At 33.2% G+C, this 144,179-nt stretch overlaps 6 protein-coding genes, 2 long non-coding RNA genes and 2 pseudogenes across 54 annotated transcripts; 6 read left to right on the plus strand and 4 right to left on the minus strand.

The window, feature by feature from the left end:
- Positions 1-9,881: 9,881 nt before the first annotated feature.
- Positions 9,882-11,951, minus strand: LOC123207233 (disease resistance protein RPM1-like). The gene is made up of 2 exons (XM_044624577.1): positions 11,727-11,951; positions 9,882-11,342 (listed from the first exon to the last, which is right to left on the minus strand). Exons 1-2 carry the CDS (start codon positions 11,949-11,951, stop codon positions 9,882-9,884), a joined length of 1,686 nt encoding a protein of 561 aa, XP_044480512.1.
- A 9,565-nt stretch (positions 11,952-21,516) lies between these two features.
- LOC123207234 lies at positions 21,517-22,517 on the minus strand (annotated as a pseudogene).
- A 702-nt stretch (positions 22,518-23,219) lies between these two features.
- LOC123207220 (disease resistance protein RPM1-like) lies at positions 23,220-27,758 on the minus strand. Of its 2 annotated transcripts, none has more exons than XM_044624527.1 (3): positions 27,601-27,758; positions 24,467-27,306; positions 23,220-23,487 (listed from the first exon to the last, which is right to left on the minus strand). In XM_044624527.1, the coding sequence occupies exon 2, from the start codon at positions 27,280-27,282 to the stop codon at positions 24,475-24,477; it is 2,808 nt and encodes a 935-aa protein (XP_044480462.1). In that variant the 5' UTR covers positions 27,283-27,306; positions 27,601-27,758; the 3' UTR covers positions 23,220-23,487; positions 24,467-24,474. The 2 variants fall into 2 exon arrangements, with proteins under 2 accessions (XP_044480462.1, XP_044480463.1); XM_044624528.1 differs by having other exon boundaries at positions 24,467-27,367; positions 27,601-27,755.
- Positions 27,759-50,656: 22,898 nt separating this feature from the next.
- Positions 50,657-100,116, plus strand: LOC123207226 (putative disease resistance RPP13-like protein 1). Of its 23 annotated transcripts, none has more exons than XM_044624533.1 (9): positions 50,657-55,100; positions 55,196-55,270; positions 55,589-55,999; positions 56,317-56,413; positions 56,650-56,707; positions 56,802-56,843; positions 56,939-57,004; positions 57,256-57,365; positions 57,474-57,929. In XM_044624533.1, coding segments are annotated over exons 1-2 (4,350 nt in total). In that variant the 5' UTR covers positions 50,657-50,751; the 3' UTR covers positions 55,197-55,270; positions 55,589-55,999; positions 56,317-56,413; positions 56,650-56,707; positions 56,802-56,843; positions 56,939-57,004; positions 57,256-57,365; positions 57,474-57,929. The 23 variants fall into 23 exon arrangements, 20 of the variants coding, with proteins under 20 accessions (XP_044480468.1, XP_044480477.1, XP_044480480.1 ...); XM_044624542.1 differs by having other exon boundaries at positions 55,589-55,883; positions 56,802-56,866; XM_044624545.1 differs by having other exon boundaries at positions 55,589-55,883; positions 56,802-56,866; positions 56,980-57,004.
- On the plus strand, positions 69,830-75,771 carry LOC123207223 (putative disease resistance protein At3g14460). The gene is made up of 5 exons (XM_044624530.1): positions 69,830-70,325; positions 70,400-74,102; positions 74,198-74,885; positions 75,315-75,411; positions 75,648-75,771. Coding segments are annotated over exons 1-3 (4,200 nt in total). The 3' UTR covers positions 74,199-74,885; positions 75,315-75,411; positions 75,648-75,771.
- A 12,705-nt stretch (positions 100,117-112,821) lies between the features above and the next one.
- LOC123207224 (putative disease resistance RPP13-like protein 1) lies at positions 112,822-113,799 on the plus strand. The gene has a single exon (XM_044624531.1). It carries the CDS (start codon positions 112,822-112,824, stop codon positions 113,797-113,799), a length of 978 nt encoding a protein of 325 aa, XP_044480466.1.
- Positions 113,800-113,909: 110 nt separating this feature from the next.
- On the plus strand, positions 113,910-120,721 carry LOC123207229 (putative disease resistance protein At3g14460). 24 transcript variants are annotated; one of them, XM_044624559.1, is made up of 5 exons: positions 113,910-117,297; positions 117,418-118,568; positions 118,959-119,000; positions 119,096-119,161; positions 119,369-120,721. In XM_044624559.1, coding segments are annotated over exons 1-2 (3,387 nt in total). In that variant the 5' UTR covers positions 113,910-113,911; the 3' UTR covers positions 117,419-118,568; positions 118,959-119,000; positions 119,096-119,161; positions 119,369-120,721. The 24 variants fall into 24 exon arrangements, with proteins under 24 accessions (XP_044480494.1, XP_044480490.1, XP_044480504.1 ...); XM_044624555.1 differs by having other exon boundaries at positions 119,412-120,721; XM_044624569.1 differs by having other exon boundaries at positions 117,418-117,863; positions 117,928-118,039; positions 118,472-118,568; positions 118,959-120,721.
- A 2,419-nt stretch (positions 120,722-123,140) lies between these two features.
- Positions 123,141-123,679, plus strand: LOC123207232. The gene is made up of 2 exons (XR_006500242.1): positions 123,141-123,276; positions 123,407-123,679. It is a non-coding gene; the product is annotated as an uncharacterized LOC123207232 (long non-coding RNA).
- Positions 123,680-125,002: 1,323 nt separating this feature from the next.
- LOC123207221 lies at positions 125,003-129,437 on the plus strand. The gene is made up of 2 exons (XR_006500236.1): positions 125,003-129,255; positions 129,360-129,437. It is a non-coding gene; the product is annotated as an uncharacterized LOC123207221 (long non-coding RNA).
- A 7,683-nt stretch (positions 129,438-137,120) lies between these two features.
- LOC123207225 lies at positions 137,121-138,465 on the minus strand (annotated as a pseudogene).
- Between the last annotated feature and the right edge of the window lie 5,714 nt (positions 138,466-144,179).

Consider the following 144,179-nt stretch of genomic DNA (forward strand, 5'->3'; position numbering starts at 1 on the left):
AATGCCTGTGTATTTTAGATAACACACCCGTGTATGAAGGGAAAAATAAAGAAAAAAAATAAGAACAAAGCAATCAGCTTAAGGGTCAATCCTGAGAGACATTATAGATATTTTGGGTACACATTAGTGCCTTACGTGCTAAGAGATGAGCTAATGTCAAGCATGAGGTGTGATTAGGGTGAAAGCCAAGATAAGCCTAAGGCAATTTGAGGGTCGAGATGCATGCACGCTAGACATCTTAAAGTCGTTACAAGGGGGCATTGTGAGTACAAACTCCTTACACTGCTTGTAGTAAGACATGTCTACAGGAGGACATTATACCTACAATAATGTACTAACTCTCAATAGAGCCAAGTTATAGTGATGTTTGAAAGTCTAATAATGGTGTAGACGAGTGGACTGCACAATGAGTGTTCATGTGACTAAGGTGCCAAATCCCTGTATTTGATCTAATCTAATCAGTCTAGTATACAATTATGAGACGTAGCTTTCAAATAATAGATTTTTCACCTAAAGATGATATGGTCACATCGGTAGGGATTTAGGTAATGGTTCTTTAGTGACCAAATAGGACATAATTCAATAAAAGAGTTGTGATACATAACCTAGACATTCCTAAGATTAGTAAGAGTACAAATATGAGATATAAAACCCATCATCATCCTAATGGGAGGGTAGAGACATACTCTAGATGACAGAGCTAGTATGGGTCAAGTTAAGGGCATTCTAGGGATTATGTAAATGTTGATAGTAAGGTCTCCTATTTACTGAGTGTTCTATCACTCACTCCCCTACTTTCATGTGCATGTACAAGTAATCTTGATAATTGCAGGATGAGTGGCGATTAGTGGACATAGAGTTAAGGAAGACATTTCTATCATTTTGACAATTTATTAGTTTATGGATGTAGATTATAATTTTATGTATTAGCTACACAAATTATGTTGTTTTTATGAATGTTCTTATGTTGTGGACATCTTTTGTATCCTTCCTAGTCATGTATTTTTGAAAAGGGTATTTCTTAATTTTTGTGGTTTTATAAATGATGTTTTTATTCCAGAGTTTTTGAGACTTACTTATGGTTTAAAATTGTAAGCATGAGGGGGTGTTACACTGTTACACACAAGAGATAGATGGACTCAGATGATTATTTGGTAATTTGATAGTCTAGTTTATGATTTGACTTTTACATGTTAGACTTGGATTTGTATGCAAACACATTGTGGATATTTATTTGGTTTAATTATTGTTGGCACTTGGGATTATGTTATTAATTTCTGTGATTCATAATTTATATGAGGTTATTTTAGTTACTTCATTTTATTGAATGTATGTTAAATTGTAGTAGTTGCATGATGTTAGTTAAGATTAAAGTAATATTTTATCCCAAAGGACTGCATATTAGGGGTGGGGTGTTTGAAAAGCTTAATAGAGCTCGTCAAACAAAATTTGCTCCATGGAAAAAGATCGAAAGGTTACCATTTTGTGATCGGTACGTCTATGGTAAGATGTGTAGGGTGAAGTTTAGTACTGGAGACCATAACACTAAGTCTTCACTGCAATACGTATATGTTTTTGGGGCCTTCCAAGCAATTATCTTTAGGTAGATGCAGCTATTTCCTAAATATTATAGATGACTATACTAGGAGGTTTTGGATCTACTTCATGAAAGACCAAAGAGTGTAAAACTATGGTTCATAATCAGACTGGACGCTATATTAAGCAATTGAGAACTGATAAAAGGCTCAAATTTGTTAACGAAGATTTCAACATCTTTGTAACGAAAGCAATATAGTTTGCACTGGAATGCTAAAGGAACACCACAACAAAACGGGCTTGCAAAACGTATGAATAAAACTATACTTGACTAGGTTTGAAGTTTATTGTCCTGTTTGAAGCATTCTCGTCATCTTTTAGCATAAGCTGCATTTATAGCGGTTTATCAAATATATAAACCCCTTCATTAGCCATTGGTTGCAATGCAAGACACCAATTCAAATGTAGAGAGGTTATCTTGTAAGTTAAAAAAACTTAAAAAGAGTTTCGAGTGTATTGTTTTCATACTCAGTAAATAAGGAAAACTTCAACCAAGGGCTATGAAATGTATTTTTATTAGTTACCGTGATGGAGTCAAAAGGCATAAATTTAGGGATCTATCAGCTAACAAGAGCACCATCAGTAGAGACGTGATTTCAAGGAGAATAAAATTCTCACACTTAATAGGAATACAAACTCTGAAACGGAGTCTCGGACCAAGATGGAACAATCTAAATTTGACCTTGTTGATACACATTCAGGGGTTGCTTCAAGGGGAAATTCAGGTGCTACTTTGGGCAAGAAATTGAAGTACAGAAAGTTGAAAATTTTGAAGCAAAAATTCTAGTAAGAGTTCAAATATCTGATTGTAGATGAGGTGGATAAAGAAGCTTCTCAACCTAATGACTTGGGGAATTATCAGTTAACCTGTGATAGGGTTGGTAAAACCATCAGGCCACCTAAAAGATTCGGTTATGTTGAATTGGTTGTGTATGCACTACAAGTTAATTGCTGAAGAAACTGACAAGGAACCAAAAACAGTAAATGATCCAGTAAATTCAAATAAGACAATGGTTGGATGCAATGAAGCAGGAATATGATTCTCCGATGAAGAATCAAACATGGCAAGTTGTTGATATGCCCAAAGGAGGAAAGACGGTAAATGCAAATGAATTTTTAAAAGAAGCCCAAAATTCCTAGAATTAGAGCCGCCCAGATTCAAAGCTTGTTTGGTGGCAAAATGTTTCACACATGCAAGAAATTAGATATGTTCATGATTGAATCTGGTTTGACTAAAAGCAAACAAAATAGTTATTTTTACTTCAAGGAATTAAGTATAACTGCTTTATCTATCTTGTTTTGTACGTGCTAGTAACATGTAAAGACAAGGCTGAAATGGAAAAGTTTAAAAGGCTGACGAGCTTACATTTCGATGTGAAATACTTTGTTTAAGTTGGGAAAATTCCAAGCATGAACATAACCAAAAATTGAAAGGTTGGTACACTGACCTTGCTTCAGCAAGATTATCTGTAAAAGATGCTGAAAAGGTTTAATATGCATGATGCCAAGGCAGTAAAAACACCTATAGAGCATCACTCTAAATTGAGTGTTTCACAAAATCCAAAATCTAGTACGCAGAAGGAGATGATAAACGTGCATACACTAATGCTATAGATAGTTTGATGTACTTAATGATTCTACAAGACTAGATTTGGCTATTGCAGTATACGATAAACCAATTTATGAATAATCAATTTAACTCTTACGAAATATATCAACTTACAATAAGCGGTAGAACTTGTTACCTGAATAAATGAGATAATGGAAGACTTTGTGATATTCAATGTCCCAGTTTTCTATCTTTCTTCAGGCAAGAGAGGATAATCTCTTATCGCGTGCAACTAATCATTCAGCCTTGAAGTTAGTACAAGAACAAAATAAGAATCAAGAAACTAACCAGGTGTTTCCAATCTTGATTCTTGAAGATAACTCAGCCTTGAAGTTAGTACAAGAAGCCACGTTGTCTATGAACCATCAGAAAAGAGGGGAATTCGGTTCAGGATTATATATTTTCTCAAGTGAGAATGATTACAAAGATGGGAATTGAATGGAACTTGGAAGGGCAAAGAATTTTTCCTTTTTCATTCATCTTTTGTTGCTTTCAAGTTAAGTATCTATGTATGCTTTACTTTCGTTTTGTGCCTCCTTACCTGATGCTCACTCATCCATTTGCCTCAACCATGCAAATTCTAACAAACAATTAAAGCAATTCTTATGTAAAAGACATTCTGATAAGCTCCATACCTACAAGAGAATTATTTTCAGTTCTAACAAGCTCTATACTATCAATTTTGAAGTCTTAATTGCCTCAACAATATATATTTGAAATCTTTCAGCAACTAAAGCAACTATCTCTAATTGCAAAAAGATAAGAGAATCTGGGGGGCATCAACAGTCGGAAGCTCTCTATCTGTTGTGTCTGGATAAATGAATTTATTTATTTAAAAAAAAACAAATAAAGCAGGAGCCTAACCTGTTACAAAAGTAAAAGAACATAACAACGTCTACCACTAAGAAAACTCAGTACATCTACAGACACATTCTTAACTAAAAGACATGATTTCATGACACCCACAACCAGGCCATGATTATATGCTTGATGCCTGTTGATGTTGATTCGAATATATGATCTGCATCATTTGAAGTGTTACTGGTCAGATCACACTAGAAGACTTCGGCAAAACAAGAACTGTGCAAGAAACTAGGAACCAATATCTGGAGAAAATGGATCCAGGCAAAGTACTATCCCATAACTAGATCTTCCACCAATAAACAAGTGTACAAATGCATTAGATGTATCACAATTACAAGTTGAAGAACTCAGCAAGATGCAGAAGAAATGATATGTGTAAACTGTTCACCAACTTGAGCAGAATTTAAATCTCTTGTGATGGTGGCCTTTATTACATTACAGTGAACAAGTTAGAACATAAATGCTCAGTAGTAATGAACTAAAGGATTAAAGTATAAATCTGAGCAAAGAACATGTATATGTAGCCTCATAGCCAGCTAGCATTCAAAGGAGAAAACAAGCCCACTCCATCATCAAAAAATAATAATTAATGCTTAATTAACTACAGACTTTTCAAAATTCTCACTTAAAAAAAACTTACAAGGCCGTTCTTATAGCTCTTAGAGTGCTACAAATACACCAAACCAAACAATTGAACCAAATCATTCAAAAATAACGTTTGACTCTGGTTGGGTTCTATTTGGTTTGAATAATTTGAAAAACGGTTAAGGTCTATAATCTAGTTTAGGTGTAAATAAAATAAGCTCATCCAAACCAACCCGACTTGGTTTCAAAAGTAAAGATTCGATTTGTTTTTTAAACCAAATAAAACTTGAGTTAGCAACAGTACAGTTTAATTCAACTCAAATTTGGTTGAAATTCATAACTCAAATTGAAAATATAATTGTTCTTTTTAAAGGATATGTTAAAAATTTTTAAAACACTCCCAAACTTTAAAAATTAGAATTGCTGTAAAACTAGTAGTTTTTTTTTTTTTTAAAGGCTATGAATTATTGAATTTCCTCGAATTATATTTAATTTACAAATTATTGACTTTTTGCCTAAGTTTACTCTATAAACAATGTTATTTTACTATCGATTTAACCCCCTCTCTTCCCTCTTCATCTTTCAGACTTTTACCACACACTGTCTCGCTTTCTCTGTGCTAGGGTTTTGAATTTCGATTACTTTTCTGTCATAGTTGAAATATGATTGGCAGAAATGTTTAGTATTGAAATATCTATCAGAGTATATGGGTGAAAATGCTTGAATCAAATGTGGAGGACTTCGTTGTAACTTTGCAGGATTCAATTAAGGTGCTGTTTTCTGAGTCTGTGGAAAGATTTATACCTCTGGAGTCAAGAGAAGTTGCAGTCATATTGGCAGCAGAACCAAAGGCCTCGGCCAAGCATGCTGGAATTGAAAAGTCTCCCTCGCCCACCAGTAATATTTGGTGGGCACTGCTATAATGCTTTATTTTTTTTCTCTTCTTCACTGACTACATGAGACCCTTCCATAGTTTGCATACTTTTCCGCAAGCTTGATTGAAGAAGAAAATTATGTAAGATATTTATATACACCACAGAACTCTTGGTTAGATTCATTACCTGAGACAGGTCTCTTAGTTTTCTTAGCTCCCTTAAATTCACTTATCTGGGGAAACACAAATGAATTGTAGAAGAAAATGAAAGGATAATTCATGCAGGGATCATTAATTATAATAAATTCGAATGCACTTTCTGATTTAATGTCACTCAAATGAAAGGATAAGCCATGCATAGTGTTTCCAAGTTTTATTTGTTCTGTTTTGGTTTTGCTTTATCAGTCTTTCTATTCAGATTTGCTGACACCGTTCTATATTTTGAATGCTCTTTTGTTCCTAATTTTTATAAGGCCAAAGGACTATTTCCCACCGAAGGTATGTTGTTTTCCAAAGTTTTCCTCCGTTAACTTTAAAAATCTCATTTATCCATCTATGAGTTATTTAAATTAACAGTTTAAAGGGCAAAATCATTATTTTATTTATAATATTAAAAATAAATAAAAATTTTATCCCTTTTTCTCTCCCTAACCCCTAAAAACTAACTATTTTCACCTAGGCCAAGTTTTAAAAAATAGCATTCCTCCCCCCCAGGGTTTAGTTTTCAATCCCCAACGCTAAATCCAACTCCACTGACGATGAAGCTTTCCAGAGGCATCAACATGCTCCGATTGTCTCTCTTCCCTCCTCTAGAACGTCGGTCGACTGAGATCTGGGCTAGAAAATTGAAGAGCTTCATCGGGAGATGAAGCTCTTCATCTTCCCAAAAGTGTTCTTTTGGGAAGACGATCGTCCTCTAGATGAAAATAAGGTCGTTGTCTTCGTCTGGGAAGACAGAGAGCTTCGTCGGACGAAGCTCTTCAACTTTTCAGTCCCAAATCTCAGCCAACCAACGTTCTAGAGGAGGGAAGAGAGACTGTCGGAGCATGGTGATGCCTCTGGAAAGCTTCATTGTGGGCTATGACATCTGATTTGGTGTCGGGGATTGAAAACTTAACCTTAGGGGGGAATACTATTTTTTAAAACTTAACCTAGGGAGAAATGGTTAGTTTTTAGGGGTTAGGGGGGAAAATGAGATAAAATTTTAAGGGGTTAGGGTTTTTTTAATTTTAATCATTCATAGATGGGTAAATGAGATTTTCAAAATTAATTGGAGGAAACTTGGGAAATCAACATACCTTGGTGGGAAATAGTCCTTTGGCCTTTTTATAACTGCATTGTTTTTAAATTTAGGCAAGATGACTTATTCCCACCCAAACTATCTTGTTTTTCTAAGTTCTCATCCCTTAATTTTGAAAATGTCAAATACCCATCTATGAATAGTTAAAGTTAACGGAACCTAACCCTTTAAAATTCAATCTCCTTTTCCCCCCCTAAACTCTAAAAACTAAAAGGTTTTTCCCTAAGCCAAGTTTTAAAAAATAATATTTTTCCCTAGGGTTTATTTTTTAATATTTGGCACCATCGCCAACGACAAAGAGTCCCCAACGTATCACTATGCTCTAGCAATCTCTCTCCCCTCCTTCGGAACTGTGACCTATGAAGATCTCGTTTTCGTCTGAGAAGACGAAAAGCATGAGTGATGGATGGATGAGATTAAATTTAATACCAATTTTGGACCTAGTAGTCAAAGATATGCATGATTGATGGATGAGCTTCTGCATTGTCAAGTAGTGCAGATTCACAGGCTGTTAATTCTGTTACCGACGGAGATTAGTTGAGGTGCCTTCAAAAGTTTATTAATTTCTGAAAAAAAAAAAAAAACTAAATTCATTACATTTTATTAATTAGGGTTTCCATTATATAGTGAAACCTAAAATGTAATTTTACCGCAATCCAAATACTTCAGTTTCATCTAAGGGAGCAGACATTTCAAGGATGGAACTCTCCTTTCACACTTTCTTGCTCGCATTTTGTATAGAACGAACTCATTCACTTTCCTATTCTTCTTGTCATAAATTGTCACGTATAGAACAACTACAACGATTTCGGAACTGACAACGACTAAATCTCTAGAACAATAACAACCCTGTTATGTTGTTTTGCTGCCTAGAACATCTGTTCACCTATGATGAAACAACTGTTCCATCCATCATAGAACTTTAAGTGAACTTTTCCTCAAATACCAGCCACATTTTAACAAATTGTGGGCCCAGCAGTCAAAGCTATGCATGAGTGATGAATAAGCTTTTAGCATTTTCAAGTCGAGCAGATTCATATGTTTCAAAACATTGGCTCGACTCTGCTACTCTCATTCATTTGAGGCAAACATTACCGTGCACATCCTATCTGAGAAATCATAGGCAGTCACTGAGCCATCACTGGTTAGGTAGTTGAAATGTAATCGAATTCAAGTCAGTCTCATGAGTTATCCATAGCGTAATCTGTGTATTCTCAATGAGACATTCCAAATTTACACATTTAAGAAAAGCAAGAATCATCAAATGAAAATCTGGAGACCATTCTATTAACAAAAGGAAAAACGCTTCAAAACTCCAAAGCAATGCAATTCGATGCAAACAGGGTAAAACAGAGGACTTCTTTGCTCTCTCAAAGGCCTTTTCTTTTCCTTGCCTTTCAGGTTTTAACAAAGTTGTCTATTAACAAAGCTTAACTCTAACAGTAGCACCCATAATATTTAAATTTCTTCAATAAATATGCCCAACAAATACTAATTCATTAAAAAAAAAAAATCAATATTTTACCACTTGAGTCCCTACTGCATTAAAAAAAATAAATACTTCAGGCAGGGATTAAATGACCTCCCTATTGCACACAAAGTTTATGAAATTATCAAATAAGTCATGAAATACAGTTCAAATACACACTGCTTCCTTTATTTTTAACACAAAGATCACATAGGAAGCAATTAATATCTGTAGGCAGTGCCAACAGTAAGCTTAACACAAGCAGTTCAAATAGTAGATATTACACACTGATCACACAAAAATAAATAGCCAAATACATATATTTGTTTTCAATGGAGAAGATGATTCACTGCTACATTCTCAGCCTGATGAAATTTCCACCTGTTTTTTGGCAACAGAATAAATACAATACTCAGTTAAAATTATTTCCCTTGTCTAGAGAATGTACAAAAATACTTTGGAAGTTCTATATTACAGTTTTCACTCTTCAACATAAAAAAAAAGATAAAAAAATTCATATTTTATCGTTTTAACATGAGATCAAATTTATTGAAAACCTTCATGTCTAAAAAATAATTGAAATTTTGGGTTTTATAAAAATTATAAAAATAAAAAACTCTTTCCCTTGCCTAGAAAATTTACAAAAATACTTTGAAAGAGTTTGATATGGCTATGTATCATCTCATCTATCACCTATTATTTTAATACTAGAAGAATTATTTTATAATGTCTAGTTTAATTTTGTCAAAATATTTTAGAATATTTTGATTCATTGTCTGTGGTCTGTGAGTATCTATTCTAGACTCCAAAATTTTTAAGTTTGGTCCAACTTTAATGTTTGTTGTTTGCATACACTTGATTATCCAGTTGGGTTACCAGAAGCTCAGGTGCATATAGTATGGAATTCAAAGTGACAATACATGAAAAGAGTCATATGATGAATGTTACATAAATTATGTGTATGAAACTCTGAATTGACCGGCACACTCACACTAGAGGAAATCAATGGTAATTAGCAATCGATTAAAGACACACAGAATTTACATGGTTCACAATCAAATAATTGAGTCCACAATCATATAGTTGAAATTACATACTGACAATATTAAACAAGACTTGTTTATTTAAGGAAAAGATGAGTCAAAGGTTCATCATCTGTTCATGGTAAATAAAAGACAAATAGTCATCAGAAAAGATTGTATATTTCATTGATAAGTAATCCTAGACTAGGAATTTTTAAAAACATTTACATGCTGTCACATATATTAAATTCAACATGGAGGATTCTCTTCTTTATGATTTTTAGAATTTATTTTTATAGTATTTATAGGAGGAATTAAACTATGAAATTTGGATTGCATAACCTAAACAAAGAAAGGATTCTTTATAAAAAATTTGTAGATTTCATGTAGAGTTTCAGATAACTTTTAAAACTTGGATTAAATTTGAAAAATTTTATGTTCAATATTTTCATAGGTACAATTAAAAAAAAAAAAGCATAGCAAATAATCACATCTCATCTGTCAATTAATAAATTAATACTAGAGAAAAAATTTATTTAAGTTTACGAGACTGACCTGTTGATTTAGTAATACTTGTAATTAATATCTTTAAGAAGTTGCTCAAAATCTTCAGCTGAAAGAGAAGACAAAAATGTAATCTTGAAAAAATTATATCTCCTGGGTGTTTCGTTATAAGAGGCACGTATTTCCGAAATGTGATTAGTGAGCTTCTCCCAGTTGTCATCTTTTATCATGCAATAAACTGTCTTCAACATCATATCAAATAAAAGTGTCTTTAGGTTTCTGAGATGCTCAATTCCAGTTGGAATGTCCTTCAACAATGGGCATGATCCAATCTGAAGCTCTGTAAGACTAGGCATTGCACCTTTCTCTATCACCATCCGTTTCAGTTCTATGAATTCATAGAGACACAACACTTGGAGCTTTGGGAACCAGCCTTCTTTGAAATGCAATTCTTCATCATAGTCTCTCACAGTGAGAATAAACACCAACAAATTAGGCAGAGCTTGAAGGTCTCTCATCAAATCATTGGTTGATCCAACCAAAATCAATTCTAATCTGATTAGATTTTGAAGTTCAGAAATCCAAATTGGTAGCTTCTTGATATACATACCCAAGTCCAACCGCTCAAGACATTGAGGAGGAGAAGCCACCGATTCTAAATCAACAATCTCTTTTCCACTTGTCAACAATCTCACACTCAACCGTTCAAAGTTTTCCATATTCTCAACGATAGCAAACAAATCCCATACATCTCTATATACAAGATTAACCCTCAACTTTCTCAACTGTGTCAGCATCTTGAGCTCCTTAAGTGCTTCAGAATGTATATGCACTTTAAGTAGGCTTTGTAACTCTGTTAAAGCCCCAAAGCCTTTTGGTATTTTCACTAAATTATGGCAAGGTCCTTCATCGTTAATCTGTTGAAATATTAGACTTTGCAATTGTTTTAGATTCTTGATCTCAATTGAAAACTCCAACATGGGTGTCCATTTCAAATTCAGAGTCTCCAAGTTGATAAGCATGTTTATGGACTTGGGAAGTTCTTTCACTTTAGTATTTTTCAAACTTAAATAGTGCAAATGAAAAAGTTTTCCCACCCCATTAGGAAGAGAATCTACAGGGGCATTTTCAAAATCAAGTACCTTTATAAGCTTGAAAGTAGTAACAAGTGTAGTCATGAAAGACTTGGGCAATTTGCCTACATCGAAAAGAAAAACGGAACGAATTTTTGAATTTTTTATGCTCTCTAGAACTTCATCAATGCGTTCTTGTATTGAAATACGCCAAGTTTTACAAAAGTGATTCAAGTCTCTTTCATTTGAGAAAAGACAAAAATAGCATTCCTCCCTCTTTCTGTGAATGATCTCATACATCATATCATGAACTCTACAAAATCTAACTCGTCCAGACTCTGTTCTCTCTAAAACTTGAACCAAGTTTCTATCAATAAGCTCCTCCAAGTATTCTTCTACAAAATGCTTAGATTGAAGGTGGTTGTTGCTTTGGACAAAGCCTTCAGCCTTCCAAAGGCAAATTAATCTTCCAAATTTAACTTCATAGCCTTCTGGAAACACACCAAAGTATAAAAAACATGGCTTGAGATGGTGAGGGAGATTTTAATAACCTTCAAGCAAAACTTCATTGTAATCTTTAAGACGGGAATCACTACTTAGTTTTGACCCTAAATTATCAAGTATATTTCTCTATTCCAAAACAATCTTGTTCTTTCTTGAGAGAAGCCCAGCTACCGCAACAATTGCAAGAGGTAAACCTCCACATTTTGCAATGATTTGTTCAAATAACTACTTCAAGTTTGGAGGACAACTATTAGAGACAAATGCCTTTTTACAAAAAAGTTCCCATGCATTCTTTGAAGACAAGGTTTCAAGCATGTGAATATGAACCATTGAGAATGGTACAAATTCAGCCACTGCTTTATTTCGTGTTGTTAGCACTACTCTACTATTTTGGTTGTTCCCAAGTAAGGCATGCTCTACATCTTTCCAAAATTCAATTTTCCACACGTCCTCGAACACAATCATGTAACACTTGTCCTTTAAGTGTTCCCTCAACATCATGATCAAATCCCTCTTTTCCATTGTATCTACCTCCAATAGAGCTGACCCCATTTTACGATGAAGTTCTTTTACAATTATCCTTAGTAAATTTTTCTTTAACTACTCTTTCCCAACTGTGATCCAAGCTTGACAATCAAAATGCTTCTTCATTGCATCATCGTTATAAATTTTCCTGACAAGAGTGGTCTTGCCAAGACCTCCTTCACCCACGATCGCAATCACTAGCTGAATATTGGATGTTTTGTTAACTAACAAATTAATCAATTCTTCTTTAGTAGATCCAATACTCACAACCTCAGCGTCTTCAATGAAAAAAGAACCAACTCTAGAGTCATGAGGGATAACATTTCTCCCTCCATTGCTTGAACCTTGATCGATGTACCTGAAGTTGTAGAATTCTCCCCTATGTTTTCTTTCGGAAAGTGATAATTTGATATCTTCTATCTCAGTGGCAATTCCATGATGGAGTTTCAACATCTTTACGAAGTAGCAGGCCTTATGAATGTGACCAATGAGACACCTGCCTTGAGGAATTCTTGCTGCCTTCATTTTGTACTCATCAATGGCATCTTCAATTCGGAAAGCTTGTTCCCTCAATTGTTTCACCCAAGTTTTGACACCTTCATTTCTCCCTGCTCCTCCTTCTTGTGCAGCTCTTTTATCAGCATCCTTGAGTAAAGATCTGATGCTCTCCAGTTCAAGTTTGATGTCTTCAACTCCTTGTTTCACACGTCCCCGTAGGTTGATTTCTTGGACAAGCAAGGGACTCAACATCTGTATTACAGAGACCACTGCACCCTCTGCCATATCTCACCTTTCCCTTGTTACTCACTGCATTGATAACAAATCAACATATCTAAATCAATTAATTATTGGTTACTTTTCATTTATCTAATTGGCAAATAAAAAAGAGTGGAATTAAATGTTCAAATCATCATCCGTTTGCACTTGCCATTTTAGCCCATCTGAAAAAATCCTAGCATAAATTTTACTATTGTATACACGCATGAATAAATTAATATAAAAATTTCTTTGTAGAAGTTTTGGAGTAAAAATAAGTTCATCTTTATTCTAAAGAAATGATTGATAAATGGAAAGAAACCAACTCAATACTTACACTTAACCAAATTTTGAAAGGATCCCCGCCGTGTCTATCTTTCTCCAGGCAAAAGTGGATAATCTTTTATTGCTTTGTGATATTATTATAACTGATAAGCACACCAAGCCCACCACAAACTCCTTTCTGCCTTCGTACATAAAATTAAAATGTATTAGCAAGTTGAAGAGCCAGAGGGAAATAGTGATGGTGATTGAGGTGTTTCAAGTGATCAGAGACAGGGGATTAAAGAGATTAAAGCAGTATAAATTAATGTTTTATTTTTATTTCTTTTGTATAATAAACTCGGATAAAAGTTTTGTCATTGACCTCGATAGAAGCAGTTCTTTTAATTTTATATATTGATCTTATCACATGATGCAGTTGTTAAGTGCGGATCATCTTTGAAATTGCTTTAATTTACTTTAATAATTATCTTGTTGGCATGCTGAAGACTCTCCCTGAGTAATGCCAATTCCTGATATGAGTAGGAGCCTACTTTTGATTGGAACAATGGTTGACATAGGAATAACGTGTAGTTGTGACAGAACATCATATGCAAGATGACTCGAGGATCCATTCTTATTTTAAAAGGAACTCGATATGGTGCTCTTTTTAGGCTGTTGGCTAATGTTGTTACAAGTCATCTTAAAGGTGGCAATATTAATGAAAAGGCAGGAGCTGAAGAAATCAATACTGCAATGTTGTGGCATCAACGAATGAAGCACATTGGAGAGGCAGGTTTTTCTATGCTGGTGACTGGAAAAATTGCTGAAAGAAATCCTGGTTGCTCAATGGGATTGAGATTTTGTGAACAATGTTTACAAGGCAAAAATTTGAGTTAACTTTTAGTCCACAGACACGAGGACGTCTGAGATTTCTGAATAAATTCGCAACGATGTCTTTGGGTATGACATATCATTCATATATGACTTCAGTCAATACTATTGGATTTATTTTAGGTGAATCAAGTCAGAAGCATTAGAAAAGTCTTGTGAGTGGAAGTTTTTGATAGAAAATCAATTGGATAAGAAGATCAAGATCTTGCGAACAAACAATGGGGGAGAATTTTGTCGTGACAGATTTGAACAATTTTGTGCGGCACCTAGAATTACAAGGCAAAAGACAACACCATGCAAGCCCTAGCTGAATGGGGGAAGTTTAATGTCTCAATTGGTCACTTTTGGAGAAGGTGAGATGTAAGTTAAATGTGACATATTTAGGGTCTGAATTTTGGGCAGAGGCTACAACAATGGAATGTTATTTGAAGAATGTCTCACCAACATCAACAGTTAAACACATGATGCCATCTGAAGCCTTGTGTGGGAGAAAACCAAATCTGTTTCATGTTGACATGCCCGAAGAGAAGAAAAGTAAGCTTGACAACAAATCTGAAAGGTGCAAGTTTGTGGGCTTTAAATATGGCATCAAGTGCTCCAAGCTGTGGAATCCTGTGAGCAGAACCATCATTTGACAACAGAGATGTTGCATTTAGTGAGACCCAACAATGTGTGGCCTTAGAATAATAGAAACAGTCCAAAAAGGTGATCTTTGATGTGACTACAATGAAGTAACAAGAGGAGAAAATTCCTAATAATGTTGCACAAATGGTTAACTCAAAATCTGTAGAATCTGAACATAATTACCAATTCGACAGTACAATAGATTATAGCTCATTGGATGGTCCCGATGATGATCTAATGAAGAGAATGTGATGCCACCAAATATGAGGAGGCATCAACATGTTTCTTAAATCTTTGAGTGCAATGTACACATTGAATGTGAGTGGTGATGAACCAAGGAGTGCCAAGGAAGCAAGAGCCATGAAGGATGTTTATCTGTTGGAGCCTGTGAAGAATGAGGAGATGCATTCACTTTATAAAAATAAGACATGGAGCCTATGTAAATTGTCTAAAGATCAAAAAGCAGTTGGAAGCGTTCTCTGTGGTAAATGCATATGATCTCAAGGTTCAGCAACTGGATGTAAAGAAAACTTTCTTACACAGTGACGTGGAAGAAGAAATTTACAAGAGTCAATCTTAGGGGTTCCTTTGCAAAGGAAATGAATACTTGGTGTATAGATTGAATAAAGTCTCTCTATAAACTTAAACAATCACCAAGAATGTGGTATCAAAAATTTGATATCCATATTCTTCAGCATGGCTACAGACACAATAATGCTGATCATTGTGTATATGTAAAGATGTTATACAATAAATTTGTTATTCTTACATCATATGTTGTTGGCATATTACTAATAGGAAACAGTAAGCAATTAATTAAATCTGTCAAAGGTTTGTTGGCTGCGTAGTTTCATATGATGCTGTAAATACTATTTTGGGGATGCAGATTATAAGAAAACTGTGGTTAAGGCAAAAGAAGTACATTGAAGAGGTGTTAAAGATCCCATGAAGACTCCTAAGGCCTTAAAGCAAATATCTTCAGATCAGCGCCGAAAATCTGAAGAAGAAATTGAAGAGATGACACATATACCATATGCCAGTGTTGTAAGGAGTCTAATGTATGTCATGGTTTGCAAGCGACCTGATATTGCCTTAGCAGTGGGAGTGCAAAGTCATTACATGTCCAATCCTGCCAAAAAGCATTACAGTGCAGTCAAACAAATCCTAAGGTTTCTTCATGGGACTTCAGATTTTGCGCTTTCTTATGGAAACTGGATGAATTAAATGTCACAGGATTTGTGGAAGCTAATTAGGAAGGAGATCTCGATGGTAGGCATTCAGCTAGTGGGTATGTTTTTAACATGTTTGGTGCAACAATTTGTTGATTAAGAGACATAGTTTTGTGGCCTTTCCATCTACGGAAGCAGAATACATGACATTGACACAAGCTCGCAAGGAACCTATGTGGTCATGCAAGTTGAGTACAGAGCTTGGTTTCAAGCTTGATGCAGTGCAGATAGGGTGTGACAATCAAGGGGCTATTTATTTAGCCAAAAATCAAGCCCTAATTTCACACACAACACATTGGCGTACAATACAACTTCATCAGACATTTGGTAGAATAAAAAGGGGTTTTGTAAGCAGAGACGTCAATGGGCCGGGCCGGGCCGACACCGGCTCAACCCATTGGGCTAATGGGCCAGGCCCTAGGCTCAAACAGTAACTGGCCTTCGAGGTGAGCCGACCTGTTAAAATATAAAGACCCAAAGCCCAGCCCATATACTAACGGGCTTTAAATGGGCCGGGCCAGGCCTTAATCTAATTCCCCTCTTGATTTATACTTGAAATTTAATATATTTAATGGTTTGGAAAAAAAATTCTATGGGTTAATGGATACTTATGTAACTTAATAACTTGTAAGAAATTAGTAATTTTTACATAAAATATTTTACACTGAAAAGGAAAGAAAAGAAAAACAATTTTTCAGTTATCAAATTTTCATAAGATTTCCCATTCCTTTGTAATAATATTGAATTAGAAAGTGAGGGTTAACATAATTTTCGTTCATATAAAAAAAATATTATTGTATAATTAATTGTTATTATTTATTTAAAATTATTTAATTATATAAAAATATATCAATTTTATGTCAATAATAAATATGTATAAATTTATTATAAAATATATCAATAAAAAAAATATAATTTAAATATATGATAAAAGAATAATTTTAAGTTAAAAATAAAATAATATTTAATTATTTAATAAAATATATAAATTATATATAAAAAATAAATACAGGCCTAAAATTATATTAACAAAAGATAACTGCTATCATGATCTCGCTTTTTAATGCAATTTATTTTCATTCAATTTTTTGATTAATATATATTTTTATTTCTTCTAATTCCACTCAACATTGTAGAAGCTGGCAGAAGCAAAAATTTGTTTCTGCCGCGCCAGAAAAAAAAATAATTTTTTTATTATAAACAGTATCATACCGGGCCAAGCCAGCCCAAGAGTCTAATATTAAAGCCTAAGGCCCGGCCTGACACTCAACAATACTGGGCCGGGCTTTTTTTCGTGCTTCAGGCCGAGCCTCCATTCAACCCGGCCCAATTGACAAGTCTATTTGTAAGAGAAGGTCGGTCAACATAGTAGTAATCAAGGTAGATTTCTTGACAAAAGCAGTTAGCTTGGCAAAGTATATGGTGTGCTACTAAGGTTAGTTTACATTGTGCAAGTACTCCCAAGTGAGAGATCAATGGAATTGGGCATCTCTTCGTTTATAAGGTGCTGTGCATACACACATGGTCTTGCTGCATTAATTTCAAAGGGTGGGCGTCCCAGTCCCCATTGAATATCAGGGTTTGTCAAATAGATATGAATCCTAGTTTATAAACACATTATTCTACTCTGTAAGTGATACAGCAATTCATCAGCAAATTCATTCATAATAATTAGAGAGATGAGAAAATATTGAAATAATTTTGACTTTGGTCAACATATCCCTGTTTTGGATAAATCACGACAAATCCCCGGTACTTTCTTATTTTAGTTCATTCAAAAAGAAACCAATTCAATACTTTCACTGGCTAAATTTTCAAAGGATCCCAATTGTGTCTAAAACAACTGAATCGGATGAAGATAAATGAAAGAAACCAATTCAGTTCTTCCACTGATTTCAGTTGTGTCTATCTTTCTTCAGGCAAAAGGAGATAATCTTTTTCTGCAGCCGAAAAAAAAAAAAAATCAGAAGAAATGATATATCGAACTTTGTGATATAATAACTAAAAAGCACGCCATTGCCATCACAAACTCCTCCTTCATCACGCCATGCCTGCATACATAAAATCAGAACATATCAGCCAGAGAGAGATGGTGACGAATATGAAGATCTTTAATGGTTAAACAAATATTACCATGGAAGTAGAGTTGGTTTTCAAGTAAAGAGAGTGAGGCATCAACTAGTTATCTTGCCTAAAACATTCTGATCTTCCCTGGATTCCTTAATGAACATGGTTTATTTTTATTTCTTTTGAATAAAAAACTTGAATAAAGTTTTGTCATTGACCTCGGTAGAAGCAGGTCTTTTAGCATTATATACGCCAAAGGACTATTCCCATCCAAGTTTTAGTCTAATCGCCAAAATACACCAATGTCAGATAAAAATTCTAAACATTCATTTATAAACTAACTTTTGTTAAATTTTTTTCGTTAGAAGGAAAGATAAAATTGCTATTTTACCACTAAACCCTAAAAATTTATATGATTTCCTCCCTTGATTTAGAAAACTAACAATTTTCCCTTAGAATTAAATTTTAAAAAGTGACATTTCCCCCCCTTCAAATCTCTCAGTGAATGGCAACCGCTCTCTCCCTCCTAGCAATGGCTTTCCCTCTAATGTCTTCTCTCCATTTGAAGCCCTTTCTCTTCATTTGGGTTTTGTCTAGACAACAAAAGCGTTGTCTAGACGAATTATTGTCGTTTGGGTGACAATGCCACATCCAAACCAAAGGTGGAAGTTGTAATACCCAAAAACTAATATAAGTGTACAATAAAATTTAGAAATTTCTTAATCAAATAAAGTCTTAAATACAATTTTTTTTTTTCAAACTTACAACATTATAACAAAAATAATTGTCCTCAATAGAAAACATACAATTAAATAGATACAATTTTTTTTATTTAGTCAACCCTTTTTTACTCCTTATTCCTTAATTGTTAAACAATCACTCACACTATGTCAAAATCTAATATGCAAAAAATTAATGATAAGGAGGTGAGTTGTCAACTTGGTAAGAAGAAACTAAATATGATATATACACACAAAAACATTTAATTCAAACATTGACAAGGAAAGTCAAACCAAATCAAATGTTTACGCATATAAAACAATGTATAAAGACCAAAATATATCAAAAATTTTCATATATCAATCTCAAAAATATTTTAAGACTCATATCACATAGTATCACTTGTACTCCCAATGACCCGATCAAAATTTTAGAATCAGATATTACCTCTCATCTTGGTGACCTGGCCAGAATTTAGAAATATGCACAACAAAATAGATAATCTAATTAGACCAAACTTATAGTTTTAAAGTTCAGAGCAAATATTCATAGATAGTGGACAATAAGTCAATACCACATATATATACAAAATTTCATATCATAAATGTACCATAAGTAATCTTTATTAAATCAATGTTTAAGCAATTAAAATTTGGGTGAAACAAAAACGTTTACAGAAATATTATGTAACTTGCAAAAACATTTATATATAAACAAAATAAACTATTCATTTAACTTACGAAAACATTTATATATAAACAAAATGAAATATTTATATAAATTATGAAAACATTTGTATAAATGTTTGGGTTTAATAAAAAACGTGTATAAAAATATTTTATAACTTATGGAAACCAAAATCTTCATATTTGACTATCATTTCTAAATATATAGGGTCAAAAATCAAACATTCATATGCATACAAAACAAATAGTTTCTACTTACCTTGATTTAGAGCAAAGATTCATACAACTTTTATATGTTTCAAGCTACCATGCAAAACCTACTCAAATTCTAGCCACAATCAATGAATTCAACTTATATCAACAACTCTTAGAAATCCGCCTAGATTACATTGAAAAACCTCAATTCAAACCTGATTTCACAAATTCTAAAAGTACCCAAATGAACAACCCTAGACCTAACTAACATATGTCTATACTGTACAACATTTGTTTCATGAATTTTATAAATTTCTATACAAATTGAAATATTACAAAATTTGGCAATGACAAAAAACACATATAAATAGTTTATCAGAAAAAAATATTCAAGTTAAAAAGATATAAAAACTTCTCAAAAAATAATTTCTTCTACAGCTAAATATTCTCCTGTCATTGTTAATTAATAAATATTAAAAACATAAACTTATACATAAACGATGATATATTACTATATAAATATGTTTTTAACTTAAAATTCAATCAATCACATGATAATATGTTGTCTTTTGTGGATACACTGAGTTAATAATGAGTTTCACTTTCTTCTTACTCTTTTCTTCCAGGTCTTCTATGTGTTCTATACTCACATGTTCTATGGCCAGTTAAATGGATTATTTTACTTTGTTTTCAGTATGATGGCCTTCTTGGGCCTAAAATGATACAATACTCTCAATTTTTAAGTCTTAATTGCCCCAGCAGTATATATTTGAAATTTTTCAGCAGCTAAAGCAATTATCTCTAATTGCAGAAAGATACAGTAAGAAAATCTGGCAGGGATCAAAAGCGGGAAGCTCTCTATCTTTTGTGTCTGGATAAATGAAGTTATTCATTTAGAAAAAAAACAAATAAAGCACTAAGAAAACTCAGTACATCAACAGGAAGATACTTAATTACAAAGATATGATCAGCATCATTTAAAGTGTTATTGGAGTAACCTTATGTTTCTTTCTAGCCATGAATTTGATACATATTTGCACTTAAAGGAAGCTTCAAAGTAACCATACCAAAAGTTTTGCAGTTTGAGACTCTTCTTCAATCACACGCTCGCTTTCCTCAGGCTAAAGGACTATTTCCCCCCCTCAAGTTTCAGTGCATTCTCAAAGTCACACTCATGGGGTTTGAAAAACTCAAAACTCTACTCATGTGCTAATTTCTGTTAAAAGAGGTAAGAGTAAAATCATTATTTCATTAATAATATTAAAAAAATATAAAATTCATTATGTTTTTCTCCTACAGTTTTAAAAACTAATAACCTCACCCTGCCTAAAGTCTTCATTGACTCTATCAATTCTTCTGGAATAGATGAAGTCTTCGTCGATTCCATAAAAATCGATGAAGACCTGTCTTTGTTGTTTCTTCTTGTGTCAGAGAGTAAAGATCCGGTGGTCAAAGATGGTGGGTTAAAATGTTGTTGTCGATGGTTGAAGAGCGGCTGGAAAATAATCCCTCAGTTTTTTTTTTTTGGGGGGGTGGGGAGGGAATGTTACTTTTGAAAGTTTGAAAACTTTAGGTAGGATTACAGTTATTAGTTTTTAAAACTTAGAGAAAAATAGAATAAATTTTATATTTTTTTAATATTGTTAATAAAATGATGATTTTGCCATTGCATTTAACAAAAAATTTTAATAATAGTTGACTCAAAGGTGAGACTTTAGGTTTTTTTAAACCCCATAGATGTGACTTAAAAAACGCACTTAAATTTGGGTGGGAAATAGTCTTTTGGCCTTTTCTTAATTAAGATTTTAGTCCAACACAGTTTGTTTGTAATAGCAATGAAAAAGTAAAAGATTCCTTCACTCTAAGCTACATCTTTATGGTGGCACAGGCCAATCACATAAGTTCATATTAAGAATAAGTTGTGAATGAAAGCAAGAACCGGAACCAAATCTGCTTTTTAGTTCATTATCAAGAAATCCTTGAAGTTGTATATTTTCATCCTGCGTCAGATCAAACTTAGAGACTTGGACAGAACAATAGCGGTGCAAGAAACTGATGACCAATAGCTGGAGAAAATGGAGTGACACAAGTTTTAACGATGATAAGGCTATCCAGGCAGAGTAGCATGCCATAACTAGATCTTCCGCCAATTAACATGTGTACACAGGCTTTTCATGCAAGGGTTTTAGATGTATTACATTTAGAACTTGAAGAACTCAGCAAGATGCACAAGAAATTATATAATAAGAAGCAGCCCCAAACCCTCACAGTTTGAATCAGCAGCACAAAAATATAATACCAAACTTGGTAGTTTAGAGCATTACAAATGGAAATTTTTACCATTACCATCAATCAAAATTGAATCCTTACCACTACCCTCAAAATTGAACAGACCCTTTAGCCTTGTTAGCCTCTAAAAACAGTTCAAGTGCCTTCGTTTGCATTAACTTCAACATAATTAAGAGCCTATTATTCCTAGAAGGAACTAAGCTCTGTTGTAAACCAAGAAGCACCACAAAATCAAGAGAAACCTTAACCATCTCTTCTACAAGCCGATGAGACAATCCTTGAACGAGCAAAGCCGCCAACCCTTGGTCAAAACAGAGTCAGAATCAGCTTCAAACACAACATTCTTCTTCTCATCAAAGTAGGCTCTAATCCAGACCTGAGAGACACACAACCTTCCACTTTATTTTCCCTCGTTTTGAACTGGGTATGAAGTGGCTTGAGATTCTTTCCGTAAAACAAGAGCTGCTCGTACTTGGCTTTGCGTTCTTGCACGGACTGGAAGAGTTTTATGATGTCTTGGAGCTTTGAAGGGAGCTGTTCGAGGGGCTGAAGAGTGGCAGACGACCGTGGATGAAAGTGATATTTTGTAAAAGTGAGGGCGCATGAGATATTTTTGCGGGGTTTTGGAGAGAGAGTTGACTTGCTAGTGACCAAGCGAAGAGAAGACTCGGCCCACATAAAGGGGTGGATGTCCTTCCAATCTTTAGCTGATTAAATTGCCACCCATTTGATTGAGAAAATATCAATTGTTGCACTCTTGACCTATGTAAGCATCAATGATGATATGTTAGAGGGTCCAACTCTCTTTGTTTAATCCATAGGTCCACTTAAGTTTTAACTAGACGTGACAATTTATATTATTGAATAGATCGTGTTCGTGATGTATAAGTCTGATTTTTAAATAAAAAACCAGCAATTTTAATCTAATCTGAATAATAATAGTATCAAAAAGGTTGTGTAGTAAATCATCAATAGATGGGACTTCAACAAGCTGCGCTCTGTCTGCTTGATGCTAATAAGGAGGTCATAACCTTTTGGAATTATCAAGGCCAACAACACAAAGCAGATGTAATTTTTCAAAGTCACGAGCAGCTGAAGGGCTCATCTTTCCCAATTTGACAAAGTCTGCTCCCTTTTCTTCCTAGAAATTGTTTTTCTTTAAGAGAGACAATAAAAGTTTAAATGTTGGCTGTCAGTGAGCCATCACTTGTTAGATGGTTGAAATGTAATCGAATTCAAGAGCCATGGTTGATTCAGTCTGATGAGTTATCCCTAGCACAATCTGTGTATTCGCAATGACATCTTCCAAATTTACACATTTAAGAAAAGCAAGAATCATCAAATGAAAATCTGGAGACCATTCTATTAACAAAAGCAAAAACGCTTCAAAACTCCAAAGCAATGCAATTCAATGCAAACAGGGTAAAACAGAGGACTTCTTTGCTCTCTCAAAGGCCTCTTCTTTTCCTTGCCTTTCAGACTTTAACAAAGTTGTATATTAACAAAGCTTAGCACCCATAATCTTTAAATTTCTTCAATAAATATGCCCAACAAATACCAATTCAAGAAGCAGATATCACACACAAAGTTTTATGAAATTATCAAATAGTTGATGAAATACAGTTCAAATACACACTGCTTCCTTATTTTTAACACAAAGATCGCATAGGAAGCAATTAATATCTGTAGGCAGTACCAATAGTAAGCTTCACACAAGCAGTTCAAACAGTAGATATTGATATGACACACTGATCACACAAATGTAAATAGCCAAACACATATATTTGTTATCAATGGAGAAGATGATTCACTGCTACATTCTCAGCTTGAAGAAATTTCCACCTGTTTTTTGGCAACAAAATAAATACTATACTCAGTTAAAATGAATAATTGAAAATTTTATTTAAATAAAAATTATGAAAATTAAAAATTCTTTCCTTCGCCTAGAAAATTTACTAAAATACTTTGATATGTTGGTGTATTTTCTTATATATCTCCTATTATTTTAATACTGGAATAGTTAATTCTGTAATGTCTAGTTTAATTCTACCAAAGTATTCTATAATATTTTGACTCTTTGTCTGTGGTATGTGAATATCTATTTTAGACTCTAAAAGTTTCAAGTTTGGTCCAACTAAAATGTTTTTATTTGCGTACATTTTTGAATATCTAGTTTGCTTACTGGAAGCTCAGGTGCATATAGCATGGAATTTAGAGAACAAATGACAAATGATTTGTACCAGAGTATAAGTGACACTACACGACATAAGTTATAAGATAAATGTTAGCTAAGTCATGCCTAGTATATGTACAAAATGGTTGTAAAATTAATTAACTCACTCAAAACTCTGAACTGAATTGCACACTCACACAAGAGAAAATCAATGACAACTAGGAATTTAATGATACTCTTCATCATTTGACTCTCACTTTCATTGAGCTTATCATTGTTAAGTAATCCTAGACTTGAAATTTTTTAAAAACGTTTACATGCTGTCACATATATTGAAATCAACATGGAGGATTGTCTTCCCTATGATTTTTAGAATTTATTTTTATAATATTTATACAAGAATTAGACTATGAAATTCGGATTGCATAACTTAAGAAAAGAAAGGATTCATCATAAAATTTTTAAAGATTTTTAGACATCATGTCAAGTTTCAAATTATTTTTAAAACTTGGATTAAATTTGAAAAATTCCATGTTGTGTATTTTCATATGTACAACAACAAAAAAATCATAGCTTATAACCACATCTCATTAGTGAATTAATAAATTAATACTAGAGAAAGAATTTATTTAATTTTAGGAGACTGACCTATTGATTTAGTAATCCTTGTACTTAATATCTTCAAGAAGCTTCTCAAAATCTTCAGCCGAAAGAGATGACAGATACTTGGTTGTGTAAGAATTATATAGGTCAATCCTTATTCGTTTACAAGTGGCACGTATTTGGGGAATGTGATTAGTGAGCTTCTTCCAGTTGTCATTTTTGACCATGCAATAAACTTCCTTCAACATCATATGAAATACAAGTGTCTTTAGGTTTCTAAGATGCTCAATGCCAATTGGAATCTCCTTTAACAATGGGCATGGTCCAATTAACAGCTCTGTAAGACTAGGCATTGCACCTTTCTCAATCATCAACCATTTCAATTCTTTGATGTCAAAGAGACTCAAGTATTGGAGCTTTGGGAACCAACCTTCTTTTACATGCAATTCTTCATCAGAGTCTCTTACCCGGACACTAAAAACTAATAAATTAGGTAGAGTTTGAAGTACCCTCATGGAATCATTGGCTGATCCAACCAATCTCAACTTTAATTTGATTAGATTTTCAAGTTTACAAATCCAAACTGGTACCTTCTTGATATACATGGCCAAGCCCAACCGCTCAACACATTGAGGAGGAGAAGCCACGGTTTCTAGATCAACAATCTCTTCTCCAGTTGTCAACAATCTCACACTCAACTGTTCAAGTTTTTCCATATTCTCGACGATACCAAACAAATTCTTTGCATCTCTATTTGCAAGACTAACACACAACTTTCTCAATTGCGTCATCATCATAAGCTCCTTAAGTGCTTCAGAATTTAGATGCACTCTAAGTAGCCTCCGCAACTTCGTTAAAGCCCCAAAGCCTTCATGTATTTTCACTGCATCTTGATAAGGACCTTCAAAGTCCAACCGTTGAAATATTAGATTCTGCAATTTTTTCAGATTCTTGATCTCAACCGAAAACTCATGCATAGGAGTCCACTTCAAATTCAAAGTCTCTAAGTTGAGAAGCATGCCTACGGACTTGGGAAGTTCTTTCACATTTGTATTTTTCAAACTTAAATAGTGCAAATGAAAAAGATTTCCCACCCCATCTGGAAGAGAATCGATGGGGGCATTTTCAAAATCAAGTATCTTTAAAAGCTTGAATTCAACAAGTGTAATCATGAAGGATTTCGGCAATTTGTCTACATTGAAAAGATAAATGGAACGAATCTTTGAGTTTTTTATGCTCTCTAAAACACCGTTTGTGCTTTTATGTAATGAAATACGTCGAGTTTTACTAAAATGATCCAAGTCTCTTTCATTTAAGAAATGACAAAAATCACATTCTTTCATCTTTCCACGAATAATCTCGTACATCAAATCATGAACTCTACAACTTTCAACTCGTCCAGAAGCTTTTCTCTTTGAAACTTGAACCAAGCTTCTATCAATAAGCTCTTTTAAGTATTCTTGTGCAACATGCTCAGAAAGAAGGTTGTTGTTGCATTGGACAAAGCCTTCAGCCATCCAGAGGCGAATTAATCTCCCAAATCCAATTTCGTAGCCTTGTGGAAACACACCAAAGTATAAAAGACATGACTTGAGATGGAAAGGAAGATCATAATAACCTTCAGACAAAACTTTGTTGCAATCTTTAAGATGGGAATCATTGCTTAGTTTTGACCCTAAATTATCAATTATATTTCTCCATTCAGAAGCAATTTTACTCCTTCTCGAGAGAAGCCCAGCTATTGCAATAATTGCTAGGGGTAAACCTCCACATTTTCCAATGATTTGTTTAGATAACTCCTTCAAGTTTGGAGGACAACAATTGTTAGAGCCAAATGACTTTCTGCAAAAAAGTTCCCATGCTTTCTCAGAAGACAAGGTTTCAAGCATGTGAACATGAACTATTGAGAGAGGTATGAATTCAACCACTGCTTTATTTCGTGCCGTTAGCATTACTCTACTATTTCTGTTGTTATCAATTAAAGCATGCTCTATGTCTCTCCAAAAATCAATTTTCCACACATCATCGAACACAATCATGTAACACTTATCCTTTAAGTATTCCCTCAACATCATGATCAAATCCCTCTCTTCCATTTTGTGTGTCTCTAATAGAGTAGACCCTACTAAACGATAAAGTTCTTGTATAATTGTCCTCAGTAAATCTTTCTTCAAGTATTCTCTCCCAATTGTGATCCAAGCCTGGCAATCAAAATGCTTCTTCACCACATTTTCATTATAAATTTTTCCGACAAGAGTGGTCTTGCCAAGTCCTCCTTCACCCACCACTGCAATCACTGACCGAATATTAAATGTTCTATTCACTAATAAATCAGTCAATTCTTCTATAGTAGATTCAATACCCACAACCTCAACATCTTCAATGAAAAAGGAACTAACTCTAGAGTCATGAGGGATAACATTTCTCCCTCCACTGCCTGAACCTTGATCAATGTACCTAAAGTTGTAGAATTCTCCCCTACGTTTTATTTTGGAAAGTGATAATTTGATATCTTGGATCTCAGTAGCAATTTTACGACGGTGTTTTGCTTTATGAATGTAACCAATGAGACCTCTGCCACGTGCTACGTTCATTATATACTCATCGATGGTATCCTCAATCCTGAAAGCTTCTTCCCTCAATTGTTTCACCCAAGTTTTGACACATTCATTGCTCCCTGCTCCTCCGTCTTCTTCTTCTTGTGCAGCTCTTTTATCAGCATCCTTGAGTAAAGATCTGATGCTCTCCAGTTCACGTTTGATGTCCTCAACTCCTCGTTTTGCACTTCCCAGTAAATCGATTTCTTGGCCAAGCAAGGGAATCAACATTTGTATAACAGAGATCACTGCACTCTCTGCCATATCTCACCTTTTCGTTGTCACTCACTGCATTGATAACAAATCAACATCTCTGAAGTCAATCAATTATTGGTTGCCTTTCATTCATCTATTTGGCAAATAAAAAAGAGTGAAATTAAATCTTAAAATCACATCCGTTTGCACTAGCCATTTTAGCCCATCTCACTAAATCCTAGCATGAATTTTACAATTATATATACATGAATAAATTAATATACAAATTTCTCTGTAGAGGTTTTGAGCTAAAAAAAAAACAGTTCATTTTTATTCTAAAGAAATGGTAGATAAATGAAGAGAAACTAATTCAATACTTGCACTTACCAAAATTTGAAAGGATCTCAGTTGTATCTATCTTTCTTCACACAAGAGGGATAATCAAGGGAGAGACAGGAGATAACAGAAATTGGGGCAGCAGCTAGTTGTGCAACCTTGTCCTTATCGAGGATAGAAAGTGGATGCCAGACATGTTTTCTCAGAGCAAATTAATGTGAAAATAAACAACACACGCTTTGGGCCTGCGGTCAGCCCGCGTGAAGTTGACCAAGTCAAAAGTGTCCCGTCCAGAGCAAAGTGAGGTTTGGACGTCAGGTAATGTCACAGGAATGAATTAATGGTTACGTTTGAGTAAATTTTTATTGAAAAAAAGGAAAATTATTATTACGAAATTGACATTGTATTTGGATAAGATACCATGTCTTATGTTAAGTTTTTTTTTAGTATGTTCTAAAATATCTTTCATATTAGTAATATATAAGCTTTTGAAATTTAAACGTCTTGATATCGTAGTAATTTGAATTTTGTAATAGATTATCATTATTTAGGAAATGCATATATGAGATATGATTTTTTAAAGAGATACATGATGTTGGCAAAAAGATTAGACCCATAGGTGGTGATATATGTTGACAAAAATCACAGTCCTTCATCTTTTTATAAATGATCTTTGTACATTATATCATAAACCCAACAAAGGCAAATTGCCTACAAAGGCATGTTCCTGTTAACTACCCACAAGCAGAAATAAAACAAGAAACAAAAAATACAAGCAATGGCAGATTAAAACCCAACATTTTATTTGTCATAACTCAAACTCAACATATCAACCTAAAATTGTCACTAGAAAAATAAAAATTTCACTTGGAAAACTTGAAGCAATGAAGCAACATTTATCAAATCCTTAGAGAATGAGTAATGAGGTAACAAGGGAGAATGAGTGAAGTAAAATCAAGGAAGGTGGGATGAAAAATCCGATTAAGGCATAGAAGTTAGAGATTTGGAAGTTTTTGGGTTGTTTATAGTTAAAAAAAATAATCAGAATAAGAGTAGGTCAATAAACAAAAGAAGGGTGGGCTACTCAAACTTTCAAAAAAAAAAAAAAAACCATAATCAGGATAGATCCAATAAAAGAAACAAAGGTGGACCGCTCAAACTTTAAAAAAAAAAAATCAGAATAAAGGTAGACCCGTTAAAAGAAACAATGGTGGGCTGCTAAACTTTCCAAAAGAAATTTAGAACTTAGGGTGGGCCTAGGCCTACCCTAAAAAAGCCCAATTCTACCCCCTTTTGTTGGCCGATACAGCATATGAACAACTTGTGAATGGTTACAAAGATGCAATAACAGTAATGGATCCTGCGAATAATGAAGGACAAGAAGGAACTGCAAAGATAGATAAGGACAAGATGATTAGAGCAGAGAAGCCTAACCGGACTTATGATGTTAAAGAAAACAACGATGGGGAAATTTCTACAAAATACTATGAGTACAACTAACAGAGGAAGAAGAAAATGAGACTAGTGATGTTGGATGGAAGCCATTCTTGGACTATCTTCTTGTCTCAAAAGGATCTTGAAGGATTGCTTCTCAAAAGCATCCACAAATCTAATTTTCTTGTCTATTGATGAAAAAAATAGTAGTGATATTTGACTTTTGAACACAATGACTATTATACCATTATCACTTACAAATTTTTCACTAATAGTAATAGTTGAAAGGTGGGTATTTAGATTTTTCAAAATTAGTTGGTGAGACTTTAGCAATAGACTAAACCTTGGGTGGGAATAAGTCTTTTGGCCTTACATTTTCAACAAACCATGTATTAGAAATTTTTACATTGAAGTATGAGTATTTTGCTTTTATAAAATTAGAGACATCTCTTTGCATGCTTTTTTGCACTGTTCCTAATAAAAGGGTAATTTGGTCTTTTATGATACAATTATTTTTTTATTGTTTTCACTTTCATAAAAATGAATGCTCTTATAGTCAATTTTAGTAATATTTCTTTTTGTAGGGAGAGTGGTGTTACACCACCCCTACTTACAAAGAGTTTATGTGAAATAATTTATATAAAGTTTTGTATATAAATCATGGGTGTAAATCAAGTTGAACTGAGGTGAGCTCAAGCCACTCAACTTTGGCTTTCAGCTGAGCTCGAGCTTGAAGATGGTTGGCTCGACAAACTCACAAGCTTACGACTCAATTCAAACAATATATCAATAAGTCCAAAAAAGTTCAAAATATAATACCTAAACCCTTAAAATCTTATTTATGTTTATAATATTAAGATAATTAATAAATATATAAATTATAAGACTGAAAGAATAATTTAACAATTAAAAAGTAAAACAATAAAATATATCAATAAGTTTAAACTTGAGCCAACCAAATTGTCTCAAACTCAAACTCGAGCTTGAATAAAAATCTCACCAATTTGAAAAGCTCGAGCTTTGTCTAAAATAATCAAATTAAAATTGAGTTAAATACTATTTAACCTTGACTTATAACACCCTATTCTTTGCAAGAGTCTTTGTATAAATAGTAGTTGTCATTCACATAGAAAACATCACTAAACATTTAATCACTTTTAGAATATTGAAAACATCAAAAATAAACAAATAGACAATTTTATGCATAAATTCAATTTAAAATAAATATTAATAGAGAAAGACTTAAGCACATGTTATAGTCAAGAGTCAAGAGTCTCAGGACTCTCACCCGCAACATAAAAAGTAAAATATAATCTGTATAGGCCAAATAACTTATTCCCACCCATGGATTGGTGCATTACAACTTCCACCCACAAGGTTCAAAAAACACAAACATTTATTATTTTTCTAAAATTCTCTATTAGAATTAAAGGTAAAACTATCATTTAATTAAAAAAATTAAAATTTTATTTTATTTTTCCCTATAGTTAAAAAAAAACTAACAATTTTCCCTGATCTGAAGTTTGAAAAGTTACATTCTCCCATCAAGGTTTTATTTTTTTCAAGTAACCAATTTTCGGCAACCAATTTGAGAAGGCGATTGGTCTGCCTTTCCACCACCTCCCTCCCTAGTTGTTTCCTAAGGTGGAAACCACCAAAAATTCAATCGAAATGGCCAGACAATATCACACAGATTGTTCGATTATTTCGATCAAATTTTTGGTGGTTTCCACATTGGAAAACCACTAGGGAGGAAGGTGGTAGAAAGGTCGGTTGACGACCTTCCTAGATTGGTTGTTGGAAAAAATAAAACCTTAGGAGGAAAATTCAACTTTTCAAACTTTCGGTGGGGAAAAATTATTAATTTTTTAAAATGATGGGGGAAATGAGATAAAATTTTAGTGTTTTTTTAAATTTTTTTATTAAATGATAATTTTACCTTTAATCCTAATAGAGAATTTTAAAAGAAGGGTGGGTATTTGAATTTTTGAAATATTATGGGTAGGTGTAAAAGTACACCAAACCTTGTGTGGGCAAAAGTTCTTCGGCCATTTATATTTTATATTGCATGCCCAATCAACTTTCAATGCGCACAAGACAAAGTGATATCACTAAAATAATTAAAGCCATTTCAAATTTCAATGGTTGCATTCATTCATCTGATGTGATCTGCAAATTTGAGTTGGTTTCCATTTGTCTCCACTAGATAATATGGAGATGCGAGACTGTAACCATTAATATAATATGCAATATAATAGCTAAGAAAAATTAAATGAAACACTTACTATGCGATAATTTTTGCAGATGGATTCTGTAACTTATACATTCCAGGATTTCATGGAAGGGTTTTAGATATATTACATTCAGAAGTTAAAGAACTCAGCAAGATGCAGAAGAAATGATACGTGGATACTGCTCTAATCCGATTCTAATAGTAATTATATCTTATTCTAACTATCTAAAATTAAAAAAAAAAAAATCAAAACTAATAAGATTAAGCACAACTACAAAACTATTTGAAGATACAATTATATGTTTTATGTAAAACGTTTAAGTGCTGCTACATTGATACTTATAATTTAACAGTTCACTTTGCCTCTAGCAAATTTGACTACAATAACATCAGGGCAGTTCTAATTAGTTCAGAATGATTTCGTGACAATTCAAATCTAACCCGATTTCCGAACTAGATTAATATGTCATTGAAACAATTACTGCTGAAGTTTAGACAATCAATCTAAGTAAAATATGTGAAATGATCAAAGTTAAAGACTAAGAAATTGAGTTAAAACAATCAAACAATAATTAAGAATTAACAGCAACTATATGAAAAGCAACAGCAGCAACGGCAGCAAAATAACATCAACAACATTTTAACAGCATCATTCCAGCAGCAACAACCACATTCTCTAAGGCATAATTTCAGGATTTACATCAGGTTCCAGCGTTAATTGTGTTAGATAAAATGTAGATATCAAAGGTGCATGTTGGAAGAGAAAATAATAAAAAAGTTGGTTTGGTAGTAGCCTGTTTTGAACTCTTTCTAAGTTGATGAATTAATTATGTCAGAAATTTAGAATAATTTATTTGTTAACTAGTCTTCACATCTCCAAAAGAATGTGTATAATTTCAATTTCCAGCTGTAACTTCTGTATGCAAATCTCCGATCTATTTCAGAAGTTCTCTCATTGTCTTTCCAATTTCCATATCTCTCTCATCTCCAAAAGAGCAATGAGGTATTTCAAGATTCAAATTTATTGAATAATTGTAAGATTATTGACTGAATCTAAAATTTGTTTGAAATAAAATTCCACCTCTTTCACCCCAAAGAAGGGTTTGGGGACATTAAACAAAGTATGTCAATATGAAATGATAAATATGTCCTTTTCACTTTACACACACAAACTCTTGAATCCACTCTAATTCTAAATTTCTTTAAAATGAATTTTTATTTCTGCACTGGACCAATGATGCCATTGCCAATTCTTCATCGTTGCAAGAATTCAAAATAAGCTGCTACCAGACCCAATGCTTTGTCATTTTCTCAGCACCTTTATTCCTTTACAAATATAGTTGTCACTCCCTTGCACAAAAGCAATTTCTTGGAAGACTGACAAAGATGAGTCCTCCAGCTGCTCATGATTTCAAAAAATTTTATAATGAAACTTAGGGCCGGATTTAAACAGAGCCAAGCTTCAAGCTTGAAATAACTTGAATTTGGCTTGATTTGAGGGAGTTGAGCTCAAGCATAAATTCTACTTGACGAGCTTCTCTCAAACTAAGAGGGGAGCTCAACTTTATCCATTGATGTAGACAATCGGCTAACATTATTTTATGAGTATTGATCAAAATGATATCATTTTGATTATTTTAAAATGAGTGTTTTTTTTTTAAGTTTGTGAATTTGGATCCCAAGGGATCATTTAATATGTGACACAAGGATTAAGTCAGTTATGCAGATATGAGCAACCCGCTAGTTTCTGAGATCCAAATAGTCAAGTAAAGGTTTACGTCAATCAAATTGAATAAAATAGTTTACTCTCGATAACTAGTCTAGGGTAAAACGAGTTTAAGGGCAAATTAGAAATTTAGTGAATTATACGTCATGCTCCTAATTATTGAGTCTTTATCCCTCACGTTATCATGTTTTGTCTGTTTTGCAAGAGATAGGACTGAATTATGGCAATAGTGCGAGGTCTCGACTGACATGGGTTGTGGAGGGCATTTATGTCATTTTTTAATTTTCATGTATTTACGTTTTCAACAAACCATGTATTGGAAATTTTACTATGAATTATGAGTATTTTACTTTAACAAAATTAGAGACATTCTCTACATGCTTTTGGCACTTGATTTTAATAAAAGGGTTATTTGGTCATTTATGATTTAATTTATTTATTTTTATACATTTCATTTCCATATAAATGAATTATTTTATAATCAATATTAGTAATATTTTTCTTTGGAAGATAGTTCTTCTAGAGATGACGGTTGCACCACTCTTTCTTACAAAGAGTTTATACAAAATATTTTATACAAAGTTATATATATGAATCATGGGTGTAAATCGAGCCAAACCAAGCCGAGTTTGAGCTCGTGTCGCTCAAGTTTGGCTTTTGAGCTAAGCTCAAGCTTGAAGATGGTTGACTCGATAAACTCATGAGCTCATAGCACAATTTGAACAAAATATCAATAAACCTAAAAATGTTTAAAATATGATGGCTAAACCTTTAAAATCTTATCTATGTTTGTAATGTAGAGGATAATTAATAAATCTGTAAATTATGATATTAAAAGAATAATTTAATAATTAAAGAGTAAAAAATGTAATTTGACCAAGCTTGAGCCAACCAAATTTGTCTCAAGCTCAAACTAGAGCCAACCAAACTTGTTTTAAGCTCAAACTCGAACAAAAATCTCACTAGTTTGAAGAGATCAAGTTTCTATTAAAATAATCGAATTAAGTTTGAGTTAAATACTACTCAAACTTGTTTGAGTACACCCTATTCTTTGTAAGATGTCTTTGTATAAATAGTAGTAATTCAAGTATAAAACATCAATAAATATTTAATCACTTTTTAGAGTATAGAAAACATCAAAAAATAAATAAATGGACAATTTTCTGCATATATTCAATTTAAAATAAAATATTAATAAAGACACAGTATAGTCCTATAAAAAAAATACCAAACCCACTTGAGTGATGCCTCCTTTAACATATAAAGATAAACTTAAATAATAAAACTGCATACCTATTTTGAATATACACTTATATGTGTCATCATATGATTAAATAATTTTGTATTAAAAATAAAGTAACATTCAATCATGTAATGATATATATATATATATATATATATATATATATATATATATATATATATATAAGTATGTACATAATTGTATATCCAAAGTAGATATACATAATATTATTCAAAGTTAAAAGGCTCTACACATGCTCAAGAGTAGGGTTGGATTCAGAGTAAGATTGCTTGAATTTAATATGAGCTTTACTCGAATGAATATGAACCTGAGCTTGACATATATGAGCTTAAACCTAAACCTGAACTAAAATATATTTGAAAACCAATCACAAACCCTAACTCAAGTTTGATATATATGAACTCGAGTTCAAATTTATTAAAAAAAAAAATTTAAGCTAAGGTGTGTAGTCCATCAAATAATATTATTTAATAATGATGTAACGAAAATTTTGGGATTAGAATAAAATAAGATAGATATAAATTTATGTCCATTAATTTCATCGAGATGAAATGAGGATCATTATTACCCCTGCTGAATCCTGAAAGCCCTCACCATCTCATCAGAGCAGGGTTGTCGTCTCTGTATTTGTCAAACAAGATATTAAAAGTATGTCACTAAATGTCTACAAAATACGGCCCACCATCTAGGTTCCAGCGTTGATAGATTGCACTGGGGAGAAGATTTTTTTCTAGCATATATGACATGAGTAGAACTCTGTTATTATAAAAATTTGCATCATTTATTGCTGTTAAAGCAGCTATATGGCTTATGGGTAAATGACTAACATACCAGAGATATAATTTTATATGTCAATGCAGGTGTAAGTATTAGTTTTCTGACTTCTAGATGACGGTCCCATTGATTATACATTTAATTGTGGTACATAAAATGTAGATACCAATGGTGCGTATTGGAAGAGAAAATAATAAAATGGTTGGTTTGGTAGCAGCTTATTTTCAACTCTTTCTATGTTGATGAATTGATTATGTCAGAAATTTAGAATAATTTATTTGTTAATATTAGTCTTCACATCTCCAAAGAGCGTATATGTTTCCAATTTCCAGCTGTAGATCTCTGTATTTAAATCTCCGATCTATTTCAGAGGCTGTCTCATTGCCTTTCCCATTTCCATCTCTCTCTCATCTCCAAAAAAGCATTTCAAGATCAATTTTATTGAAAAATTGTAGGATTGATGATTAAATCTAAAATTTGACTAAAATAAAATTCCATCTCTTTCACCCCAAAGAAAGGGTTTGGGGTCATCAAAGAAAGTAAGTCAATATGAAATGACAAATATATCCTTTTCACTTTACACACTCAAACTATTAAATCTATTCTAATTCTAAATTTCCTTTAAAATGAATTTTTATGTCTGCACTGAACCAATGAAGCCATTGCCAATTGTTATTCGGTATTTTTCTTGCATTTGTGGTAATTATGATCGTAAAAAAAATTTTGAAGTTCTATAAAGAATGACTCGCCTAAAAATTTTTCAGCCAATTGTCAGAAGTGGTGATAGTCGATACTTGAGTAACATGGTTCTTTTTTATTTACTATTAGAGCTGAAAACATTAAGGGTATTATCTTTGGAAAGTTATTACATTTCCATGTTACATTTCACTTTAAGATTCAATTTGTTTATTTGTATACATTTCACTTTTATAAAAATGAATGCCCTCATAGTTAACATTAGTAATACTTCTTTAAGGAGGATAGTACTTCTAGAGAGAGGTGTTACACCATCCCTACTTATAAAGAGTTTATGTGAAATATTTTATACAAGTTATATATGTGAATCATGGGTGTAAATTGAGCTTAAACAAGTTGAGTTTGAGCTCAAGACACTCAAGTTTGGCTTTTGAACTGAGCTCGAGTTTGAAGATGGCCGATTTGATAAACTCATGAGCTCATGGCTCAGCTTGAATAATATATCATAAGCCCAAAAAGGTTTATGGAGGATAGTACTTCTAGAGAGGTATTACACCACCCCTACTTATAAAGAGTTTATGTGAAATATTTTATACAAGTTATATATGCGAATCATGGGTGTAAATTGAGCTTAAACAAGTTGAGTTTGAGCTCGAGACACTCAAGTTTGGCTTTTGAACTGAGCTCGAGTTTGAAGATGGTCGATTTGATAAACTCATGAGCTCATGGCTCAGCTTGAATAATATATCATAAGCCCAAAAAGGTTTAAATTATGACACTTAAACCCTTAAAATCTTATTTATGTTTGTAATGTAGAGGATAATTAATATATGTAAATTATAGGATTAAAAGAATAATTTAACAATTAAAAGGTAAAAAATGTAATTTGATCGAGTTTGAGCCAACCAAACTTGTCTCAAGCTCGAACACGAATGAAAATCTCATCAGTTTGAAGAGCTCAAGCTTCTCCTAAAATAATTGAACTGAGCTTGAGTTAAACACTACTCAAACTTGATTGAGTACACCCTATTCTTTGTATATAAATGGTAGTAGTCATTCACATATAAAACATCACTAAATATTTAATCACTTTTAGAATATAGAAAACATAAAAAAAGGACAATTTTCTACATATATTCAATTTAAAATAAAATATTAATAAAGACATTGTAAAATAAAACCAAACCCACTTGAGTGATGCCTCTTTTCACATATAAAGATAAGGGAAATTAAATTAATTGCCCAAAACAAAGGGGGGTTAAGTGAAATTGCCTAAAAATCTAAGGATTAAACGAAATTGCCCTTTTTTTATGAAATGACCAAATTGGCCTTATATATAAACAAAAAATTTTGCGTATCCCTCCCCATATTTCCCCTGGTGCATTGTTGAAATCCAATGAAAATCATGAGTCTCCCACAGGTCTCCTACAAGTCTTGTACAAGTGTAACAATTTTTGTTGTTTCAATAAACTTTTCATGTTTTCCAGTGACCAGAAATGACAAAGAAGGTTAGTACATCATCTCTAATCTTGCTTGAATCAATTTATTGTTAGAATAATTGAGACTTGATGAAGATTTTGAGGTTTGAATGTTTAGGGTTTCGATTTTGAACAATGTATAAAATGTTTTAATTCTTAGTTGTTTTGCTTGAAATATTTGAGAACTATTATGTTGTAGAATGTGTAGATTTGATTTGTGTTGAAATTGGAGGCTAAAATGACGATTTTCGATGGAAAAATGGGTTAAATTGTCAAAGATCCATCATAAGGGACCTCTAGATCCCCCGTATTGAATTAAACATCCCACAGGCTAGAATGATTGCCTGTAGAATGGGGGAAAATTAACTTTTTCAAAATATTTTGGCCCAAGAGAAGAGGGGAAAATCCATGGGGGTCAGTTGGTAATTTTACATTATCCTATGGGGTAATCTATAAAAGACAGGGAATCTAAAGGGTTGGGGGAAATTGATTTTTTTAAACCATAGAGTCTGTAGGAAATTAGAAAATTGATAAAGGGGCCAAGAAAACATATTGGACCTATTTGAGGGGAGATAATTTATAAGGGGTAAATTGATATTTTTTACACTTAGGGTTTTTTTAGTGTAGCTTTCGAATTTCATATCGGTTTTTCCTGTTTTAGGGTTTTCAATATGTAGTTTTTTGAATTTGATATCCATTTATTTATTTCTGTGCTTTTTAGAGTTGTTTTACGATGTAATTATGAAATTTTAGATCAATTTTCTGGTTTTTGTCATACTAAGCTAATTTAACGTTCAATTTTCAAATTTTATGTCCGTTTTTTTTTTATTTAGGGTTCTTACACATGTCGTTTTTAAATTTCATATCTGTTTTATTATTTTTTTGTTTTCTACGATCATATTCTTTTGTAATTTTCTAATTTCAGTTCGATATTTTGGTTTTTTCGTTTATAAGCTATTTCAATGTTTAATTTTTGAAATTTAGATCCATTTTTTTATTTTTTGTCATTTCAGGATATATCGACTCTTACTTTTCATAGTTTTGAGTGATTTTTTTATTATTAACATTTTAGGGTATTTCAACATATAGAATGCGAATTTTAGTTTTTTTTTTTTAATTTTTGTCATTTTAAGGTTTTTGGATATGTAGTTTTAAAAATTTTGTCCAGTTTTTTTATTATTATTATTCTAGGGCATGCAACCATTCTAATTGTTTTCCAAGGAGGTTGATAGGTTTCACATACATTGCATGATAGGACATGGTGGTGAAGAATGGATGAACCCATGCATTGACATTTGTGAGTTTCATGTGTTTTGCAACAGCAACGATATGCTTACATGAAATACATGAAAGCTGAAACTTTCTACATATATAAGACATTTCATTGAAGTCCATAATGCCTATGTATCCAGCAAAACCAACAACCTGAAATCGAAGAGTCATAATTGGCCAAACTTCTAAGTGCATAGACTTCAACACATGACGATTGAGCTTTTCCTTTATCCATGAGGTAACATAGTTAGGGCGTTCATCTGTAAGTTGAAAAAAGCAAGAACACATCTATTAATAAAAGCATAATGGAAGAAAGACATGCTCAAGTAGATTATTATTAATAACTAGGCACATACTTGCATGGTTTCTCCACTCGTAAAACCATCACTGTAATGTGCCTCGAATGAACTTGAGAAATATCGTGATAGGGAGACCTCGTGCTAGTTTGATAAGGGCATTAAATGACTTCGTAATATTAGTTATCATTATATTATATCGATGCCCCAGAAAATATGTTTTACTCTATCACTGGAATCTTACCTGGTACATTTCCATCAATACACAAACTTAATTCTTGAAATTCCTATTTATTTGGCACAGTAGCAATTTGTCTTTCAATTTTATCTAATCAAATGACCTTCAAATCATGCAAATTATATATCATTGGAAAAGACATTCAAAGAGTTTTCTAATGGCATATGATATCAACCACAACTCAATCAATAAGACATTCAAAACTAGCTTCAAAGTTTACTGGCAAAAACTGGAAATTGCAAAATCATACACTGTGAATAGTATCCAAGGCATACAACACACATTCACATCTTCACACTTTAGATTTCAAGGATAACAAGAAAATTAACCAAGGTATAAAGGAAAGTTTCATTAACCTTAGGATCTTCTACCACCAATTCTTCCTCCAAGATGAATTGGATAAAGGAATAAACAAAGAAAAACTACAAAGCTTTGTTTGAAATTTTTACTATCAAAGGAGTCTAAAGTTTACAAGTGAAAAAGCCACACTTATATACAAGAGAAAGTGGCGGCAAAATGAGCATTCATAGGCCATTAATTAGACAAGTAAGCTATGACCTTCATTTAAGCTTAGCCAATCAAATAAACTAATGTCATTCTATATTAATAAAGAAAATGACAAAAAAGGAACAACTTTTTCCTAAAAAGTGGAACTATATCCACCAACTAAAGTTACTTGCTTCCTCTTTAGTTGCAATTCAACTAAATGGGCTTAATGGCATCTTGAGCTCTAATTTAAGTGATAGATGGTTGCCTTATCTACTTAGGGTTCAAAGTGGGCTTGTAGTTGGCTTCTTGGACTTATTTAAGCTTCCATTTCATTAAGGCCTTGGATGCAAGTAATGTGAGTGCACCTAAAAGTAAAGTTGGGCCAAATTAGAGATGACAAAGGTTCTTTGGGCTTACATGGAGCTTTTCCTTCATTCCCTTCATTAGCTTGGGTTAAATGGTGCATGGCTAAGAACTTGGGGGCCGAAAATGTTGAAGTGGCCAAAGATACATCATCCTCTCGGGTTGGGAAGGACTTGCCCTTAAGTCCTCAAGGTGATTATCTTCTATGTATGATAAAAGATCTACAACATTGAAGGTGGCCAAGACTTCTCCCATTTCATCTGAAAGATTCACCTTGTATGTATTGTTATTCACCATTTCAAGTACTTCAAATGGTTTATCAACCCTTGAAGCTAGCTTACTCCTCACTCCTCCTCTTGCTTGGAAATCTCTTTTTTCTCAAATGCACCCAAACTAAGTCACTAGGTTTGAAAATGGATGGCTTTCTATGCTTGTTAACCTTTTTCTTGTAGCTTCATTAGTCTTCATGATATGAAATTTGATGGATTCATGGTGTTTCTTCATGGCAATAACTTTCTCCTTGGTTTCCTTATGAACTTGCATATCAAGAGGCAAAGAAGTTAGATCCAAAAGAGTTAAAAGATTGAGACCATACACTACCTCAAATAGAGACTGTTTGATTTTAGTGCTTGGACTCACATTGTATGCAAATTCAACTTAGGCAAGCTTTAAATCCCAATCTCTCAAGTGTTTGCTGACTATGGTTCTTGAAATGGCTCCCAAGGTTCTATTGGTTGCTTCAGTTTGGTTATCCATTTGCAGGTGATGAGAGGTGTTGAACATGAGTTTGGTGCCCTATTTACTCCACAAAGTTCTCCAAAAATGGCTTAAGAATTTGGTATCCCTATTTGAAACTATGGTTCTAGGGATTCTATGAAGTCTCACCACTTTTTTGAAGAATAAGTCAGCCACTTTGCTTACATCTTCAGTCTTGGTGCATGGTAGGAAGTGAGCCATTTTGGAAAACCTATAAACCACCACCATTATTGCATCCTTCCCTCTTTGGGTTCTAAAAAGAGCTATCACAAAATCCATGCTAAGATCTTCCCAAGACTACTCTGGAACCGGCAAAGACATGTAAGAACTAGCTTTGAAATGAGATTTGGACCTTTGACAAGTGCTACACCTTGCTACAATGGCTTGGACATCACCAACCATTTTAGGCCAATAGAAATGTTCCTTAAGCATATCCAAGGTTTTATTTATGCCAAAATAACCTGTCAACCCACTACTATGTGTCTCTCTAATGAGAAGCTCTCTAAAAGAACCCTTAGGGATACATAATTTGTCTCCTTTAAAGAGAAAACCATCTTGGACAGTGTAGTCTTCATAGGCACCCATTGAACACTTCTTCAAGATCTCTCCAAGCTCTTCATCTTCATGATAATAATCTTTCATGAGCTGAAACCCAATAACCCATGCATCAAGTATGAATAATAGATAATGTCTCCTTGAGAGTGTATCAGCAACTACATTAAAAACTCCTTACTTATAGGAAGAAACAAAAGAGAAAGATTGAAGGAATTCTACTCATTTAGCATGCCTTACACTTATCTATTATTGGATGCTAAGAAACTTCAAAGCTTGATGATCTAAATGGAGAACAAATCGTTTAGGCCTTAAGTAATGACTCCAATGATCTAAGGCCCTAACAGTAGCATAAAATTCTTTATCATAGGTTGAATATCTCCTCTTTGTATCATTAAGCTTCTTACTAAAATAAGTTATGGGTCTTTTAACTTGAGTGAGGATTGTCTCAATGCCAACTCCACTAGCATCACACCCCACTTCAAATACTTTATCAAAGTCAAGTAAGGCTAAGATGGGGGTTTAACATAACCTCTTTTTAATCTTCTTAAATACTTTGGAGGGTGTTGTAGACCATTCAAACCCATTCTTTTTCATGCATTCAGTGATGAGAGCCATAAGAGTGCTAAAATTAGGCACAAAACACCTATAGAAATAAGCAAGGCCATAGAAGCTCCTTACTTCAGTAAGAGTCTTCGATTAGGGCTAAGTTTTAATAGCTTCTACCTTGGATTAATCTACTTGGATGCCATATTTGGAAACTATATATCCAAGGAACATAACTTGTCTATAAAAAATTCACACTTTTCTTCCTTTGCATACAACTTATTCTTTCTGAACACATCAAAGACACTCCTCAAATGTAAGACGTGACCATCACAAGTTTTGCTATACACTAATATGTCATCAAAATACACAATAACAAAAGAGCTAATGAGAGGTTTGAGTACCTCATTTATAAGCCTCATGAAAGTGCTTGGAGCATTTGAAAGGCCAAAGGGCATAACTAGCCATTTATATAAGCCTCTTTTAGTCTTGAAAGTTGTTTTCCATTCATCTCCTTCTTTCATCTTTATCTGATGGTAGCCACTTTTTAGATCAATTTTGGAGAACACACAAGCACCATGTAACTCATCAAACATATCATCAAGTCTAGGGATGAGATACCTATACTTGATGGTTATATTGTTAATGGTTCTATTATCCACACACATCCTATATGAGCCATCTTTCTTAGGAACAAGTAGGATTGGAATGGAATATGGACCCATGTTAGGCCTTACAAAGCCTTTTTTAATCAATTCTTCCATTTGCCTTTGCAACTCTTTAGTCTCTATTTGATTGCATCTATAGGTTAACTTATTGGGCAATGGTGCACCTATAACTAAGTCAATTTGATGTTCAATACCTCTTATAGGAGGAAGGCCAAATGGAAGCTCTAGTAGGAACACATTTTTGAATTCAGCCAAAAAAGGTTGAACTAAGGGATAAGCTTCTTTCTTCTCGTGTTTGATCTCCCTTTCAAGTTTAAGTAATGCAAAGACAGGTTGCAAACTCAAGAGAGCCTTTTCTACTTGCTACCCATTCATATACATACTCTCCCTTCTAGCTTTTTAACCTTTGATAACCTTATTAGCTTCTTGGGGGCTAAAAGGTAGCAAAGTAATGGTCTTCCCTTTGAATTTGAAGGAATAAGTGTTCTTTTTACCATTATGAGTCACTTCTCTATCAAATTACCAAGGTCTCTCTAGCAATAAATGACATGCATCCATGAGAACTACATCACACACAATCTCATCTTGGTAATGTTTGCCAATGGAGAAGGAAACAAGTACTTGTTTGGCTACTTGAAGGCTGGTCCCATTGCTCAACTATTAGAGCTTATACGGTTAAGGTTGAGGTATGGTAGACAATCCAAGTTTCTTCTCTAATATAAATGAAGCCATATTTGCACAACTTCTACAATCTATAATCAAATAACACACCTTGCAACTAATAGTGCATTTTGATTGGAAACTTTGGAGCCTTTGTTCCTCATGTGGAAAAGACTTGGAATGCAATGCTCTTCTAATCACTAACATCTCTTATTCATTAGCCCTTTGCATGACCTCCTCTTCTTCTTCTTTGGCAACTCCATTTTTATGGCCATAATCTTTATTTTCTTCATCTTCTTGAAGAAATTCTTCAATAGCTTGAATCTTCATCAATGACAAAGCTTTTCTATTTGGGCATTCGTCTTGGAAGTATCCATAACCTTGGCATTTGAAACACTTTTTATTAGAGACATCACATTTTCCCATCTTTAGCTTGTTATTGCTAGGTTCTACCACATTTTCTTTCCCTTTCTCTTTGGAAACGGTTTTGACAGCCCTATAGTTAGATAGGGAACCCTTTTGAAAGGTGGTTCCCTTGTTGAAAGGAGGACTTTTGGAGAATGAAGTCCCTTTGGTAAATGGCTTGCAACCATGGACTTCATGGCCGTCTTTTGCTTCTCCACTTTAATAGCCAACTTACAAACATCTTTAAAAGTGCAATATAGTTGCAACTCCTCCATATGAGTAATGTTTTGGTCTAAACTACCAATGAATCTTGCAATGGTTTGCTTTTTCACTTCCAACAACTCACTCCTCATTAATAGCTTCTCAAACTCGCTTATGTAATGCTCTATTCCATCACTTCCTTGCTTAAAGGTGTAATAGCCTCAGGTATATTTCAGGGGCAATTATGTCTTTTGACCCTGTTTTGAGATTTTTCTCATTTTAAATATATATATATGTATGGGTGTGTTTTTTTTATATACATATATATATATATATATATATATATATATATATATATATATATATATATATATATATATATATATATATATAAAAGCAAAAAGTCAAAAAGGGGAAAAGAAAAAGAAAATGAGATAAGAGCAAGGGAGAAAAACAAAAGGCAAAACCAAGACTTTTTCATCATTTTCGTCCATATTCCAGCAGCCTCCAGCAGCCACCATTCTTCATATTTTCCTTTGCTTTCTTGAAGAAAAAGGAAGGATTTGAAGGAGTTGGAAGATAAAAAAAGAGAAGCACCTTGGAAGCTTTGGTAACCAAAGATCTCCTTCCTTTCCCTTTCATCTATGTTTATATGCATGTTATGTGAATGTGTTAGTGTGTTTTGGTATTGATTTAAAGTGATCTTGGTGATAAAGGAAACAAAACAAGGAGAAGGAAGTCAACTTACAAAGATTTGGCTTGAAACAAGGTAAGGGATATCATCCTTGATATGTGACATGTTTTAAGCTTTTGGTTCCTTAGATCTAGGTTATAAATGTTGATTTTGATGTTGAGGAATATTGTTTTGCCATTTGGGATGTCTATGTATGTGATTTTGTGTATGGCAGAAAGTTGCATAATATTTACAGTTTTTGCCACTGAGTTCGTCCCATTTTTGGCTACCTTATCTGATGAATTATGAGTGCTATTATATCTTGTTGGAAATCTCTTTGAATCCTCTTTCCAATGATATATAGCTTGTATGAATTAGAGATCATTTGGATTGTTAAAGATTGTATAAACCGAAAGGACCGTTTTACTAAATAAACAGAGGAGGCAGTTTTGTCACTGAGTTTATCTCACGTTTTGACTGCCTTATATATGGAATTATGAGTGCTATTATATGTTGTTGGAAAGCTCTTTGAATTCTCTTTCCAATGATATATAGCTTGTATGAATTTGGGATCATGTAAATTGTTAAATATTGCATGAAACACAAGGACTGCTTTATCAAATAAACAGGGGAGGCAGTTTTTGCCACTGAATTTATCTGCTGTTTTGACTGCCTGATTGAATGAATTACGAGTGCTATTATAGTTTGTTAGAAAGCTATTTGAATCCTCTTTTCAACGATATATAGCTTGTATGAATTAGGAATCGTTTGGACTGTGAAATTGTATGAAAAAGAAGGCTGCCCTGTCAAATGAACAGGGCTGTGAACAGTATTTCACAGTTTGGAAAGAAAAGAAAGAAAAGAAAGGAAAGGAAAAGAAAAGAAAGGAAAGGAAAGGAAAGGAAAAAAAAAAAAGAAAGAAGAGAAAAAGAAAAGAAATAAAAGTAAGAAAAGGTTGAGACTCAAGATTCAAGGGTCGTCCCAAGAGTAATGTCTGGTGAGTTATGAATAAATTTAGATGGAAGCGAAATTAGTAAGATATAAGACTCGTATGCATGCTATAAACTATGAGGGGGCACTTTACACTACACCGCCCGTAGTAGGGCACGTCCGCAGTAGGACACGTCCGTAGTAGGACATAGACCCCTAGTAGGGTCCGCTCGCAGTAGAGCATGCTCGCAGTAGAGCTCAATTCAGATTCAGAAATAGTGTAGTGAAAGAAAAAGAGCTCGAGCTTAGAAAAGTGTCAAATCCCTATAGTTAGCTTCCAGAAAGTATTAAATAGACACCAGATGGGACAAAGTATGACCCAAATAGTAAAGAGTGAACTAAATTATCCCCTCAATCTCTTATAGAGGTTAGGATGTGAGGTTGAGTCCCAAAAGTGAGTTAGAACAGGAAAAAGGGATAGTTTACTTAATTTTTCCCCTTACTGAGTGTTCTTATCACTCACTCCCTTTTCTTTCCTGATTGCAGGTACAGGTGATCCAGGTAGCTGCGAGGCAGGGTCAGGTCAGCGTAGGTAGATCCGGCTAGAGCAGGTTATCTCTGGTTTATATTACATGCATACAGTGACATGTTTTTATCGACTTTTGACTTTTTGAGATTATGGTACAGTTGCATATGATTACTCCTTGTTTTCAGATGCTTTCAGATGAGTTTTCATATGAGTATATACATCTTTTGTTCGCTTCCAGATTTTCAATTTTCTTGGAATACTTTCTAAACACTTTTAATGATGCATTTATTTTAAAGTATTTAAAAAAAAAAGAAAAAAAAAATAGATGCTGCGAATATTAATTCGTAACATTTCTCCTTCGATGGATAGTACTTCTAGGGAGGGATGTTACAGTTGGTATCAGAGCATGATTTTGGAACCCAAAAGATGTTTTCTAAAACAAAATGGAGAAAATGACAAAAAGGGAACAACTTTTCCCTAAAAAGTGGAACTATGCCCACCAACTAAAGTTATTTGCTTCCTCTTTAGTTACAATTCAACTAAATAGGCTTCATAACATCTTGGGCTCCAATTTAAGTGATGGATGGTTGTCTCATCTACTTGGGCTTTAAAGTGGACCTATAATTGGCTCTTTGGACTCATTTAAGCTTCCATTTCATTAAGGCCTTGGATGCAAGTAATGAGAGTGCACCTAAAAGTAAAGTTAGGCCAAACTAGAGATGGCAAAGGTTCTTTGAGCTTGCATAAAGCTTTTCTCTCATTCTCTTCATTAGCTTGGGCCGAATGGTGCATGGCTGAGAACTTGGGGGCTGAAAATGTTGAAGTGGTCGGAGATACATCATTACCTCACGTTGGTAAGCCCTAGTTTGAGGATTCATCTCATCAAGAGATCTCGTCTTGGCCTTAAATCTATTTCTATATTTTGTGGTTTTCCAATATGAACACGCAACCTACAAGGTTATAAATAATATAAGAACTTCATTATCAAAATTTATAAAATCTTAAACGAAATACAAATTTTACCTTTTAGTCGTATTTGTACTTTGATCGCATGTTACACAAAAATGATGGCAACAACACCCATGGTAGACATTTGGAAAGATTTTAGCCATTGTAGAGTATGTAGCATAATGTTGATATGAGATTATCACTAACTTAGGGATTTCATTGATACATTCTTTAACCTTTCTGAGAAACTAACACCATGTGCCGTGATTTTCTTTTTTACCGACACCAAAAGCAATTGGGTATATTTAGTTATTATCATTGAGACCTACTGTAAGGAATAAATGATCGAGATATTGACCTTTAAGGAAAACAGCATCAATACAAATAACAAGTTAAAGATATTGTCTAAATGCATGAACACAACATCCAAATGCCATGAAAAAATACTTAAATCGATGTTCATCATCCGTTTCAATTGAAGTCACAATTTTTGAATATGCACGCTCTAAATTATAGCAATAATTTGATAAAAACATAAATGATTCTTCTGATAAGCTCTTCAATGAATTTAAAGCTCGATTTCTTGCCCGCCAAGCCTATGAATATGAAATGTTAAATTTATTTCGGTCGATGATGTTGACAATTATCTCTTTAGGCTGATAAATTTGATGAATCAATAAAAACTTTGACCTCATTAATTGACCTAAAGCTTGGGCCTCAACTTGTCGGTGATGTGGTATTATTTGATCAACTGAATATGTGTGAGTTGGATTCATTTTACCAATTTGGAAGATTTCACTGGATTTGACTTTAGTGGCCGATAGATACCAGTAACATTTTTCATCATAACAACTAATCTTTCATCGCCCTATGTCAAACTTTTATACCCTGTATTGAAATCCTTTATTTAGGGTAAATTGGTCCACAACATCTTTTAAGTGTCATTTGTTATGGAAAATATCACCAAGCTTCTTGAATCGATCATGTACCACTTGATGATGTTAATAGTTGTGAAAGAAAATCAAAACGCTACCTAAACAGATCAGTAGGGACATTGTCAAAAAATAGCCTTGAATAATTTCTACTACCCATAATGGGATCTTCAACCTGCAAACTATTTATACCCCCAGTAACAGGTGACATATCATTAAACTCTATCTATTCCTAATATTTTATTTAAAACCTTCTCACAATATTTAATATCAAAATACCCTCAATAATTTTCTAATATTTATTTTACCCCTTATAATTATCTAACATTTCATTTAACGCCCTTATATGATGTCTTGTATCAAAATACATCTATTTATTTCTAACATTTTATTTAAATCCTTCACACATTGTGCAATGTCAAATTGTGCTTATATTTTTCTAACATTTCACTTAACCCTTAAATTATTATCAAATATCTAAATGCTCTTTTTACATGACATACAAACTAGATTTAATAATTAAAAGTAAGTTTTAAGTTAAGATTCATATAAATACTTTTTTTTAACGGATTGACTTTTTTCAATTTGAATTTAAAAATATGAACTTCTTGCTTCCGAATGAACTCCCAATAATTGATATTGAGTAAAAATGAGAGTGAGAGTGAATATTTGAGTGACATGAAAAGTGTATATAATAAGAGTGAGAGTGAAAGTAAGAAGATTTATATAGATATGGTGAAGAGTAGTTTTGATATTTTAAAAAACATATAAGGTATTTTTGTTTAGGAATAGGAAAAGTGGATATTTTTGCTTAATAAGAGTAAAATGGGTAATTAATTTAATTTCCCTAAAGATAAACTTAGAAGTCTCTACACATATTTAAGAGTCAAGACTCTCAAGACTATCACCTGCAACATAAAAAAATCAAATATAATTTAAATATTATATTGCATGCCCAATGAAGAACTCAACTTTTAAAGTGATATCACTAAAATAATTAAAGCCATTTCAAATTTCAATGGAGGCCATGAGATGCATCGATCAAGCAAATTAGAGTTGGTTTCCATTTGTCCCGGTTAAAGAATAATATGGACATGAGAGACTGCAGCTATTATATAATATGCAATGGAGAAGTGCTTGCGAAGAGGCCACCCAAGCATATGATTATTGGGAAATTTTTTAGGCCAAAAAATCTCAAAATGTCATTGTTCAAATTTTTAAAATTCAACCATTCACTTATAAATTAATTTTTGTTAAAAATTTTGAATAAAATTAAAAATCATCATATAATAATAATATTTAAAAAATCAAAATTAATATCAATCTATCCCCTTAATTTGAAAAACTAATTATTTCTCCCTAAAATTAAGTTTTAAATGTGACATTTTCCCCATAACTTAGGGTTTCAAATTTCACTGACGATTTCCTAGCAAACGACGATTAATCTCTCTCCCTTCTGATAATGTCTCTTCCTTTGGTGTTTTTTGTCTAGTCGATGATGTCTAAGTTTGACGAAATTCAGACAAAGAGTCAAAATTTTTGTCTAGACCTTCATTGTCTAGATGAATTAGCTTCATCTAACAACACAAAGTAGGTAACTAGTACTAGTCAAGGTAAGTTGAATTATAAAAAGTGTAATTTTTAGAGGTATGCATAGTTTGATTTGGTACGATTTGAGAGTTTTTGAAAATCAAACTGGAAAAAACAATTTCAAATAATTTATTAATATATATAAAATAAAATTATTCGTATACATTTTTTATACATAATTTAGGTACACAAAATATGTATCTTTGTGTGACTAGATAATTTTAAATTAAAAATAAAATTATAGTTAATCTTATAATGATATATCATCTTTATATTTAAACTATATATCAAAAGTTTGTACAAATAACATTCCTCATATAATATATATATATATATATATATATATATCTAATTATTTATTAAAAAATTTTATCATTGTTACAGATACAGGTGACTTTCCACCAAAGCAAGTCAAAAATGGTGGTGGGAAATCATTTATTATAGCAAGAAGAAATTGTTGAGGCTGAAGCAGGAGAGGAAAAGAAAATGGGTGTTAGTCAATGTATTAGGTAAAAAGGGAGGCGGCAAACTCAATGTATTAGGTAAAAAGGGAGGCGGCAAACTACTATATAAACCTCCCATTTTTCTATCCCTTTTGACACATTTTTAATAAGCATCCGGTTCATATATAAAAACACTCTCTCAATCATTTCTCTCTTTAATTATCCTTCATCTGCTTTACTACAATTCTCCTTTGTTTTTTTTTTATTTCATATTTATTAAATTAAATTTATAACAAGCATATATATATGTATTTTAAAATAAATAATTTATAATTTGATTTGATTTGATTTAAAAATCATCTTAACTAAAAAAACTGGTTTAAAAAACTTTTAATTTAATTTAGAATATATTAAATTATAATTTTTAGATAATGTGATTCAATTTTATCATTTATACCAAACTATGCGCATCCCTAATGATTTTTGAAGCCATGGGCAGCTAAAAGGCTCATCTTTCAAAGTCTACCCCATTTCTTCCTAGAAATTGCTTTTGTGCAAGGGAGAGACGACGAAATTCGTAAAGGAATAAAGGTGCTGAGAAAATAAAAAATAGAAATTGGTCTAGCAGCAGCTTATTTTGACTTCTTTTCTGTGTTATGATTTGAAACCATTAGTAAGGACATAAGAATTCATTTGAAAAAACTTAACAAAAAAAGGTACAGTCATTTTTTTAATATAATTTAAATATATAAGTAATATAATTAGATAATTTTTAAATTAAAAATAAATTAATATATAATTATATAATAATATATTATTTATATATTTTAATTATATATTAAAAATATACCTACATAATATTACGCTTTATAAAATTTCGATTTTAAACATGACAGGCAACTGATGGATTCGAGAGTCTGTTAGCGTGAAATAATAAGGGTAAAAAAATTGTCATTTCAGTTTGACCCTACTTTGTTTAGTGACTAAGTTACCCCAATGCCTCCAAAAGAGTGTATCTGGCACCAGTTTCCATCCAGAAAACTCTAGTCTTGAAATCCTTTCTATTTCAGAAGCTCTCTCATCGTCATCGTCTTTCCAATTTCCATATGGACGTGGAAGTGTACGATGTAGCTGGTGTTTTGCGAAGAATAATTGACAGACTGGTATCCAGGGATTTCCTGTATCTTTCACGTTGGCAGGGGGTAGTTTCACATCTGGACAAGTTGCAAAAAAATTTGAGCCAGATTCAAGCAGTCCTCGTCGGTATGGAGACGTGTCAATCCAACGGGGATCCGATAATTTTCCTGGACGATTTAGTGGACTTGGCTTATAATGTGGATGACGTACTGGATGAGCTTGCCACTTGTATTTTAGAGAGTGAGCTGATGGCCAAAGGGTGTTTTAGCATTAGCAAGGTGCGTAGCTTTATCCCTGCTTGTTTTACTGCTTCGACTCCAAATCTTCACAGGGTGACCAAGTTAATAGATATCACTGACCGATTTGAAAAGTTATTAAAAGTTTTATCACCCAACTTTAAGCTGTATTACTCGCCGATTCATAGAGGGAGTTCAATTGCTGCTAGGGAATTACCACTCCCTACATCTTTACCTACACAATCTCGTATTTACGGTCGAGATGAGGATAAAGAAAAGATACTTGAAATGGTGTTAAATGAGGAGTCAAATGATTTCAATTTTAGTGTTATAAGCATTGTTGGGATAAGAGGAATTGGCAAAACAAGGCTAGTTCAAGAGGTCTACAACGACAAGGCTTTGGAAGGTTTCAATATCAGAGCATGGGTAAATGTCTCTTTTGGCACCACTATTGACGGAATTCACGAGCAGCTTCTCCAGCAGATCACTTTATCATCCTGCACGTCTTATGGATTACAAGAAATGCGAATTGCCCTGGCAAAAGCTGTAATTGGAAAAAAATTCTTGTTTGTCTTGGATGATGTCTGGATTGAGGCTTCTCACGCTTGGGATTTCCTTTTTCGTCCTTTCAAGGATGGAGCAGCAGGAAGTAAAATAATTGTTACTACATGTAATGTTGATGTTGAAGCAACAATGCGCCCGAGTAAATGTTATAACTTGAATCTCCTAACAAAAGATGCCTGCTTGGCTATATTTGAGGAGCATGCATCTGGAATTAGGGGCTTTAATCCACAACGAACTCCACCACTAATTCGAGAAAAAGTTGTTGAAAAGATCGGAGGCTTGCCTCTGGCTGCAAGTACTCTTGGTGGCATGTTACGCTTTGAGCACAGAAGTGAGTGGGAAAACAGATTGAATGAGAGAACATTCAATGATTTATATGAATCTAGAATTGTCCCTGTGTTAGAAATAACTTGCTCTCGTCTTCCTTCGTATTTAAGAGAGTGTTTTGCTTATTGTGCAAATTTACATGAGGATTATGAATTTGAGGAGAAGGAACTTGTAATTTTATGGGTGGCAGATGGTCTGATCCATCCACCATCTGTAGGCACAAAAACATTGAAAGATGTGGGTGTTGAATATTTTCAAGCTTTACTTAAAAGGTCAATATTTCAACCATCAAGCAGCAATGCTTCTAAATTTAGAATGCATGGTTTTTTCAACCGTCTGGCCAGGAGGATTTCAGTGAAAAGAAGTTTTAAGTTGGAAGAGGATTTTTTAATCTCAGAAAGATTTGATGAGATTCGGTATTTTTCTTACATTTGTGGTAATTATGATCGAAAAGAAAATTTTGAAATTCTACATAGAATGACTCACCTAAGGACTTTTCTGCCAATTGTTAAAAGTGGTAATAGTCATTACTTGAGTAATATGGTTCTTTTTGATTTGCTGCCAAAGCTGAAAAAATTGAGGGCATTATCTTTGGAAAGTTATTATATTACCATGTTACCAGATTCAATTGGAGATTTGAAACTTCTACGGTACCTCAATCTTTCTAACACTGAGATCAAAAGTTTACCTGAATCAACAAGTTTATTATTTAACTTGCAATGTTTGATATTAAAACATTGTTCCCGACTTATCAGATTGCCTTCTAACGTTGGAAGTTTGATCAATCTCTATTACCTTGACATTACAGGAGTGAAGTTAGCAAACATGCCTCTAGGAATGGAAAATTTGAAAGGTCTTCATGTGTTATCTAATTTTGTTGTGGGCAAAAACAAGCAATCTTGTATAGAAGTTCTGAAAAATTTAAAATTTCTCTCTGGGGAACTTTACATTTCAAGATTAGAGAATGTAGTTCTTGACTTCCGAGGATCTATTTTAGCTGATAAGAAGTACCTAGAAGTGTTGGTATTAGAATGGGGATCTCAACATGATGATTCACGAGACAAGACAAAAGAAAAAGAAGTCCTTGACATGTTGCAGCCCCATAAAAATCTAAGCAAACTTACAATCAAATGTTATGGTGGTCTGGTATTTCCATCTTGGGTAGGAGATCCATCATATTCCAACATGGTGGTCCTAAGATTGGAAAATTGTGAACAATGCACAACCATGCCGTCACTTGGCCAATTAAGCTTTCTTAAAGTACTCACCATTAAAGGCATGGGAGGACTAAATAGGATTGGTTTGGAAATTTATGGGGAAAATTGCGCAAGACCGTTTCCATCTTTGGAGACTCTTTGTTTTGAGGATTTGCAAGAATGGGAGTATTGGGACCTTATCAAAGAAAACGAGCAGGTCAATGTATTTACTTGCTTGCAAGAGCTTTCCATCTTAGATTGCCCAAAGCTCTATGGCCGGTTACCAGACCATCTTTCTTCATTGGAGAAGCTTGTTATTCGTGAGTGCAAGCGGCTGGTAGTTTCATTCAACTGTCTCCCTTCATTGAAAAAACTTTTGGTTCATGAATGTCGACACTTGGTAGTTTCAATCTCAAGCCTTCATATGCTCCACGAACTGGAAGTAGTTGGATGCGAAAGAATGGTGTCTTGTAGTCCATGTGACTTTAAGTCACTAAAGTCTATGACACTTTCAAATATTTCAGAAACTAAGAACTGGTTTCTTCAAGGGTCTCAGAAAGTAGAACATCTAAAGATTGTCAACTGTGAATGGCTCATAAATTCATGGTTGAATAGCATTTGTCTTCAGAAGCTACCAGAAAGGTTTCATAGCCTTACTTCCCTCACAGAACTGTCTATTGAAAATTGTAACAACCTTGTTTCATTTCCAGAAGCAAGTTTTCTTTCTGCTTTGAGTGTACTTAAGATTAGAACTTGCAGTTCTCTAAAATTCATTTTTGAGGGAATGAGTAATAATGATGTACACGTGGAAAACTTGCAAATTGAGGATTGTCACTCTCTAACATTCCTTGCAAGACGTCACCTACCCCCGTTTCTAAAACAACTTTCCTTGATAAATTGTAAGAAATTGCAGGGGTTGTTGGATGATAAAAATTACACTTGCTCCTCTTCTATGTCATTGGTGCACAAGGAGGATGATAGAAATGTTAGTACAAATCTTCTCGAGTATTTGCATGTCTCCCAATGTCCATCTCTCACTTGCTTATCATCAAGGGACCAATTATTTGTTTTCCTGAAACACCTTGATATTCGGGATTGCTTGAAGCTCCAATTATTGCAACACCAGTTACCTGCAACACTTGAACACTTGGAGATTTCGGGTTGCTCAGAGCTTATCATCTTGTCAACAGAGGGGTTGTTACCTAAGGCACTTAAACACCTGGACATTGCTGATTGTCCAAAGTTAAAGTCCATAGCAAAGAGCTTCGATAAAGGCATGTTTGTTGGGTTTATCCAGATCAAGAACTGTAAAAATCTTGAATTCATACCTGAGGGTATACATAATCTGAATAGTCTCCATACAATGTATGTACAAGATTGTCCGAGTCTTGTCTCCTTTCCTGCAGAAGGGTTTCCCGACACCAACTCAACCGTGTTATCAATCGAGAGGTGTAACAAACTTGAAGCTCTACCCATTGGCCTGCACAATCGCAGCTGCCTTCAACAATTAGTAATATGGCAGTGCCCAGGTATTATGTCCATTCCCAAGGAAGGCTTTCCTACCAACCTAACCTCACTTTCAATTGCTGATGCCAATCTGTTTAAGTCACTATTTGAGTGGGGTCTTCATAATCTCACCCATCTAAGAAGCCTCGAGATTAGGGGATGCCCAGATGTAATTTCTTTCCCAATAGAGGAAATGAATATGGTGCTTCCGACCTCTCTAACTCATCTGACTGTTAGAAGATTCCCGAAATTAAAATATTTATCATCTAGGGGTTTTGAGACCCTTAGGTCACTTCAAGAACTTTCCATTAGTGATTGCCCGGAGTTGTCATCCCTTCCGAAAAGTTTGCCATCCTCACTTCTGCAATTGTATATTTATAATTGTCCTTTGCTGAAAAAGCAGTGCAGAAGGAATAAAGGAGAAGAGTGGCCTAAGATTGCTGACATTCCTCGTGTTAGAGTAGATTATGAATTCATCTACGATACATAGTAAGAAAATTATCTTCTTGGTATGTTAGTTTTTCACACATAAACCATATAGCTACTTTAGCAGCAATAATTGATGCAATTTTTTATGGTAACAGAGTTTGACTTATGTGATACGTGCAGGATACAAGGTCAACTCCCCAATGCAATCTATCAGTGCCGATACCTAGATGGTAGGCTGTATTGTGTATTTAGCAAATATACTTGGCAGCATAAATTATTTGAACTGAATAAAATATTGCAGCTTAAATTTGGATCTTTTTAGTCATTTAATTAGTTTGCTGTACTTCAGTTGAAAGTGTCAATAATTTTTTTTTTATATTTTGTTTTTCATGTGGTTTATTAATGTAATTTTACAGGGTAATATTTGATATATTGAATTGTCAAGAAGATGCTGCTAGGGGTAGATAATTAGTGATATATTTTTAATATCTTGTTCATTTAAAATTTTCATTGTAATTTTGATTTTTTTTTTTCCAACTGTACCATAGATGGCATACAGATGGTTTGAGAAGCTGGGTTCCAATATTATGAACTATCAGGATAGGATGCCAAACACATTTGAGGTCAGGTAATAAAAGTGTATATTATCTTGCTATCCAGATCTCTGAGGAATAATATGTTATATCTGTTAGAACATCGCAGTACCAGTTCACAGGCTTTGCTGCATTGCAATGCTTTCATCTCTGTTCTGGAAGGCATTCTCCCAGGCGCTGCTTTCATCTCTGTTCCGGAAGTTAGCCACTTCGCCTGATTGATCTTTATGTAGGCTGTAGTTGGTGAAAGGTACTACAAAGAAATATTTGAACAACAATTTTTTTATGAATCAAAGTATGTACCAAAAAGTCTTGTTTCTGGTGCTTTCTTGCCCATCCTTACGAAAGCATATTATTGCTAAGACAGTAAGACTTTATGTATTGTGTCTTCAATTTCTTTTCTGCTTAACTGCTCTAATTGTTGTTGTTACTAATTTTCTATTTTCTCTGCACAAAATGAATGGCCCTTTTTCTAGCCTAAACTGAATGTAAATTAGTGTTCATATTCCACCAAAAAGAAAAAGTTAGTGTTGTTACATTCTGAATGAGCTAAAAACTTTCTATACTGCTTCATATTGGTAGATTGATCTGTCAATTTTGTCCCATGTTTTAAATGAGGTTCATTTCCTTCATGAGTACATTTATTCCTTCTATAGAATGTCTCATAAATTTTTCTTCTTCAGGATTTCCCTTGCATCTATTACTTTTCGGAAGTAACATCTAGTGGATGATGTCTTTTTGGTAACCACACATATGGAGTACAACTTTTAATTCTTTCAGGTAATGACCTCAAATTTATAAATTGCAAGGTATTAAAACAGTGTATGTGTATTTTCCATATATACATGTTTCCTCTAAAATCAAAAAGCTGTACTCCTATATGGTTGGAAATTTTGACAGCAATGCTTTGTGAAATTTTGAGAAGTTAATTCCTGTCTTTTTCTTTGAATGTTCATGTGAAAACTTACGTTATAATGCTGTGTTGTTTTATTTTTTGGGAAAAAAATTAATGACAGGAAGCCCAGATAACATAATTGATCTAGACTATCGTACCTAGGCTTCCTCAAATTACTGGTAATTTCTCCTTGTTTCATTTCATTTGGCTCAGTACTATGATGCCTTGTGTATGAATAACAACTAATTTTATATATATATTTTTTATATACAGTTGGGTTTGCATTAATTCCCTTTGAAATGAGGTGTATGAAAGGTAATTTTGTGAACTTCTTTGAGGTATGACCATTGAATACCTTTATGTGTATGAATTCACATATATACTAAATGAGGCTTTATGTGATTGATAAGGCACTGGATTTTTCTCTACTGAAAGGAGGTTGTGATTGCAGAGGCACAAAATTTTCCCTTCCTAACGTAAGCACATTGTCCCACACTGTCATACTTTTTTAGTTTTGACCGTATAAGTTATTAGCATGGTTGTGAACCCATCCTTGTCTGTGTCGAGACAAAAATACTTGTTGAAATTAAACTGCCACTTACCTAGCAGGACGGCATCTAGATATTTGAGTATAATTCAGCCTTCTCTTGTTAATTTGCTTTGGTTTTACCTTTTTTCTTCCAGCTTCATCTCATAATAGTTCTATGTTGTTGTGGTACAACTTTAGAAAACTCGTTGGTCCTGGAGGGACAATGTTGAGTGAGTAGAAGTAATTACGGAGACAACAGAGCAGCCAATTCTGGGAAAATAGCATGGGAATATTATGGATACAACGAGGTAATAATGAGGTTCACCTTCTTCTTCTCTATTCTTCCAAGTCTTCCATGTTTTCCATACTTGCATGTTCCATTGCTGCTTAAATGGATTATTATACTTTGTTTTCAGCATTAATGCCTTCTTTTGGTAGAACATCTACCCTATTCATCTTGCTTTTTACTTGGGATGAATATCTGAGCTTTTGGAGCCTGCTTGTTTGTATCCCCTCAGCAAAATATCAGTTTCCCTGCCTGCAACGGCCATCCATTGGGGCACCAGATGTTGTGTTGGCTGTGTTTAGAGCTTGCAGCATTAATCTTTGGCAAATTTCAGTCTAGGGTGATTAATGGAGCTATGGTATTATTTGGAAAAGTTCGTATCACAGGATTTTGATTTGCAAATTTAATCTCATGATAGTGATGAGTAGCATACATGTAAGATTGTGCTATGTTTGTTGATGAATTAATCATGTAACATGAATGAGATGTCAAATATACATATCATTTATGGGCGTGAAGTGAAAAGGATAAAATTGTCATTTCTTATTTAAATATTAAAATGAAAGTAGAGTTGGACCTGAATCGAGTTGTCTTGTTTTCAAAAGCCGGTTTGGCTCAACTCAAACTCATTTATGTTGAATTCAACTCAAACTCAAGTTGGGTGGCTTGAATTGGAGCCATCCTATTTTTCGTTTGAACCTAATTTAAACCGTTGGGTGTTCAAGCTTGACACTGCTTGTGTCCACCACCAGATGAAAGCAATGTTTTCAATTCTAAACCAGGCTGACCATCGGTCCAGGTAGAACCTATTCCACCAGCCGGTCTGATTTGGATTTAAAACATTGGTTTTAGATTCCAAATCCAAGGCGTTTGACACTCCCACATTTTCTTTTGTCCTTTCTATCTAGTAAACTTGCACTACCCATAAGAAGCTTCTGATTTAACAAATAATGAAACAAGTTATATGAGGTAATGGACGGAAGCTGTGTCCCAGAAAACAATGAAATTACCCAACGTATGTCATGCACACTCAATAAAACCAAGTTTGGAGAATCAGATACAATAATTATAAGTGCTTTACAAGTTCACACTATTACATTAATTGTGCAGGACCCCAGAACAGCTTACTGCAGTTCCCAAAATGTAAAGATCAGAAGTGCCTATTCATGATGGCAGTTTCACACAGCAATGCCTGTGGAATGGCAACCGCTATTTACTAGCAGATATACACTAAAGCTCAAAAAGCCTTCTACGTTGGGTTCATTATTGTTAGCAAGTTGAGCTTGTTTGTATTTTTTTGTTAAATAATCCAAGTCAACTGTTATAGTTAAAAATCAGTTGTGTTTTGTTTAAAATATATGATGATCCTGCTTTTAAGGATATTTTAGAAACTTTTTACTGTATCAAGTATGGTTGACATTTATTAAAGCATGGTGTAAAAGCTTGTATCATATAAAATATATATATGTATAAAAATCCTTCATCATTGAATGAGGGTAATCATCAGTTTCTTTCATGCTCTGTGTTCTTTTGAAAAATCTGATCTTCAATTTTTCTTCTTCCTTTTGGTTCAACCAAATTACTTCTGAATTTGAATTCTATCTTCTGGTTCAGCATCTCAACATGGTATCAGAGCACTATTAGATCTTAAAGGGTTGTGTTAGCTGAAATTAAATTTCTTGATAAGTTTTTTTTCAGATTGATTTGCTTAATGGCTTCATCCTCTTCTTCCTTGGTTCCACCTGTATACAATGGAGAAAACTATCATATTTGAGCAGTAAAGATGAAAGCCTTCCTTAGAGGAGTTAGATTGTGGCAGTATGTTGAAGAGGAAAAGTAGCCTCCTCCCTTAGGGTCGAATTCTACTCTAAATCAAATAAGACTGCATGAAGAGGAGACAACTAAAGCTCTTAGAGCACTGTCCGTTCTTCATTATGGTGTAACAGATGCAATATTCACAAAGATTGTTGCTTGTGAAACTACAAAAGAGGCCTCAGACAAGCTCCAAGAAGACTCCCAAGGTAATGAAAAGTCAAGGCAAATGATGGTCTTGAATCTCATAAGAGAGTTTGAAGTACTTAAGATGAAGGAGACTGAATCTATACAAGAATATGCTGATAGAACCATGAAGATTGTTAATCAGATTAGATTGATGGGAGAAAAATTATCTGATGAAAGGATTGTTGAAAAAATCTTGGTAAGCATTCCGGAAAGGTATGAGGCCAAGATATCTTTTCTTGAATACTCTAAAAATTTTTCAGAGTTAACTTTATCTGAAGTGGTTAATGCCTTGAAAGCTCAAGACCAAAAGGAGAGATTTGAGAAGGGAAGAAGAAACCATAGAAGGTGCTTTCAATGCTAAAACAAATGAGAAGAAGTCCAGCAACAGTCCTCACAAAAAATTCTTTGGTGAAAAAAAGGAAAAATGGAAACAAGTAGGAAATGAGAGCCAGAAATCAGGAGATAAGAGAGGAAAATATCAGCCATGTCCTCATTGCTAAATGTAAGATCTGTAACCAATTTGGGCATGTTGATAGAGTCTACAAAAGCAAAGAAAATAGCTCACTTCAGCAAAGTCAGCAAGTCCAGGAAGTAGAGAAGCAAAATGAAACAAGTGAGCATTTGTTTGTGGTGTCTAATTGTGACACAACAGAAGAACATACCACTTGGCTAATAGATAGCAGATGTTCAAATCATATGACATATGATAGCAATCTATTGGTGAAGCTTGACTGCACTTACACCTCCAAAGTGAAGATCAGAAATGGTGAACTGTTATATGTAAAAGGAAAAGGTGCAGTCCTCATTGAGTCTCCAACAGGCATTAAGGTGATCAATGATGTTCTTTATGTTCCTCAAATTAATCATAACTTATTAAGTGTTGCTCAAATGTTAGAGAAGGGTTACACATTGCATTTTGAAAATAAAACATATGTTATAGCTGATCCTGAAGGAAATAGATTAATGACTGTAGAAATGCATGATAAAAACTTCAGCATTAATTGGAGACATACTGGCTATAATGCTTACCAACTCAATGAAGTGAATTCTACTCTTTGGCACAAAAGACTTGGCCATTTTAATTACACTACATTGAGTAAGATGCATTCTCAGCATATAGTTCAAAATTTACCTGCTATGAGTGAATGTGACAAAATTTGTGAAGTTTGTCAGCTAGGAAAACAAACCAAACTTCCTTTCTCAAGCAGTACCTCTAAAGCCTCTGAGAAACTTCAACTAGTTCACTCAGACTTGTGTGGCCCTATGAGCATTCCTTTTTTGAATGGAAACAGGTATTTTCTTATTTTCATAGATGACTATTCAAGGCTCACCTGGATTTACTTTCTGAAGCAAAAATCTGAAGTTTTAAGTAAATTCAAAGTGTTCAAAGCAGAGGCTGAAAAACAATCAGATTGTAAGTTGAAGGCACTTAGCGCTGACAATTGATCAAAGTACACTTCTAAAGAATTTAATTCCTTCTGCAAGGATGAGGGAATTTTGCACCAATTGAATTTTTCTCAAATGATGAAGAAGAAATTCCTACAACTAGATAGAGATCTTTAAATAAAGTTTATAATAGGTGCAATGTGGCAGTTGCTGAACCTACCTGTTTTGATGATGCAGTGAGTCAAGAAAGGTAGAAAACAGCCATGGAATCAGAACTGGAAATGATTAACTAGAATGCAACTTGGAGCTTGGTTGATAGACTTGAAAATCACAATGTTATAGGAGTAAAATGGATTTATAGAACCAAGTACAATCCAAATGGTTCCATAAACAAACTCAAAGCTAGATTAGTTATAAAAGGATATCTTTAACAACTTGGGATAGATTTCTTTGATACATTTGCACTTGTGGCCAGGTATGATACAATCAAAATGTTAATTGCTTTGGCTACAAAAATGGAATGGAAAATCTATCACTTGGACATTAAATCAGCATTCTTAAATAGGGTTCTAAATAAAGACATCTTTGTTGAACAACCTGATGGCTTTAAAACACCAGGTCAAGAAGGACAAGTATACAAATTACATAAGGCCCTTTATGGCCTTAAGCAAGCCCTAAAGGCTTGGTATTGCAAAATTCATTCTTATTTGCTGGATCAAGGATTTGAGTGTAGCTTGAATGAATCCACCTTATATGTGATGAAAAAAAGGAATCACTTGGTATTGGTTGTTTTATTGTATGTTGATGACCTCCTAGTGACAGGAGGAGAATCAAGTTTAATAGCGAAATTTACTAAATACATGAAAAGGGAGATTGACATGACTGACTTAGATAAAATGAAATATTTTTTAGGTATGGAGATAGATCAGAAAATAAATGGTATTTTCATTTCACAAAGAAAATATGTGCATGATCTTCTTAAAAAGTTTCACATGGAGCATTGTAAACCTGTCTCTACTCTAGTGGTGAATGAAAAATTCAAAGAAGCTAAATCAGATGTGAAAACTGAAACTGCTGTATATAGAAGCCTAATTGGTTCCTTGTTGTACCTATGCTCTACTAGGCCAAATATCATGTTTCCCACATCTTTTCTATCAAGGTTCATGCAATCACCTGGAAAAAATCACATGTGTGCTGCTAAAAGAATTCTCAGATACATAAAGGGAACTGAAAATTTTGGCCTCTGGTATTCAACACAAGAAAGTAGTAATCTGTTGGGATACTCGGACAGTAACTGGACTGGAAGCTTAGAGGACTTTAAGAGTACTTCAAGCTATTGTTTCTCTTTTGGAAGTGTTATGTTTTGCTGGAATTCAAAGAAACAAGATGTCATTGCTCAATCTTCTGCTGAGGCAGAATATGTAGCAGCTTGTAGTGTAACAAACCAAGCCCAATAGTTGATGAAATTACTTACTGATTTAAATCAAGATCAGTAAGGATGTGTCACCATATATGTAGACAACAAGGCAGCCATTGCTATCACAAAAAATCCAGTTCTTCACGAAAGAACAAAGCACATCAATGTCAAATATCACGCAATCCGAGAGGCTGTAAAACTTCGAGAAATAACTTTGATGCATTGCAGCTCTAAAGAACAATTAGCCGATATCATGACTAAAGTACTTTTTAAAGCTCAATTTGAGTTACTTAGAATGAGACTTGGACTTGTGCCAAACAGCTCAAAGGAAGAGTGTTAGCAAATTGAACTTGTTTGTATTTTTTTGTTAAATAATCTAAGTCAGTTGTAGTAGTTAAAAATCAGTTGTGTTTTATTTAAAATATATGATGATCTTGCTTTAAGGATATTTTGGAAGCTTTTTACTATATTAAGTATGGCTGACATTTATTAAAGTATGATGTAAAAGCTTGTATCATATAAAATATATATATGTATAAAAATCCTTCATCATTGAATGAGGGTAATCATCAGTTTCTTTCATGCTCTGTGTTCTTCTGAAAAATTTGATCTTCAATTTTTCTTCTTCCTTTCAGTTCAGCCAAATTACTTCTGAATTTGAATTCTATCTTCTGGTTCAACATCTCAACAATTATCCCTTTCTGTTGGCTCTCTTCTGGCCAATGCTATTGTTAGGGAACATACAACAGACATGACCAGTTCTCATGAATTCTACCATTCAGCATTCCTATCTCACATATTCAATTTTTCTTAGAAATCCTTATTCATCAAAACATAAAGAGAAAATTCAAGTTATTCTACTTTATGCAGCCAACAATGTTGCATGCTTATATAAAATAATTAAACTATATATACCCAATTTTGAGTCGTCCAATCACATGATAACATATCATGGATGCACATAGCATTGTTCAATATAAAATAACCTATATTTCATGATGAGGAATAGGCCTACTAACGGCGAGCTAGAATAAATCGTCAAGTACTTTAGGTGCTCCCATTATGGTGATCACTAATTATTATCACCCATTTCACTGGTAGTTACTGCCTCAAACAAGATTGTGAAGAAATATGTCTAGATAAACACACCTGGGTTTTCTCTCAGCATTTTTACCCTAAAAATAAACAACATTATATTATAATGTCAATATTATTTTGTAATATTTGGCCATGTAAGCAATATATGGGAGATAAAATATAAAAAAGAAATGTATAAAATGCAAGCTGCAACAAGAAAGTAAAGAACTCCATGTAATATTTTGAGATTTTGGTTCTAATGAAAATGTCACGGCTCTTCTTAAAAAGAAACGGTATCTTAACAAAAGTCTTCTTAGGCTCATACCATCATTCCTGGTGTCGTCTTTAGTAGTTAACTACTAACATGCAAGCTCGAACAATGGAAAAAGAAATGAGGATCATTATTACTCTTATTGAGTCCTTAAAGCCTCGTTATCGCATCAGAGTAGGGCTATCGTCTCTGTATTTGTTTGTTCCCCTCAAGAGAGTGACCTCATGGACCAAGAAGGTGCCCAACATATTTGCGGTACAATATTAAACTATTATGAGATGACACTAGATGGAAAATATAAAATCACATCAAAGCAAGGAGTCCCTCAGTAAACCAAGATCTCAATCTCCGCTTGTAATACTTCTAATAGTAAGACCATAAGAGCTACCTTGAGGCATAAGCCAATAGTGTGCTGATGAAGTGATGATTAGGGCGGGTATTAACCTGAACAGCCCGGCCGAAGGTAAATTGGTAAACAAGTCCAACAACAATGTACATTAATAATTTAATGAAACCTCTTCTCACAAGACAACTAAATAACAATAACCAGACATTTGAAGGCTCAAAACTGTACACAAAGATTAACGTTTTTTGTACACTAGAAGAGTTTAGCCTTTGAGGTCATTACCAAAAGAATTATAAGTAAGGTTCCCAAAACAACATTGTCCACTAGATGTTACTTTGTCCTAAAACATCTAAAAGATTATGGGCATCATTCACCCCTTCCAAAGTTACTAGTATGTGTTCATAAAAAAAGAAATGGGGAGAATAATTAATAGAAGGAACATAACTTGAATAGATATCATTAACATAATTCTGAACAAATCTTAGTCCAATCGAATTCCAATTTTCACTATTGGGTCTAAGTCCACCCATAACGAGTTGACTCAATTTGGTTTAATTTAACTGTTAAGAGTAGTTTTTAGAAGGGAGTTAAACACTTATAAATTGTCCAAAAACTGTCTCCTCCTAACAATAATAATAACAATTTTTCCATTTACGCACATGAAAAAGATATTAGTTTTCTACTTCTCTTTTAAACCAAAAAGCATAGAGATCAAGTCTCTCAAATGAATGTAGTATGTGAGGCAAAATGGGTTGAGGAAATGACTCACGTCAACACCTCGCCTTGTATTCGAATGGGCTTCGTCGAAAATTTGAATCCAGGTACTCAAATTTCTATTTACTATAATTCATAAAATATTGATTGGACATGTTTAATTGTTTCCATCATTAGTATCAGAGCGTAGGTTACGAATATGTAATGTGTTCTATGAATTAAATTATGTATTCTACAGAAATTAGACCGATTTGACGGACAAAATTCTAGGGTTTATCATGTAGAATTAGGTCAAAATTGGGTTGAAAAAACCCGATTGTCTTTCTATTGGTCAACTTGTATAGTCAAACAGGTTAACCAGAGCTAGTCAATGCCACCCAGGTTAGTTGATCAGTCAACGATCAAAGATTGACCAACAACACGTGTTGCTCAATTTTGACACATGAACCCACATGTAGACTTTATTTCTACTTGTGAAAGCATATGCAACGTTAAGTGAACTCGTGAAGGTACGTAAGCCCTTATTTTAGCTTATGACAATGTGTGAATAATGTTTTCTGATGCATTTGGGAACATGAAAATTGTTTCCAAAGCGTGGAAGCTATGTTGAGCATATCGGAAACCATAAATTTAAATTCATTTTATGTTTTAACTTGCGTACGAAATTCTTGGGTTTTCATTGCATACACATCGTTTTTAGCTTAACAAACTTGTAATGTTACACAAGTTAGAGATTAGCTCACTCACACAAGCAATCGTCTTTGACACTAAGAGAACTTGCAAAGATGAGACATTATTCTTAAAAAAAGTGATACTGAGAGAGCATGCCGATGAGAGACAAATTTCTCAAGAAAAGATTTATCGAAGTTAAAATATCGTCTTGATGATTGATCAAGATGAAGTTATGGATAGATACATTTGAAAATGATTAATGGATTTCTCACATCCAAATAACTTATGAATGTCAGGTGTGAGCTTTTAATATGGATAAATATTTGTAGGTGTGAACATGATTAAGAACTCAGGTTAGACGTTGGCTATAACAATTTAACTAAGATTTGTGCAGTGTTATGAATGACATTTGAGAAAATACACACTGTAGCACATGGTTCATACCATGTGTATATAAGTAAGACAACCAGTTAAAGTAGTGAGAGGATGAATTTATTCTCCCTCATTGTGTGACACTGTATGAGAATTACCTCATGTTGCTACCTTTTGACTCTTTGTTGTTGCTCAATGTTTACTCTTAGTGTTGCTATATTAGCTTAACACCTATGGCCACACATGATCCAGCTTATGAAACATGACAAGAAAAACAGTTAAGTTTAAATTATGAATTTCGAGTAGAAAATGAAGATTTATATATATATTACATGTGTCCATTGATCGACCGATCATGTCACTCATATGAAAGAATAAACTTGATCATAGATACATAGAAAAATGACATAATGATAAATAAAGGATAAAAGAGAGTTAGTGTTTTGAGTAAGTTTGGGGTGCTGCGAACCTAAAACTTTATTTTGTTTTTATTTGGATTGAAACAGCTATATTATTCCTAATATATGCATAGTATTTAGCTCCTAAGTGCTAGTTGCTCATGAGATCACACGACATATTTGTAAGTATGAAACGTATGACCGTATGAGATTTTTGTAGCCAAGTATTTGGTTTGAGTTTTCTATCATGTGTGAGTGAGAGTTATTGGGTCTATGTCCACCCATGACATGTTAACTTGATTCGATTTAATTTAACTGCCAAGGGCAGTTATTAGAAGGGAGTTTGAGAGTAGTTGGATACTTATAAATTGTCCAAAAATAACCTTTTCCCAACAATAATAATAATAATAATTTTTTCGTTCACACATATGAAAAAGATATGAGTTTTCTACTTCTCCCTAAAACCAAAAAACACAGAGATCAAGTCTCTCAAATGGATATAGTACGTGGGGTAAATTAGGTCATAGAAATGACTCACGTCAAATCTCACACCGTATTTGAATGGGCTTTGTCAAAAACTTGAATCTAAATACACAAATTTTTATTTATTGTAATTCACATAATATTGATTTGATATGTTTAATTGTTTTCAACATTCACAACCAAATATCTGATACAAATTTAAAAAGCACACCTTATAGAAACAAAAAAACAACGAAGAAAAAGAAAGGCTAACCGGAGAGAATAAGTTTAGAAACAGTAGTGAAAAACTTAGGTGTGTAGTCCATCAAATAATATTATTTAATAATGATATAAAGAAAATTGTGGGATTAGAATAAAATAATTAATAAGATAGATATAAATTTATGTCCATTAATTTCATCGAGATGAAACAAGAATCATTATTACCCCTGCTGAATCCTGAATGCCCTCGCCATCTCATCAGAGCAGGGCTGTCATCTCGGTATATGTCAAACAAGATATTAAATGTATGTCACTAATTATCTACAAAATGCGGCCCACCATCCAGGTTCCAGCGTTGATAGACTACGCTGGGGAGTAGATTGTTTTCCAGCATATATGACATAAGTAGAACTCTATTATTATAAAAATTTGCACCATTTATTGCTAATAAAGAAGCTATATGGCTTATGTGTAAATGACTAACATACCAGAGATATAATTTTATATGTCAATGCAGGTGCAAGTATTAGTTTTCTAAGTTCTAGACGACGGTCCCATTGATCATATATTTAATTGTGGTAGATAAAATGTAGATATCAATGGTGCGCATTGGAAGAGAAAATAATAAAATGGTTGGTTTGGTAGCAGCTTATTTTGAACTCTTTCTATGTTGATGAATCGATTATGTTAGAAATTTAGAATAATTTATTTGTTAATATTAGTCTTCACATCTCCAAAGAGAGGATAAGATTCCAATTTCCAGCTGAAAATCTCTGTATTCAAATTTGCAGCTGAAAATCTCTCTCTCATCTCCAAAGAGCAATGGGATATTTCAAGATCAATTTTATTGAATAATTGTAGGATTGATGACTAAATCTAAAATTTGATTGAAATAAAATTCTACCTCATTCACCCAAAAGAAAGGGTTTGGAGTTATTAAACAAAGTATGTCAATATGAAATGATAAATATATCCTTTTCACTTACACACTCAAACTATTGAATCCATTATAATTATAAATTTACTTTAAAATGAATTTTTATGTTTGCACTGAACCAATGAAGCCATTGCCAATTGTTATTCAGTATTTTTCTTACATTTGTGGTAATTATGATCCTAAAGAAAATTTTAAAGTTCTATAAAGAATGACTCACTTAAGAACTTTTTGGCCAATTGTTAAAAGTGGTGATAGTCGATACTTGAGTAACATGGTTCTCTTTAATTAGTTGTCACAGCTGAAAACATCAAGGGCATTATGTTTGGGAAGTTATTACATTTCCATGTTACATTTCACTTTATGATTCAATATATTTATTTGTATGCGTTTCACTTTCATAAAAATGAATGCTCTCATAGTTAACATTAGTAATACCTCTCTTTGAAGGACAATACTTTTATAGAAGGGTGTTGTACTACCTTTACTTATAAAGAGTTTATGCGAAATATTTCATACAAAGATATATATGTGAATCATGAGTGTAAACTGAGGCTAAACAAGTCGAGTTTGAGCTCGAGCCACTCAAGTTTGGCTTTTGAACTGAGCTTGAGCTTAAACATGGTCGACTTAATTAACTCATGAGCTCATGGCTCAGTTTGAATAAAATATTAATAAGCCAAAAAAAGTTTAAATTATGACACTTAAACCCTTAAAATCTTATTTATGTTTGTAATGTAGAGGGTAATTAATAAATATGTAAATTATAATATTAAAAGAATAATTTAATAATTAAAGAGTAAAAAATATAATTTGACCAAGTTTAAACCAACCAAACTTGTTTAAAACTCAAACGTAAATGAAAATCTCACCAATTTGAAGAGCTCAAGCTTCCCTTAAAATAATTGAATTGAACTTTAGTTAAATACTATTCAGACTTGATTGAGTACAAGCTATTCTTTGTATATAAATAGTAATAGTTATTCACATATAAAACATCATTAAATATTTAATCATTTTTAGGATATAGAAAACATAAAAAAAAAAAAAAAGACAAATGGACAATTTTCTGCATATATTCAATTTAAAATAAAATATTAATAAAGACATTGTAAAATAAAATCAAACCCACTTGAGTGATGCCTCTTTTCACATATAAAGATAAATTTAAAAGACTCTACACATATTTAAGAGTCCAAGAGTCTCGAGACCATCACCTGCAACATAAAAAAATTAAATATAATTTATATATTATATTGCATGCCCAAAGAAGAACTCAACTTTCAAAGTGATATCAGTAAAATAATTAAGCCATTTCAAATTTCAATGGCTGCCATGAGATGCCTCGAACAAGCAAGTTTGAGTTGGTTTCCATTTGTCCCCATTAAATAATAATATGGACATGATGAGAGACTGTAGCCATTATATAATATGCAACGGAGAAGTGCTTGCGAAGGGTCCACCCAAACGTTTAATTACTGGGAAATTTTTTTGTTCAAAAAATCCAAAAGACTTACCATCCAACTTTAAAAAATTCAAATAATTATTTATAAATTAATTTTCGTTAAATATTTTAAATATGATTAAATATAAAATATTTATCTAATAATAATATTTAGAAAAATAGAAGTTTATATCAATTTATCTCCTTAATTTAAAAAATTAATAATATCTCTTAAAAAATAAGTTTTCAAAGTGGCATTTTCCCCCCAACCTAGGATCTCAAATTTCACCAGCAATTTCCCAACAAATGACAACCGATTTCTCTCACTCCGAGTGATGTCTTTTTTTCTGGTGCTTTTCCTCTTATTGATGATGCGTAGATTCAATAGAATCCAAACGAAGAGTCAAAATTTTTGTTTATACCTTCATTATACAGACGAATCAGCTTTATCTAATAACACAAAACATGTAACTAGTATTGGGAGTGTGCATAGTTCGATTTGAGATGGTTTGAGAGTTTTTTTTGCAATCAAACTGAAAAAAACAACGTTTTCAAATCATTTACTTTATATTAGATTTAAAGTAAAAAGGGTAAAAAATCGTTATTTCAGTTTGACCCTACTTTGTTTAATGACTAATTTACCCCAACGTCTCCAAAGGAGTGTGTCTGGTGCCAATTTCCAGCTAGAGAACTCCAGTCTTCAAATCTCCTTTCCATTTCAGATGCTCTCTCATCGTCTTTCTCATCGTCGTCGTCTTTCCAATTTCCATATGGCCGTGGAAGAGTACCGTTTAACTGGTGTTTTGCGAGGGATAATTGACAGACTGGTGTCCAGGGATTTCCTGTATCTTTCACGTTGGCAGGGGGTAGCTTCACATCTGGACAGGCAGATTGAAGCAGTCCTCGTCGATATGGAGACGTGTCAATCCTACGGGGACCTGAACTTTTGCCTGGACGATTTACTGGACTTGGCCTATAATGTGGATGACGTACTGGATGAGCTTGCCACTTGTATTTTAGAGAGTGAGCTGATGGCCAAAGGGTGTTTTAGCATTAGCAAGGTGCGTAGCTTTATCCCTGCTTGTTTTACTGATTCGACTCCAAATCTCCACATGGTGACCAAGTTAATAGATATCACTCGCCGATTTGAAAAGTTATCCGAAGTTTTATCACTCAACTTTAAGCCGTTTTACTGGCCGATTCATGAAGAGACATCAATTGCTGTTGAGAAAATACCACTCCCTACATCTTTGCTTACACAGTCTAGTATTTACGGCCGAGATGAGGATAAAGAAAAGATACTTGAAATGGTGTTAAATGAGGAGTCAAATGATTTCAAGAGGTCTACAACGACAAGGCTTTGGAAGGTTTCAACATCACAGCATGGGTAAATGTCTCCTCTGGCATCACAATTGACGAAATTCACAAGCGGCTTCTCCAGCAGATCACTTTATCATCCTGCACGTCTTATGGATTACAAGAAATGCGAATTGCACTGGCAAAAGCTGTAATTGGAAAAAAATGCTTGTTTGTCTTGGATGATTTCTGGATTGGGACTTCTGACGCTTGGGATTTCTTTTTTGGTCCTTTCAAGGATGGAGCAGCAGGAAGTAAAATAATTGTTACTGCATGTAATGTTGATTTTGAAGTAGCAATGCGCCCGAGTAAATGTTATAACTTGAATCTCCTAACAAAAGATGCCTGCTTGGCTATATTTGAGGAGCATGCATCTGAAATTGGGGGCATTAATCCACAACGAACTTCACCACTAATTCGAGAAAAAGTTGTTGAAAAGATCCGAGGCTTGCCTCTGGCTGCAAGTACTCTTGGTGGCATGTTACGCTTTGAGGACAGAAGTGAGTGGGAAAACAGATTGAATGACAGAACATTCAATGATTTATATGAATCTAGAATTGTCCCTGTGTTAGAAATAACTTACTCTCGTCTTCCTTCGTATTTAAAAGAGTGTTTTGCTTACTGTGCAATTTTACATGAGGATTATGAATTTGAGGAGAAGGAACTTGTAATTTTATGGGTGGCAGATGGTCTGATCCATCCACCATCTGTAGGCACAAAAACATTGAAAGATGTGGGTGTTGAATATTTTCAAGCTTTACTTAAAAGGTCAATATTTCAACCATCAAGCAGCAATGCTTCTAAATTTAGAATGCATGGCTTTTTCAACCGTCTGGCCAGGAGGATTTCAGTGAAAAGAAGTTTTAAGTTGGAAGAGGATTTTTTAATCTCAGAAAGATTTGATAAGATTCGGTATTTTTCTTACATTTGTGGTAATTATGATCGAAAGGAAAATTTTGAAGTTCTACATAGAATGACTCACCTAAGGACCTTTCTGCCAATTGTTAAAAGTGGTAATAGTCGATACTTGAGTAATATGGTTCTTTTTGATTTGCTACCAAAGCTGAAAAAATTGAGGGCATTATCTTTGGAAAGTTATTATATTACCACGTTACCAGATTCAATTGGAGATTTGAAACTTCTACGGTACCTCAATCTTTCTAATACTGAGATCAAAAGTTTACCTGAATCAACAAGTTTATTATTTAACTTGCAATGTTTGATATTAAAACATTGTTCCCGACTTATCAGGTTGTCTTCTAACGTTGGAAGTTTGATCAATCTCTATTACCTTGACATTACAGGAGTGAAGTTAGCAAACATTCCTCTAGGAATGGAAAATTTGAAAGGTCTTCATGTGTTATCTAATTTTGTTGTGGGCAAAGACAAACAATCTTGTATAGAAGTTCTGAAAAATTTAAAATTTCTCTCTGGGGAACTTTGCATTTCAAGATTAGAGAATGTAGTTCTTGACTTCCGAGGATCTATTTTAGCTGATAAGAAGTACCTAGAAGTGTTGGTATTAGAATGGGGTTCTCAACATGATGATTCACAAGACAAGACAAAAGAAAAAGAAGTCCTTGACATGTTGCAGCCCCATAAAAATCTAAGCAAACTGACAATCAAATGTTATGGTGGTCTGGTATTTCCATCTTGGGTCGGAGATCCATCATACTCCAACATGGTGGTCCTAAGATTGGAAAATTGTGAACAATGCACAACCATGCCATCACTTGGGCAATTAAGCTTGCTTAAAGCACTCACCATCAAAGGCATGGGTGGAATAAAGAGAATTGGTTTGGAAATTTATGGGGAAAATTGCTCAAGACTGTTTCCATCTTTGGAGACTCTTTGTTTTGAGGATTTGCAAGAATGGGAGTATTGGGACCATATCAAAGAAAACGAGCATGTCAATGTATTTACTTGCTTGCAAGAGCTTTCCATCTTAGATTGCCCAAAGCTCTATGGCCAGTTACCTGGCCATCTTTCTTCATTAGAGAAGCTTGTTATTCGTGAGTGCAAGCGGCTGGTAGTTTCGTTCAACCATCTCCCTTCATTGAAAAAACTTTTGATTCATGAATGTCGACACTTGGTAGTTTCAATCTCAAGCCTTCACACGCTCCACGAACTAGAAGTAGTTGGATGCAAAAGAATGGTGGCTTGTAGTCCAGGTGACTTTAAGTCACTAAAGTCTATGACACTTTCAAATATTTCAGAAACTAAGAACTGGTTTCTTCAAGGGTCTCAGAAAGTAGAACATCTAAAGATTGTCAACTGTGAATGGCTCATAAATTCATGGTTGAATAGCATTTGTCTTCAGAAGCTACCAGAAAGGTTTCATAGCCTTACTTCCCTCGCAGAACTGTCTATTGAAAATTGTAACAGCCTTGTTTCATTTCCAGAAGCAAGTTTTCTTTCTGCTTTGAGTGTACTTAAGATTAGAACTTGCAGTTCTCTAAAATTCATTTTTGAGGGAATGAGTAATAATGATGTACACGTGGAAAACTTGCAAATTGAGGATTGTCACTCTCTAACATTCCTTGCAAGAGGTCACCTACCCCCGTTTCTAAAACAACTTTCCTTGATAAATTGTAAGAAATTGCAGGGGTTGTTGGATGATAAAAATTACACTTGCTCCTCTTCTATGTCATTGGTGCACAAGGAGGATGATAGAAATGTTAGGACAAATCTTCTCAAGTATTTGTATGTCTCCCAATGTCCATCTCTCACTTGCTTATCATCAAGGGACCAATTATTTGTTTTCCTGAAACACCTTGATATTCGGGATTGCTTGAAGCTCCAATTATTGCAACACCAGTTACCTGCAACACTTGAACACTTGGAGATTTCTGGTTGCTCAGAGCTTATCATCTTGTCAACAGAGGGGTTGTTACCTAAGGCACTTAAACACCTGGACATTGCTGATTGTCCAAAGTTAAAGTCCATAGCAAAGAGCTTCGATAAAGGCATGTTTGTTGGGTTTATCCAGATCAAGAACTGCAAAAATCTTGAATTCATACCTGAGGGTATATGTAATCTGAATAGTCTCCATACAATGTATGTACAAGATTGTCCGAGTCTTGTCTCCTTTCCTGCAGAAGGGTTTCCCGACACCAACTCAACTGTGTTATCAATCGAGAGGTGTAACAAACTTGAAGCTCTACCCATTGGCCTGCACAATCTCAGCTGCCTTCAACAATTAGTAATATGGCAGTGCCCAGGTATTATGTCCATTCCCATGGAAGGCTTTCCTACCAACCTAACCTCACTTTCAATTGCTGATGCCAATCTGTTTAAGTCACTATTTGAGTGGGGTCTTCATAATCTCACCCATCTAAGAAGCCTCGAGATTAGGGGATGCCCAGATGTAATTTCTTTCCCAATAGAGGAAATGAATATGGTGCTTCCGACCTCTCTAACTCAGCTGACAGTTAGAAGATTCCCGAAATTAAAATATTTATCATCTAGGGGTTTTGAGACCCTTAGGTCACTTCAAGAACTTTCCATTAGTGATTGCCCGGAGTTGTCATCCTTTCCGAAAAGTTTGCCATCCTCACTTCTGCAATTGTATATTTATAATTGTCCTTTGCTGAAAAAGCAGTGCAGAAGGAATAAAGGACAAGAGTGGCCTAAGATTGCTGACATTCCTCGTGTTAGAGTAGATTATGAATTCATCTACGATACATAGTAAGATCATTATCTTCTTGGTATGTTAGTTTTTCACACATAAACCATATAGCTACTTTAGCAGCAATGATTGACGCAATTTTTTATGGTAACAGAGTTTGACTTATGTGATACGTGCAGGATACAAGGTCAACTCCCCAATGCAATCTATCAGTGCCGATACCTGGATGGTAGGCTGTATTGTGTATTTAGCAAATATACTTGGCAGCATAAATTATTTGAACTGAATAAAATATTGCAGCTTAAATTTGGATCGTTTTAGTCATTTAATTAGTTTGCTGTACTTCAGTTGAAAGTGTCAATAATTTTTTTTTTATATTTTGTTTTTCATGTGGTTTATTAAGGTAATTTTACAGGGTGATATTTGATATATTGAATTGTCAAGAAGATGCTGCTAGGGGTAGATAATTAGTGATATATTTTTAATATCTTGTTCATTTAAATTTTTCATTGTAATTTTGATTTTTTTTTTTCCAACTGTACCATAGATGGCATACAGATGGTTTGAGAAGCTGAGTTCCAATATTATGAACTATCAGGATAGGATGCCAAACACATTTGAGGTCAGGTAATAAAAGTGTATATTATCTTGCTATCCAGATCTCTGAGGAATAATATGTTATATCTGTTAGAACATCGCAGTACCAGTTCACAGGCTTTGCTGCATTGCATTGCTTTCATCTCTGTTCTGGAAGGCATTCTCCCAGGCGCTGCTTTCATCTCTGTTCCGGAAGTTAGCCACTTTGCCTGATTGATCTTTATATAGGCTGTAGTTGGTGAAAGGTACTACAAAGAAATATTTGAACAACAACTTTTTTATGAATCAAAGTATGTACCAAAAAGTCTTGTTTCTGGTGCTTTCTTGCCCATCCTTACGAAAGCATATTATTGCTAAGACAGTAAGACTTTATGTATTGTGTCTTCAATTTCTTTTCTGCTTAACTTCTCTAATTGTTGTTGTTACTAATTTTCTATTTTCTCTGCACAAAATGAATGGCCCTTTTTCTAGCCTAAACTGAATGTAAATAAGTGTTCATATTCCACCAAAAAGAAAAAGTGTTGTTACATTCTGAATGAGCTAAAAACTTTCTATACAGCTTCATATTGGTAGATTGATATGTCAATTTTGTCTCATGTTTTAAATGAGGTTCATTTCCTTCATGAGTTCACTTATTCCTTCTATAGAATGTCTCATAAATTTTTCTTCTTCAGGATTTCGCTTGCATCTATTACTTTTGGGAAGTAACATCTAGTGGATGATGTCTTTTTGGTAACCACACATATGGAGTACAACTTTTAATTCTTTCAGGTAATGACCTCAAATTTATAAATTGCAAGGTATTAAAACAGTGTATGTGTATTTTCCATATATACATCTTTCCTCTAAAATCAAAAAGCGGTACTCCTATATGGTTTGAAATTTTGATTGCAATGCTTTGTGAAATTTTGAGAAGTTAATTCCTGTCTTTTTCTTTGAATGTTCATGTGAAAACTTACGTTATAATGCTGTGTTGTTTTATTTTTTGGGAAAAAAATTAATGACAGGAAGCCCAGATAACATAATTGATCTAGACTAACGTACCTAGGCTTCCTCAAATTACTGATAATTTCTTCTTGTTTCATTTCATTTGGCTCAGTACTATGATGCCTTGTGTATGAATAACAACTAATTTTATATTATTTTTTTATTTATACAGTTGGGTTTGCATTAATTCCCTTTGAAATGAGGTGTATGAAAGGTAATTTTGTGAACTTCTTTGAGGTATGACGATTGAATACCTTTATGTGTTTGAATTCACATATATACTAAATGAGGCTTTATGTGATTGATAAGGCACTAGATTTTTCTTTACTGAAAGGAGGTTGTGATTGCAGAGGCACAAAATTTCCCTTCCTAACGTAAGCACATTGTCCCACACCTTCATACTTTTTTAGTTTTGACCGTATAAGTTATTAGTATGGTTGTGAACACATCCTTGTCTGTGTCGAGACAAAAATACTTGTTGAAATTAAACTGCCACTTACCTAGCAGGACGACATCCAGATATTTGAGTATAATTCAGCCTTCTCTTGTTAATTTGCTTTGGTTTTACCTTTTTTCTTCCAGCTTCATCTCATAATAGTTCTATGTTGTTGTGGTACAACTTTAGAAAACTCGTTGGTCCTGGAGGGGCAATGTTCAAATCATATGACATATGACAACGATCTATTGGTGAAGCTTGACTGCACTTACACGTCCAAAGCGAAGATCGGAAATGGTGAACTGCTATATGTAAAAGGAAAAGGTGCAGTCCTCATTGAGTCTCCAACAGCATTAAGGTGATCAATGATGTTCTTTATGTTCCTCAAATCAATCATAACTTATTAAGTGTTGCTCAAATGTTAGAGAAGGGTTATGCATTGCATTTTGAAAATAAAGCATGTGTTATAGTTGATCCTGAAGGAAATAGATTAATGATTGTAGAAATGCATGATAAAAACTTTAGCATTAATTGGAGACATACTGGCTATAATGCTTATCAACTCAATGAAGTGAATTCCACTCTTTGGCCCAAAAGACTTAGCCATTTTAATTACACTACATTGAGTAAGATGCATTCTCAACATATAGTTCAAAATTTACCTGCTATGAGTGAATGTGACAAAATTTGTGAAGTTTGTCAGCTAGGAAAACAAACCAAACTTCCTTTCTCAAGCAACACCTCTAAAGCCTCTAAAAAACTTCAGCTAGTTCACTCAGACTTGTGTGGCCCTATGAGCACCCCTTCTTTGAATGGAAATAGGTATTTTCTGATTTTCATAGATGACTATTCAAGGCTCACCTGGATTTACTTTCTGAAGCAAAAATCTGAAGTTTTAAGTAAATTCAAAGTGTTAAAAGCAGAGGTTGAAAAACAATCAGATTGCAAGTTGAAGGTACTCAGGTCTGACAATGGATCAAAGTACACTTCTAAAGAATTTAATTCCTTCTGCAAGGATGAGGGAATTTTGCACCAATTGAATTTTTCTCAAGTGATGAAAAAGAAATTCCTGCAACTAGATAGAGATCTTTAAATGAAGTTTATAGTAGGTGCAATGTGGCAGTTGCTGAATGGGTACGTGCTGTCGTTGACACCCAAATTAAAATCCTGAATTACTACAACAAAAATGTAGTAAAGGAAAGTAGAGATCGTTCCTCGAAGAGCTTTGATTAGTATGTCGTTACAAATAAATCGAAACAAAGAAATAAAGGGGGGGTTTTGAAGTGAATGCAAATTATAATAAAAAACAATAAATAAAAATTCAGTAAAATAATCTAAAAGGAATAAATCAATTTAACAAACCTTGGTCTTCGGTCACATCCACCATTGGAACTACGATTGATCATCGAAAGAAAATATCAAATTAATTATTCAAATATTCGTTGTGGTATTAAATTAACCCGTCATTCCTTACAATTAGTTAACTAAAAATATGTATTCTAATTAACCCTTATTGATTAATAATTCGGATACGATCTCGAATTTAATTAAGCAATAGCATTACGAATTAGAAAGGCCAACGAAGCAAGACAACACAAGCGTACGACGTTGCATTTAATCTAGTTAATTATTTTCCTAGGATTTATAGTTTCTGACGCAGCAAACGATAAACTTAGTTGCTACTTCGATTAGATGGATTGAACAATTACGGATTCAACATCTAAACTAGTCGTAGATTATATTAATTGATAAACTAATCGCGTGCTTTAGAAATCAACCAACACAATCATGAAAAATAATTCAGAAAGATAATCAATACTCAAACAATTAAAAAGATGCATTAAAGAACAAAATTAAATCTCACAATCATTGTAGTTCCTTGGTTTCAGATCCCTTCAAGCAAGAGAAATTATTCAGCCATTGTAAACCATGTTTTGCTCTCTAATTCTCTAATTACAATGGTGAATAATTCTCTAATAAAAATAAAAGTATATATATTATCTTCCTACTAAAAATTTGGAAATTGAAATCAATCCTAATCTCCTAATCCAACCAAGCAAAGTGATACATATCTTTCCAAAAAGAAAGGAAAAGATATATATCCTTACTCCAAAAATATCCTTCCTTATCTATCTCAATTAATCCTCTTTTCCAGCCAAAAATTATCCATTTTCTAGGAAGCAAATCTTGATACTTAATGGACCCTTGCAGCTGATCTGGACGTCCAGATTTTATTTTCGCATTCTGTTTTCGTCTTTCACATGCCCACACCTAGTTAACATCACGAAATTTCTAGATTTATAGGTCTGCTCCAGTTTTTTCATCTTTTTGGCCCAACTTATTCTAAAAATATTCAAAGCTTCCTAAATGCAAAAAGATAAGTAATTCCATTAGATTGAATTAAATTTTCACACAACATAAGGGAATTATAAATCAAAATAATAACAATTAATGGTGTTATCACTGAACCTACCTGTTTTGATGATGCAGTGAGTCAAGAAGGGTGGAAAACAGCCATGGAATCAGAACTAGAAATGATTAACAAGAATGCAACTTGGAGCTTGGTTGATAGACCTGAAAATCATAATGTTATAGGAGTAAAATGGATTTATAGAACCAAGTACAATCCAAATGGTTCCATAAACAAACTTAAAGCTAGATTAGTTATAAAAGGATATCTTTAACAACTTGGGATAGATTTCTTTGATACATTTGCACCTGTGGCCAGGTATGATACAATTAAAATGTTAATTGCTTTGGCTACAAATATGAAATGGAAAATCTATCACTTGGACATTAAATCAGCATTCCTAAATGTGGTTCTAAATGAAGACATCTTTGTTGAACAACCTGATGGCTTTAAAATACTAGGTCAGGAAGGAAAAGTATACAAATTACATAAGGCCTTTTATGGCCTTAAGCAAGCCCCCAAGGCTTGGTATTGCAAAATTTATTCCTATTTGCTGGATCAAGGATTTGAGTGTAGCTTGAATGAATCCACCCTATATGTGATGAAAAAAAGGAATCACTTGGTATTGGTTGTTTTATTGTATGTTGATGACCTCCTAGTGACAAGAGGAGACTTAAGTTCAGTAGCGAAATTTACTGAATGCATGAAAAGGGAGTTTGACATGACTGACTTGGGTAAAATGAAATATTTTTTAGGTATGGAGATAGATCAGAAAATAAATGGTATTTTCATTTCATAAAGAAAATATGTGCATGATCTTCTTAAAAAGTTTCACATGGAGCATTGTAAACCTGTCTCTACTTTGGTGGTGAATGAAAAATTCAAAGAAGCTAAATCAAATATGAAAATTGAAGCTACTGTATATAGAAGCCTAATTGGTTCTTTGTTATACCTATGCTCTTCCAAGCCAAATATCATGTTTCCCACATCTTTTCTGTCAAGGTTCATGTAATCACCTAGAAAAAATCACATGTGTGCTGCCAAAAGAATTCTCAGATACATAAAGGGAACTAAAAATTTTGGCCTCTGGTATTCAACACAAGAAAGCAGTAATCTGTTGGGATACTCGGACAGTGATTGGACTGGAAGCTTGAAGGACTTTAAGAGTACTTCAAGCTATTGTTTCTCTTTTGGAAGTGTTGTGTTTTGATGGAATTCAAAGAAACAAGATGTCATTGTTCAATTTTCTGCTGAGGCAGAATATGTAGCAGCTTGTAGTGCAACAAACCAGGCCAAATGGTTGATGAAATTACTTACTGATTTAAATCAAGATCAACAAAGATGTGTCACCATATATGTAGACAGCAAGGCAGCCATTGCTATCACAAAAAATCTAGTTCTTCACGGAAGAACAAAACACATCAATGTCCAATATCACGTAATCCGAGAGGCTGTGAAACTTTAGGAAATAACTTTGATGCATTGCAGCTCTAAAGAACAATTAGCCGATATCATGACTAAAGCACTTCCTAAAACTCAATTTGAGTTACTTAGAATGAGACTTGGATTTGTGCCAAACAGCTCAAAGGAGGAGTGTTAGCAAGTTGAGCTTGTTCGTATTTTTTTGTTAAATAATCCAAGTCAGCTGTAATAGTTAAAAATCAGTTGTGTTTTGTTTAAAATGTATGATGATCCTGCTTTAAAGGATATTTTGGAAGCTTTTTACTATATTAAGTATGACTGACATTTATTAAAGCATGGTGTAAAAGCTTGTATCATATAAAATATATATATATATATATGTATAAAAATCCTTCATCATTGAATGAGGGTAATCATCAGTTTCTTTCATGGTCTATGTTCTTCTGAAAAATCTGATCTTCAATTTTTCTTCTTCCTTTCAGTTCAGCCAAATTACTTCTAAATTTGAATTCTATCTTCTGGTTCAACATCTCAACAATTATCCCTCTCTGTTGGCTCTCTTCTGGCCAATGCTATTGTCAGGGGACATACAACAGACATGACCAGTTCTCATGAATTCTACCATTCAGCATTCCTATCTCACATATTCAATTTTTCTTAGAAATCATGATTCATCAAAACATAAAGAGAAAATTAAAGTTATTCTACTTTATGCAGCCAGCAATGTTGCATGCTAATATAAAATAATTAAACTATGTATACCCAATTTTGAGTCATTTAATCACATGATAACATATCATGGATGCATATAGCATTGTTCAATATAAAATAACCTATATTTCATGATGAGGAATAGGCCTACTAACGACAAGCTAGAATAAATCATCAAGTACCTTAGGTGCTCCCATTATGGTGATCACTGATCACTATCACCCATTCCACTGGTAGTTACTGCCTCAAACAAGATTGTGAAGAAATATGTCTAAATAAACACACCCGGGCTTCCTCTCAGCATTTTTACCCTAAAAATAAACAGTATTATATTGTAATGTCAACATACACAAACATTAAAGAAAAAGACAGTAACATCAATATTATTTTGTAATAATTGGCCATGTAAGCAATATATGGGAGATGAAATATAAAAAAGAAATGTATAAAATGCAAGCTGCAACAAGAAAGTGAAGAACTCCATGTAATATTTTGAGATTTTGGTTCTAGTGAAAATGTCACGGCCCTTCTTAAAAAAAACGGTATCTTAACAAAAGTCTTCTTAGGCTCATACCATTATTCCTGGTGTCGTATTCAGTAGTTAACTACTAACATGCAAGCTCGGACAATGGAAAAAGAAATGAGGATCATTATTACTCTTGTTGAATCCTTAAAGCCCTCATTATCGCATCAGAGCAGGGTTGTCGTCTCTGTATTTGTTTGTTTCGCTCAAGAGAGTGACCTCATAGACCAAGGAGGAGCCCAACAAATTTGCAGTACAATATTAAATTATTATGAGATGCCACTAGATGGAAAATATAAAATCGCATCAAAGCAAGGAGTCCATCAGTAAACCAGGATCTTAATCTCCACTTGTAAAACTTCTAATAGTAAGACCATAAGAGCTACCTTGAGGCATAAGCCGATAGGCTAATGATGAAGTGATGATTAGGGTAGGTATTAACTTGAATAGCCCGACCGAAAGCAAATTGATAAACAAGTCCAACAACAATGTACATTAATAATTTCATGAAACCTCCTCTCACAAAACAACTGAATAACAATAACTAGACACTTGAAGGCTCAGAACTGTACACAAAGATTAACGTTTTTTGCACACTAGAAGAGTTCAGCCTTTGAGGTCATTACCAAAAGAATTATAAGTAAGGTTCCCAAAACAACATTGTCCACTAGATGTCATTTTGTCCTAAAACATCTAAAAGATTGTGGGCATCATTCTCCCCTTCCAAAGCTACTAGTATGTGCTCATAAAAAAATAAATGGGGAGAATAATTAATAGAAGGAACATAACTTGAATATATATCATTAACATAATTCTAAACAAATCTTAGTCCAATCGAATTCCAATTTTCACTATTGGGTCTAAGTCCACCCATGACGGGTTGACCTGATTTGGTTTAATTTAACTGCTAAGAGCAGTTATTAGAAGGGAGTTAAACACTTATTAATTGTCCAAAAACTGTCTCCTCCCAACAATAATAATAATAATTTTTCCATTTACGCACATGAAAAAGATATTAGTTTTCTACTTCTCTCTAAAACCAAAAAACACAGAGATCAAGTCTCCCAAATAAATGTAGTACGTGGAGCAAATTGGGTCGACGAAATGACTCACGTAACCACCTCGCATTGTATTTGAATGGCTTCATCGAAAATTTGAATCCGGGTACTCAAATTTCTATTTACTATAATTCACAAAATATTGATTGGACATGTTTAATTATTTCAAACGTTAGTATCAGAGCGTAGGTTGCGAATATGTCATGTGTTCTGTGAATTGAATTATGTATTCTGCAGAAATTAGAATTAGAATTTTTTATTATAATTTGAATTTTCAGCACAAATTAAGTCCGGCCAAATTGCATGAAATTGGTGATGGGAAACATATTGGATGATTGTATGGAATTATATTGCATGCATTAAAATAAAAATTGACTCCAATTACATCGAATTTGACAAAAATCAAGCCAAAAATTGTGACCAATGATGTGTTCTTCAAGTCACCGTATCGTCGAAATCCAGTGAAGTTAGAGGTTGTCGTTGGTACAAGAAAAACCTACGACTAGTGTTTTATCATTGGAAAATTGTCGGAAGATGACCGATTTGACGAACAAAATTCTAGGGTTTATTGTGTAGAATTTGGTCAAAATTAGGTTGAAAAAACCTGGTTGTCTACCTGTTGGTCAACTGGTAAACTTTTATAGTCAAATGGGTTAGCTGGAGCTAGTCAATGCCACTCAGGTCAGTTGATCAGTCAACGATCAAAGATTGACCAATGACACGTGTTGCTCAATTTTGGCACATGAAGCCACATGCAGACTTTATTTCGATTTGTGAAAGCACGTGCAACGTTAAGTGAACTCATGAAGGTATGTAGACCCTTATTTTAGCTTATGACGATGTGTAAACAATGTTTTCTGATGCGTTTGGGAATGTGAAAACTGTTTCCAAAGCGTGGAAGCTATGTTAAGCACATCGGAAACCATAAATTTAAATTCATTTTATGTTTTAACTTGCGTATGAAATTCTTGGGTTTTCATTGCATACACATCGTTTTTAGCTTAACAAGCTTATAATGTTATACAAGTTAGAGATTAGCTCACTCATACGAGCAATCGCCTTTGACACTAAGAGAGCATGCAAAGATGAGACATTATTCTTGAAAAAAGTAATACTGAGAGAGCACGCCAATGGGAGACAAATTTCTCAAGAAAAGATTTATTGAAGTTAAAATATCGCTTTGATGAGTGATTAAGATGAAGTCATGGATAGATACATTTGAAAATGATCAATTTGGATTCCTCATACCAAATAACTTATGAATGTTAGATGTGAGCTTTTAATATGGATACATACCTGTAGATGTGAAGATGATTAAGAACTTAGGTTAGACGCTCGATATAGCAATTGAACTAAGATTTGTGCAGTGTTATGAATGACATTTGAGAAAATACACATTGTAGCACATGGTTCATACCATGTGTGTACAAGTAAGACAACCAGTTAGAGTAGTGAGAGAATTAATCCTTTCTCCCTCACTGTGTAAGACTGTATGAGGATTACCTCATATTGCTACCTTTGACTCTTTACTGTTGCTCAATGTTTACTCTTAGTGTTGCTATCTTAGATTGACACCTATGGCCACACATGATTCGGTTTATGGAACATAACAAAAAAAAATTAAGTTTAAATTGTGAATTTCGAGTATAAGAGGAAGACTTTTATATATATTACATGTGTCTATTGATCAATCGATGATGTCACTCATATGAAAGAATGAACTTGATCATGGATACATAGGAAAATAACACAATTATAAATAAAAGATTAAAAGGAGTCAGTGTTATCAAGTAAGTTTAGGGTGCTACGAATCTAAAACTTTATTTTGTTTTTATTTGGATTGAAACAACTATGTTATTCCTAATAGATGCATAGTATTTAGCTTTCAAGTGCTAGTTGCTCATGAGATCACACGACATATTTGTAAGTATGAAACGTATGACCGTATGAGATTTTTGTGGGTAAGTATTTGGTTTGAGTCTTCTATCATGTGTGAGTGAGAGATAATGGGTCTAGGTCCACCCATGACAGATTAACTTGATTCGATTTAATTTAACTGCCAAGGGCAGTTATTAGAAGGGAGTTGGAGGGTAGTTGGATATGTATAAATTGTCCAAAAACGGTCTCTTCCCAATAATAATAATAATAATAATAATTTTTTCGTTCACACACATGAAAAAGATATGAGTTTTCTACTTCTCTCTAAAACCAAAAAACACAGAGATCAAGTCTCCCAAATGGATGTAATACGTGGGGCAAATAGGGTCGTGGAAATGAATCACGTCAACACCTCGCACCGTATTTGAAAAGAGCAATGGGACATTTCAAGATCAATTTTATTGAAAAATTGTAGGAGTGATGACTAAATCTAAAATTTGACTGAAATAAAATTCCACCTTTTTCACCCCAAAGAAAGGGTTTGGGGTCATCAAACAAAGTATGTCCATATAAAATGACAAATATGTCATTTTCACTTTACACACTCAGACTATTGAATCCATTTTAATTCTAAATTTTCTTTAAAATGAATTTTTATGTTTGCAGTGAACCAATGAAGCCATTGCCAATTGTTATTCGGTATTTTTCTTACATTTGTGGTAATTATGATCGTAAGGACAAATTTGAAGTTCTATAAAGAATGAATCGCCTAAAAACTCTTTGGCCAATTGTTAAAAGTGGTGTCGATACTTGAGTAGCATGGTTCTTTTTTTTTTGCTCTTAGAGCTGAAAACATTAAAGGCATTATCTTTGGAAAGTTATTACATTTCCATGTTACATTTCACTTTGTGATTCAATTTATTTATTCGTATACACTTCACTTTCATAAAAATGAATGCCCTCATAGTTAACATTAGTAATACTTTTCTCTAAAAGACAACATTTATAGAGAGGGGTGTTGCATCACCCCTACTTATAAAGAGTTTATGCGAAATATTTTATACAAAGTTATATATGTGAATCATGAGTATAAATTGAGCCTAAACAAGCCGAGTTTGAGCTTGAGCCACTCAAGTTTGGCTTTTGAGCTGAGCTCGAGCTTGAAGATGGTCTACTTGATAAACTCATGATCTCATGGGTTAGTTTGAATAAAATATCAATAAGCCCACAAAAGTTTAAATTATGACACTTAAACCATTAAAGTCTTATTTATGTTTGTAATGTAGAAGGTAATTAATAAATATGTAAATTATAAGATTAAAAGAATAATTTAATAATTAAAGAGTAAAAAATGTAATTTGACCAAGTTTAAGCCAACCAAACTTGTTTAAAACTCGAACGCAAATGAAAATCTCACCAGTTTGAAGAGATCAAGCTTCTCTTAAAATAATCGAATTGAACTTTAGTTAAATACTATTCAGACTTGATTGAGTGCACGCTATTCTTTGTATATAAAAGTAATAGTTATTCACATATAAAACATCACTAAATATTTAATCACTTTTAGAATATAGAAAACATAAAAAGACAAATGGACAATTTTTTGCATATATTCAATTTAAAATAAAATATTAATAAAGACATTGTAAAATAAAACCAAACCTACTTGAGTGATGCCTAAACTTAAAAGGCTCTACACATATTCAAGAGTCCAAGAGTCTCAAGACTATCACCTGCAACATAAAAAAAATTAAATATAATTTATATATTATATTGCATGCCCAAAGAAGAACTCAACTTTCAAAGTGATATCACTAAAATAATTAAAGCCATTTCAAATTTCAATGGCTGCCATGAGATGCATCGAACAAGCAAGTTTGAGTTGGTCTCCATTTGTCCCCATTAAATAATAATATGGACATGAGAGACTATAGCGATTATATAATATGCAACGGAGAAGTGCTTGCGAAGGGTCAACCCAAATGTTTAATTATTGGGAAATTTTTTAGGCCAAAAAATCTATAAGACTTACCATCAAATTTTAAAAAATTTAAATACCTATTTATAAATTAATTTTTATAAAAATTTTTAAATATGATTAAATATAAAATATTTATCTAATAATAATATTTAAAAAAATAAAAAAAATTTAAAAAACTAACCATTTCTCTCAAAAAATAAGTTTTCAAAGTGATATTTTTCCCCCAACCTAGGGTCTTAAATTTCACCAACAATTTCCTAACAAATGACAACCGATTTCTCTTCCTTCTGGTGATGTCTTTTTCTCTGGTGCTTTTTCTCTTATTGATGATGTATAGATTCAATAGAATCCAAACTAAGAGTCAAAATTTTTGTCTGTACCTTCGTCATCCAGACGAATCAACTTCATCTAACAACACAAAGTAGGTAGCTAGTACTGGGAGTGTGCATAGTTCGATTTGATATAGTCGGAGAGGTTTTTTAAAATCAAACTAAAAAAAACGTTTTTAGATCATTTACTTTATATTAGATTCGAAAGGCATATATATATAAAATAAAATTATACGTACATACTTTTGGTATATAATTTAAGTATACAAAATATGTGTCATTATGTGGTTGAATGATTTTAAATTAAAGATAAAATAACTTTTAATCGTATGATGACTTCTCATCTTTGTACCCAAATTATATACCAAAAATGTGTATAAATAACATTTTTTATACAATATACATATAAAAAAGACAAAATAAATATGAAATAAATAAAATGTATACCTAATTACTTATTAAAAAATTCTGTCAAATACAGTTATAAATATATTATTTTAAAAAATTACGATTTATACTTTGATTCAGTTTGAAAATCACCCAAATCTATTTTTATATATGATTTTGTGACTTTCCAATATAAACATGCAACGTGCAAGGTTATAAATAATATAAGAACTTCATTATCAAAATTTATAAAATCTTAAACGAAATACAAATTTTACCTTTGAGTTGCATTTGTACTTTGATCGCATGTTACACAAAAGGTGATGGCAACAACACCCATGATGGCAATCTGGAAAGACTTTAGCCATTGTAGAGTATATAACATGATGTTGATATAAGATTATCACCAACTTAGAGATTTCATTGATGTATTCTTTAACCTTCCTGAGAAATCAATATCATTTGTCATGATCTTCTTTTTTACCAACACCAAAAACAATTGGGTATATTTAGTTATTGCCATCGGGACCTACCACAAGGAATAAATGACCGAGGTATCGACCTTTAAAGAAAGTAACATCGATGCAAATAACGGGTTGAAAATATTGTCTAAATGCATGAACAAAACATCCCAATGCCATGAAAAAAATACTTAAATCAATGTTCATCATCCGTTTCAATAGCAGTCACACTTTTCGGATTTGCATGCTTTAAATTATAGGAATAATTTGGTAAGGGCATAAATGATTCTTCCGATGAGCTCTTCAGTGAATTTAAAACTCAATTTCTTGCCCGTCAAGCCTATGAATATGAAATGTCAATGTTATATTGGTCAGTGATGTTGACAATTATCTCTTTAGGCTGATAAATTTGAACAATCAATAAAAACTTTGACCTCATTAATTGATCTAAAGCTCGGGCCCTAGCTTGTCGGTGATGTGGCATTATTTGATCAACTGAACACGTGTGAGTTGGATTCATTTTACCTATTTGGAAAACTTCACTGGATTTGACTTTAGTGGCTGATAGATACCAATGACATTTTTCATCATAACAACTAAGCTTTCATCGCCCTATGTCAAACTTCTATACTCTATATTGAAATCCTTTTTCTAAGGAAAATTGGTCCACAACATCTTTCAAGTGTTGTTTGTTATGAAAAATATCACCAAGCTTCTCGAATCAATCTTGTACCACTTGACGATGTTGATGGTTGTGAAGGAAAATCAGAAAGCTATCTAAACGGATCAATGGGGACATTGTCAAAAAATAGCCTTGAATAATTTCCACTACCCATAATAGGATCTTTAACCTGCAAACTATTTATACCAATAGTAACAGGTGACATATCATTAGACTCCGCCTTACCAAGAGGAATATCAGTTATCTCATTATTCTCAAAGTCACCCTAGTTAAGAACTCTATCTTTCTCTCCACGAGCCCATTCATTTGTAATATACAATACGTCATTACTGAAATCAATTAAGTCTTTCAAATCATATTCTTTTTTTTCACTTTTTCAATTTATTTTTCTTTTTCTTTTTCTTTTTCTTCTTCCTATCCTTTGATCAAGTACATGTAACAAAAATAAGAATACATTATTTGAAGTATTGAGACATGTCAATAAGACCTTGGACATCTTCATCATTTTGGATTTGTACTAGGTAATTGAGCTCAATTTTTCTAGGTTTCATAGATTCTTGAAGGTGGTTTTTGATTGGATCAAGATCGCAATGCTCACTCAAAAGTTGAATAAATCCCTCAAATGTTGTTTCGGAGGGAATTTTAATAAATTGTTTACATCCTCCAACATACTTCATTATGTTGTCATCACGTTGAATTCATTCTCCTTGGAAACGAATAGACGCATGATCAGTCATTTTAATTATTAATTCTGCAATGGCAATTTTTTTGGGAAAAATTAAACATTTATAAGAAAAGAATCTACAATAACCATATATATATATATATACCACTTCTAATTTCTCAAAATATCTCTACCTATTTCTAACATGTCATTTAAAACCGTATAAAAAAGTTTAATATCAAAATGCATCTATCTACTCTTAACATATCATTTAAGACTGTCTTACAATATTTAATATTAAAATACCCTCATATTTTTTAACATTTTATTTAACCCCTATAAATATCTAATATTTTTTTACCACCCTTATATGTTATCTTGTATCAAAATACTTCTATCTATTCTTAATATTTTATTTAAAACCTTCTTATAATGTTTAATATCAAAACACCCCCAATAATTTTCTAACATTTCTTTTACTCCTTATAATTTTCTAACATTTCATTTAACACTCACATATATTGTTTTGTATCGAAATACATCTATCTATTTCTAACATTTTATTTAAATCCTTCATACATTGTGTAATATCAAATTATCCCTATATTTTTCTAACATTTCATTTAACCCTTAAATTATTACCAAATATCTAAATGTCCCCTTTAAATGACATGCAAACTAGATTTAACAATTAAAATTAAGTTTTAAGTTAAGATTCATATAAATACCTTTTTTTTTTCACAGATTGACTTTTTTCAATTTGAATTTAGAAATATGAACTTTTTTCTTCCGAAAAAACCCATAATAATTGATATTGAGTAAAAATGAGAGTAAAAGTGAGTATGTGAGTGATATGGGAAATGTATATAATGAGCGTAAGAGTGAGAGGATTTATATAGATGTAGTGAAGAGTAGTTTTGATAATTTAAAAAACATGTAGGGCTTTTTTGCTTAAGAATAAGAAAAATAGACATTTTTGCTTAATAAAAGATAAAATGGGTAATTAATTTAATTTCCCTAGAGATAAACTTAGAAGGCTCTACATATATTTAAGAGTCAAGAGTCTCAAGACTATCACCTGCAACATAAAAAAATCAAATTTAATTTATATATTATATTGCATGCCCAATGAAGACCTCAACTTTCAAAGTGATATCACTAAAATAATTAAAGCCATTTCAAATTTCAATAGAGGCCATGCGATCATCGATCAAACAAATTAGAGTTGGTTTCCATTTGTCCCGGTTAAAGAATAATATGGACATGAGAGACTGCAGCTATTATATAATATGCAATGGAGAAGTGCTTGCGAAGAGGCCACCCAAGCATATAATTTTTGGGAAATTTTTTAGGCCAAAAAATCTCAAAATGTTATCGTTCGGCTTTCAAAAATTCAATCATTTGTTTATAAGTTTAATTTCTATTAAAAATTTTAAATAGAATTAAAAAAATTATTATATAATAATAATATTTAAAAAATAAGAGTTAATATCACTCTACCCCCTTAATTTGGAAAACTAACTATTTCTTCCTAAAATTAAGTTTCAAAAGTGACATTTTTCCCAAAACTTAGGTTTTCAAATTTCAGTAACGATTTCCCAGTAAACGATGATTGATCTTTCTCCCTTTTGATAATATCTCTTCCTTTGGTGTTTTTCGTCTGATTGATGATGTCTGGATTTGACAAAATTCAGACGAAGAGTAAAAATTTTTGTCTAGACCTTCATTGTCCAAATGAATTAGCTTTGTCTAACAACACAAAGTAGGTAACTAGTACTAGTCAAGGTAAGTTGCATTATCAAAAGTGTAATTTTTAGGGGTGTGCATGGTTCGATTTGGTACAATTTGAGAGTTTTTTTACATCAAACTGGAAAAAACAGTTTTAAATAATTTATTAATATATATAAAATAAAACAATATATAAACACTTTTGATACATAATTTAGGTACATAAAACATGTGTCATTGTGTGATTAGATGATTTTAAATTAAAAATAAAATAATACTCAATCGCATGATGATATATCATATTTGTATTCAAATTACGTATTAAAAGTTTGTACAAATAACATTCCTCATACTATATATATATAAATATATATATATATATATATATATATATATATATATATATATATATATATATATATATATATATAAATATATATATATAAATATATAAATAAATAAATATATAAATATATATATATATATATATATATATATATATATATATATATATATATATATGACAAAATGAATATGAAATAAATAAATTGTATATCTAATTATTTATTAAAAAATTTTGTCAAATATAATTATATATATATATTTTAAAATAAATGATTTATAATTTGATTTAGGATGAAAATCACCTTAAATAAAAAAAATGATTTAAAATATTTTTAATTTAAATTAAAACAAATTAAATTATAATTTTTAAATAATTCAATTCAATTTTATCATTTATACAAAACTATGCGCATCCCTAATGATTTTGAATATGCATCGGAGAAGTGCTTGCGAAGGGTCCGCCAAACGTTAAATTATCGGGAAATTTTTTAGGCCAAAAAATCTAAAAGACTTATCATCAAATTTTAAAAAATTCAAATACTTATCTATAAATTAATTTTCATTAAAAATTTCAGATATAATTAAATATAAAATATTTATCTAATAATAATATTTAAAAAAATAAAAGTTCACATCAATTTCTCTTTTTAATTTGAAAATCTAACAATTACTCTCAAAAAATAAGCTTTCAAAGTGACATTTTCCCTCCAACCTAGGGTCTCAAATTTCACCAGCAAATGACAATCGATTTCTCTTCCTTCCGGTGATGTCTCTTTCTCTAGTGTTTTTCCTCCTATTGATGATATCTAGATTCAATAGAATCCAAACGAAGAGTCAAATTTTTTGTCTGTACCTTAGTCATTCAAACGAATCAGCTTCATCTAACAACACAAAGCAGGTAGTTAGTACTGGGAGTGTGTATAGTTCGATTTGATATAGTTTGAGAGTTTTTTAAAAATCAAACTGAAAAAAACGTTTTCAAATCATTTACTTTATATTAGGTTCGAAAGGCATATATATATAAAATAAAATTATACGTACATACTTTTGGCATATAATTTAAGTATACAAAATATGTGTCATTATGTGGTTAAATGATTTTAAATTAAAGATAAAATAATTCTTAATCGTATGATCACTTCTCATCTTTGTACCCAAATTATATACCAAAAGTGTGTATAAATAACATTTTTTATACAATATACATATAAAAAAGACAAAATAAATATGAAATAAATAAAATGTATACCTAATTACTTATTAAAAAATTCTGTCAATTAAAAAAAAATTGGTTTCATATACTTTGATTCATACTTTGATTACGATTTATAAATATATTAAAAAATACAGTTATAAATATATTATTTTAAAAAATTACGATTTATACTTTGATTAGTTTGAAAATCACCCAAACTTAAATAATTGGTTTGAAAAATTTTTAACCTAAACTAGAGTAAACCAATTCATAATTTTTAAATAATTCGATTTAATTATACAATTTATATCAAATTATGCACATCCTTATGGTAATTTTTTTAAGTCATGAGCAGCTGAAAGGCTCATCTTTCAAAGTATACTCCTTTTCTTTCTAGAAACTGCTTTTGTGCAAGGGAGAGACAACTAAATTTGTAAAGGAGTAAAGGTGCTGAGAAAATAACAAAAGAAGTTGGTCTGGTAGCAGCTTATTTTGGCTTATTTTCTGTGTTATAATTTGAAATCATTGGTGAGGACATAGGAAGTTATTAAAAAATAAAAATAAAAATATACATACATATTTTTTTTATATAATTTAAATATATAAATAATATAATTAAATAATTTTTAATTAAAAATAAATTAATATATAATAATATATTATTTATATATTTTAATTATATATTAAAAATATGTACAGCTGGGCAGAGGTTTATAAAATTTAGTCTTTATAAAATTTAGTTTTAAAACATGATAGCCAACTGTATCTGCCCAGCTGGGCATAGGTCATGTTTCTTTGGAAGGAAAAAGGTCTCTTCCGAAATTGGGCCATAATTTGCGGTAGAAAAACAAGCCGTTATGACCCTTGGCCAGGACGAGTACGGCGACTGAGTTGAATTCTAGAGTTTGTTAGTGTTAAGTAAAAAGGGTAAAAAAACATGTTATTTCAGTTTGACCCTACTTTGTTTAATGACCAAGTTACCCCAATGTCTCCAAAACAGTATATCTGGTGCCAATTTCCAGCAAGAAAACTCTAGTCTTCAATTCTCCTTTCTATCTCAGAAGCTCTCTCATCGTCATCGTCTTTGCAATTTCCATATGGCTGTGGAAGTGGACTATGTAGTTGAGTTTTTGCTAATGAAACTTGACAGACTGGAGTCCAGGGTTTCGCTGTATCTTTCACGTTGGCAAGGGGTAGTTTCACATCTGGACATGTTTATATTAAAGTTGAGGAAGTTTCAAGCAGACCTCGCCTATATATACCCGCATCAATCCCTCGAGAATTCGAAATTTTGGCTGGACGATTTACTGGACTCGGCTTATAATGCGGACGACGTACTGGATGAGCTTGTCACTTGTATTTTAGAGAGTGAGCTGATGGCAAAAGGGCGTTTAAGCATTGGCAAGGTGCGTAGCTTTATCCCTGCTTGTTTTACTGATTCGACTCCAGATCTCCGTATGCAGACCGCGTTAATAGATATCACTCGCCGATTTGAAAAATTATACGGTGATATAACACTCGACTTTCCGCTGTTCAACGCGCCGAATCATGGAGGGATAGCAATTTCTTTTCGGAAAGTACCACACCCTAAATCTTTACTTACACAATCTCGTATTTACGGTCGAGATGAGGATAAAGAAAAGATACTTGAAATGGTGTTAAATGAGGAGTCAAATGATTTCAATTTTAGTGTTATAAGCATTGTTGGAATGAGAGGAATTGGCAAAACAAGGCTAGTTCAAGAGGTCTACAACGACAAGGCTTTGGAAGGTTTCAATATCAGAGCATGGGTAGATGTCTCCTCTGGCATCTCTATTGACGAAATTCACAAGCGGCTTCTCCAGCAGATCACTTTATCATCCTGCAGGTCTTATGGATTACAAGAAATGCGAATTGCACTTGCAAAAGCTGTAATTGGAAAAAGTTGCTTGTTTGTCTTGGATGATTGCTGGATTCGGACTTCTGACGCTTGGGATTTCTTTTTTGGTCCTTTCAAGGATGGAGCAGCAGGAAGTAAAATAATTGTTACTACATGTAATGTTGATTTTGAAGTAAAAATGTGCCCGAGTAAATGTTATAACTTGAATCTCCTAACAAAAGATGCCTGCTTGGCTATATTTGAGGAGCATGGATCTGGAATTAGGGGGTTTAATCCACAACGAACTTCACCACTAATTCGAGAAAAAGTTGTTGAAAAGATCCGAGGCTTGCCTCTGGCTGCAAGTACTCTTGCTGGCATGTTACGCTTTCAGCACAGAAGTGAGTGGGAAAACAGTTTGAATGACAGAACATTCAATGATCTATATGAATCTAGAATTGTCCCTGTGTTAGAAATAACTTACTCTCATCTTCCTTGGTATTTAAAAGAGTGTTTTGCTTATTGTGCAATTTTGCATGAGGATTATGAATTTGAGGAGAAGGAACTTGTAATTTTATGGGTGGCAGATGGTCTGATCCATCCACCATCTGTAGGCACAAAAACATTGAAAGATGTGGGTGTTGAATATTTTCAAGCTTTACTTAAAAGGTCAATATTTCAACCATCAAGCAGCAATGCTTCTAAATTTAGAATGCATGGCTTTTTCAACCGTCTGGCCAGGAGGATTTCAGTGAAAAGAAGCTTTAAGTTGGAAGAGGATTTTATAATCTCAGAAAGATTTGATAAGATTCGGTATTTTTCTTACATTTGTGGTAATTATGATCGAAAAGAAAATTTTGAAGTTCTACATAGAATGACTAACCTAAGGACTTTTCTGCCAATTGGTAAAAGTGGTAATAGCCGATACTTGAGCAATATGGTTCTTTTTGATTTGCTGCCAAAGCTGAAAAAATTGAGGGCATTGTCTTTGGAAAGTTATTATATTACCATGTTACCAGATTCAATTAGAGAATTGAAACTTCTAAGGTACCTCAATCTCTCTAATACTGAGATCAAAAGTTTACCTGAATCAACAAGTTTATTATTTAACTTGCAATGTTTGATATTAAAACATTGTTCCCGACTTATCAGGTTGCCTTTTAATGTTGGAAGTTTGATCAATCTCTATTACGTTGACATTACAGGAGTGAAGTTAGCAGAGATGCCTCTAGGAATGAAAAATTTGAAAGGTCTTCATGTGTTATCTAATTTTGTTGTGGGCAACGACAAACAATCTTGTATAGAAGTTCTGAAAAATTTAAAATTTCTCTCTGGGGAACTTTGCATTTCAAGATTAGAGAATGTGGTTCTTGACTTCTGAGGATCTATTTTAGTTGATAAGAAGTACCTAGAAGTGTTGGTATTAGAATGGGGATCTCAACATGATGATTCACGAGACAAGACAAAAGGAAAAGAAGTACTTGACATGTTGCAGCCCCATAAAAATCTAAGCAAACTTACAATCAAATGTTATGGTGGTCTGGTATTTCCATCATGGGTCGGAGATCCATCATACTCCAACATGGTGGTCCTAAGATTGGAAAATTGTGAACAATGCACAACCATGCCATCACTTGGGCAATTAAGCTTGCTTAAAGCACTCACCATCAAAGGCATGGGTGGAATAAAGGGGATTGGTTTGGAAATTTATGGGGAAAATTGCTCAAGACCGTTTCCATCTTTGGAGTTGTTTTGAGGATTTGCAAGAATGGGAGTATTGAGACCTTATCAAAGAAAACGAGCATGCCAATGTATTTACTTGCTTGCAAGAGCTTTCCATCTTAGATTGCCCAAAGCTCTACGGCCAGTTACCTGACCATCTTTCTTCATTGGAGAAGCTTGTTATTCGTGAGTGCAAGCAGCTGGTAGTTTCATTCAACCATCTCCCTTCATTGAAAAAACTTTTGATTCATGAATGTCGACACTTGGTAGTTTCAATCTCAAGCCTTCATATGCTCCATGAACTAGAAGTTGTTGGATGCAAAAGAATGGTGTCTTGTAGTCCATGTGACTTTAAGTCACTAAAGTCATTGACACTTTCAAATATTTCAGAAACTAAAAACTGGTTTGTTCAAGGGTCTCAGAAAGTAGAACATCTAAAGATTGTCAATTGTGAATGGCTCATAAATTCGTGGTTGAATAGCATTTGTCTTCAGAAGCTACCAGAAAGGTTTCATAGCCTTACTTCCCTTAGAGAACTGTCTATTGAAAATTGTAACAGCCTTGTTTCATTTCCAGAAGCAAGTTTTCTTTCGGCTTTGACTGTACTTAAGATTAGAACTTGCAGTTCTCTAAAATTCATTTTTGAGGGAATGAAGAATAATGACGTACACGTGGAAAACTTGCAAATTGGGGATTGTCACTCTCTAACATTCCTTGCAAGAGGTCACCTACCCCAATTTCTAAAACAACTTTCCTTGATAAATTGTAAGAAATTGCAGGGGTTGTTGGATGATAAAAATTACACTTGCTCCTCTTTTATGTCATTGGTGCACAAGGAGGATGATAGAAATGTCAGTACAAATCTTCTTGAGTATTTGTATATCTCCCAATGTCCATCTCTCACTTGCTTATCATCAAGGGACCGATTATTTGTTGTCCTGAAGCACCTTGATATTCGGGATTGCTTGAAACTCCAATTATTGCAAGGCCAATTACCTGCAACACTTGAACACTTGGAGATTTCAGGTTGCTCAGAGCTTACCATCTTGTCAACAGAGGGGTTGTTACCTAAGGCGCTTAAACACCTGAACATTGCTGATTGTCCGAAGTTAAAGTCCATAGCAAAGAGCTTCAATAAAGGCATGTTTGTTAGGTTTTTCCAGATCAAGAACTGTAAAAATCTTGAATTCATACCCGAGGGTATACATAATCTGAATAGTCTCCATACAATGTATGTACAAGATTGTCCGAGTCTTGTCTCCTTTCCTGCAGAAGGGTTTGCCAACACCAACTCAACTGTGTTATCAATTGAGAGGTGTAAGAAACTTAAAGCTCTACCCATTGGCCTGCACAATCTCAGCTGCCTTGAACAATTAGTAATATGGCAGTGCCCAGGTATTATGTCCATTCCCAAGGGAGGCTTTCCTACCAACCTAACCTCACTTTCAGTTGCCGATGCCAATCTGTTTAAGTCACTATTTGAGTGGGGTCTTCATAATCTCACCCATCTAAGAAGCCTCGAGATTAGTGGATGCCCAGATGTAATTTCTTTCCCAATAGAGGAAATGAATATGGTGCTTCCGGCCTCTCTAACTCAGCTGACTGTTAGAAGATTCCCGAAATTAAAATATTTATCATCTAGGGGTTTTGAGGCCCTTAGGTCTCTTCAAGAACTTTCCATTAGTGATTGCCCGGAGTTGTCATCCTTTCCGAAAAGTTTGCCATCCTCACTTCTGCAATTGTATATTTATAATTGTCCTTTGCTGAAAAAGCAGTGCAGAAGGAATAAAGGAGAAGAGTGGCCTAAGATTGCTGACATTCCTCGTGTTAGAATAGATTATGAATTCATCTATGATACATTGTAAGAAAATTACCTTCTTGGTATGTTAGTTTTTCACACATAAACCATATAGCTACTTTAGCAGCAATAATTGATGCAATTTTTTATGGTAACAGAGTTTGACTTATGTGATACATGCAGGATAAAAGTTCAACTACCCAATTCAATCTATCAGTGCCAATACCTGGATGGTAGGCTGTATTGTGTATTTAGCAAATATACTTGGCAGCATAAATTACTTGAACTGAATAAAATATTGCAGCTTAAATTTGGATCTTTTTAGTCATTTAAGTAGTTTGCTGTACTTCAGTTGAAAGTGTCAATAATTTTTTTTTCCTTTTTATTTTTCATGTGGATTGTTAAGGTAATCTTACAGAATAATATTTGATATATTGAATTGTCAAGAAGATGCTGCTAGGGGTAGATAATTAGAGATAAATTTTTAATATCTCTTTCATTTAAATTTTTCTTTGTAATTTTGATTTTTTTTTTTCCAACTGTACTATAGATGGCATACAGATGGTTTGAGAAGCTGGGTTCCAATATTATGAACCATCAGGATAGGATGCCAAACACATTTGAAGTCAGGTAATAAGAGTGTATATTATCTTACTATCCAGATCTCTGAGGAATAATATGTTATATCTGTTAGAACATTGCAGTACCAGTTCACAGGCTTTGCTGCATGGCATTGCTGCATGGCATTGCTTACATCTCTGTTCTGGAAGGCATTCTCCCAGGCGTTGCTTTCATCTCTGTTCTGGACGTTAGTCGCTTCACCTGATTGATCTTTATATAAGCTGTAGTTGGTGAAAGGTACTACAAAGAAATATTTGAACAACAATTTTTTTATGAATCAAAGTATGTACAAAAAAGTCTTGTTTCTGGTGCTTTCTTGCCCATCCTTATGAAAGCATATTATTTCTAAGACAGTAAGACTTTATGTATTGTATCTTCAATTTCTTTTCTGCTTAACTGCTCTAATTGTTGTTGTTACTAATTTTCTATTTTCTCTGCACAAAATGAATGATCCTTTTTCTAGCCTAAACTGAGTGTAAATTAGTGTTCATATTCCACCAAAAAGAAAAAGTTAGTGTTGTTACATTCTGAATGAGTTAAAAACTTTCTATACTGCTTCATATTGGTAGATTGATACGTCGATTTTGTCTCATGTTTTAAATGAGGTTCATTTCCTTCAAGAGTACACTTATTCCTTCTATAGAATGTCTCATAAATTTTTCTTCTTCAGGATTTCCCTTGCATCTATTACTTTTGGGAAGTAACATCTAGTGGATGATGTCTTTTTGGTAACCACACATATGGAGTAAAACTTTTAATTCTTTCAGGTAATGACCTCAAATTTATAAATTGCAGGGTATTAAAACAGTGTATGTGTATTTTCCATATATACATGTTTCCTCTAAAATCAAAAAGCAGTATTCCTATATTGTTTGAAATTTTGACAACAATGCTTTGTGAAATTTTGAGAAGGTAATTCCTGTCTTTTTCTTTCAATGTTCATGTGAAAACTTACGTTATAATGCTGTGTTGTTTTATTTTTTGGGAAAAAAATTAATGACAGGAAGCCCAGATTACGTAATTTATCTAGATTATCGTACCTCGGCTTCCTCAAATTACTGATAATTTCTTCTTGTTTCATTTCATTTGGCTCAGTACTATGATGCCTTGTGTATGAATAACAACTAATTTTATATTTTTGTTTTATATATACAGTTGGGTTTGCATTAATTCACTTTGAAATGAGGTGTATGAAAGGTAATTTTGTGAACTTCTTTGAAGTATGACCATTGAATACCTTTATGTGTATGAATTCACATATATACTAAAAGAAGCTTTATGTGACTGATAAGGCACTGGATTTTTCTTTACCAAAAGGAGGTTGTGATTGCGGAGGCATAAAATTTTCCCTTCCTAACGTAAGCACATTGTCCCACACCTTCATACTCTTTATGTTTTGACCGTATAAGTTATTAGCATGGTTGTGAACCCATCCTTGTCTTTGTTGAGACAAAAATACTTGTTGAAATTAAACTGCCACTTGCCTAGCAGGACAACATCCAGATATTTAAGTATAATTCAGCCTTCTCTTGTTAATTTGCTTTGGTTTTACTTTTTTTCTTCCAGCTTCATCTCATAATAGTTCTATGTTGTTGTGGTACAACTTTAGAAAACTCGTTGGGCCTGGAGGGACAATGTTGAGTGAGTAGAAGTAATTACAGAGACAACAGAGTAGCCAATTCTGGGAAAATAGCATGGGAATATTATGGATACAACGAGGTAATAATGAGGTTCACCTTCTTCTTCTCTATTCTTCCAAGTCTTCCATGTTTTCCATACTTGCATGTTCCATGGCCACTTAAATGAATTATTATACTTTGTTTTCAGCATTAATGCCTTCTTTTGGTAGAAAATCTACCCGATTCATCTTGCTTTTTCACTTGGGATGAATATCTGAGCTTTTGGAGCCTGCTTGTTTGTATCCCCTCAGCAAAATATCAGTTTCCCTGCCTGTAACGGCCGTCCATTGGGGCACCAGATGTTGTGTAGGCTGTGTTTAGAGCTTGCAGCATTAATCTTTGGCAAATTTCAGTCGATGGTGATTAATGGAGCTATGGTATTATTTGGAAAAGTTCGTACCACTGGATTTTGATTTGCAAATTTAATCTCATGATAGTGATGAGTAGCATACATATAAGATTGTGCTATGTTTGTTGATGAATTAATCATGTAACATGAATGAGATGTTAGATATACATATCATTTATGGGCATGAAGTGAAAAGGATAAAATTGTTATTTCAATTTTAAATATTAAAATGAAAGTAGAGTTGGATCTGAATCGAGTTGTCTTGTTTTCAAATGCCGGTTTAGCTTGACTCAAACTCATTTATGTTGAATTCAACTCAAACTCGTTGGGTGACTTGAATTGGAGCCATCCCATGTTTCATTTGAACCGAATTTAAACCATTGGGTGTTCAGGCTTGACACTGCTTGTATCCACCAATAGATGAAGGCAATGTTTTCAATTCTAAACCAGGCTGACCATCGGTCCAGGTAGAACCTATTCCATCAGCCGGTCTGATTGGGATTTAAAACACTGGTTTTAGATTCCAAATCCAAGGGGCTCGACACTCCCACATTTTTCTTTTATCCTTTCTATCAAGAAAACTTGCACTACCCATAAGAAGCTTCTGATTTAACAAATAATGAAACAAGTTACATGAGGTAATGGACGGAAGCTGTGTCCCAGAAAACAATGAAATTACCCAACATATGTCATGCACACTCAACAAAACCAAGTTTGGAGAATCAGATACAATAATTATAAGTGCTTTACAAGTTCACACTATTACAATAATTGTGCAGGACCCCAGAACAGCTTACTGCAGTTCCCAAAATGTAAAGATCAGAAGTGCCTATTCATGATGGCAGTTCCACACAGCAATGCCTGTGGAATGGCAACTGCTATTTACTAGCAGATATACACTAAAGCTCAAAAAGCCTTCTACGTTGGGTTCATTATTGTTAGCAAGTTGAGCTTGTTTGTATTTTTTTGTTAAATAATCCAAGTCAACTGTAATAGTTAAAAATCAGTTGTGTTTTGTTTAAAATATATGATGATCCTGCTTTTAAGGATATTTTGGAAACTTTTTACTGTATCAAGTATGGCTGACATTTATTAAAGCATGGTGTAAAAGCTTGTATCATATAAAATATATATATGTATAAAAATCTTTCATCATTGAATGAGGGTAATCATTAGTTTCTTTTAATCTCTGTGTTCTTTTGAAAAATCTGATCTTCGATTTTTCTTCTTCCTTTTGGTTCAACCAAATTATTTCTGAATTTAAATTCTATCTTCTGGATCAGCATCTCAACATGGTATCAGAACACTATTAGATCTTAAAGGGTTGTGTTAGTTGAAATTAAATTTCTTGATAAGTTTTTTTCAGATTGATTTGCTTAATGGCTTCATCCTCTTCTTCCTTGGTTCCACCTGTATACAATGGAGAAAACTATCATATTTGAGCAGTAAAGATGAAAGCCTTCCTTAGAGGAGTTAGATTGTGGCAGTATGTTGAAGAGGAAAAGTAGCCTCCTCCCTTAGGGTCGAATCCTACTCTAAATCAAGTAAGACTGCATGAAGAGGAGGCAAATAAAGCTCCTAGAGCACTGTCTGTTCTTCATTAAGGTGTAACAGATGCAGTATTCACAAAGATTGTTGCTTGTGAAATTGCAAAAGAGGCCTTAGACAAGCTCCAAGAAGACTCCCAGGGTAATGAAAGGTCAAGGCAAATGATGGTCTTGAATCTTATAAGAGAGTTTGAAGTACTTAAGATGAAGAAGACTGAATCTATACAAGAATATGATGATAGAACCCTGAAGATTGTTAATCATATTAGATTGATGGGAGAAAAATTATCTGATGAAAGGATTGTTGAAAAAATCTTGGTGAGCATTCCGGAAAGGTATGAGGCCAAGATATCTTTTCTTGAATACTCTAAAAATTTTTCAGAGTTAACTTTATCTGAAGTGGTTAATGCCTTGAAAGCTCAAGACCAAAGGAGAGATTTGAGAAGGCAAGAAGAAACCATAGAAGGTGTTTTCAGTGCTAAAACAAATGAGAAGAAGTCCAGCAATAGTCCTCACAAAAAATTCTTTGGTGAAAAAAAGGAAAAATGGAAACAAATAGGAAATGAGAGCCAGAAATCTGGAGATAAGAGAGGAAAATATCAGCCATGTCCTCATTGCTAAATGTAAGATCTGTAACCAATTTGGGCATGTTGATAGAGTCTGCAAAAGCAAAGAAAACAACTCACTTCAGCAAAGTCAGCAAGTCCAGGAAGTAGAGAAGCAAAATGAAACAAGTGAGCATTTGTTTGTGGTGTCTAATTATGACACAACAAAAGAACATACCACTTGGCTAATAGATAGCGGATGTTCAAATCATATGACATATGATAGCGATCTATTGGTGAAGCTTGACTGTACTTACACCTCCAAAGTGAAGATCAGAAATGGTGAACTGTTATATGTAAAAGGAAAAGGTGCAGTCCTCATTGAGTCTCTAACAGACATTAAGGTGATCAATGATGTTCTTTATGTTCCTCAAATTAATCATAACTTATTAAGTGTTGCTCAAATGTTAGAGAAGGGTTACGCATTGCATTTTGAAAATAAAGCATGTGTTATAGCTGATCCTGAAGGAAATAGATTAATGACTGTAGAAATGCATGATAAAAACTTCAGCATTAATTGGAGACATACTGGCTATAATGCTTACCAACTCAATGAAGTGAATTCTACTCTTTGGCACAAAAAACTTGGCCATTTTAATTACACTACATTGAGTAAGATGTATTTTTAGCATATAGTTCAAAATTTACCTGCTATGAGTGAATGTGACAAAATTTGTGAAGTTTGTCAACTAGGAAAACAAACCAAACTTCCTTTCTCAAGCAGTAACTCTAAAGCCTCTGAGAAACTTCAACTAGTTCACTCAGACTAGTGTGGCCCTATGAGCACTCTTTCTTTGAATGGAAACAGGTATTTTCTTATTTTCACAGATGACTATTCAAGGCTCACCTAGATTTACTTTTTGAAGCAAAAATCTGAAGTTTTAAGTAAATTCAAAGTGTTTAAAGCAGATGCTGAAAAACAATCAGATTGTAAGTTGAAGGCACTCAGCTCTGATAATGGATCAGAGTACACTTCTAAAGAATTTAATTCCTTCTGCAAGGATAAGGGAATTTTGCACCAATTGAATTTTTCTCAAGTGATGAAGAAGAAATTCCTACAACTAGATAGAGATCTTTAAATAAAGTCTATAGTAGGTGCAATGTGGCAGTTGCTGAACCTACCTGTTTTGATGATGCAGTGAGTCAAGAAGGGTGGAAAACAGCCATGGAATCAGAACTGGAAATGATTAACTAGAATGCAACTTGGAGCTTGGTTGATAGACCTGAAAATCACAATGTTATAGGAGTAAAATGGATTTATAGAACTAAGTACAATCCAAATGATTCCATAAACAAACTCAAAGCTAGATTAGTTATAAAAGGATATCTTTAACAACTTGGGATAGATTTCTTTGATACATTTTCACCTGTGGCCAGGTATGATACAATCAAAATGTTAATTGCATTGGCTACAAAAATGGAATGGAAAATCTATCACTTGGACATTAAATCAGCATTCCTAAATAGGGTTCTAAATGAAGACATCTTTGTTGAACAACCTGATGGCTTTAAAATACCAGGTCAGGAAGGAAAAGTATACAAATTACATAAGGCCCTTTATGGCCTTAAGCAAGCCCCCAAGGCTTGGTATTGCAAAATTCATTCTTATTTGCTAGATCAAGGATTTGAGTGTAGCTTGAATGAATCCACCCTATATGTGATGAAAAAAAGGAATCACTTGGTATTGGTTGTTTCATTGTATGTTGATGACCTCCTAGTGATAGGAGGAGACTCAAGTTTAGTAGCGAAATTTACTAAATGCGTGAAAAGGGAGGTTGACATGACTGACTTGGGTAAAATGAAATATTTTTTAGGTATGGAGATAGATCAGAAAATAAATGGTATTTTCATTTCACAAAGAAAATATGTGCATAATCTTCTTAAAAAGTTTCACATGGAGCATTGTAAACCTGTCTCTACTCTGGTGGTGAATGAAAAATTCAAAGAAGCTAAATCAGATATGAAAACTGAAGCTGTTTTATATAGAAGCCTAATTGGTTCCTTGTTGTACCTATGCTCTACCAGGCCAAATATCATGTTTCCCACATCTTTTCTATCAAGGTTCATGCAATCACCTGGAAAAAATCACATGTGTGCTGCTAAAAGAATTCTTAGATACATAAAGGGAACTGAAAATTTTGGCCTCTGGTATTCAACACAAGAAAGCAGTAATCTGTTGGGATACTCGGATAGTAACTGGATTGGAAGCTTGGAGGACTTTAAGAGTACTTCAAGCTATTGTTTCTCTTTTGGAAGTGTTGTGTTTTGCTGGAATTCAAAGAAACAAGATGTCATTACTCAATCTTCTGCTGAGGCAGAATATGTAGTAACTTGTAGTGTAACAAACCAAGCTAAATGGTTGATGAAATTACTTACTGATTTAAATCAAGATCAGTAAGGATGTGTCACCATATATGCAGACAACAAGGCAACCATTGCTATCACAAAAAATCTAGTTCTTCACGAAAGAACAAAGCACATCAATGTCAAATATCACGTAATCCGAGAAGCTGTGAAACTTTGAGAAATAACTTTGATGCAATGCAGCTCTAAAGAACAATTAGCCGATATCATGACTAAAGCACTTCTTAAAGCTCAATTTGAGCTACTTAGAATGAGACTTGGACTTGTGCCAAACAGCTGAAAGGAGGAGTGTTAGCAAGTTGAGCTTGTTTGTATTTTTTGTTAAATAATCTAAGTCAGTTGTAGTAGTTAAAAATCAGTTGTGTTTTGTTTAAAATATATGATGATCCTGCTTTTAAGGATATTTTGGAAGCTTTTTATTGTATTAAGTATGGCTGACATTTATTAAAGTATGATGTAAAAGCTTGTATCATATAAAATATATATATGTATAAAAATCCTTCATCATTGAATGAGGGTAATCATCAGTTTCTTTCATGCTCTGTGTTCTTCTGAAAAATTTGATCTTCAATTTTTCTTCTTCCTTTTGGTTCAGCCAAATTACTTCTGAATTTGAATTCTATCTTCTGGTTCAGCATATCAACAATTATCCCTTTCTGTTGGCTCTCTTCTGGCCAATGCTATTGTTAGGGAACATACAACAGACATGATCAGTTCTCATGAATTCTACCATTCAGCATTCCTATCTCACATATTCAATTTTTCTTAGAAATCCTAATTCATCAAAACATAAAGAGAAAATTAAAGTTATTCTACTTTATGCAGCCAACAATGTTGCATGCTAATATAAAATAATTAAACTATGTATACCAAATTTTGAGTCGTCTAATCATATGATAACATATCATGGATGCACATAGCATTGTTCAATATAAAATAACCTATATTTCATGATGAGGAATAGGCCTACTAACTGCAAGCTAGAATAAATCGTCAAGTACTTTAGGTGCTCCCATTATGGTGATCACTAATCATTATCACCCATTCCACTGGTAGTTACTGCCTCAAACAAGATTATGAAGAAATATGTCTAGATAAACACACCCAGGCTTTCTCTCAGCATTTTTACCCTAAAAATAAATAGCATTATATTATAATATCAACACACACAAACATTAAAGAAAAAGACAATAACATCAATATTATTTTGTAATATTTGGCCATGTAAGCAATATATGGGAGATAAAATATAAAAAAGAAATGTATCAAATGCAAGCTACAACAAGAAAGTGAAGAACTCCATGTAATATTTTAAGATTTTGGTTCTAGTGAAAATGTCACAGCTCTTCTTGAAAAGAAACGGTATCTTAACAAAAGTCTTTTTAGGCTCATACCATCATTCCTGGTGTCGTCTTCAGTAGTTAACTACTAACAAGTAAGCTCGAACAATGAAAAAAGAAATGAGGATCATTATTACTCTTATTGAGTCCTTAAAGCCTCGTTATCGCATCAGAGTAAGGCTATCGTCCCTGTATTTGTTTGTTCCCCTCAAGAGAGTGACCTCATGGACCAAGGAGGTGCCCAACATATTTGCGGTACAATATTAAACTATTATGAGATGCCACTAGATGGAAAATATAAAATCACATCAAAGCAAGGAGTCCCTCAGTAAACCAGGATCTCAATCTCCGCTTGTAATACTTCTAATAGTAAGACCATAAGAGCTACCTTGAGGCATAAGCCAATAGTGTGCTGATGAAGTGATGATTAGGCCGGGTATTAACCTGAACAACCTGGTCGAAGGTAAATTGGTAAACAAGTCCAACAACAATGTACATTAATAATTTCATGAAACCTCTTCCTACAAGACAACTGAATAACAATAACCAAACACTTGAAGGCTCAAAACTGTACACAAAGATTAACATTTTTTGTACACTAGAAGAGTTCAGCCTTTGAGGTCATTACTAAAAGAATTATAAGTAAGGTTCCCAAAACAACATTGTCCACTAAATGTTACTTTGTCCTAAAACATCTAAAAGATTATGGCATCATTCACCCCTTCCAAAGCTACTAGTATGTGTTCATAAAAAAAGAAATGGGGAGAATAATTAATAGAAGGAACATAACTTGAATAGATATCATTAACATAATTCTGAACAAATCTTAGTCCAATCGAATTCCAATTTTCACTATTGGGTCTAAGTCCACCCATGACGAGTTGACTCAATTCGGTTTAATTTAATTGTTAAGAGCAGTTATTAGAAGGGAGTTGAACACTTATAAATTATCCAAAAACTGTCTCCTCCTAACAATAATAATAATAATTTTTCCATTTACGCACATGAAAAAGATATTAGTCTTCTACTTCTCTCTAAAACCAAAAAGCATAGAGATCAAGTCTCCCAAATGAATGTAGTATGTGAGGCAAAATGGGTTGGGGAAATGACTCACGTCAACACCTCGCCTTGTATTCGAATAGGCTTCATCGAAAATTTGAATCCAGGTACTCAAATTTCTATTTACTATAATTCACAAAATATTGATTAGACATGTTTAATTGTTTCCAACATTAGTATCGGAGCGTAGGTTATAAATATGTAATGTGTTCTGTAAATTGAATTATGTATTCTGCAGAAATTAGACCGATTTGACGGACAAAATTCTAAGGTTTATCATGCAGAATTAGGTCAAAATTGGGTTGAAAAAATCCGATTGTCTTTCTATTGGTCAACTGGTCAACTTGTATAGTCAAACAGGTTAACCAGAGCTAGTCAATGCCACCCAGGTTAGTTGATCAGTCAACGATCAAAGATTGACCAACAACACGTGTTGCTCAATTTGCATGAACCCACATACAGACTTTATTTCGACTTGTGAAAGCATGTGCAACATTAAGTGAACTCGTGAAGGTACATAAGCCCTTATTTTAGCTTATGACGATGTGTGAACAATGTTTTCTGATGCATTTAGGAACATGAAAACTGTTTCCAAAGCGTGGAAGCTATGTTGAGCATATCGGAAACCATAAATTTAAATTCATTTTATGTTTTAACTTGCGTACGAAATTCTTGGGTTTTCATTGCATACACATCGTTTTTAGCTTAACAAACTTGTAATGTTACACAAGTTAGAGATTAGCTCACTCAAACAAGCAATTGTCTTTGACACTAAGAGAACATGCAAAGATGAGACATTATTCTTAAAAAAAGTGATACTGAGAGAGCATGCCGATGAGAGACAAATTTCTAAAGAAAAGATTTATCGAAGTTAAAATATCGCCTTGATGATTGATCAAGATGAAGTTATGGATAGATACATTTGAAAATGATCAATGGATTCCTTACATCCAAAAAATTTATGAATGTCAGATGTGAGCTTTTAATATGGATAAATACTTGTAGGTGTAAACATGATTAAGAACTTAGGTTAGACGTTGGGTATAATAATTGAACTAAGATTTGTGCAGTGTTATGAATGACATTTGAGAAAATACACACTGTAGCACATGGTTCATACCATGTGTATATAAGTAAAACAACCAGTTAAAGTAGTGAGAAGATGAATCTATTCTCCCTCACTGTGTGACATTGTATGAGGATTATCTCATGTTGCTACCTTTTGACTCTTTATTGTTGTTCAATATTTACTCTTAGTGTTGCTATCTTAGCTTAACACCTATGGCCACACATGATCCAGCTTATGAAACATGACAAGAAAAACAGTTAAGTTTAAATTGTGAATTTCGAGTAGAAAAAGAAGATTTATATATATATTACATGTGTCCATTGATCGACCGATCATGTCACTCATATGAAATAATAAACTTGATCATGGATACATAGGAAAATAACACAATGATAAATAAAAGATAAAAGGGAGTTAGTATTATCGAGCAAGTTTGGGGTGCTGCGAACCTAAAACTTTATTTTGTTTTTATTTGGATTGAAACAACTATATTATTTCTAATATATGCATAGTATTTAGCTCTTAAGTGCTAATGGCTCATGAGATCACACAACATATTTGTAAGTATGAAACGTATGAAACGTATGACCGTATGAGATTTTTGTGGCCAAGTATTTGGTTTGAGTCTTCTATCATGTGTGAGTGATAGGTATTGAGTCTATGTCCACCCATGACATGTTAACTTGATTTGATTTAATTTAACTGCCAAGGGCAATTATTAGAAGGGAGTTGGAGGGTAGTTGGATATTTATAAATTGTCCAAAAATAGGCTTTTCCCAACAATAATAATAATAATAATTTTTTCGTTCACACACATGAAAAAGATATGAGTTTTCTACTTCTCTCTAAAACCAAAAAACACAGAGATCAAGTCTCCCAAATGGATGTAGTACATGGGGCAAATTGGGTCGTGGAAATGACTCACGTCAATATCTCGCACCGTATTCGAATGGGCGTTGTCAAAAACTTGAATCCGAATACACAAATTTCTATTTATTGTAATTCACAGAATGTTGATTTGACATGTTTAATTGTTTTCAACATTCACAATCAAATATATGATACAAATTTAAAAAGCACACCTTATAGAAACAAAAAACAACGAAGAAAAAGAAAGACTAACCGGAGAGAATAAGTTTAGAAACAGTAGTGAAAAACTTAGGTGTGTAGTCCATCAAATAATATTATTTAATAATGATATAAAGAAAATTATGGGATTAGAATAAAATAAGTAATAAGATAGATATAAATTTATGTCCATTAACTTCATCGAGATGAAACAAGAATCATTATTACCCCTGCTGAATCCTGAATGCCCTCGCCATCTCATCAGAGCAGCGCTGTCATCTCGGTATTTGTCAAACAAGATATTAAAAGTATGTCACTAATTATCTACAAAATGCGGCCCACCATCCAGGTTCCAGCGTTGATAGACTGCGCTGGGGAGTAGATTGTTTTCCAGCATATATGACATAAGTAGAACTCTATTATTATAAAAATTTGCATCATTTATTGCTAATAAAGCAGCTATATGGCTTATGTGTAAATGACTAACATACCAGAGATATAATTTTATATGTCAATGCAAGTGCAAGTATTAGTTTTCTAAGTTCTAGGCGACGGTCCCATTGATCATATATTTAATTGTGGTAGATAAAATGTAGATATCAATGGTGCGCATTGGAAGAGAAGATAATAAAATGGTTGGTTTGGTAGCAGCTTATTTTGAACTCTTTCTATGTTGATGAATCGATTATGTCAGAAATTTAGAATAATTTATTTGTTAATATTAGTCTTCACATCTCCAAAGAGCGTATATGTCTCCAATTTCCAGCTGAAAATCTCTGTATTCAAATCTCCAATCTATTTCAGAGGCTTTCTCATTGCCTTTTCCATTTCCATCTCTCTCATCTCCAAAAGAGCAATGGGACACTTCAAGATCAATTTTATTGAATAATTGTAGGATTGATGACTAAATCTAAAATTTGGCTGAAATAAAATTCCACCTCTTTCACCCCAAAAAAAGGGTTTGGGGTCATCAAACAAAGTATGTCTATATAAAATGACAAATATGTCTTTTTCACTTTACACACTCAGACTATTGAATCCATTCTAATTCTAAATTTTCTTTAAACTGAAGTTTTATGTCTGCACTGAACCAATGAAGCGATTACCAATTGTTATTTGGTATTTTTCTTACATTTGTGGTAATTATGATCGTAAGGAAAATTTTGAAGTTCTATAAAGAATGACTCGGCTAAAAACTTTTCGGCCAATTGTTAAAAGTGGTAATAGTTGATATTTGAGTAATATAGTTCTTTTTTATTAGTTGTCACAGCTGAAAATATCAAGGGCATTATCTTTGGAAAGTTATTACATTTCCATGTTACATTTCACTTTATGATTCAATTTATTTATTTGTATACGTTTCACTTTCATAAAAATGAATGCTCTTATAGTTAATATTAGTAATACTTCTCTATGAAGGACAATACTTTTATAGAGAGGTGTTGCACCACCTTTACTTATAAAAAGTTTATGCAAAATATTTTATACAAAGATATATATGTGAATAATGAGTGTAAATTGAGCCTAAACAAATCGAGTTTGAGCTCGAGCCACTCAAGTTTGGCTTTTGAGCTAAACCCAAGCTTGAAGATGGTCGACTTAATAAATTCATAAGCTCCTGACTCAGTTTGAATAAAATATTAATAAGCCCAAAAAAGTTTAAATTATGACACTTAAACCCTTAAAATCTTATTTATATTTGTAATGTAGAGGTACTTAATAAATATATAAATTATAAGATTAAAAGAATCATTTAATAATTAAAGAGTAAAAATGTAATTTGACCAAGTTTAAGCCAATCAAACTTGTTTAAAACTCGAATGCAAATGAAAATCTCACTAGTTTGAAGAGCTCAAACTTCTCTTAAAATAATCAAAATGAGCTTTAGTTAAACACTACTCAGACTTGATTGAGTACACGTTATTCTTTGTATAAAAATAGTAATAGTTATTCACATATAAAACATCACTAAATATTTAATCACTTTTAGAATATACAAAACATAAAAAAAAAAAAACAAATGGACAATTTTCTGCATGTATTCAATTTAAAATAAAATATTAATAAAGACATTGTAAAATAAAACCAAACCCACTTGGGTGATGCCTCTTCTCACATTGTAAAAGGCTCTACGCATATTCAAGAGTCTCGAGACTATCACCTGCAACATAAAAAAATTAAATATAATTTATATATTATATTGCATGCCCAATGAAGAACTCAACTTTCAAAGTGATATCACTAAAATAATTAAAGCCATTTCAAATTTCAATGGCTGCCATGAGATGCATCGAACAAGCAAGTTCGAGTTGGTTTCCATTTGTCCCCATTAAATAATAATATGGACATGATGAGAGACTGTAGCATTATATGATATGCAACGGAGAAGTGCTTGCGAAGGGTCAACCCAAACGTTTAGTTATTGGGAATTTTTTCAGGCTAAAAAATCTAAAAGACTTACCATCAAATTTTAAAAAATTTAAATACTTATCTATAAATTAATTTTAATTTCAGATATGATTAAATGTAAAATATTTATCTAATAATAATATTTAAAAAAATAAAAATTTATATTAATTTATCTCTTTAATTTGAAAAACTAACAATTTCTCTCAAAAAATAAGTTTTCAAAGTGACATTTTCTCCCCAATTTAGGGTCTCAAATTTCCCCAGCAATTTCCTTGTAAATGACAACCGATTTCTCTCTCCTATTGATGTCTCTTTCTCTGGTACTTTTTCTCCTATTGATGATGTCTAGATTCTATAAAAGCTAAACAAAGGGTCAAAATTTTTGTCTATCCCTTAGTCATTCAAATGAATCAGTTTCATCTAACAACACAAAGCAGGTAGCTAGTACCGGGAGTGTGCATAGTTCTTTTTGATATGGTTTGAGCATTTTTTTAAAATGAAACTTAAAAAAACGTTTTCAAATCATTTACTTTATATTAGATTCAAAAGGTATATATATATATATAAAATAAAATTATACGTACACATTTTTTGTATATAATTTAGGTTTACAAAATATGTGTCATTATGTGGTTGAATGATTTTAAATTAAAGATAAAATAACTTTTAATCGTATGATGACTCCTCATCTTTGTACCCAAATTAAATATAAAAAATGTGTATAAATAATATTTCTTATATAATATACATATAAACAAGACAAAATACATATGAAATAAATAAAATGTATACCTATTTACTTATTAAAAAATTCTGTCAAATACAGTTATAAATATATTATTTTAAAAAAATATGATTTATACTTTGATTTGGTTTGAAAATCACCTAAACTTAAAAAATTGGTTTGAAAAATTTTTAACCAATTCATAATTTTTAAATAATTCGGTTCAATTATATAATTTATATCAAACTATGCACATCGTTATAGTAATTTTTCTAAGTCATGAGCAGCTGAAAGGCTCATCTTTCAAAGTATACTCCTTTTCTTTCTAGAAACTGCTTTTGTGCAAGGGAGAGACAACTAAATTTGTAAAGGAGTAAAGGTGCTGAGAAAATAACAAAAGAAGTTGGTCTGGTAGCAGCTTATTTTGGCTTATTTTCTGTGTTATAATTTGAAATCATTGGTGAGGACATAGGAAGTTATTAAAAAATAAAAATAAAAATATGCATACATATTTTTTTTATATAATTTAAATATATAAATAATATAATTAAATAATTTTTAATTAAAAATAAATTTATATATAATAATATATTATTTATATATTTTAATTATATATTTAAAATATGTATATATAACATTGGTCTTTATCAAATTTAGTTTTAAACTATCTGCCCAGCTGGGCAGGGGTGAGGTTGATGGATTCAAGAGTTTTTTAGTGTTACGTAAAAAGGGCAAAAAAAATTGTTATTTCAGTTTGACCCTACTTTGTTTAATGACTAAGTTACCCCAACGTCTCCAAAAGAGTGTATCCGGTGCCAATTTCCAGCTGGAAAACTCTAGTCTTCAAATCTCCTTTCTATCTCAGAAGCTCTCTCATCGTCATCGTCTTTGCAATTTCCATATGGCTGTGGAAGTGGACTATGTAGTTGATTTTTTGCTAATGAAACTTGACAGACTGGAGTCCAGGGTTTTGCTGTATCTTTCACGTTGGCAAGGGGTAGTTTCACATCTGGACAAGTTGCGAATAAAGTTGAGGAAGATTCAAGCAGACCTCGCCGATATATACCAGTGTCAATCCTTCGAGGATTCGAAATTTTGGCTGGACGATTTACTGGACTGGGCTTATAATGTGGATGACGTACTGGATGAGCTTCCCACTTGTATTTTAGAGAGTGAGCCGATGGCCAAAGGGTGTTTAAGCATTAGCAAGGCGCGTAGCTTTATCCCTGCTTGTTTTACTGATTCGACTCCAAATCTCCATATGGTGACCAAGTTAATAGATATCACTCGCCAATTTGAAAAATTATGCGGTGCTTCACCACTCATCTTTCCGCTGTTTAACTCGCCGAATCATCGAGGGATATCAATTCCTTTTCGGAAAGTACCACACCCTAAATCTTTACTTACACAATCTGGTATTTACGGTCGAGATGAGGATAAAGAAAAGATACTTGAAATGGTGTTAAATGAGGAGTCAAATGATTTCAATTTTAGTGTTATAAGCATTGTTGGGATGATAGGAATTGGCAAAACAAGGCTAGTTCAAGAGGTCTACAACGACAAGGCTTTGGAAGGTTTCAATATCAGAGCATGGGTAAATGTCTCCTCTGGCATCACTATTGACGAACTTCACGAGCGGCTTCTCCAGCAGATCACTTTATCATCCTGCAGGTCTTATGGATTACAAGAAATGCGAATTGCACTGGCAAAAGCTGTAATTGGAAAAAAAATGCTTGTTTGTCTTGGATGATTTCTGGATTGGGACTTCTGACGATTGGGATTTCTTTTTGGGTCCTTTCAAGGATGGAGCAGCAGGAAGTAAAATAATTGTTACTGCATGTAATGTTGATTTTGAAGTAACAATGCGCCCAAGTAAATGTTATAACTTGAATCTCCTAACAAAAGATGCCTGCTTGGCTATATTTGAGGAGCATGCATCTGGAATTGGGGGCATTAATCCACAACGAACTTCACCACTAATTCGAGAAAAAGTTGTTGAAAAGATCCGAGGCTTGCCTCTGGCTGCAAGTACTCTTGGTGGCATGTTAGGCTTTGAGCACAGAAGTGAGTGGGAAAACAGATTGAATGACAGAACATTCAATGATTTATATGAATCTAGAATTGTCGCTGTGTTAGAAATAACTTACTCTCGTCTTCCTTTGTATTTAAAAGAGTGTTTTGCTTATTGTGCAATTTTACATGAGGATTATGAATTTGAGGAGAAGGAACTTGTAATTTTATGGGTGGCAGATGGTCTGATCCATCCACCATCTGTAGGCGCAAAAACATTGAAAGATGTGGGTGTTGAATATTTTCAAGCTTTACTTAAAAGGTCAATATTTCAACCATCAAGCAGCAATGCTTCTAAATTTAGAATGCATGGCTTTTTCAACCGTCTGGCCAGGAGGATTTCAGTGAAAAGAAGTTTTAAGTTAGAAGAGGATTTTATAATCCCAGAAAGATTTGATAAGATTCGGTATTTTTCTTACATTTGTGGCAATTATGATCGAAAAGAAAATTTTAAAGTTCTACATAGAATGACTCACCTAAGGACTTTTCTGCCAATTGTTAGAAGTGGTGATAGTCGATACTTGAGTAACATGGTTCTTTTTGATTTGTTGCCAAAGCTGAAAAAATTGAGGGCATTATCTTTGGAAAGTTATTACATTACCATGTTACCAGATTCAATTGGAGATTTGAAACTTCTAAGGTACCTCAACCTTTCTAATACTGAGATCAAAAGTTTACCTGAATCAACAAGTTTATTGTTTAACTTGCAATGTTTGATATTAAAACATTGCTCCCGACTTATCAAGTTGCCTTCTAATGTTAGAAGTTTGATCAATCTCTATTACCTTGACATTACAGGAGTGAAGTTAGCAGAGATGCCTCTGGGAATGGAAAATTTGAAAGGTCTTCATGTGTTATCTAATTTTGTTGTGGGCAAAGACAAGCAATCTTGTATACAAATTCTGAAAAATTTAAAATTTCTTTCTGGGGAACTTTGTATTTCAAGATTAGAGAATGTAGTTCTTGACTTTCGAGGATCTGTTTTAGCGGATAAGTACCTAGAAGTGTTGGTGTTAGAATGGGGATCTCAACATGATGATTCACGAGACAAGACAAAAGAAAATGAAGTCCTTGACATGTTGCAGCCCCATAAAAATCTAAGCAAACTTACAATCAAATGTTATGGTGGTCTGGTATTTCCACCTTGGGTAGGAGATCCATCATACTCCAACATGGTGGTCCTAAGATTGGAAGATTGTGAACAATGCACAACCATGCCATCACTTGGGGAATTAAGCTTGCTTAAAGCACTCACCATCAAAGGCATGGGAGGACTAAAGAGGATTGGTTTGGAAATTTATGGGGAAAATTGCTCAAGACCGTTTCCATCTTTGGAGACTCTTTGTTTTGAGGATTTGCAAGAATGGGAGTATTGGGACCTTATCAAAGAAAACGAGCATGTCAATGTATTTACTTGCTTGCAAGAGCTTTCCATCTTAGATTGCCCAAAGCTCTATGGCCAGTTACCTGACCATCTTTCTTCATTGGAGAAGCTTGTTATTCGTGAGTGCAAGCGGCTGGTAGTTTCATTCAACCATCTCCCTTCATTGAAAAAACTTTTGATTCATGAATGTCGACACTTGGTAGTTCCAATCTCAAGCCTTCATATGCTCCACGAACTAGAAGTTGTTGGATGCAAAAGAATGGTGTCTTGTAGTCCATGTGACTTTAAGTCACTAAAGTCTTTGACACTTTCAAATATTTCAGAAACTAAGAACTGGTTTGTTCAAGGGTCTCAGAAAGTAGAACATCTAAAGATTGTCAATTGTGAATGGCTCATAAATTCGTGGTTGAATAGCATTTGTCTTCAGAAGCTACCTGAAAGGTTTTGTAGCCTTACTTCCCTTAGAGAACTGTCTATTGAAAATTGTAGCAGCCTTGTTTCATTTCCAGAAGCAAGTTTTCTTTCAGCTTTGACTGTACTTAAGATTAGAACTTGCAGTTCTCTGAAATTCATTTTTGAGGGAATGAAGAATAATGATGTACCCGTGGAAAACTTGCAAATTGAGGATTGTCACTCTCTAACATTCCTTGTGAGAGATCACCTACCCCCATTTCTAAAACAACTTTCCTTGATAAATTGTAAGAAATTGCAGGGGTTGTTGGATGATAAAAATTACACTTGCTCCTCTTCTATGTCATTGGTGCACGAGGTGGATGATAGAAATGTCAGTACAAATCTTCTCGAGTGTTTGTATATCTCCCAATGTCCGTCTCTCACTTGCTTATCATCAAGGGACCAATTATTTGTTGTCCTGAAGCACCTTGATATTCGGGATTGCTTGAAACTCCGATTATTGCAAGGCCAGTTACCTGCAACACTTGAACACTTGGAGATTTCAGGTTGCTCAGAGCTTACCATCTTGTCAACAAAGGGGTTGTTACCTAAGGCACTTAAACACCTGAACATTGCTGATTGTCCGAAGTTAAAGTCCATAGCAAAGAGCTTCGATAAAGGCATGTTTGTCGGGTATATCCAGATCAAGAACTGCAAAAATCTTGAATTTATACCTGAGGGTATACATAATCTGAATAGTCTCCATACAATGTATGTACAAGATTGTCCGAGTCTTGTCTCCTTTCCTGCAGAAGGGTTTCCCAACACCAACTCAACTGTGTTATCAATTGAGAGGTGTAAGAAACTTAAAGCTCTGCCCATTGGCCTGCACGATCTCAGCTGCCTTGAAGAATTAGTTATATGGCAATGTCCGGGTATTATGTCCATTCCCAAGGAAGGCTTTCCTACCAACCTAACCTCACTTTCAATTGCTGATGCCAATCTGTTTAAGTCACTATTTGAGTGGGGTCTTCATAATCTCACCCATCTAAGAAGCCTCGAGATTAGGGGATGCCCAGATGTAATTTCTTTCCCAATACGGGAAATGAATATGGTGCTTCCGGCCTCTCTAACTCAGCTGACTGTTGGAAGATTCCTGAAATTAAAATATTTATCATCTAGGGGTTTTGAGACCCTTAGGTCTCTCCAAGAACTTTCCATTAGTGATTGCCCGGAGTTGTCATCCTTTCCAAAAAGTTTGCCATCCTCACTTCTGCGATTGTATATTTATAATTGTCCTTTGCTGAAAAAGCAGTGCAGAAGGAATAAAGGACAAGATTGGCCTAAGATTGCTGAGATTCCTCGTGTTAGAATAGATTATGAATTCATCTACGATACATAGTAAGAAAATTATCTTCTTGGTATGTTAGTTTTTCACACCTAAACCATATAGCTACTTTAGCAGCAATAATTGATGCAATTTTTTATGGTAACAGAGTTTGACTTATGTGATACATGCAGGATAAAAGTTCAACTCCCCAACGCAGTCTATCAGTGCCGATACCTGGATGGTAGGCTGTATTGTGTATTTAGCAAATATACTTGGCAGCATAAATTATTTGAACTGAATAAAATATTGCAGCTTAAATTTGGATCTTTTCAGTCATTTAATTAGTTTGCTGTACTTCAGTTGAAAGTGTCAATAATTTTTTTTTCCATTTTATTTTTCATGTGGTTTATTAAGGTAATTTTACAGAGTAATATTTGATATATTGAATTGTCAAGAAGATGCCGCTAGGGGTAGATAATTAGTGATATATTTTTAATATCTTGTTCATTTAAATTTTTCAGTGTAATTTTGATTTTTTTTTTCCAACTGTACGATAGATGGCATACAGATGGTTTGAGAAGCTGGCTTCCGATATTATGAACTATCAGGATAGGATGCCAAACACATTTGAGGTCAGGTAATAAAACTGTATATTATCTTACTATCCAGATCTCTGAGGAATAATATGTTTTATCTGTTAGAACATTGCAGTACCAGTTCACAGGCTTTGCTGCATGGCATTGCTTTCATCTCTGTTCCGGAAGTTAGTTGCTTCCCGTGATTGATATTTATATAAGCTGTAGTTGGTGAAAGGTACTATAAAGAAATATTTGAACAACAATTTTTTTATGAATCAAAGTATGTACAAAAAGTCTTGTTTCTGGTGCTTTCTTGCCCATCCTTACGAAAGCATATTATTTCGAAGACGGTAAGACTTTATGTGTTGTATCTTTAATTTCCTTGCTGCTTAACTACTCTAATTGGTGTTGTTACTGATTTTCTATTTTCTCCGCACAAACTGAATAGCCCTTTTTCTAGCCTAAACTGACAGTAAATTAGTGTTCATATTCCACCAAAAAGAAAAAGTTAGTGTTGTTACATTTTAAATGAGCTAAAAACTTTCTGTACTGCTTAATATTGGTAGATGGATATGTCGATTTTGTCTCATGTTTTAAATGAAGTTCATTTCCTTCATGAGTACACTTATTCCTTCTATAGAATGTCTCATAAATTTTTCTTCTTCAGGATTTCCCTTGCATCTATTACTTTTGGGAAGTAACATCTAGTGGATGATGTCTTTTTGGTAACCACACATATGGTGTAAAACTTTTAATTCTTTCAGGTAATGACCTTAAATTTATAATTTGCATAGTATTAAAACAGTGCATGTGTATTTTCCATATATACATGTTTCCTCTAAAATAAAAAAGCAGTATTCCTATATGGTTTGAAATTTTGACAGCAATGCTTTGTGAAATTTTGAGAAGTTAATTCCTGTCTTTTTCTTTCAATGTTCACGTGAAAACTTACATTATAATGCTGTGTTGTTTGATTTTTTGGGAAAAAAAATTAATGACAGGAAGCTCCAGATATGGTAATTGATCTAGATTATCGTACCTGGGCTTCCTCAAATTACTGATAATTTCTTCTTGTTTCATTTCATTTGGCTCAGTAATATGATGCCTTTGGTATGAATAACAACTAATTTTATATTATTTTTTTATATATACAGTTGGGTTTGCATTAATTCACTTTGAAATGAGGTGTCTGAAAGGTAATTTTGTCAACTTCTTTGACGAATGACTATTGAATACCTTTATGTGTATGAATTTACATAAATATTAAACGAGGCTTTATGTGATTGATAAGGCACTGGATTTTTCTGTACTGAAAGGTGGTTGTGATTGCAGAGGCATAAAATTTTCCCTTCCTAACGTAAGCACATTGTCCCACACCTTCATACTTTTAAGTTTTGACCATATAAGTTATTAGCATGGTTGTGAACCCATTCTTGTCTTTGTCGAGACAAAAATACTTGTTGATATTAAACTACCACTTACCTAGCAGGACAACATCCAGATATTTAAGTATAATTCAGCCTTCTCTTGTTAATTTGCTTTGGTTTTACTTTTTTCCTTCCAGCTTCATCTCATAATAGTTCTATGTTGTTGTGGTACAACTTTAGAAAACTCCTTGGTCCTCGAGGGACAATGTTGAGTGAGTAGAAGTAATTACAGAGACATTGAAGTTTGTGGAAGAACCCTCCAAAGTCGAGGATGTCGATGTCATGATAAAGCAATGAAATGAAATCTTGGATAGGCTGAAATCAAATCTTCACAAGGCCCAACAGAGAATGAAAATATTGGCTGATCGAAACCGGCGTGAGGTAGAACTGGCAGTGGGAGATCAGGTGTATCTGAAGCTACAACCCTATAGACTTCGATCGTTAGCATCGCGGCCTAACGAGAAGCTGAGTCCATGCTACTACAGGCCTTTTGAGGTTGAGGAGAAAATTGGACAGGTTGCATATAGACTCAAACTTCCAGAGACAGCTAGAATCCATCCAATCTTCCACATTTCTCAACTGAAGAAAAGAATAGGCCCTTCAGTAACCTGTACGCCCCTTCCGAACTGCTTGAACGAGGCTGCTGAACTGGAAGCACAGCCTGAAGAGGTCTTGGATTTTCGTTATTCACAGCAAGGAGACCTGGAGCTGCTCATTAAATGGGACGGTTTACAGGATCACGAGAATTCTTGGGAACTATATAAAAATTTAATCCATGCTTTCCCTCATTTGCACCTTGAGGACAAGGTGCCTCTAGATGAGAGGGGCAATGTTAGAGCCCGAGTATATGTGAGGAAGAAGAAAGGAGGAGGGAAGACAAGAAGAAAGGCACGAGCGGAGGAAGAGACTGGAAAGCAAATCATGGTGGCAGAGGGCTGTAATTTTAATGCAGATGGCAGCAGTGGTGGTGACTCCAGTAAGCAGTTTATGGGAGCTCCAGATGGCAGCACTCCAGAATCAGCAAAAGCAGCAGACAGCAGAAAAAGTTTTGGGACATGCTGGAAAAGAAAGAAATTATGAAGACATTGAAAGCTGAGCTGGCATGCAGGGATTGGGAGAGGAGTTGGGAGGAATTAAGAAATAGGGACCTGGAGAAGGAAATGGGGAAGGAAGAGGAGAAATAGAAAGAAAGTGGGGGAGAGCTCCAGCCTCTCGAAAGCTGGAAGGCATTGAATTTTCTGGGAATTCCTTGAGTCATTGTAATCAGTGAGGGTTTTAGCTATGTTGCTGTGTGAGAGTTTTAGTTGTGTTGATGCTGCATTTCTTTTGATTACTTGTAACCTTTTGGAGACTTGAGTTTTAATGTTGGTGTGGAGATTATTAGTCTGAGTTCATAGAGTGTGAAGTTGATTTTGTAACCCAAATGCCAAGGAATGCATAACTGAGTGTCTTTGTTCTTTAATGGAATTATTACAGAGAATTTCAATTTACATTCTGTTTTCTGCATTAATTTTTTTCTGCGTTGGTTCACTGTTACATCGGAAACAAACAAATAACAGCCCGCAAGTGAGTCTCGACTCTCTGGGAGCCCCAGCTGCATACTCCATTGAGTCCGAATACCGCTAGTGCCGTCCGCGAAATCTCCAGGTTCCTATCAGGTTTGTATCAGTTCTCTTTAAAATGAGGTGTCTGAAAGATAAATTTGTGAACTTCTTTGAAGTGTGACCATTGAATACCTTTATGTGTATGAATTTACATATATACTAAAAGTGGCTATATGTGATTGATAAGGCACTGGAAATTTTTCTTTATTGAAAGGAGGTTGTGATTGTAGCGGCATAAATTTTCCTTTCCTAATGTTAGCAAATTGTCCCACACCTCCATGTTTTTAATCTTTCACCATCTGAGTTGTTAGCATTGTTATGAACCAATCCTTGTCTTTATCAAGACAAAAATGCATCTAGATGTTTAAGTATAATTCAGCCTTCTCTTATTAACTTGCTTTGGTTTTACATTTTTTATTCCAGCTTCATCTCATAACAGTTCTTTGTTTTGTGGTACCACTTTAGATAACTCCTTGGTCCTGGAGGGACTCTATTGAGTGAGTAGAAGTGATTACAGAGACAATAGGGTAGCCTGTTCTGGGAAAACAACGTGGCAATATTGTGGATACATCGAGGTAATAATGAACTTTGTAGTGTTGATGAGTAATGCAATTGATGAATGAAAGTACCTTCTCTTGGCTGATTTGTTTCTTTTCTCACTGTTTCATCACTACTTTCTTCCCTTTCTGTGATTTCTGTTTCCTGGAATTGTTGCTAGAGTTGAGTCTCGGATTGGTTCATTTTTGTCTCAAAACTAATCTCCTTCTTGCTTATAGTGGAGGTGGAAATTCTGGTGTGTGAGAAAAATTGACTGAGAGGAAGGCTGGAGAATCAACAAAAGTTGCAGTGGGAGTGCAGCAGTAGCAGAATTGCCGGAAAACAATTGGGTATGTATCAGTAAGTATGCTCCAAAATGAAGCTTTCATCTCTCTTCTGGAAGTTAGTCCCTTCGCCTCATTGATTTATTGATAAGCTATGTTGGGTGATGGGTAATTTAAAGAAGTATTTGAAGTTTACAATTTTTTTATGAATAAAAATATATACAAAAAAGTCTTGTTTTTAGCAATGTTTTTAATAACATATCAGTGATCATACAGATTGTCTCACTGGTTCATAGTTCAACCGGTTTAACCAATTGGTTCAATCTACTATCAAATTATAATAGATTTTTTAAATAATATCAATAATTTAATATATGTTTTAAACATAAATCATTAGAAGTTTATTGAAAGAAAATTTGTTACAATCATCAATAATAGCGAAGTATATTTGCTTTTTTGAATTATAAATTTAAATTCATTAAAAAAAGAAACAATTTTAAATATCTTAATTAAACAATTTCTCTATGATGAAGGCTCCAGCCACTCTTCATCATTTTAATAATAACAAAATTTTCCAAAAATGTTATACATTATGATAGAAAATGTGAATAGATTATAGAAATATAAAAATTAATACTATTAGAAAAATCCTGCTATATATTATATATCAGTCATTTGATTGTTAATTCTTATTTATAATTACAGCATAAGGGTAATATTACATATATCAAAATATATGAAATTTCTGAGACAATTTAACAGAGCCTGGGGGCCTGAAGAGGTACACAAACATTGGGCAGATTTTTGCTCCGGATAGAAGAATTAGAATAAACAGTTTTAGTTGCTTAAAATTTACAAAAGAATAGGTCAAATCTGATTATATTGATTTTAACTAGTTCAGCTAATTTACTAGTTTTAATTGGGTTTAACCGAATCAATAATCAACTCAGTTTTTAATGTGAATCGGATCAGATTTGGAGTCAGTTTTCAGTTAAACTGGGTGAACCAGCTGGTCCGATCCGGTTTCAAGTTCAACTGGGTGAACCGACAGGTCCGGTTCGGCTTTAAAAACCTTTGTTTCTGGTGCTTACTTGCCCATCCTTGTAAAAGCATATTATTTCTACGACACTAAGACTTGTATGTTCTATATCCCTAATTTCTTTTCTGCTTCACAACTCTGATTGGTGTTGTTACTGATTTTCTATTATGACTGCACAAACTGAATAAAAAGGAAAAAAAAAAAAATTGAATGCCCCTTTTTTAAAACCTAAACTGAATGTAAATTAGTGTTCATATTCCCTCAAAAAACAGAAGTTTGTGTTGTTACATTAGGTGTGAGCTAAAACCTTTCTATCCTGCTTAAATTTGGTTATTAGCATTGTTATGAACCAATCCTTGTCTTTGTCGAGACAAAAACACATCCAGATGCTTAGTTATAATTCAGCAATCTCTTATTAACTTGCTTTGGTTGTAAATTTTTTCTTTCAGGTTTGTCTCATAATATTTCTATGTTGTTGTGGTACAGCTTTAGAAAGCTCCTTGATCCTGGAGGGACTCTGTTGAGTTATTAGAAGTGATTACAGAGACAGCAGGAGTAGCCTGTTCTGGGAAAACAACATGGTAATATTATGGATACATTAAGCTAGTAATGAGCTTCACCCTCATCCTCTCTTTTCTTCCAAGTCTTCTATATTTTCTGTACTTGCAAGCTCATTGGCCGCTTACATGGATTCTTTTACTTTGTTTTCAGCATTATTGCCTTACTTCTGGTAGAACATCTGCCTGATTCATCTTGGTTTTCACTTGGGATAAATATCTGAGCTTTTTGAGCCTGTTTATTTGTGTGCCTCCAGTAAAATATCAGTTTCCTTGCCGCAACAGCCATCTATTGGGGCACCAGATGTTGTGTAGGTTGTGTTTAGAGCTTGCAGCTTTAACCTTTGGCAAATTTCAGTCTGTAGACATTAATGGAGCTATGTTATTATTTGGAAAAGTTTATTTGACAGGATATCCTTTAACTTGATGACCTTGCGGATATTTGAGTCGAATCAGTAAAACAGGCAGCAGAGATAAAGCTAAGCACCTTGCTAACGCTAAAAGAACGCTAAGCCATCAGCTCACACCTGTCATTAGGACAAATATTCAATTCAGGGATAAAGTAATTATGGATGATTTTAGTTTCGTTTCAAAATAATACTTGTAGAGGTGAAATTTTATTTTGTCTAATAAGGCTTAGTATTCAATTTTAGGAATGATTTCATTTTTATTCCAAAATGGTCTCCTAAAGTTTAACATTCAATTTTAAGGATATTTTTAGTTTCATTTTAAAATGATAATTTTAGAAGACAAATTTTTTTTGTTCTCAGAATAATAATTTTAAAGGGCGAAAATTTAAATTTATCTATCAAAGTTTAACATTCAATTTTAGAGATAATTTTAGTTTTATTCCAAAATTAAATAATTTTAGAGGATGGTTTCATTTTTGTCATAATTTTAGAATATGAAAATTTAATTTCATCTACCAAAGTTTAGCTTTTAATTTTAAAAATATTTTCAGTTTAATCCTAAAAATAATAATTTTAAAGAATGATTTCATTATCGTTACAAAATAATAATTTTAAAGAACAAAATTTTAATATCATCCACTAAAGGTTAGCATCTCATTTAAGGAGATTTTTAGTTTCATCCCAAAATAATAATTTTGAAGCACAATTTTATTTTTGTCCTAGAATAATAATTATAAAAGACGAATCCTCCAAAGTTTTGCATTCAATTTTAAAAACATTTTTTGTTTTGCCCTATAATAATAATTTTAAATAATTATGTCATTTTAAAATAACTTTATAGGTGAAATTTTAATTTCGTCAATCAAAATTTAATATTCAATTTTTTGGGATATTCTTAGTTTGTCCCAAAATGATAATAAATGCTTATCAATTATGGATTCTTCAAAATTCTCACTGACCAAACCAATTCATATAAAAATTATGTTTGATTCTTTTTATTTGGTTTGAATAATTTGAAAAACGATTTATGGCGCTGTAAATAAAATAGGCTAAACAAAACCGGGTAAATTCGGCCTCAAAAGTCTATTTTATTCATTTTGATTTTATTTGAATTTATTTAATTTAAATTTTAATTGAATTCAAATAAAAAATTTATTTTATTTTTTAAATTATATCAAATTTGAGTTAAAATATATCTATTATTTGTAAAGAATATATTAAAATATCAAAAAATTCTAATCCATCCCCAAACTTTAAAAATTAGATTTCCCGTAAAAAAAGACAGTTTGAAAATTAAAAAGAAAAAGTTATGAATTGTTGAATTTCCTCGAATCATATTCACCCTGCAAACTATTGATATTTGCGCCAACAATTATTTTACTATCGATTTAACCCCCTCTCTTCCCTCTCATCTTTCAGACTGTTACCACGCACTCTCCCGCTTTCTCTGTGCTAGGGTTTTGAATTTCGATTTCTCTTTTGTCATTTTTGAAATATGATTCGCAGAAATGTTTAGCATTGGAAGATCTATCGGAGTTTATGGGTGAAAATGCGGGAAATCAAATGTGGAGTACTTCGTGGAAATTTGCAGGATTCATTGAAGTCCGTAAAAATATAAAGGGCTATTTTGTAATATTCAGCCTTCGATAAAAACAGTCTTTTTCGCTTCTGGAAAATTCTTCCTCCCTCCCTCCCTCACTCTCTCTTCTTCGTTCTTCCTCGTAGTTTAGGGTTTAATTTTCTGCCTTTTTTTCTTGCAAATCTTAGTGTTGTAGCTTGAGTATCAGAGCCACAGAACTGTGTCACATGTCCTGTTGCTATTTTCTATCACAGTAAGTTTACAGTGCAAAAGTTTAGTCCTTGACTCTAAATGTTACGAATCATCTGTTTTCTTTAGTTCCTGCAGTTTCTGTTTAGTTTTTTTTTGCTTTATTTTGTCATTTTATTGCTTGGATATTGTTAATCTTTCTACTCTTTGTTGTTACTGTTGTCGATTCAGTTTATTTTGGTGAAGATCTGAAAGCTTACTAGTTATATTCCTTGATTTGTTCTGTTTAGTTGTAGATCTGACTACTATTGCACTGTAAATGCTGTATCTGCTTCTCTGACCGTAAATCTGTGTTAATCCATGTCTTGCAGTTTTGTGAAGATTCAATCATTCCTTCTTGTATAACCTCTTGCTGGTTGTGTTTGATTGTCGATCTAGTCTCTTTCTACTTACTGAATACTCATTTTCCGATAATCTGTTTGCTCTGACTCGTTTCCTTTAAAAAAAAAAAAAATCTTTTGCTGGTATTCACTTCTTACATTTGTTTGTACTGTTATTCTCTCTTTTGTTAAAAATAAAAAATCTGCAGCTTATTCTTAGCAGTCTATCGTTTTGTTTTAAAGTCTCTTTCTGTGTCCCTAAAGTAGGTTTTCTCATAAACCTATTTTCCAAAAAGGGAAAAAAAATAAAAGACTAAAAACAAGAAAAGATCATCAAACAATTAAAATCTGTCTAATCATGGAAGACTCTCCAAATGAAACAATTAACCCTGTGGCTAGTGGTAGTCACTCTATGTCCCCTGCCCTAGGTTCCTCAACATTTTCATCCAGTCTCCAATGGTAATGTTGATCGCATTAGAAGTATTTCTCAGTAACTTAAGTGATGCTAAACTACCATATATCTTAGAAGAATTAGATAAATCTGCTGTGTACTAGTTTTCTAATGGTTGTCCAGATAGGTATGGAAGAATAATATTTTGAAGCATGCTGAAAAAATAGCTGGGAAAACTAGTTTAATTATGAGAGGTCAAATGTTTTGGAGCAAAGATAAGCCATGTCAGGTCCTTCAATTCATATGAGGGCTTTCAAGTCCAGAATGTCTTCGTGCTCTTTGTACTCTTCTTACACTGTCAATCTTTAAGTCTTTCAAACATTTACAATCAATGATTTTCAATATATCATAACACTTTATATCTGTGGACAAAACTTTAAGTGACTTTGAACAACCAAGGAATTGAAGGCTTAGAGATTGCATAGTGTTTAGTAATCTTTTAGAGCTCAAAAACTTTTAGAGAACTTCTGAACTTTTAAGCTTATATTCAATAGATGCAAGGACTTTAAACAAATCATTTCATCTATCAACAACTCAGCATTGTTGAATAGAACACTCTCTTTTGACACGTCACTTGAAGAACTACATTCCAACGTTCTCAATATGTTTAACATTAAAAACTTAGAAATCAATTGTTGGAGAATTTTACAAAGTTGAGATGTATGCTCTAAGCTTGAACTTTTGAGTCTCACCATGGTTTTCAACTATTTTGACAATTCTTCTATAGCAGTTTTGATAGATTAAAGTGTTGAAGAAAAATCAAATTTGAAATTTTTAGAAGGTAATTTGGCTAGGGAATAGGTTAAGAATTTTGAGACAAGACATAAATTGGAAGAAATAAGCGTGAATCATCTTTGATCGATTACTATTAAGAAATAAATTTAAGAGATGTGCAAGTAGGGCTCTCTGACAGAATCTCACTATATACCAATCTTCAACATTTGGTGCTTCAATTAATCTTGCACCTTTACAAACCAAATGATTTCCTTTCTCCTTCTCAACCTATTGTGCTATCCACAAAGTCATGTTATGAATAATATCATGCATTTTTACACAGTTGCCTTCTGTTTATCCCAACAAACATGCTTAAAGAAGAATGCCAATAATGCAATATTCTTCATTTTGTACTCCACTTTTGTTTTTCAAAAATCCTTCTCTAACCTATTCATCTATCAGGTTCTTATAGAAATTCTAATCTTCAGGAAATAAAGTATAATATTAGAGACAAAATCTAATTATATCATTAGCTAAACTATCATAACTGAACTTTAAAAACCTTATATATTATCTTTTATACCCAAGAATTTCAAAGATGATTCCTTCAAGACCTCAATTGCATATTTTCATTATTAAAGAATGTGATCGCTTGCCATTAGCTCTAATTACTATTGGTCGGGTTATGGCGCCTAAGAAGACACCTGAAGAGTAGAAATATGCAATTGAGGTTTTGAGGAAATCATCCTTTAAATTTTTGGGTGTACAAGATGTATATACTTTTAAAGCTCAGTTATGATAGTTTAGCTAATGATACAATTAGATCTTGTCTCTTATATTGTAGTTTAATTCTTGAATATCATAGAAATTCTATTAAAGACCTGATAGATCAATAGGTTGAGGAGGAATTTTCGGAAGACAAAATGACGGATATTATATTATTGACATTCTTCTTGAAAGATAATAGTGAAAAAATGCATGATGATATTCATGACATGACTTTGTAGATAGCAAGAGAAGTTGAGGAGACGAAAGGTTATTTTGTTTGTGCAGGTGCAGGCTTAACTGAAACACCACATGTTGAAGATTGAAATATAATGAGGAGGATGTCCATGATAGAAAATTAAGTTGAGATTCTATCAGAGAACCCTGCTTGTCCTCATCTCCTAACTTTATTTCTTAGTAGTAATCTGCTAAAGATGATGAGTTCTTTCAATTTATATCTTGTTTTAAAGTTCTTAACCTATCAGATTCCCTCTCTCTAACCAAATTACCTTCTTAAATTTCAAAATTAATTTCATTCTAGCACTTTGATCTATCAAATACTGTTTTAAAAGAATTGCCGAAAGAGTTGAAGGTCATGATGCAACTTTAAAGTTTGAACTTGGAGCATACATCTCAACTTTGTAAAATTCCCTGACAGTTGATTTATAAGTTCTTAATGTTGAATGTATTGAAAATGTTGGATTATGGTTCTTCAAGTGAAATGGCAAAAGAGAGTGTTCTATTAAACAACAGTGAGCTTTTGATAGAGGAATTGATTTTTTGAAGTCCTTACATCTGTTGAACATCAGCATAAAGTTCAAAAGTTCTACAAATATTTTTGTGCTCTCAAAGATTGCTAAACTCAGTGCAATCTTTATGCCTTCAATTCTTTGGTCGCTCAAAGCTTTGTCAACCGATATGAAGTGTCTTGACACATCGAAAATCATGGATTGTAAATATTTGGAAGAATTGAATATTGACTGTATAAGAAGAGTACAGAGAACACAAAGATCTTCTGAATTTGAAAGCCTTCATTGGTTGATATAAGCTCCCACTCAAGATTGAAGGACCTGACGTAGCTTATCCTTGCTTCAAACACAAAAGAAGGTGCAGTGTTGATCAAAGGACAGAAACATTGGTGGGACAAGCTGCAAAAGGAATATCAAGCCAGTCAAAAGTGCTTTCCGTCCATGTTTCAGTAATTGTTGGTGACAATTTTTGTTGTTTGGTGTAACATGTGAGTTTTTTTTTTTTTCTTTTGGCTGAGGCATTTATCATTTGTACTTGTTTGTAGCTGTCTTTAGCTTTGATGGTTTTATGTCCTAGTTTGATTATCCATGAGGACTGAACCTGGATTCTTTGTATCCTGTATAAGATTTACTCATGTTTAAGAACTGCATTGTTGCAGTGTATTCCCTCAGGCAAGGATAATAGAACATTGCAATCTTCAATCACAAGGACACTCAATTTGGAAAAAAAGGCATCTTATAGTGAGCGCTTTTATATTTCTCTGAGGTAGTGGCATGGCAAGTATATCCTTTTCAATTACCTTATTTCCTGAGTCCCGAAACTGTGAACCCCATATTAACGACAACACTATCTTTTCTATCACTTAACAGGGTCTCTCTTCCATCACAAGAGTAATCACATTTTCTAATCCATTAATACTAAGTCTTCCTTGAAGAAACCTTAAATTCTATGAATTCCTTCAAACTAGAATCAGTATGATTACCCACAACAAAATCAGACGTCTGGGGATTTTTAAAAGTTTTCACACCCAATGACGTTTCCCTTTTTAAAGATGCATTTGTGATATCAAGATGGTGAAGATGGATCAACGTACCAATCTCCAAAGGCAGTTTCATGAGACGAAAACAAGCTTTTAGAAGCAACGTATCTAAGTAGTATAAAAAACGTAACTTTGGTAAGCATCTAACCTTCAGAAAGGTTGAGATACCTTATAAGCCTCAATTCTCCAAAGGAATTGGATATTTCAGTGATGTAGTATTTAGATAAAAAGGGCCCTTAAAATGAACAGTAAACAAAACAACTCTTGAGATGGAATGGAAGATGAAGATGGTTCAATTTTAAAGCAGGGAGAACATCAGATTTCCCTGATAAAGCCCAGAGCTTGCTTTCCAATATTTTCATCCACTCGCTCCTCTCTGCTTGTGATGTAGAAGCCCTCCAAGCTCGGAGGGTTCTTGCTGCTAATGATAAGCCCTTGCACCTCTCATCAATTCTTTCACGGATTGATTCCAATCCTGGAAGTCCATCAGTTAACTCCAGCATGTTTTAGATATATTGACCAACAATCATCATCTGATAGAAGCTTCAAACTGTGAAATTGCCATGACCAATAATCAATCGACCACACATCATCCAAGACCAGAAAAAATTTTCTTCTTGCTATTTCCTCACTCAGTGTTACGTGCACTTCATTCAAATGCTTGAGATCACAAGATTTGCAAGTGACTGACTCCGGAATTGTCATAGAGATTGTCAGAACATCAAATTCATGGTAGACACAAACCCATGATTTTAAATTGAAGTCTTGCACTGCCACTTCATTGTAAACCATCTGGGCCAGGCTAGGCGGGTTTTGCCAATACCTCCCATGCCCCAGATAACAATAAATCTAATGCTTTCATCTCCAGGTTGATCTCTTAATAACATGTCAAGAATTTTGGCACACTTGTGCTTGGTGTTCTGTCCCAATCTCTAGTTAACGGGTCCCCAGCAGCAATCTCTTTTAAATCCAAGATCAGATTTTTCTTCACCGAGATCTTCCAAACGGCCAATGATTGTTTGTATCTTAAACTTCACATTTAAGCCTGGACTGGTAAGCCACAGCTCGAAGATCATCCAACCGTTTTTTCACAGCCATGTTCTTCACTTGCTCCTTATCAAATAATTGTAACCACAATCAAATAGTCCATATTACATACTGATCATATAAAACAACACTTTCAATGGCAATTTTTTCTGAAGATTCTTCATCTATTCATGCAAAATAAAAGACAAACAGTCCTTATAAATAATAAAACTGTGTACCCACTTTGGGTACACAAATATGTACATACTTATATTTGTCATCATGTGATTGAGTGATTTTGAATTAAAGATAAAATAACATCTAATAATGTGATAATATGTGTAAATGTGTATGTATTTGTGTATTTAAAAATGATACACATAATATTGCTCCATTATAAAGATTAAACCTCAATCCTATATATACCTGAAGTAAAAGTTTCTATACTCTTCTTGTTTTATAGAAAGGTTCTGTTGTGTCTTCCCTAATTGTCGGACTTGCCACAATTAAACCAAAAAACCTTTGGATCATTCTTTCCAACGCCACCAGCAAGCACTAGGCCTCTTAATATACCCAATCAACTAGAGCACATAAGGGCCGACTTGAGCTCTCTTTAACATTTTGTATCTATATGGAGATATTTTTTATAAGCATCTTATTCATTTTGTGTGGCATTGGGATCAAGTTGAGTAGGTTTGGTGTGACATATAACTTTTTTTCTTGATGCTGCACAATTTGAAGATTTCGATGCTAATTTATGAAATTGCCATCTAAACAATCATATGTTATTTGAAGTTATGTTGAATCTACACGTGCAAATTTAAACTTAAATAGTATCATTTTGTTAGTTTATTCAACAGAGGGCTTTCACTTTATGAACACTCCCACTATTTTATTCAAGCTAGGGTTGTTCAAAATTTTCTAGTAATTGAACCAATTTTTGAACCAAAAATTGAACTGAGAAATAGGTTATTTGAAAAATCGATTTGGATACTAGTTTAAGAATATAAAAAATCAATTTTTTGGTTCGGTTATCAATTTGTTTATTATTTAAAATCAATTAACCAAATGAAATCGGTTTTCAAAAAATTGAATAAGAAATTAATAAAGTATTGAGTCTATTTTCAAAAAAATAAAAGGAATAGGATAATTCGTTGAAATTTGGTTTAAAACCAGTTAAACAAAAAATTCGGTTTGCTTAATAAGTATTTTCAATTTAGTTTAAAATCGATTAATCTTTAAATCGATTTAGCTTTAGTTTATGATTTTTTAAACCGAAAATTTGGTTTGGTTTATCAAATTGTCAAAGTAGTTCAATTAACCAGTTTTTGAACACGTCTAATTGAAGCTACTAGCCTCATTATTAGACTTGTAAAATCTTGATGGATTCCCTAGTGAACTGAGATCATATCTAGCATTTTTCACCTTTTACTCAAACAAACAAGTTAAAAGGGTTGATGAAGTAGGTCAATAAACAAATTGTACAAGTCATTGAACTCAAGTCAAAGTTGTCACACTTGATAATGTAATGACATCGAGTACAAATCTCGGTGTTAATAGAGTATATACTATATATCGTCTTATGCATTTATATATACTGTGTCTCTAACTCAATCTATCTTTGCTTTGATGAGCAAAGCCATAATGAACATAGGCTTAATTAAGCCCATAGTGATGGAAGACTTTTTTGTTATTTTTGAATTAATATTTTATTAAAGTGATTTTTTATTATTTTCTTTAACAGTCTCATCATTTATTATTTATGCATTTATTAATTTTAGTCTGATAAACCTAAACATGCATACTAAAACAAAAATTAAACATATTGGGACATAACCTTACTAATGTTGACTCCCTCGCACCCTAAAGGGTGGCAAGGGCAATCTAAGTTTCTACACACTGAACACCTTTTTTTTGGTCTTCAATAACATTTGACATCTCACCTATCCTAAATTGACATTAATTATTAAATATATTCTTAAAATTATAAGGATAGTTATGAAATCTTCGAGTTACATTCAAGGAATGGGAGATGAGATGAAAAGAGAAATACTACATAATATAAGAGAGGCAAGACACATAAACCCTATTTTATTTTTACAAGAAATCAATTCCAATAAAACAAAATAGTAAAATAAAACATCCCATTGGTCAAGGCTCAAGTATCAAAATTATACACGGTCAAAAACTACTTGTTTTACAATCACGTACAATTCTACTAGTTCAATTTTTTTTTTTTTTTGTATATAATTGCACAACAATACAAATTAAGGCAATATGTTTTTCAACCACGTGTGACGATGCATAGCAAGCATTTTTAATACATAAGCAACAACTTATGACATTTCAAATCTTTGCACATTCAAACAAAAAAATTTAGAAAATTTAGATATCGTAGAAACATGGTCAACCGATTCATTGCTAAACTAGTCTCAACCAATTTGTCCAAATATGGAGTAAACTACTTTCATTTAAACCAACCAACTGATTCATGAGCTAGTCGACTGAATTAAGGAAATTTTGAATTCACTATTATGAAAAATTCCTATTTTTGGGCCATAATACCATGATCCAAGCGGTCACAAGGGCATTAAACACCTTCTCACTGTTTTTCATGTCATCGTGAAATACATTTTTGATCAATTATTGGGAAAAAATACACTATAACATGATATCTCGTGTGACAACATGAGATTGGTTAGTATTCAACTCATTCACAACAATATTCAGATTGTACACATTACATATCAACAAACCACAATCAAAATCACAAAATTGAACAAAAACATATTATCTAGCATGACCACACAATTAATCATATCATGAACCTTTAGGCTTTGATATCATGTGAAAGGTGATCTTTATGCCCTTACAATTAAATTTGCAATGGTATTAGGCTAAAATATAAAAAATTTGAGATGAAAAATGTTGCTAGGATCTAGGAAAGATATTATACATACAATTAAATAGTTTAATACTTGCATTTGGAGGCTCCCCCAAGAAGGATTTTTCCCTAAATTCATTTTCCGCTATCCTAGTAACATAACAAGACTGCCACTTGTCTACCCGAAAGTACTAGGACATTAGGATTGACTATGAATAAAACTGATTTAAGAAATTAAGATAAAATTCCTTCACTTTCATGTGATGGGAGGCTATAGGTTATAAGAATATGTCTCAATTTATATAAGACTCTTATAACCTTAAATAACACTAATTACCTCCACACATCTAACTTTTGAATTATTATATTTGGCCCCAACACTTATAGTTTCTCTTTCTTAGGTTATGAGAATATGTCTTAGTTTATATCACTCTTATAACCTTAAATAACACTAATTACACTGCACCCATAATTTTTGAATTATTATAATTTTGCACCAACACTTATAGTTTCTCTTACTTAGGCCCAAGAATGAATCTTGTATTTATTTCTAAATAATAAGTTACATTATTAACAAAGATCTAAATTCACTGTGTTTGGCTAAATCTAAGGTGATTTACTCTAGATGTAATAAACCCAAACTTTTTCAATATAAACAAACAACCTTTTACTGTGTGTGACTTATAGGTTCTTTATAAAGTTGGTAGTCAGTAAAATTATGATCAATCTATAATTAATCATCCTTTTATTACAGACCATGAGCAATTAATAATGACTTAGTGTTAAACCAATTTTACCTTTAAAAGGTATGGTTATCGTAAAATCAAATTCTTTCATCTTACTAATATCTCATTAAGGATGTTACATACAAGTAATGTACACCTCATAACCTTTGACTTTATAATTTGACTTTTGGAGCAACGACCATGCATTTTTAGACTTGGTCACTAAGCTAATCCCCATGTGGAAATAGTTTTAATTTGTTGTAGTCATCTATGAAATAGCACAATGAAATGTCTTCTCTCATACCTAAGAGTAATGAATTCTATGTCAATCCACCATAGCCTCACACAATTCTTGACATAAGGAACAACTATCATATTGGTAGCTCTAACAAGAAAAAATGTTTTAGGGTAATGTCAAACTAGGTTGATTAATGTACAAAATGTTGTGGTGGTCTCAAGCTTAAGGATCACTATACCATAATCCATTAAAAAACCATTCCATAGATATTAGGCTTACCATCTAGGTGGAATCTTATAGGGGTAATATAGTGAACATGCAATCAACATGCACACATGTATTGCATCAGGTTGCACAAGCAACTTCAACACGTAAGATATTTTGCTATCTTATGGTAAGGTCATAAAACATGATAATAAGCTTACCACATTACCTGTTCCCTTGGTTAGGATATTATTGAGGCTACAAATGTGTCTAGATAGGCTACTATTCATTTTATAGGGTCACAATCAAGTTACATATTGATCACTTTGTAACAATTCTATTAATCTAAGAACATTCATCATATATTGTTAAGAAGTATAAGCAAGGAGGAGAAAAAACAATGCATCTTGAGTTAATTTCAAAACACATCATTTCATTAATTCAGAAAGACAGAAGACAAAGAGTCCAAATTTTTCTTAACAATACATCTACACTTTCTCTTTAGCTTTCGAGTTCTCTCTTAAAAAAGTGATCTAAGGTTGTTTTGCTCTTTAATTTCTACTCAACCTTTAGTCAATGGTGATGATGAAGTTACTAGAAAACAAATCAATAGTGAATTCTAGGTTAGCTATCATTTTCAATTTAATCAAATGTAAGGTGTAGATTGGATTTGTCAGTCTGTATTGAGTTGTAATGTTATATAAAAGTGAAGATAAGATATTTTTATGTAACTTTATGAAGGTGATTAATAAAGTTGAAGTTCTATTTCTTTATTTACAATTCACAAATACTGTTTAAGCTACTTGTGTGAATCTCTACCATTTTTGCTTTCCTCTTGGTGTTGTGTTGATTTTTTGCTTCCCAGTGAATCGCGTTATACATACACACACACACATGTTGGAAAATATGATGAAATGCCCATTATTATTATTTAAACATGATACATCATTCAAATGAGATTACAAGGCTAGCCTTGGAACATTAACTCTAACAACAAATAATTGATAGATTGAACTAAGGAAACTATCAGCTTGTCCTGCTAGTTGAGGAGGAATAAGCATTGAGGCTTATGACCACCTTGTTAAGAAAGGGTTGACGAGCATTCAGGTAGTCATGTGTTGTTGTCCTTGGGATTAAACAGTCTTCGCTATTTACCTTGTCATTAGTTGAGGCCGAAACACTGTTAGGTTTATAAATCTTGGGGATTATAAATGTTTGCGAGAGTATTGCCCTGCTAGAGCTTGATGAAGTTTTTGGTACTTTAAATTGGTTTTAACTGATGTCTGATGGGATGGTCATAAATAAGAGCCAATACAGTTAATGTGGTAATCGTTGGTTCGTTGCTCTTGTTTACATTAAGGACAAGGAGTAATAGTATTTTTATGTAGTGTGCATATGTTCACATCCATTTCCCTCTTGAAATTAGGCTATTTTATCATAGTATTTAACAAACGAACAAAATTGGCATTGATTGAACAACATCGGGGAGATCAATTTAAGATCAAGATGAACTTTGGGAGAAAGGCTCTAAACTATTCTTTAAATTGCTTGAAGATTTGTTGTCTATGCTTTTCGATTCCATCTTCCATGAGCCATTGTTAGAATTGAGAGAGTGTGAGATGTGTTTGTGTCCTTCTATCAACAAATTGTTTGTGAGATTTTTTGTCACTAATTTATATATGCAATTTAGAGTCTTAGGTAAGGTAGACTATGGTAGTAGTGAATAGAATCAAGAAGACTTAGGTAAGTCTACCATGAGCATGCAAGAGTGTTTGAGAAAACTAACTGTGAAAGGTAAGAGAAATAGATGTGATATTGTAGGTTTCACATAGTTTAGCTCGATGATCGCAATCTCTACATCTATAGTATTCTGACTAGGTTGAATTCCTTTCATTTAGGGCTTTGACCCATTATTTGAATATAAATAGATATAGTTATATATATATATATATATATATATATTATATTTACGGGAAAGTTAGCATTTTGCTAGATGACGGTTATGAAAATGTTTAAGCATACTGATTACCCTTTTTTAATTGAATAACATATTTGATTATGTGTTTTATATATTATGTAAATGATCCCTCTATGTTACAGGTCAACTTGCCACTTCATATGTAATATGCTGAAATTCTGAAAAAAGTGACATTAATTAACAATGTTGGCTTTAATTTTAGAGATTGATTTCCTACAAAGGCGCACTTCCAACTATATACAAAGTGAATTATATTTTTCCCATCCAAGTTTTGATCTAAAAACACTTTTCCATCCTTTGAATGCATAAACGATACTTTCACACCCAAAACCTAACTATGTTAATAGAAGATTTACAATAAGAGGATAAATATGTCATTTTCATTTCTTAAAATATAAAAACAAAAAAAAAATCATTTTTTACTATTTCTTATTTTTCGTTTCCTTTCTTCCTTTGTAGTTATCGAACTCAAATTCTCTATCTATTGTTAGCCTATCTTAATGACAGATTCGTCACAACTCTAACCACACTTAAATTTAACATAGAAACTTACACAGACTACCAAACAAAAAACTAAGTGCGAGCAATGTTGACACCAAAATTCCCACGCTTGGAATGTCAAACCATTTTGCTCTCGAAGCAAAGAATTTTGGTAAGGATCCCAAATCCGCCATGCCCAAAAGTCGATATGCACATTTGCTTAATGGAGCCTCAAATAACCCAATTGCAAACAACACTGCCCCAACTTTAATCCAGTATTTTAAACATTTTCCAGTGATTATTTTAGCTGTAGTGGCGTGGAACTCGAATGGCCATTGATTTTAATCCACAGAAACAACTCTAGTTATGGTATGAAAAAAGGTAAAATAGGCTTAACAAGTGAAAATCACTGCCACTAGAATCGTTTTGAGAAATGTTTTGGGAGGTTAATCTACTTCTCCAGCTAAAGTGTTGACATTATCCCAAAAATTCAATTTCCAAAAGAGGTTGTTAGAGAACAAGTTCAAATTTTTTTAACCCTTTTGGCCTAAACTCAACCATTTGTGTGGCCAAATTTTTGGGATGTAAATGAGAGACATTAATACGAAAGGAGAAAGAAAAACAATCCCTAGCAAAATAGTACAAAACCAACAATTGTTAAGCTTGTGTAGTTGAGAAAAGAAAACACACAAGTTGACACCATAATTGTGAGATTTCTAAGCTAGTCTGCATCCAAGGTGAGGATAACTTTTTACAGGTAGTTTATATAAAGCATTGGAAAGGTTGCAATGTTTATGACTTTGTTGAGGAATTTTTAGGAGCCCATCATAATCCAAGGAAGGGTTTAAAAGCTTGGTGAGCCTAAATGAAGATGTCGTTATCGCCTGGAAAGGCAATGAAAAGCTCAATAATGATAAAAGCTTCAAGGACACTCTAAATGAAAGGGAATATGAGGAAGCTGAGAAGTGCTAAGAATGGCCATGCTACTTGAACTACTGGCTCTTCTCCGACGACCTTAAAATAAATAAGAAAAGTGAGAGAGATTAGTGTGGGTTTCTTGGATTTTAGTTTAGGTAGATGTGATTGGAAGTTGATCTTTTTGTGTTTGGTTTTCTACTTGTGTCATGATTTAGGAATCGAAATATGGCAAAACTCAAGTAAACTCAGATCAAGAAAAACCCAGTAAGATAAGAAAAGTCGAGAAGAAACAAAATTCTTCTCCAACTCTCAATCCGAATTGAAGAAGAAAGAGAATAGACATACTTATATCTTACAGTGTTGGAAATAATTAAACTTGCTAAATCAAATTTTGTAAATTACAGTAAACATAAATTTGTATACCGGCTTCAAGTTTGTGATGAAACCCATTCGAATATGGCACAAAGTGTTGATATACCCCATTTGCCCATGTATTGCATTCCTTTTAGGAGACTTGATTTCTACATAATTTTTGGTTCAGTGTGTGGAAAAAAATAAGAGAAAAACTCTTTTGTAAAATATTGTGTTCTACTTGCTTTGAGGAAGTAGTTTAGACATTTAAATAGATGTTCGACTGTCAATAACTCCTTTACACCAACTGCCCTTGGCAGTTAAAGCAAACTGGGTTTGGTTGACCGGTCATAAGTGGACTTAGACCCAATATCTCTCATTCACATATAATGAAAGATCTGAACCAAATACTTAACCACATAAATCCTATATAGCAATACGTTTCATATTTGCAAATGTGTCATATGACCTTATAAGCAATTTGTACTTGGGTGCTAAATACTATCCATTTGTTAGAAATAACATAGCTATTTCAACCTAAATAAAACAAAAATAAAGCGTTAGACCACCCCAAACTTACTCGATAACACTAGCTCCCTTTAATCCCTCATTTATCATTGTGTTATTTCCTATGTATCAATGATCAAGTCCATTCTTCTATATGAGTGATATGATCAACTGGCCAATACACACACATAATATATATAAGTCTTCATTTTCTACTCAAAATTTTTAATTTAAACTTAGCTATTTTTCTAGTCATGTTCTATAGATCAAATCGTATGTGACTATAGGTGTTAAATTAAGATAACAACACTAAGAGTAAACATCAAATAATAACAAAAAGTCAAAAGGTACCAACATAAGGTAATCCTTATAAAGACTCGCACAATGAGGCAACAAGAATTCATCCTCTCATTACTTTAATTGGTCGTCTTGTTTATACACACATGATATGAATCATGTGCTATAGTGTGAATTTTCTTAAATGTCATTTTCAACACTATATAGATCTTAGTTTAGTCGCTACACCCAATGTCTAAACTGACTTTTTAATCATCTTCACACTTATAGGTATTTATCTAAAAAACTCACATTTGACATTCACAAGTTGTTTGGACATAGGGAATCCAAATCAGTCATTTTCAAATATATATTTTTATGACCTATCTTGATCGATTATCAAGGCAACATTTTATCTTTAATAAATCTTTTCTCGAGAAATTTGTCTCTCATTGGTATGCTCACTCAACACCACTTTTCTCAAGAATAATATTTCATTTTTGCTCGCTTTCTTAGCGCCAAAGGTAATTGCTCGTGTGAGGGAGCCAATCTCTATGACATTACAATTGTGTTAAGCTAAAAACAATGTGTATGCAATGAAAATCCAAGAATTTCGGGATACAAATTCAAATATGAACTAAACTTGAATTCATGGGTTTCGATGTTGTGTAACCAGTACCATATATAAGCTCAACAATTTATCAATTACAGTCTATGCAATCTAAAAGATTTAACATGTGTAAGATATACTTTTCTTGGAACAATCTTGGTCAAAGGATTAGTGACCATACAATTGTTAGAATTATATTATATGCTCATTTTTCTCTTGGAGATGAAATCTCTTAAAATATTATATCTAGTGTCAATATGTTTGGTTATCTTATAATCTCGGGATCATTTATTTCAACAAACAACTATTGCTCTGACAATATCGTTCTATTTACTAAAATTTGCAAATAATCTTCTTAATCAAACAATTTCTTACACAATTACTGAATAAACTATATAGTCAACCTCCGTTATGGATAAGGCTATGTATCTCTATTTCTTATCGCTCCAAGATATGGGCTTTTTTGGAGTGAGAAAACATAGCCATAATTTGATTTGAGTTGGTCTAAATTACTTTCCCAACTGGAATAAGTGTAGGTATTATCTCTTAGGACTTAACTAATGGTCGCTAAGATGTACCTATTATCATTCTTCTCTCATCTCATTCAAATGAAACCTTTTATCAACATTATCCCTATTAAGAAAAATATCCTCTATCAATGTAGTATCTCTTAATACAATTTCAGTTAATCTTCTAGTAGAATCCTCCCTAATGGACACATACCCTTTAGAGTGTTTAGCGTATCTGATAAAGATACATTCTTTTCTTCTTGGTCCTAGTTTTTCAAAGTCATGGGATAAACTATGGATAAAAATTACTAAACCATTAAGGTTGCAATTAATTAACTCAGGTTTTCTACCTAACCATAACTCATAGAGAGTGGAAGCAACTAATTTTGTAGGCACTCAATTAAGTATATAAACAGCAGTTAATGTCATATCATTAGAAAGTGATATCGATGTTTTGCTTGCACTATCATTGACCTAACCATTTTCAATAAAGTTTAATTACTCTCTTTCGCTATACCAGTTTGTTACGAAATTCTTGGAATTATTAGTTGCTATACTATTTGTTTTTCATTACTTAATTCCTCAAACTTTTCAAACAAATACTCAAGACTTTGGTAAGTTTTTAAAACTCTTATATATTTTGTCTATTTGTTCTTAACCTCAATTATATATAATGTCTAAAACAGTCTATTGCTTTTGACTTATGCGAGATTAAGCAGACAAGACCAAATCAAACATTATCATCAACACAAGCAATGAAATATGAGATACCTTCTCAAACTTTACATTCATAGGAAAACATATACCGAATTATATAAATTGCAAAGGAAGTTAAGTTTTTATAGTTTTGTCAAATGGTTTTCTAGTAGTTTTTTTAACTAGGCAATGCACACATATGGGTAGTTTTATTTATATGAAAATTCCTAATAAACTTTTATTGGCCAATTTATTCAATCCATCTTGGCCAAACATGCCCTAATTTAGCATGTCATATATTTGCATTCATATATATACATATAGGAGAAGCAAATAATGAAAAACTAACATTATCATAATAAAGGGTGGAAAACACCATATAACCATTCAACCAACAAAACAAATCCATAGAAATCAATTTTATTGCATTTTGACAAAACACCCAGAGGAATTCAAATTATATCCTAATTAAAGAAAAACAAGTACTTTAACCAAGATTCATCAAATATTTGGAGTATATTAGATTTCATATAGGTAAAGGATTCAACCACCTTACAAAACTCATTTGCATGTGTCTATTCCTCTTTTTACAGCTTTTTTGGTATTGCCTACATACATATAATTCACCTTCTTCGAAATTCGATAGAAATCCACTAAAGATCTTCTATGATAAGCTACTTGGTCAATGGCTTATGAGTCTATAATCCACGTAGGATAATACTCAGTAAATCTCATAGTACTAGAAAATAAAGTTTCGTCATTTTATATAGAATGAGACAATCATTTTTAGCTCTATTTATTCACTAGCAAAATAACTTTCATTACTTCTATTGCAATAATTCATCTTATTTTTGTCTTTTCTTCAAGTACTTTTGCCACTCTCCCATTTCAAATCCTTATTCATAATCTTTGAGTATTATACGACCTCCTTCCCTTACTTGGATTTAGACTTACTTTTGAAACTTGACTTTATAACGTATGCATGAGTACTAGGTCTAGCTACCTTAAAGGCATTTGTCCTCTAATTCTATATGGATAGAACTACTAACAAAAGTTCTTATATTTTTATTATGGGTCATATGCACCTTCATACGCTCTCACTTTTAGGAAAATATCACTCTATTAAATGAACCTTTTGTTCATTTTTTCAGGTTGCACCTAGCTGACTTTAGTTCTATTATCATATTTGACATTTAATCAAATTTAACAATCAATTGCCTTTATTTGGAGATTACAGTTCCTCCAAACCTTTCAATCAAAATCATACTTATGGCATATGTAATTGAGTATTATTGGTACTCATATACGAAAGCGTTATTCATGGAACAAGTTAAGATATCGCACGAAGTGAGTCTTGCTTCTTACATGCGTGATATGCATCCATATTATGTTTGTGTAAGGCACCATTTGGGTTTATATCCCTCATCAATCATGACTCTATCTTAACTTGATTTACAACCTCTAAGGGTTTTTGCTTATCTAGGATATTCTGCATTTTAAATGTCATATGCTAGAATTATCCCTATTTAACATCATTCTCATTCCAATAAGTCATAATGTCCTAGGATATTATGGTTAACTAGATCACAAAGACATATATTAGACACAACTTAATCAATGCAACCAAAATACACATCAATTATTGCAATTACACATTAAAATTTAAAATATTTTACAAAAGACACATAATCATAAGTTTACTATATTCCCAATCATCTTCTATGACACAAATGTTTGACATTTTAAAAATTTAATCTAATTGTGCCAATATTAATTCTGAATGAGGATTTTACTAAATTATATCAATCTCAGAATTTCTATATTTAATAAGATATATGATACAACAAATTCATCATTTATTATGACTATGACCATTTCATCAACCTGTATTGATTTCAAAGTCATTTTATCCATGATAAAGTCTCTATGAAAGTTGCGGTAAGTCAATCACCTCGTATTTCATTAATTTGAGAATAACATCAAAGAAGTGGATTTTATCTAATACATTACTAAGTATCGCTCTTTAGTAAGTTGTAATGTATCCGCTCAATCCTAAAAAGTTTTGAATTCTTATCTCAAACAAGATCATTAATTATGGGGCTAATAGTCATACATGAATATGATTAGACTATGTATTATTTCTTTTCCAATTAAGAAAGTGCAATAGATTATATATAGTCTAAACATGTGCCTAATCACATCATATACACAATGTGATAAACCTTAGTCAATAAACTTGTATGAATTAGAAACATGTATTTCGAAACGTCAATATGTGTTTTTGGGAGTCAAAATAAGGTATTACATGTCTTTGCTTGTTGTAGAACCCATGGAACACATTCCATATGCAAATCTGAGCTCTACACAACTTTCACACCATAAATAGTTTTTACGCACCTAAACAGGTCAGAAAATGTTGTTCACAAGCCATCATAAGCCAAAATAGGGTCTTATGCGCCTTCATTCATCGAGCCGTCATTGCACATGCTTCTATGCACCAAAACAGAGCCTACAACACATTTGTGCATCGAGATTGAGCCACATGTGTTGCCACAAATCGGAAGTTGATTCTCATGTGCATCCATATGCTTAAATGTGTCGATCAATAGTGATGGTTAACCTTTGATCGTTGATCAGTCAACCGACCCAAATGGACATTGATCGATTCAGTTAACCTAATTGGCTATGTGGGTTGACTTGTTGATTGACGATTTGACTAACCCATTGACCAATGGGTCGGACAATTGGGTTTCCCAACCTGAATTTTATGCGCCTAACTTTTGGGTAGTTTAATTGGTTATCTTTCCACCATTTTTCAATGACGAGACCATGATGCTTTTGTAGCCCACTAGTCGGACATTCTTCTTACACCAACGACGACTTCCAATGTCGCCAGATTCCAATGATACGACGACTTGAAGAACACATCATGGGTCATGGTTTTTGGCTTGATTTTCATTGATGTTAATTCGACTTGATTTCAATTTCAATGCATCCAATACAATTCCAAGCAACCATCCAACATGTTTCTCGTCACCAATTTTATGCAACTTTGGTCGAATTTAATTCATGCACAAAACGAATTTTAATAAAAAAATTTAGATTATGATTGCACAGAATATATGATTTAATTCACAGAATATATGATATATTCGTAACCTATGCTCTAATACTAATGTTGGAAATAATTAAACATGCCAAATTGAATTCTATAAATTATAGTAAACATAAATTTGTATACTTGGTTT

This window comes from Mangifera indica, unplaced genomic scaffold, assembly GCF_011075055.1.
Source record: "Mangifera indica cultivar Alphonso unplaced genomic scaffold, CATAS_Mindica_2.1 Un_0066, whole genome shotgun sequence".
NCBI classification, from domain to species: Eukaryota; Viridiplantae; Streptophyta; class Magnoliopsida; order Sapindales; family Anacardiaceae; genus Mangifera; species Mangifera indica.

What these genes read in the sequence shown, in the direction of transcription:
- LOC123207233 (XM_044624577.1), bottom strand. Translation starts at nt 11,951, where the DNA reads ATGGGGTCAGCTCTATTGGAGGTAGATACAATGGAAAAGAGGGATTTG. An exon ending in AATTTGTACCATTCTCAATG is followed by an intron (nt 11,343 to 11,726) that starts GTTCATATTCAC and finishes TGCCTTTGGAAG; the next exon opens with GCTGAAGGCTTTGTCCAAAG.
- LOC123207220 (XM_044624527.1), bottom strand. Translation starts at nt 27,282, where the DNA reads ATGGCAGAGAGTGCAGTGATCTCTGTTATACAAATGTTGATTCCCTTG.
- LOC123207226 (XM_044624549.1), top strand. Translation starts at nt 50,752, where the DNA reads ATGGACGTGGAAGTGTACGATGTAGCTGGTGTTTTGCGAAGAATAATT.
- LOC123207223 (XM_044624530.1), top strand. Translation starts at nt 69,830, where the DNA reads ATGGCCGTGGAAGAGTACCGTTTAACTGGTGTTTTGCGAGGGATAATT. An exon ending in ATCTTTGCTTACACAGTCTA is followed by an intron (nt 70,326 to 70,399) that starts GTATTTACGGCC and finishes AATGATTTCAAG; the next exon opens with AGGTCTACAACGACAAGGCT.
- LOC123207224 (XM_044624531.1), top strand. Translation starts at nt 112,822, where the DNA reads ATGACTAAGTTACCCCAACGTCTCCAAAAGAGTGTATCCGGTGCCAAT.
- LOC123207229 (XM_044624554.1), top strand. Translation starts at nt 113,912, where the DNA reads ATGCGCCCAAGTAAATGTTATAACTTGAATCTCCTAACAAAAGATGCC.